The sequence below is a fragment of the Phyllobates terribilis genome, unplaced genomic scaffold (genome assembly GCF_046119375.1).
Source record: "Phyllobates terribilis strain yellow unplaced genomic scaffold, ASM4611937v1 Scaffold_1__5_contigs__length_1240528914, whole genome shotgun sequence".
Taxonomy (NCBI): Eukaryota; Metazoa; Chordata; class Amphibia; order Anura; family Dendrobatidae; genus Phyllobates; species Phyllobates terribilis.
In genome coordinates, this window is record NW_027362761.1 from 1,164,870,280 (window position 1) to 1,165,014,458 (window position 144,179).

Here is a 144,179-nt window from a genome sequence, read left to right on the forward strand (position 1 = left end):
GATACAAACACCTGCTCCCAAGTCATGTACAGACACAAAGACCTGCTCTCACTTCCTGTAGAGAGGCAAAGTCCTACCCCCACTTCCTGTACAGACACAAAGACCTGCCCTCACTTCCTGTAGAGACACAAAGACTTGCCCCCCCCACTTCCTGTGACCCCATCAGTCTATTTTCCACTAGAGACAGATTGAGGACTTGAGTAACATTTCTGGTTTAAGGTGCGCCACGACTTTTAATGAATTTGTCGGGCGGGCATTGCCATTCCAGCTCTTTCCCAGTCTACTCACTTTAACAGAGCTGTGCGAAACTGGCGTGAAAAAGGTCAAAAGTCACAACTTCATCATGCCCAAAAATTTCATAATATTTGAATGTGTTTTACGTGTAAACACTTTGATGAATCGGACCAAAGACCCTACCCCACTTCCTGTAGAAATAATTAACAGCCCCCACTTCCTGTAGAAAGACAAAGACCCATCCCCACTTCTCGTAGAGAAATTAAGACTCATCCCCACTTCCTGTAGAGATACTAAGACCCATCCTCACTTCCCATAGAAATACTAAGACCCATCTCCACTACCCATAGAGTGACTAACACCCATCCCCACTTCCTGTAGAGATACTAAAACCCATCCCCACTTCCCATAGAGATACTAAGACCCATCCTCAGTTCCTGTAGAGATACTAAGACCCATCCCCACTCCCCGTAGAGATACTAAGACCCATCCTCACTTCCCATAGAGATACTAAGACCCATCCTCACTTCCCGTAGAGATACTAAGACCCATCCTCACTTCCCATAGAGATACTAAGACCCATCCTCACTTCCCATAGAGATACTAAGACCCATCCTCACTTCCTATAGAGATACTAAGACCCATCCGCACTTCCCGTAGAGATACTAAGACCCATCCTCACTTGCCATAGAGATACTAAGACCCATCCTCACTTCCCATAGAGATACTAAGACCCATCCCCCCTTTCTGTAGAGATACTAAGACCCATCCCCCCTTTCTGTAGAGATACTAAGACCCATCCCCCCTTCCTGTAGAGATATTAAAACCCATCCCCACTTCCTGTAGAGATACTAAGACCCATCCTCAGTTCCTGTAGAGATACTAAGACCCATCCCCACTCCCCGTAGAGATACTAAGACCCATCCTCACATCCCATAGAGATACTAAGACCCATCCTCACTTCCCATAGAGATACTAAGATCCATCCTCACTTACCATAGAGATTCTAAGACCCATCCTCACTTCCCATAGAGATACTAAGACCCATCCCCCTTCCCGTAGAGATACTAAGATCCATCCTCACCTCCTTAAGAGAGACAAAGACCCATCCTCACTTCCCATAGAGATACTAAGACCCATCCCCCTTCCCGTAGAGATACTAAGATCCATCTTCACCTCCTTAAGAGAGACAAAGACCCATCCTCACTTCCCATAGGGATACTAAGATCCATCCTCTCTTCCCATAGAGATACTAAGACCCATTCCCCTTCCCGTAGAGATACTAAGATCCATCTTCACCTCCTTAAGAGAGACAAAGACCCATCCCCCCTTCCCGTAGAGATACTAAGACCCACCCCCCCTTCCCGTAGAGATACTAAGACCCATCCCCCCTTCCCATAGAGATACTAAGACCCATTCCCCTTCCCATAGAGATACTAAGACCCATCCCCCCTTCCCATAGAGATACTAAGAAACATCCCCCCTTCCCGTAGAGATACTAAGATCCATCCTCACTTCCTTTAGAGAGACAAAAAAATGCCCCCACTTCCTGTAATCCCTTTCATTGTCTATGCTACTAGAGACCTATTACATTACAACAGGCAGTGGTCAACAAGTTAGACTGAATGGAGACACCTAGTGGAGGGGCCTTTGCAGGGATTTTTAGAGGCGTAAGACAAAACAAGTTTTAAATAAATTTATTTCATGATTGTCTATTTATCACATTTTCTATCAAATGAGATCACGTTGTTTGAAAGTACAGGGACCAATTTTTTTTTTTTTTTTACATATAAAGAATATATTAAGTAGCACCCTGACTCCCCATTAATAAAGAAATAGTGTACATCTACGTATTTGTGCTTTGTAACCGTCCGGTGCGACGTTGCATCATTGTGGTGCGTTTACCATTGCAAAAGAAATCACGGTGCCATTAATAATCGGCCTCAGTTGTAGAACAGCCAGTGTTAAAATGGAAATCATTCAGCACAAAATAGAGTTCATTCCACATTGCAGGTTAAGTGCTTCTAATTATGTAGCACTTGTAGGCTACGTCCTTGATATTTATATCTGTGAATCAGTAACGTATAATTAGGACTAATTATGTGTACATAATGAGTAACTGCAATCCATAGAAGGATGTTACAGCCTCAGCGAGCACAACTTCAGGGGGATGTTGTCACGCTGCGCGCTATAAAACTTTCATATGTACTGAGCCGGACGTCAATGTATTGATTATTGGTGCAGAACAGAAAAAAGCTCATGCACCCGGGTGTGCTGCGATTTCTCTGGGTTCTCCAAATTCAAAGTAATTATTGAAGTTAACCCTAGCATATATATTTGTCTAAAATAGGGTTGCGACCCCCCCCCCCTCCCATGGTGCAGATACTGATCTTTAAGCTGCTAATCTCTGTACAGATTTGCCGAATATGTTACCGCCACATTATAGGATAATTCTCATCTTCACAAGTCGGATAGAGCTTGTAAGTATGAGCAATTTTGCAATTTACTGCTTATTAAAATTTTCAGCCGTTCTTGAGATATTAGCATTTTTGTTTGCAGCTCGTTGCCTTGGAGACCGGCCACCGCTGCTACACAGCGGAACATGTCCAGCGCTTAAAATCTCTTTTCTATTGAGCTTGTAAGCGCTGTTTTAAAGATGGCCAGGATTGCTGGAGCGAGCTGTTGCTTCCTAATCCCGACTAGCCCCAGCGCAGTCTTTATAAGCTAGACAGCAGCGGTGGTCGGTGTCCTAGACAACCCGATGTAAACAAAAGAAAAGTGGTAATATCTCAAGAATGGCTGAAAATTTTAATAAACAGTAAATTGCAAAAGTGCTTGTTATGGCAAGCTCTATCCGACAATACCTGTATATGAAGATGAAGATGGGATTAACCCTTTAACAATGGGCAATAAACTGGCTAAAGAAAAGGCACAGTGGAGACCAAAGGAAGAAGAAAAAAGGGGACAGGGTGGAGGCTATAAGATTCATAAGCTAGTTACATCTAACTTCCTAAAGGGTTATTCCCAAAAAAAGTAAGTTTTCTCCTATCCACAGGGTAGAGAATAACATATTAATCACGGGAGGTCTGACCGCTGGGATCACCAGTGATCCTGACATTGGGGGTCTGCAGAGCTCCTTCTTGAATGGAGGTGTACAGGCTCGGACTCTGCTCCATTCTTTGTCTATGGGACCGTTGGAGAAAGGCAAGCAGGATGCTTGGCTACTGTGACGATGGATAGGATAACTTACTATTTTGGGAATAAGCCTTTGATGAATATGATCAGAGTTGCAGGAGGACTTTATCCTATTTCTGCTTTGGGCGTAGTTGTCATTTTTTTTCCAACAGTAGTGAGGGAGTTTTAAATGGAATACATCAGTAGGTTTTTGCTATATAATCTGACAGCAGCATGATGTAGGGGCTGAGAAACTGATTCCAGCGATGTATCACTTAGTTTACTGGGTGCAGCAATTGTGATACAATCACTGTTTTCTCTGCTGTAGATCTAGCAGACCTGTGAATGCTGAGCTGTGTATAACCCCGCCTACACCACTGATTGGCATATTTCTGTGTACACTGTGCATAGGCAGAAACCTGCTGATCAGAGGTGGAGGTGTGGTTGGACCAGGAGGCACAATACACCTAGCCTTGTAGTGATAATCTCCTGCTGATAAAACATTGATTGTATTGGAAGAGCAAAACACAGCTTAATAAGTGACACATCACTGGAATCAGGGCCTCTGCCCCTGCATCACGCTACTCTTAGATTACAAAAACAGATTACAAAACATAATTTTCTCATATCTACACCCCTTTTTGACCCTTCTAAATTTACATTTGGATACAAGGGCCCTATCTGTTGATGAAGCATCCTGAGGCACAGAAATCCTCCAGTGAGCGTTTACTTTCTTGGAGATTGCAACATGTTTCAATACTGACCATCTTAAGACAAAAAATGTATAGTATACATTGTGTATATAGTATATAGCCAAAAGAAAAATATATGAAGATATATATGTCAAATATATGTTGGTGATCTACACATTATCTCAAGAAGTTCTGCCATTATCCATTATTTTTTCTTAAGAAACCAGCGCCACACCTGTCCACAGGCTGTGTGTGGTATTGCAGCTGAGCCGCAATACCACACACAGCCTGTGGACAGGTTTTTTAAAAAAAAAAGCAGCCGTGTTTTTCAAATATTGTACAACCCCTTTAACACCAACACCGTGTAAGGAATACAGATCCTAAACATCCATTAGGACTAATTTTCTTAATAAATGTCTCATATAGCAACTCAAGTGACTGAAGATTAAACGAGCATCTTTAAGAGGTAACAATATAAATTGCCATTTTAATTATGTATTCTAAATACGCCGGTTAATTTCATTCTTTTCGGCTTTGACGTCCGGGTTAGCTGGATGCGCCCGACTTAATTGCGTTCCATTGATTTTTTTATTTTCTTTTTTTTCTCCCCTCTGCAAAATGCGCTTTTGTTGCAGTAATGAAACTTTTGTTTCGTCTCCTCCGCCGGCTTTTGTCTTAGGTATTTCTAGTATTTACCTCTCGGAATCTGAAGTCTTCTTAAGTGTGAAGCAAGCACAAAGCCCAGTGAAATCCTTATCATCGACGTCTTGTAATCAATGTGTTAAATGATGTCATTATCATATAGTATTTCCTCCAATTTAAACCAGTTTAAAAGGTAATGGTTTGTTTCAAATTAGATCAGATGGCGATGTGTGCGAGTGATGGAACTCAGCCGTCAATTACTTATTCCACATTTTAATTAAAAAAAAAATCTACTATTTTTAACATTGTTTTTTCGGGTATACTATAAAGAGGTTCTCCGCCTACATTTATTTTTAGAAAAACTAATTAATGGGGAACTCTTTGTTTCGTTGTCATTTAGCTATGGTTGGTACTATTTGGAAATTGACCTTCAGCATTATGTGGGAACTATTTGGTAGCATTACGTAGGCTTGCATTATTTGGGTACTGCCAGGTACGACCGGGACACATTTGAGATGGACGGAGATGAACTGGAAGTTGTAAAGGACTTCAGCCTATTCTGATCGATGATAACTCAAGATGCAGGGAAGACACCGGAAGTCAAAAAGAGAATAGCTATGGGCAAATCAACAATGAAGTTGTAGGAGAACGGAGCATAGAAGACAAAGTGAAGCAAAGCCGTGTGGCCTCCAGACTTGAACAAAACCCTGCGGAAGTGTTCCCAAGGAGAAGAGTTGCAGAGGGGACAGAATTAGGCAGTAACCCGGATCAGGTGACAGTGACGAAACCAGTCTTCGATATAAAAAGTCAACCCGCAAACGCAGGAGGAGATTTGGCGCCAAGAGAGGTGGCAGACACTCTCGCTGCAGCTCCAGTAACCGAGATTGCAGGCCGCAGCCTTGGGTACCAGTCAGGCCCGGACCTAGATGAAGATAGTCAAGCACCGAAAAACAGAGCTATGCCGGTCAAGGTCTAGACTGCACTCATCAACAGTCAAGCACTGAAGACCCAAACAACGCCGGTCAACAGTCTAGGACAAGCCCCCACCATTACAGACCAAGGAGATGCTCGTTGATGGTCAAGCATTGAAAAAGCCCTGGAGACACCCAATCAAAGACTCCAGCCTGGGCCAGTGGTCGAAGGAGAAGTGTGAGACAGGTTGTCACTTTTTGCATGGACTTGTAGTACCGGGAGTAGGCAGAAGGAGGGCTGCGGACCAAAAGGGCTCCCGCTGTTGCTTGTGCAGCTCAGAAAGTGTTGATAGACTTTGTAAGAGAGACGTACATCTAACGAGATGGAGCAGTGGCCTAGTCAAGGCCCAGGAAGCCGCAGCAATTACCAGAGACTGTTCCCGCCAAATACTGTGCTTGCCCTTTTCCCCAATAGAACCAGTTTGAACTATAGGCTCAGAACTGATTTAGGAGTTCCTTATTGTATACTAATTCATATACCGCTATTACACCGTTATTTGTCAAATACTCTGTAAATATTGTTCTTTTGTGATTTGCCAATTTCAGTATCTCTATAAACATTGCATATGGTTAATCCAAGAAATAAATTGTTTTCATCTGGTCCATCCGCTGTTGCATCAAGTCACCTGCTTTACAAAGTCACTGTCCAAGGTCTTCAAATCAAGGAACATTTCACTGACGAAGAGAAGACATGGCTCGTACATAGTTTGGTCTTTTCTGTGGTAACATACAGATGCAAAACCTGAACGATAAAGAAACAAGACAGAAGAAGAATCGACGCCTTTGAAATGTGGTGCTGGAGAAGGATGTTATCAATACCATGGATGGCAAGAAGAGCAAACAAATGAATTTTAGAACAAATCAAATCAGACATGTCACTCGATGCAAGGATCACCAAGCTACGACTTGCCCACTTTGGACACATCATACGAAGAGAGTAATCACTGAAGAAGGACATCATGGTCAGAAGAATAGAAGGAACAAGGCGAAGAGGAAGACCAGCAACCCAATGACTTGGTACAGTCAAGATAACAGCGGAGAAGACCCTGGTGGACCTATCTAGGCTTGTACAAGATCGATCTTCCTATAGGGCGTTCATCCATCAAGTCGCCATGGCTTAGGACTGGGCTGCAGGCCAAAAATAAAACAGTATTTGGCCATTCTATGGTGGAATTATATGAGCTCTGTATATTTTTTCTCCTCTATAGGGGCCTCATTCACACTTCAGTGATTTTCACGTGCGAGAAACTCGGTCCAATTTTCATTAGTGTTTTTTATATTAGAGTTTGTTCAGTGTCAGCTTTTACCATCAGAGTTTGGTCAAAGTTTCATCAGTTGTTCTTGCATGAAAAAAAAAAGTTCCTCTATCTTTTCCTATCTTGCAGTCATCCGAGTACTGTCAGATTTTTTCATAGACCCATAGACTTACATTGCCGATTTTGATCCAATACTCAGATCAAAATCAGACATGTCTCCGTAATTTTGCATGGAACGAACATTTTGTAAGAAATCATGGACATGTGAACAGCCACTTTAACTATTATAGGTACGAGTGCTATCTGTGAAAAACAGAGATAGCACTCATACGAGAAAAAGTGACGTGTGCATGAGGCCTAATATGTGGGCTCAAATTTAAAAAAAAAACTATGTAAGGTCTTGCTAGAGTTCACCATGAATTAGGATTTTCCCCATAAGCACCAGAAGTTGAGTGCCGTAAAGTGGCCCAAAGTGTATAAAGTCCTGGTGGGACACCACAGGTTTTTCTGATAGGAAGACAGCAAGCTTTCCATAGAACTTTTTTACTTTTGGCCCATTTGCAGCCATCTCCCTTGATAATCTGGTGGCAATGGCCCTTTTAAAGGTGGTCTCCGAAATTACCTTACATGTCTTTGTCGTTTTTTTGAGTGGTGTCTCCGGCACATCCAACTAGGAGCAAGTTCCTTTTAGAGGAAAGCTTCATCATTCCTGTGCCACAAAGTCTTCTTCTGCAATTTACCTAATGTAGTGGATGCGCCATGATGCCCACTGTGCCAACTGTAAAGTCTAAGTGGGATAGCACAGATTCTTTTGGGAGGCAGTAAAAATAAGCAGATACAGGCAGGTTGCAACAAGTCTTTGCGGCACTCATCAAGGATTCTGGGGGTCGTACATTTAGTAAAGTTGGGTTAGGCCGTACCTTAGATCTAAAAATGATTAGTTTTTTGCTTAGGGATCAATTTAATTTAAGACATCTATAGTTTTTGTCACTAAATCTCTTGTACTTGATTGCCAACCCGTCATCTCTGCCCCTCCCCGTCGTTGGGCTGGAATTTTCACAGTGTCTGTAACATGCATGCTGCTGCTCAGAGAACGGTCTGCAGCCTCTCCTGTGCTTTTTCTTTTTCCATTGTCCTGTTCTTTAATTTCTCAAAGATGGTGGCAAAAGTTGAGTTCCTTTCATCCATAAAATCAAGTTAGAGATGGCACAAGAGACATTGATAACATGGGCCAGGTTACAGGGTCTTCTCGATTATCTCTTCGATATAGAGACATTGGAGATAGTACCATATGACTGATATCAAACTGCTTTTCCGCTAGTTTGCCTAACTAGTTGGCAGATTTGGAGCAGATTTTCATTGTGGATTTAACATGGTCTCATACTGCAGATAAAAACCGCTCCACCATTGCCACTTAGTGTCCAAAACGTGACAATTCTATGGCAAATTTTGCTTTGCCACAATCTGTATCCTGAGCTGCTCATATACGCGATGTTCTCTTGTATAAACATTCACGTTCGATGGAAAAAGTTAAGCCACTGTTAGACACTCCTGTTGCCGCATATATCAATTAGAGAAGAGCCAACTAGGCAAAATCCAAATTTACCTGTTCGTACGAATTTTCCAGGAGAATTTAATGATATTCAAAATTGTTCTCCGCAAATTTAATGCCCCATATCATGCTTTTGGGTGTCTACAGACCCCCGAGCACAATAAAAATAAGATGTAAAAAATTTAAAAAAATCTTTATACTCACTTCACCGCTTACTTCTCCAGCCCCTCCACACTTCACAATCGCCTGTCCGGTCCTCGCCGCATCTTCTATTCACAGTTGCTCATGCTGAAATCTCATGACCTTTTATTTTGGGCTGGAACTTCCAGGTCAGGTTTGATGGTGCCAAGGAGGGTTTTGTGAATATGCGTGAAAGATCACGCCATGATTCCATGAGCTTTCACGCAGAACCCTCTCTGGCCCCTGGAAGTCTTGGCCCAGCATTAGAGACCTGGGGATTTCAGCACAAGGGGTAGCTATCTGAAGAGGTGACAAGAGCAGGGCGGGTAATGGTGAGGACCGGAGAGGTGACCGATGAAGTGAGTTTAAGGATTTTTTTTTTTAACACTTTGATGGCCCATTACGGTTCAAAATAATGGTGGCCATTTTTCTGAATTTGCTGGGAAGCAAATTCCAAAAAAACACATTTTGGTGAATGTGGGTTTTTGAAACTTCGAATAGAATTCAATTCTTCTCTAATTTATTCGCTCATCTATAATCTCCATGTAAGCAAAGTACTGGTGAAAATCCAATAGGAGCTTGAATCTTTTGGGCACCAATGTAAAATCTCCAACAGGACCCCCAACTATCATGGGTCTTTAATAGAATTGGCCAAAAGGACTCTTTGGGTACCAACGTAAAATCTCCAACAGGACCCTCGACTATCATGGGTCTTCAACAGAATTGGTCAAAAGGACTCTTCAGGTACCAATGTAAAATCTCCAGCAGGACCCCCAACTATCATGGGTCTTTAATAGAATTGGCCAAAAGGACTCTTTGGGTACTAACGTAAAATCTCCAACAGGACTCCCAACTATCATGGATCTTTAATAGAATTGGCCAAAAGGACTCTTCAGGTACCAACGTAAAATCTCCAACAGGACCCTCGACTATCATGGGTCTTCAATAGAATTGGTCAAAAGGACTCTTCAGGTACCAATGTAAAATCTCCAGCAGGACCCCCAACTATCATGGGTCTTCAATAGAATTGGCCAAAAGGACTCTTTGGGTACCAACGTAAAATCTCCAACAGGACTCCCAACTATCATGGATCTTTAATAGAATTGACCAAAAGGACTCTTTGGGTACCAATGTAAAATCTCCAACAGGACTCCCAACTATTATGGGTCTTTAATAGAATTGGCCAAAAGGACTCTTTGGGTACCAACGTAAAATCTCCAACAGGACTCCCAACTATCATGGGTCTTTAATAGAATTGGCCAAAAGGACTCTTTGGGTACCAACGTAAAATCTCCAACAGGACTCCCAACTATCATGGGTCTTTAATAGAATTGGCCAAAAGGAATCTTTTGGGCACCAACGTAAAATCTCCAACAGGATTCCCAACTATCATGGGTGTTTAATAGAATTGGCAAAAAGGACTCTTCGGGTACCAACGTAAGATCTCCAACAGGACCCCCAACTATCATGGGTCTTTAACAGAACTGTCCAAAAGGAATCTTTGGGTAACCCTAGGCTCCAGAGCTGGGTACGACTGCAAACCATACACCCACTATAGTTACTCCCCTCTTAAAATCTGACCTCACAAGTCTATGTCCTCTCATACTTTTGAAAAGATGGACAGTCAAGCGTTAATAAAAAGCCTTAGATATATAGCACAAAGTTGGTGTCTTTATATTCGGTCTTTCATCCATTCATGAGAAATACAAGAAAATCTCTCCCTGGGTTTACAATCTCATCTCAGAACAGATAGAAGGATCAGCGCGAGCCATACAGGGGTGTCAGGCATAAGAGCGGACAGAAGCCGCCTTGGGACCCGGGGAAGGGGGGTGAAAACCAGTAAATCAGTGAACGCCTGTCAAAGGCTCCATGCCGTAGGAATTACTCAAGCGAAAATAACAAATGGCCGTCATTGTAGAGCCAAAAACCTGTGATTATAATTATCACATCCCCAGTGACCTTGCATAAACTTTAATCTCTCTCCAATGGAGCATTTAAATAGCCTGCATCTACTAGCAAGGGAGCGTGGAATATACATATATACAGGCAGAGGAAAAGCACTAAGCCTCGGTGTTTAAACTCTGTATGAATGACCAGAACACGCAAGCCGGCAGGTCCGAAACCGAAATGTGAGAATGTGGGGTCCGGGCAAATTATAATTATATTCACACATGCAGGCGTATGGGGGGAAAAAGCATAAAATAATAAAATGGTGGCGACTATAAAAAATGATATAAAATATGAATAATAATGTAATAATATTTATATAAAAGTAGCACTGATGGCTAATGTGGTGATAACATTGATAATAATAATCAACATATTACCCACAGTCAAAAAATGAATACAAAGGTTTTATAACTATAAAAATATATATATTTATAGTAACATTCCCTCAATATATCAATAGTTTAAGGTCCTGAAAACTAAATTAAAAGAAAAGCTCTTGTTTAACCCCTTCACGACATCCGCCATACATGTACGGTGCAAGTCAAAAGCGGATGTATTAAAAATAAAAATAATAATAATTTTTTTTTTTTCTTAAATGTGTATATTTGGGGATAAAAATCATTTTTACAATTGAGTTGCATTAAAGTTTTCGCACCTTTTGACTTTTACAGACTCTTTGTTCCCCGGCACATTCGACTTTAATGTGGTCTTTGATCATAAATTAGGTGATAGCAGCTCAGAAAAAAGACAAATAAAACAGATACAAACTCGCTGTCCAGACCTACATAGTGAGCTCACTGTTGAATTCTCAGTTAACTCATTCTGCAGCCAGCAATAAAAACAGTGCAACAAAGAGGCAAAGGGTGTAAAACCTTTCAGGACACCCACTTGCAAATATGATTTTAGCTCCAAAATGCATGCATTTAGGTACAAAATGCCTCCAATTATAGGCAACCCCTTTGAGAGAAGAAAAATTGACTGTTGGTCCAGGTTTACCAGTTTTTGCAAAAACAGTGGGAACATGTGGTGTTATTTCACACAAATGTGATGTTTTCATTTTATTTCATAGAAAACTTAAAGGGGTATTACCATCCCAAAGATCCTATCCCAATATTCAATAATAATATTAGCAAATACCTCCAATTAGAAATGTAGTATAGTTCTTCTGATTTGCTATGTCTTTTACCCTATGTGCAGGGCATTGTAGTAGCTTAGGTATCCATGGTTACGACCACTAATTGTCACTATATGAGTGGTTGTGATCATGGATACCTAAGCTACTGCAATGCCCTGCACATGTTGTAAGCGACATAGCTTATCAGAAGAACTATACTACATTTCTAGTTGGAGTTATTTGCTGATATTATTATTATTACACCCACTACATATTGAGATAGAATCTTGGAGATGGGAATACCCCTTTAATAAGAAAAAACTTGGAAATAAAAGATACCGTATATAAATAATCTAAAGTCTGATTTTTATTGAAACATAAAAACTACTAAGTTAATTTAGTAAAAAAAATACTTTTTCTTCCTCTAAAAAATCTATACTGAATATGTATAAAAGCAAAAAATATTTTTATTAAGTGGGTAAGGCTGATTTGGCATTTGCACAAAACTGAAACTCCAAAGCCCAAACTGGATTAATATTACCAGTACAGGTTAGAAGGGATAAAGGGCTTCTGGAGACATTATGGTCACATCATGAAGGCGCACAGGTCCTACATACTGGGCGTTGCTCAGTACAACCCCTGGCAAAAATTATGGAATCACCGGGCTTGGAGGATGTTCATTCACTTGTTTAATGTTGTTGAAAAAAAGCAGATCACAGACATGGCACAAAACTAAAGTCATTTCAAATGGCAACTTTATGGCTTTAAGAAACTGTAAAAGAAATCAAGAAAAAAATGTGGTACTCAGTAAGGGTAATTTTTTTCAGACCAAGTAGAGGGAAAAAATTATGGAATCACTCAATTCTGAGGAAAAAATTATGGAATCACCCTGTAAATTTTCATTTCCAAAACTAACACCTGCATCAAATTAGATCTGCTCGTTAGTCTGCATCTAAAAAGGAGTGATCACACCTTGGAGAGTTGTTGCACCAAGTGGACTGACATGAATCATGGCTCCAACATGAGAGATGTCAATTGAAACAAAGGAGAGGATTATCAAACTCTTAAAAGAAGATAAATCATCACGCAATGTTGCAAATGATTGTTGGTTGTTCACAGTCAGCTGTGTCTAAAATCTGGATCAAATACAAACAACATAGGAAGGTTGTTAAAGGCAAACATAATGGTAGACCAAGGAAGACATCAAAGTGTCAAGAAAGGAAGCTTAAAGCAACATGTCTCCAAAACAGGAAATGCACAACAAAACAAATGAGGAACGAATGGGAGGAAACTGGAGTCAATGTCTGTGACCGAACTGTAGGAAACTGCCTAAAGGAAATGGGATTTACATACAGAAAAGCTAAACATAAGCCATCATTAACACCTAAACAGAAAAAAACAAGGTTACAATGGGCTAAGGAAAGCAATCGTGGACTGTGGATGACTGGATGAAAGTCATATTCAGTGATGAATCGTGAATCTGCATTGGGCAAGGTGATGATGCTGGGAATTTTGTTTGGTGCCATTCCAATGAGATTTACAAAGATGACTGCATGAAGAGAACATGCAAATTTCCACAGTCATTGATGATATGGGGCTGCATGTCAGGTAAAGGCACTGGGGAGATGGCTTCCATTACATCTTCAATAAATGCCCAAGTTTACATTGATATTTTGGACAGTTTTCTTATCCCATCAATTGACAGGATGTTTGGGGATCATGACATCATTTTTCAAGATGATAATGCATCCTGCCATAGAGCAAAAACTGTGAAAACATTCCTTGAAAGAAGACACATAAGGTCAATGTCATGGCCTGCAAATAGTCCGGATCTCAATCCAATTGAAAATCTTTGGAAGTTGAAGAAAATGGTCCATGACAAGGCTCCAACCTGCAAAGCTGATCTGGCAACAGCAATCAGAGAAAGTTGGAGCCAGATTGATGAAGAGTACTGTTTGTCACTCATTAAGTCCATGCCTCAGAGTGCAAGCTGTTATTAAAGCCAGAGGTGGTGCAACAAAATACTAGTGATGTATTGGAGTGTTCTTTTGTGTGTTTGTTTTTCATGATTCCATAATTTTTTCCCTCTGCTTGGTCTGAAAAAAAATTACCCTTACTGAGCACCACATTTTTTTCTTGATTTCTTTTAGTGTTTCTTAAAGCCATAAAGTTGCCATTTGAAATGACTTTAGTTTTGTGCCATGTCTGTGATCTGCTTTTTTTCAACAACATTAAATAACTGAATGAACACCCTCCGAGCCCGGTGATTCCATAATTTTTGCCAGGGGTTGTAGAAGTCTGGAGATTACAAATTAACTGCAGAGGAGGTAAGAGAGGAGCAGCAGGAGCTCGGCTGAGGCTCATCCTCCCACTTCCAGCATCACCTGCGCTACTGTTAGTCTGAGTGATTTCAGCTGAATAAAGTATTGCTGCAAGTGGGGAAAAGTGGGTTGAAGGAGAAAGCTGGTGCCAGTGGTGGAGTCATACAAAAGGAGGACAATTTAAAGGAGTATAATGAGGGACAGTACTGCTACTAGTGGTGGAGAAGGGTAGAAAGGTGCAAATTTTGCTGGCAGTAAGAGAATGGGAAAGAGGACATTTCTGCTGGTGCTAGTTTTATTTGTTTGGCACTTTGGGAGTGGAATTTTAAAGGGAATTTGTCACCATGTTTTTGCTCTAACATCTGAGATCAGCATGACGTAGAGACAGAGACCATGATTCCAGCGATGTGTCACTTACTGGGATGCTTGCTGTAGTTTTGATAAAAATCACAGCTTTATCAGCAGGAGATTATCACTAGAGTACTAGTAGACATGAGGCCAAGTAAGTGATACATCGCAGGAATCAGGGTTTCTGTCTTTACTTTATTCTGCTCCCAGATTAGGTGGCAAAAACCTGGTGACAGATTCCCTTAAAGGGGTTGTCCACTACTAGGACAACCCCTTCTTGAACTAATTGTTTGGCCTTGATAAAATAAAAAAACCTATACTCACCTCCTGTGCTGATGCCGTTCCCCGTTCCCATAGACTCACCAATGCAAGTCTATGGGTACATATGTCATCAGATTTTTAAGCACATATCTCAAAGGAACCCATGAAATTTCATCAGCCAAGTACAGTAAATTCACAGCCAGAACACTCAGAATAAATAGATAGATATCCTGCAGATATACAGTACAGACCAAAAGTTTGGACACACCTTCTCATTTAAAGATTTTTCTGTATTTTCATGACTATGAAAATTGTATATTTTCAGTTGTTTCACACTTTTTTTGTTAAGTATATAATTCCACTTGTGTTAATTCATAGTTTTGATGCCTTCAGTGTGAATGTACAATTTTGATAGTCAAGAAAATACAGAAAAATCTTAAAATGAGAAGGTGTGTCCAAACTTTTGGTCTGTACTGTATGTCACAAGCCCCCTACATATTATAAACTTGCACCCTTTAGTGCCATTCATGTGGCACTAAAGGGTGTTTAGTCTGGTTTAACCTAATAAAAAAAATAATAATTTAAAAAACTACACGGGGTCCCCCCCAATTTTGATAACCAGCAAAGGTAAAGCAGACAGCTATGAGCTGATATCACCAGGCTGGGAAGGTCCCTGGTTATAGGTCCTTCCCAGCCTAAAAATACCAGCCCATAGCCACCCCAGAAGTTGCGCATGACATTAGATGTGTCAATTCTGGTGCTTTGTCTTTGCTCTTCCCGATTGCCCTGGTGCTTTGGCAATCGGGGTAGTGTGGCTCGGGGTTGATGTCAGCTGTAAATTGTTCAAAAACACAGCTGACATCAAGCCCTGGTGTTAGTTATGGAGAGGAGTCTGTCAGACACCCCCATTACTAATTGAGTAATCAAAAGAAAAAACACACACAAAAGATACTTTTTTTTTAAGAAAACACTCCCCCACACTTTTCGATTCACCAATTTCGTAAAACAACAAAAAACATTCAATTCCGACGTAGTCCACAAATGGAAACCTGAAAAACATAAAAAGGAACACAAAAAAACAAGACACTGTCCCTCGTTCAAAAATGTATTCGAAAAAAACTCCCACGCAGGTCTGACGTAGTCCAGAGTTCCCCGAATCCGGCCCCGGCGACTGTGAATAGCAGTAATGTTACCGCTATTCATAGTCGCTGGGTTCTGATGTCACTGCTCATCAGAGTCGGCAGCTCACATGCGTGGGACATTTTTTTCTAATAAATTGGTGAATGAGGGACAGTGTCTTGTTTTATTTTCTCTCTTTTTATGTTTTTCAGGTTTCTTTTTGTGGACTACATTGGATTCCCTGGACTACATCAGACATGAATGGGTTTTTTTATGTTTTTTTTAATAAATTGGTGAAACAGCAAAAGTGTGAGGGAGGGTTTTTTCAAATAAAGTGTTTTTTTGTGTGTGTGTTCTTATTTATGATTACTGGGTTAGTAATAGGGGTGTCTGATGGACACTTCTCCATTATTAACATCAGGCTTGATGCAACAACCCCAAGCCCCATTACCCCGATTGCCAATGCACCAGGGCAATCGGGAAGAGCCAAGGCAAAGCACCAGAATAGGCTCATCTAATGTGATGCGCCACTTCTGGGGAAACGCCAGGCAGATATTTTTAGGCTGGGAAGGGCCTATAACCAGGGACCTTCCCAGCCTAATAATATCAGCCCGCAGCTGTCTGCTTTATCTTTGCTGGTTATAAAAAATAGGATGGGCCCCAACACTCTTTAGTGCCACGTGAAAGGCACTAACGGGTACAAGTTTATAATATGTAGGAGGCTAGTGAAATTATATATCTGCAGGTCATCTATCTATTCTATATATGTATCTAATCTATATATCTATCTAATATGTGTTTATTAACTATTACATATATAATATCTTCCTATCATCTATCTATATATTTAGATAAGATTGCTTTATTACTTTTGCAAACCAGCTTTAAGTTACCTAGAGTATTATTATAGTATGTAAACGATGTAAAAAACACATTACATACTGATGATAGGCGAGAGAAAAAATCACACACTCGCAAAGCACTTGCATGGCATATGGAATGACTGACACTTGTCCAACTTTTCAGGATGAACATCAGAATGATTTTTAATACGCTGATGTGAGCGAACCCTTAGGGTGTTTGTTTTCTCTAAAGAGCTATGTTGTACTGCAGTGTAGAGTTTGCATTACTGGGGAAGTATTGTGTGCTGCATTGTGGTTTGTGCTGTTGGGGGAAGTTATTTTGGGCTGCACTTGTATTTGTTTGGCACTTCTAGGGAGTTATGCTGTGCTTCACTGAGATAGGTGGAGCCAATAGGGAAGTCTTGGTGCAGCACTGTGGTGCTTGTTTGATGCTGATGGGGAGGTATTTTGTGCTGCACTGTGGTCTTTCCGCTGCTAGGCAGAATTATGTGCGTAGTGGTATTTGGTTGTATCTTCTGGAGGTATTTCGGCACTGCACAATAATTGGTTCTGCTCAGCAGCTTTTGTTTTGTGGCTGGTGAGATCCAATAACAAGAGAGAACCCCTGCCCTATGATATAGTATCTAAGGGGTAACGTTTCTCCTTGTGGAGAGTGACATGTCAAGCCTGGCATGCCGAGGTGAGGAGACTTTAAACCGCAATGCTCCTCTGGGAAATATGCAATTTGTCTCTTCAAAGAGGAAGAGGACTATAACTCTAGTGCCACCTAAAGGAAGTAGCAATCCTAAAAGTCAATATCGACTCTCTAACAAGCCTTGCCACATGACATTGGATTAAAGCCAAAACCAAAATCTCAATTTGCAGACACTGTGTTTCGGGTATTGCCTCTCTTCCGTGCAAAATGTGAGATCGGGTTTGGCTGGGTGAGAGGTGTCTGACCGGAATCCAAGAGGTAACGTTTCTCCTGGTGGAAAGTTACATGTCAATACTAGTATAACATAACATAAAGCACTTAAAAATTTATTTTGTCCCACAGCATCATCAATTTAAAATGTAACTTCTTGTCTAAAAAAAACAACTTAAAAAAAACAGTAGCATGGGTGATATGTGGTAATGAATGAGTTAAATTTCAAAATCACCCGAAATACATTGTTTATTGGCCTTAGTCAATGAGATCTCACAACCATGGTGCACTACTGACAGGCTACAGCATCTTTATAGAATCGTATTGCCAACCTATACCATGATTATGCCAATGGATAGCACTATGTGGATGGGACAACATGTGGGGACTGGCCACACATGGCAGAAACTCACAATCCTGCTGTCACTGACTGGCATTGTGTGGACAGCTCTTTGGCTGTGCAGCCACAATGCGGCAGCACCCTCAAAGAAATATTATTTGGGCATTGTGACAGAGTCACTGGTATGATATATGAGGGGAGGTATGTGTCACGCAGGTTGCTAGCCTGTGTGAACTAGAACCAATAAACTTTCTGCCAGTATGTTATATGCTCGGGTTAACTCTTTTAAAGGGTGGGGTTTCATGGGAATGACATAGAGATGGGAGGGACGTCATTCCCCATACCTCCACCCCAGGGTGTGGCTGAGCAACGTTTAAATGTTCAGTCCTATTTTTTTCTCTGTTGTTGAGTTTGGAGTGGCAAAGATTCCAGACTGTAAGGCCACAGCTCAGAGAGGAGCTGAAAGCTGGGACTACAACCTGTGTGGGCGAACCCAACACTGCTATGGACTGTGGTATCGCTTATCTTTTAATTTGTTGTTTTGCTAGTAAGGCTGTGTTTACTTCTGCTGGAGCTGCAGGGCTTTATGCCACATAATAAAGCCTGCAGAGAAAACGGGTTCCTGAATCTACTTTCGGAAGCAGCTGAGTGAGGCGTCATACCACAGTTGGTGTGAGAGTGCGAGCAAGATTCCTGCTGCAGAGACCGGTGGATGTCTTGGGTGAAGGCTGCCAGCCAGCAGAAGACGTCCTGCAGCATGGAAGAGCTAATTAAGCACCTGGTGCAGAGCCAGCAGAGCATGCAGCAGCAGTTGCAGAGCCAGCAGAGCATGCAGAAGAGCCAGTAGAGCATGCAGCTGCAGCACCGTGAGCAGCTACAGCAGCAACAAGAGACCACTAAGCTGCTGATACAATAGGTTCAGCTCCAGAAACAGCAGCAACAGGACAAGCATCACCAACAGCAACAGCAGATCGAGTTACTTGCCGAGGCGATTCGTGGCAAGGCAACGGCTCTGACAAGTCCAGGTGATGACACATAGGTCAGGAAGACAGTAAGGAGAGCGTTACAGAAGATGACCCCCGGGGATGATGTTGAGACATTCCTGACTATTTTTGAGAGGGTGGCGGAACGGGAGAAATTGCCGCTGGAGCAGTGGGCGGAGGTTCTTGCGCCATATTTGACTGGTGAGCCGCAGAATGCTTATTACGATCTCACTTGACAGGACGCAAAGGAATACTCCAAATTACAAACCGTAATATTGGCACACTCAGGAGTGACTATGTCTGTCAGATCACAAAGGGTTCACCACTGGGCGTATGCTGGCGACAGACCTCCACGCTCACAGATGTTTGACTTGTTACATCTTGTGCAGAAATGGCTGCAGCCAGAGTCTTCCTCTCCTGCCCAGATGGTTGAGCATGTGGTGATGGACAGGTTCATCCATTCCCTACCCAGGCCGGTGCAGACCTGGGTTGCTCAGCGCGACCCTCGAAACACAGACAACCTCGTAGGTCTGGTAGACAGATACAAAGTGGTCGAAAAATCCCTGGGGAAACCCGACATAGCCACCTCCCCTTACTGGAGTGCTCAAAGGGGGGTGGGTTCACCACAGAAGGGGTTCAAAGCCACAATTGGGGGGTGTTCTACTTCCACTGAAGGGGCCGCAAGGACTGTTCTAAAGGATGTGATCTGCTGGCGATGTCGCAATCCCGGACACATAGCCACCCAGTGTCATACGTCTACTGAGCCAATGGACTGCAGACTAGGCAGACGATGTTCATGCTATGCTTACCCTGCCTGCAGCGTGGACTGTTAACCAGGCGAGGGGCCGCAGGCGTGTGCCGTGTCCGTTAATGGAATGATGGTCCTGGGGCTGTTGGACTCCCGGAGTCTGGTGACCTTGATCAGTGCCACCCTTCCCCACCAGCTGATCCACGCCAGATCTGTGGGTGTCCGCTGCATACATGGGGATGCCAAGAACTACTCGGTGGCCAGAGTGACAGTTGGAACAGACTGTGGCACCCAATCCCACTAGGTCGGGGTGGTCAAGGACCTGATACATCCCATCATATTGGGACGCGATTTTCCCTTGTTCTGGGATTTGTGGGGGAAGGGATCCAGACTCAGTCACGGGGACTAAAGCCAGGACCCTAGAGAAATACCCCAGTCGACATCGGAAGTGGATGGGTTTCCACTGTGTGTCCTTGTCAGTGACGAGGACGAGACTGTGACTGAGGAGGCCGACCTCCCTGAGTTAGAGGTGCTCGGAGAGAACTTTGGGGCAGCTCAAGTTTGGGACTTGACCTTGAAAGGGGCATGAGACAATGTTACGGTTTGTAATGGTGTTGCTCAAGAGCCGGGGACAGACACCAGGTACCCACACTTTACAGTTCAGATGGGAGCTGTTAAACTGGGTAACCAAACTGAAAGGTGAAGAGGTAGTGGAACAGCTGTTAGTTCCAGGGCCATACCGTTGGAGGGTATTAGATATGGCCCACTCACATATTCTGGTGGAACACCTAGGGGTTGAAAAAACTCAGGAGTGAATAGTGAGGAGGTTTTATTGGCCAGGATGTTACCAGGAGATCTTAAACTATTGTAGGTCCTGCCCCACCTGCCAGATAACCACACCTACACTTCTGTAGTCCCTTAGTTCCACTACCTGTGATAGAAGTTCCCTTTGAGAGGATTGCCATGGACCTCGTGGGTCTCTTAGTTAAATCATCCCAGGGCCTTCAATACATCTTGGTCGTCATGGACTATGCGACCCAGTACCCCGAAGCGGTACCCTTAAGGAACTCATCCAGTAGGAGCATATCTTGGGAACTTGTCCACATCTTTGCCAGGACCGGCCTGCCGAAGGAAACCCTGACGGACCAAGGTACCCCATTCATGAGTAAGGTGATGAAGGAGCTGTGTAAAGTGCTTCAGATTACCCAGCTGCGAACCTCCATTTACCATCTGCAGACCGATGGCCTGGTGGAGCACTTCAATAAGCACTTGAAACCGATGTTTAAGAAGGTCGTCGAGAAGGATGGTCGAGACTGGGACTGCCTGCTTCCGTTTATACTTTTCTTCGTCAGAGAAGTTCCCCAAGTCTCCACTGGCTTCTCTCCGTTCGAGCTTCTATATGGCCGACATGAAAAGGGGTCTCCTAGACATCGCCAAGGAAACCTGGGAGGCCAAGGTCACACCCCACCGGATCATCATCGAACATGTCGCCCAGTTACAGGAGAGAATGGCAAAAGTGATGCCTATTGTGAAGGAACATCTCTGGGCGCAGGAAGCCCAGGCGAAGGTGTATAACTGGTTGGCAAGGCTGAGACAGTTCCAGCCTGGGGATCGTGTTCTGGTTCTCATTCCCACTGTCGAAAGTAAGTTCCTGGCCAAGTGGCAAGGCCCGTATGAGGTGGTGGAGAAACTCAGTGAAGTGAACTACCGAGTCCACCAGCCTGGCCGAAGAAAGTATACCATGTGAACTTGCTCAAGCCATGGCGGGACCGGGAGCCTGTGGAAACTCCTTGCCTGGCAGCCGCTCCCGAAGGCAAGGTGGAAGAGGTCAATATAGCAGACACTCTATCGCCAGCCCAGAAGCAACAGTGTCGAGAACTACTACAGTGGAATTGGGAGCTGTTCTCAGAGTTGCCAGGGCATACTCAGGTGGTAGAGTATGACGTGCTAACAGAGCCACACGTAAGAGTGAATATGAACCCGTACAGGATTCCGGAAGCACGCTGGGAGGTAATCTTGGCCAAGGTGAAAAGGATGATAGACCTCGGTGTGATAGAGGAGTCAAAAAGTGGGTGGTCAAGACCAATCGTCCTCGTGCCAAAACCCAACGGAGAGTGGAGGTTTTGTAATGACTACCATCGGCTGAATGATGTGTCCAAGTGTGACGCGTACCCAATGCCCCGCTTCGACGAACTCATTGAGAGGCTTGGACCGGCGAGATGCATCACCACTCTGGACCTGACGAAGGGCTATTGGCAGATCCCCATGTCCCAGACGGGTTCCTGAGTCTACTACCGGAAGCGGCCGAGTGAGACGTCGTACCACAGCATCTACTGCATAGTTGTATTCACTGTTGGAATTACTATGATGCTATACAGCACTATGTGTCCGTATTAGGTGGGCACTGAGTGATATTGTTATTTGTCACTATATTGTGACGTTATTTATGCAAAACACACTTGTAGCATCAATATAAAATTATTCTTAACTTTTATATACATTTTTTACCCAATTACTACTATCACATAAATGTATATAAATGTTTCTGAAAGTTTTCAGAACTAGACATATTTATGTTAAGATTTCTTCACATGGGTCCAGTAGATGAGAATTTGTACTCCTTTTGCAAGGTTCTTTCACTAAAGAGCTGTCTAGCCCATTACTTCACCTATGTGCTTGGCCATAGACAACATTTCCCCCTTCCAAAGACCTTGCCATGGCATTGTTTCTCTTCTCACAATCCATTTTTATCCTTTCCACTTCTTCTCTATTGTCAGCCACATCCATACCTGTTCAGTGAAAAATTATATTTCCACCTTTTTCTTTTTTTTAACCCTGCCGTACGCCTCCAGAAATATGGGCCTTTTTATTTAGGGCTACTTTTTGTAGTCTTTACTAAGGGTGCGTGGTGCCCAGAATAATATGCAAAGACCATAAAAATTAGCATTAAACAAACAGAATCATATCCGCTAGTCTCACGTGGTGAGGTGGATTAATGAAGCCGCAGGTCATAGTAGACACACAAATCCAGGGCGTTGGCATAGCAAGCAGGCATGTGGAACACAGAGGATTTGGACACCCTGGAAGCCACAGAACCAGGATAGCAGGTGATGAGGGAAGCAGCAATTTCAAAGTATCACACACACATGAAGGCAAAGTTTTGCAAAGATGAATGCACAATATGAACAGAGTCCAATTACAGTACGTAATGCTTACTGCAATGGATGGGTTAACAAGCAGGTAACAAGCGAAGGGCTTAAAGGCAGGTCTGAGGGTACGCAGGAATCACACTAATACTCCAAAGATGACTGCATAATGTGGACGAGGTTTGGAGCATTCCAAACAGCAAATAAACACATGAGTCTCAATACTAAAACGCATGTGTGTCAAACTGTGCACTAAAAGATCTTGAACGATGATATGACTGATGAACACCGAGCTCCTTTTAAGATCCGATGTGAAGCACAGCAAAGGGCAGCAGCAATAGGATAAGGAAGCCAATCCCTACCCAGAAGAAGAGAAAGGTGTATAACTGTACCTTCTGTCCACTTAGGATCCCTCCGAGAAGAGTCAGTAATAACAGATAACAGATGATTAGAATGATATCTCTTGAGCAAGTTAGGAGCATTAATGTCCTTTTTGGGTACCCAGTATTTCTCCTTGGGACCATATCCCTTCTTTTCTATTAAGTAGAAGACATCCCCAAGAACCTTCTCACAGTCCAAAATTTGGTTAATCTCATACCTTATGAAAGGATCAGAAGGAGGAACTCTCTTGACTGTAGGAGAGAATTTGATGAAGACCAGAGGATGTATTAATGCATTAGGGATTTGTAGCGTAGGAGGTCATTTTAAACGTAAGTGACTGGATTAATTTGCTGAATAATTTGGAGTGGGCTGGTGAGCTTAGAAGCCAATGATTTGCAACAAGTCTTTAAATGGATGTTTTTGGTGGACAGCCAAACCTTACTTCTGTGAGAGATGTTTGGAACAGGTCTATGGTATCTAACAGCACTCATTTTTATTTAGCAGCTGTTTCAGCCATATTGGATTGCTCCTTAGTCCAGATGTTATGTATGTCCTGAGAAACACTACTCACAGCTGGAAGTAACTTTAGGTATACTAGTAGGAATACTAGGTTCTCAACCATACACTGTAACAAATGCAGATTTCAATTTCCAGAAGATTCTGAAACTGAATTGTGGGTGAATTCGGCCGAACGAAGCAAAACCGGCAAATTATTTTGATGGGAGTAGAAGAAACTTTGTATTGCTGAATGGACTTATTAATTCTCTCAGTCTGCCCATTATTTCAGAACCTGAAAATAAATTGCACACCACGGTCAGAGGCTATGCAAACTGGGAGACTGTGGAACCGAAAAAATTCTTTGAAAAATACTTGGAGTGGGGCAGATGGAAGTCCTGATATTGGAACAAAATGAGACATCTTGTAGAAACAGCCCACTATGACCCAGACAGTAGTGAAGTTTTAGGAAGAACTGTAACAAAGTGCATGTAAATCTTTATCCAGGGTTCTTGTCTTATAGGAAGAGGCTGAAGGGGTCTGACAGGCACTTGACATGAGGGTTTGAACTTCATACACTGGGAGCTAGATGTTATGAAATCTTTGAAGTCTTGTCTCCATTTGGCCCACGAATAAAAACAAGATATTAGTTCAGCAGTTCTTTTAGCTCCTGGGTAACTGTGACGCCAGGTTGTGAGACGCTGGAAAGCCCCTTACCCTGGGAGATGGGGGACTCGGAGTCGGGTCCTGTGATGGAGAGATGGGGTGCAGCCGTGGCCCGGACCCGACCCGTGCCCAGGGCCGTCACACTAAAAAGGATGGTATGGGCTTATCCGAGTTGAGTGGCTGATCTCGACTACGCCACCTGTGGCACCTGGTGAAGGCCACCAGCGCCGCTGCAGTCCGCTGAGGCATGGTGTTATGGCGGCCGTCGTTGTTACTACTCCCCACAGGCGGAGCAAGGGCCTCAGGGCAGAGGGACAGGAAGACGGGGGTAGTAGTCTAGGAGGTTTTGGTGCTGCGTAGTGCGGTGTAGTGCAGAATAAAGAGTCCGGAGGCCATAGGGGTGAACTTCCAAGGCTTTACTCACGGAAGAGATGGCAGTAGGAAGGCGACTCCCTGCTCCTCGCTGGGTTCTGCGGTCACCAGAGACGAAGGGGTCCGACAACCTCCGAGTAAGTCCAGTGTTAAATCAGGACCCTGCGCCAGAGTGTTCCTAGACTTCAGACCGGGTCCTTTCCTGTCTGTGTGTGTGTAGATAGGCCGGGTCTCCCTCTGAACTTCACTCAGAAAAAGGGTATGGGTGGCAGCGCCATTCCTTCCGTTACCCGGTGGGATCCTCAGGGCCTACCGGGCTTTCCTGGCCAGGACATGGAGTAGCAAGGTCGGGTGTTGGGGGCCGGTACCCCTCTTGCTGCCGGAATCCCTCTGAATATATAAGGTTGGCGAGGACAGGTGGCGTATACCGCACTGTCTGCATCCTCCCCGGGATCCATTTGCGGTGGAGCTACACTCTTAAGCTCCGGGCCTTCTTGGCCATGGTCCCTGACCGGGCTGAGACATACATTATCTGCAGCCTGCCCCTCGACCCAAGGCCAAGGTACGAGGGCTGTGTCTCCATCCGATGCAGGCCCATACAGGATCCGCGTCCAGGGTAGAAGGACACAGTAGAGCAGTCAACGAACCATCAAAAGACAAAAGGCAAAAAGGACCATGAACCAAGATGGCTGTGTATTAAAATATGAATTATTAAGTGTCACTAAAATGTGAGTCCTCCACCCTCACCCACTAAATGGTTCCCCTAGCTCTTGGTTCCCCAGTCTCCCGGTAAACAGGAGGGCAGCACCTAGTGCATTCTAGCCCCCTCTGGTGGGAGAAGTGTGGTGTTGGATGTGAAGGAAGGGTCCTGACCATCGCACTGTTCTTACCTCAGAGGAGGAATACTACACTCCATTAGAGAAGTGCAGCATCCCTGTGGCGGTCGAACCCTCAGGGGCGCCACATTCCTCCCTGGTGAAACACAGCACGTCCGCGGGCTGCAAAAGAGTAACACCTAGGAAAGTTTTCTTTTTATATAACAATAAACCATCTTCCCTTTATGGGAGGCACATCTTCTTAAACGTTACTAACAGCATACATAATAAAAGAGTACAAAGGTATAAAAGTATAAAATTATAAAAGTGCTAGCATTATCCAGAGACATTCATGTGCAGACAGATGGTTTAAAGTGCAAGGACGAAGAGTCAGTTCAGAAGCGCGAGGAACTTGTCCCAAACCCCCAACGTGGGCCCTGGGGTGGCTGCAGGGCATGAAGATCCTGAGTTGGACCTCCAGGAGAGCCACCCTGACAGGTTTTTCTTCCGAGGTCTGAGGTAGAAATATCCGTGGTTTTACATGAAACAAATAAGGAGCACCTAAAGAGATGCAAACTATGTACAGGGTAAGAGTCTGTCTGCTCAAGTCCGCAGGGACCAATGTCTCTAGAAACGGGGATATAAATCAAAACATAAACACAAACAGTATAACTTTCAACAGGTTACAACCGCTGGGGCTGCTTAAATCTCGGGTTCCCTCCTGGGAAATGGCTCGTTCCTCCCGACGAAGGCCGACCAGTCCTCTGAGGCTGAGCGCGAGGGGGCATCACTCCCGGACACCTTGTGGACATCCAGGGCGTACCACCCCTGCACCCCATGGTGGCGAGAGTACGTAACTACATCACCCGGGAAGAGGTTCCGGCCAGGGTATCCCTTCTTCAACCGCGGCTCGAGGTCCCGCCTGCTGACAAAGACGTCGTCCTGGTAATGGGGACTCCTTATGAACCCCCACCCCGCCTCATGGTGGAAGCGGACGACTTGCCCTTCCACACGGGGACTTGGACGGGTTGCCTCTTCCTGTCGGGCCCGGGACTTGGCAGCTTTGGCCCTCACCTCGAGGCGCTCACAGCGGACCTCCCTCTGGCGTTGCTCCCGAGTGAGTTGGAGAATCTGCTCACGGCACCGCTCACTCCTCCTCTGCGCTTCAGCCCGGGTCTCCCGGGGGAAGCCCATCAGGTCCCCCCTCTGGTTGTCCCAGGCCCACTCCTCAGCCTCCGGCTAGGTGACTGTCGGTGCGGGTAGCGGTGTCATAAGGGGTTGCTGCAGGTCCTCTGCAAGTGTGGACCAGTCCGGGTTGGGGTCGGTGGACATCCCAGCAGCCTCAGGCGCTTCCGTTTCGGGAGTTGGGCGGCAGTGCAGGTCTCCGCCTATGGATGAAGCTTGCAGCTCCGGGGCAAAGACCTGCTCCCAGGTGACCGCGCCGGGCAGGAGATACTCAGTCATGAGGTCCAGTATGAGTACGGTAGGCTCAGCAGCCGGGGCAGGGGCAGTACACTCACCCGCCGCTGGACCGCTCACGACCTCTGTCACTGCTTCTCTCTGAGCTCCAGCTCCATGGCGGCGGGTCCGGATGCGCAGCAGCTTGTCTTCCCGCCACGCAGCAGACGCCGCCTTCTGGGCCTCATTCAGTCTCCGTGCAAGACCCGGGGCTTCCTGGTGGAGAAACTCTATATCTCCCGCTGTGAGTTTAGTGCCGCTTCGCTCCCTGCCCGGTGAAGGACCTGGACCGGGTTCGGAAGGCTCCGTTTGTTGCGCTCCAGCAGCGTCCATGTCCGCTCCCGAAGATCACCAAACTTCAACTGCAATGGCCGCACCTTGTTGCTTTTCTTCTTCCTCCTCTTTCGGGGCGGTTCCTGGGCGGCATGCTGACAGGCCCGCCTTCGTTCAGCCCATCCAGTTTGACGGACATTACCCTGTGGACAGTCTCTGATGGAAGGGGCGGTCCACACTTTTGGCGCCATGTGGGAGCCCAGCCCACGATGGGAGGTGTTTGAAGACAGTCTTTTCACAGCACTATGGCGCCTGTTCTTCTTGGGTGGGCGCCATTTTAAGTGGAAAATGACAGTTCAAAGTGCAAGGCACACAGTACCCGGTAGCAATGGGTAATTCCTTCCTTTGCTGCGGGCACGCAATCCTGCCGACTACGCCAAGTTGTGACGCCAGGTTGTGAGACGCTGGAAAGCCCCTTACCCTGGGAGATGGGGGACTCGGAGTCGGGTCCTGTGATGGAGAGATGGGGTGCAGCCGTGGCCCGGACCCGACCCGTGCCCAGGGCCGTCACACTAAAAAGGATGGTATGGGCTTATCCGGGTTTAGTGGCTGATCTCAACTACGCCACCTGTGGCACCTGGTGAAGGCCACCAGCACCACTGCAGTCCGCTGAGGCATGGTGTTATAGCGGCCGTCGTTGTTACTACTCCCCACAGGCGGAGCAAAGGCCTCAGGGCAGAGGGACAGGAAGACGGGGGTAGTAGTCTAGGAGGTTTTGGTGCTGCGTAGTGCGGTGTAGTGCAGAATAAAGAGTCTGGAGGCCATAGGGGTGAACTTCCAAGGCTTTACTCACAGAAGAGATGGCAGTAGGAAGGCGACTCCCTGCTCCTCGCGGGGTTCTGCGGTCACCAGAGACGAAGGGGTCCAACAACCTCCGAGTAAGTCCAGTGTTAAATCAGGACCCTGCACCAGAGTGTTCCTAGACTTCAGACCGGGTCCTTTCCTGTCTGTGTGTGTAGATAGGCCGGGTCTCCCTCTGAACTTCACTCAGAAAAAGGGTACGGGTGGCAGCGCCATTCCTTCCGTTACCCGGTGGGATCCTCAGGGCCTACCGGGCTTTCCTGACCAGGACGTGGAGTAGCAAGGTCGGGTGTCGGGGGCCGGTAACCCTCTTGCAGCCGGAATCCCTCTGAATATATCAGGTTGGCGAGGACAGGTGGCGTATACCGCTCCGTCTGCATCCTCCCCGGGATCCATTTGCGGTGGAGCTACACTCTTAAGCTCCGGGCCTTCTTGGTCATGGTCCCCGACCGGGCTGAGACATACATTATCTGCAGCCTGCCCCTCGACCCAAGGCCAAGGTACGAGGGCTGTGTCTCCATCCGATGCGGGCCCACACAGGATCCGCTTCCAGGGTAGGAGGACACAGTACAGCAGTCAACGAACCATCAAAAGACAAAAGGCAAAAAGGACAAAAGGACCATGAACCAAGATGGCTGTGTATTAAAATATGAATTATTAAGTGTCACTAAAATGTAAGTCCTCCACCCTCACCCACTAAATGGTTCCCCTAGCTCTTGGTTCCCCAGTCTCCCGGTAAACAGGAGGGCAGCACCTAGTGCATTCTAGCCCCCTCTGGTGGGAGAAGTGTGGTGTTGGATGTGAAGAAGGGTCCTGACCATCGCACTGTTCTTACCTCAGAGGAGGAATACTACACTCCATTAGAGAAGTGCAGCATCCCTGTAGCGGTCGAACCCTCAGGGGCGCCACATAACGAGAGAAGAATGGGACAAAGAAAAGACTTTTCAGCAAAGTGTTTTTGAGACGAGAGTACAACCTTTAGGTGGAGAATTGAAAGGTTCAAAGATGGTAGAAAGGATGCATTCAGGTTAATTTACATGTGAGGGCATATCTTTAGAGGCATCACTGGGGTCAAATATTCTGGCTAGGGTCAGCTCTGCGGTTTTTCTCGGCAGAACAGTAGGTGAGGAAGAAGACAAGCCTTTTGAAAAAGAGAGACCATCAAGATTGACTGGGATTCAACCTACAGATTGCCTGAAGACAGCTTATGAGGAGATAGTGTCTTGGCCCTTTACTTAGAGAAGACATCTGCAAAGTGGTGGTAGGGAGTAGGCAAACTGGGGGAAATAGAGGCAAAACAGAGTTTCAGAGAAGGTGGTTGAGGTAGAGTTTTAAGGCATTTATGAAAACAAGTTGATCCCCATTGGGTAATCTGGTCAGTCTACCAGTCAATGGCTGGGGCATGTAGCCGCAAGCACGGAAGCCTCAAAAGCACTAGCGAATCAGAAAGTGGCAAAATTAAAAAATGAATGTCCTCAAAATGTCCTACATTGTTCCCCAGAGATTAGCTATTGCAGTGTTCACAGAGAAACAAAAGGATCTTTTCAGACTTTTGGCTAGAGAGAAGTTCATAAAATGATCTGCTGCTTCGGAATCAGTGAACGCTTGTCCCATGAACACAGAGGGACCAAAGGAAGCAGACAGGCATGAGCAGTTTATCTTTAGTCGAGGATAGACTTAACCTCAACGTGATCTTTCTTTTGTCGACTGGGGTCGGATTTTTCCTGTTTGCCTACATTTTGTAAAAAATTTATGTGAGAATGATCCTGTTCACCAAGATATAAAGAGTCCTTCTGTAAGGCGATGGCATCTTTCGTCTGATGATTATTTTTTCCTACCGATTTGCATGGGTCGAGACGATCTGAGATGTAGGCCACGGGAATCTAGAGTGTTTTTCCTTGACCACTCTTTAAAACATAAGTCCACTTGGGTATTAAGGGAAATCATCCTGGAAGGAAGGCATGTCTCTACCAGCAAGTTGGTCTTTGATCCAACTGGATACACCATAGTAGAAGATTGCTAGGAGAGCATCATTATTACCAGGCCAATTCAGCTGACAGGGTATAGAAGTTGATGCCATAATGTGCAACAGAGTATGGAATTAGCGGATGTGTGGACATGACCTGGTTCGTAAAACACTCTACAGAAGGCTGACAGGATGGCCGAGAATGCATCAAAGAATCGTATCGCTCCCATAATGGTGCAGCCCATGCCAAAGCATCTACAGATAACAGAGAAAAAATATATACTACTTTTGACTGGTCAAAAAAAAATTCTGAAGATCAAGCTCAAAGTGATCGGTGTATTGATATACATAGCCCTGACAAGCCTTAGGATCTCCGTCACAACGAACAGGTGTAAGTATATTAGAATATGTTTCCCAATTAAAATTTCCCAGGTAGTTATTAAGCTGGGGCAGGTATTGAGGAGCTGAGGAGCCGGTGGTGTGAACGCAGAAGTCTGTGGCAGTGCGTCCATATGGACTGAGAGGTGTTTCACAGCATGGACAAGCTTCTGTTGCCTCTCAGCAAGTTGCAAAACCAGTCCAGATATATCCTTCGTACCCAATGCCAATAGTGTTGTTGCTGCTGCACCTTTGGAATCCATGGTCTTAGTATTCTACTAGGCTCACCTGGTGAGGAAAACTCACAAAGGCACAGTTCAGTGGACACACAAACCCAGGTCGTTGGCGCCGTAGCCTAAAATGCAATCTGAAAATGCAAGGACTTGGACAAAACAAGACACAGAACCAGGAGGGCAATTAAAGAGGGGAATGTCAAGTCCTTAGAAGAACACAGATGAAGGCAGAGAAATCTCAGGTGTTTTGAAAATATGAATGCACAATGTGAACAGAGTTCAATAACAGTTTCTTATGCTTAATGCAACTAATGGGTTTACAAAGAGGTGGAACGTGGAGGGTTAACCAACAGGTCTGAAAGTATGCTGGAATCTCAAGAATTTTGCAAAGATGAATGCACAATATAGTCAACTGTTCAAGATCCTGCAGCAACAGGTGGGTGAACCAGGAGGTAACAAGTGAGAGTTATCCAGTAAATCTGATGGTATGCAGGAACACAGGTATTTTGCAAAGATAAATGCACAATGTGAATGGGTGTTGAACCACTCCAAACAGGCAACTGAACACATAAGTCTCAATACTAAGACACAATTGTGTGTCAAACTAGGCCTTAAAAATCCTTGGAAAATGATGTCAAAGAGGAACACGGCGCTATGTTTTAAGAGCCAACGTGGAGCACAGTAATGGGCGGAGGCCATAAAGGAAGGGAGCCAATCCCGGTGCAGAAGACAAGACAGGTGGATAACAATATCCCTGGAACTGTATGGCAGATTTTAAAAAAGAAAAAAACTAGATTACTTAGGGAAACAGCGGGAATAAAACAAGAGCAAAACATTGTGATTTTTTTTTTACCTTTTAATATTAAATACTACCAACAAAGTGAATAGACACTAAAGTAATCCATAAAAAATATATATTTTCTTAATACATAAATATAAAAAAACTGCATACTAGCAAAGAGAATAAAAATACATGGAGAGGGGACCAGACTAAACACAGGGAAAGAATGTATGGAAAGTGGGTCTAATAATCAAGTGGTTTTATCCCTAATACAGTTATATGAAAAAGTTTGGGCACCCCTATTAATCTTAAGCTTATTGTTTTATAAAAATTGGTGTTTTTGCAACAGCTTTTTCAGTTTGATATATGTAATAACTGTTGGACACAGTAATGTTTCTGCCTTGAAATGAAGTTTATTGTACTAACAGAAAATGTGCAATCTGCATTCAAACAAAATTTCACAGGTGCATAAGTATGGGCAACTCACCAGAAAAGTGACATTAATATTTAGTAGATCCTTCTTTTGCAAAAATAACAGCCTCTAGTCGCTTCCTGTAGCTTTTAATGAGTTCCTGGATCCTGGATGAAGGTATTTTTGACCATTCCTCTTTACAAAACAATTCCAGTTCAGTTAAGTTTGATGGTCGCCAAGCATGGACAGCCCTCTTCAAATGATCCCACAGATGTTCAATGATATTCAGGTCTGGGGACTGGGATGGCCATTCCAGAACATTGTAATTGTTCCTCTGCATGAATGCCTGAGTAGATTTGGAGCAGTGTTTTGAATCATTGTCTTGCTGAAAGATCCATCCCCTGCGTAACTTCAACTTTATCACTGATTCTTGAACATTATTGTCAAGAATCTGTTGATATTGAGTGGAATCCATGCGTCCCTCAACTTTAACAAGATTCCCGATGCCGGCATTGGCCACACAGCCCCAAAGCATGATGGAACCTCCACCAAATTTTACTGTGGGTAGCAAGTGTTTTTCTTGGAATGCTGTGTTTTTTTGCCGCCATGCATAACGCCTTTTTGTATGACCAAACAACTCAATCTTGGTTTCATCAGTCCACAGGACCTTCTTACAAAAAGAAATTGGCTTCTCCAAATGTGCTTTTGCATACCTCAGCCGACTCTGTTTGTGGCGTGCTTGCAGAAACGGCTTCTTTCGCATCACTCTCCCATACAGCTTCTCCTTGTGCAAAGTGCGTTGTATAGTTGACCGATGCACAGTGACACCATCTGCAGCAAGTTGATGCTGCAGCTCTCTGGAGGTGGTCTGAGGATTGTCCTTGACTGATCTCACCATTCTTCTTCTCTGCCTTTCTGATGTTTTTCTTAGCCGGCCACTTCTGGCCTTAACAAGAACTGTTAGTGTGTTCTTCCATTTCCTTACTATGTTCCTCACAGTGGAAACTGACAGGTTAAATCTCTGAGACAGCTTTTTGTATCCTGCCCCTGAACAACTATGTTGAATAATCTTTGTTTTCAGATCATTTGAAAGTTGTTTTGAGGAGCCCATGATGCCACTCTTCAGAGGAGAGTCAAACAGGAGAACAACTTGCAAGTGGCCACTTTAAGTAGCTTTTCTCATGATTGCATATACCTGGCTATGAAGTTCAAAGCTCAATGAGGTTACAAAAACAAAAAAAGTGCTTTAGTAAGTCAGTAAAAAGTAGGTAGGAGTATTTAAAACAAGAAAATTATAAGGGTGCCCATACTTATGCACCTGTCAAATTTTGTTTGAATGCAGATTGCACATTTTCTGTTAGTACAATAAACCTCATTTCAAGGCAGAAACATTACTGTGTCCAACAGTTATTACATATATCAAACTGAAATAGCTGTTGCAAAAACACCAATTTTTATAAAACATTAAGCTTAAGATTAATAGGGGTGCCCAAACTTTTTCATATAACTGTAAATATAGATTATAGTGCAATATCAATATAGCAGCAGGATAATGAACAAGTATTATATTGTAGTACACATCCAAGTGGATTTAATGAAATAAATAATTATATATAAATATTCCAGTTAATACATCAAAATACAAATAGATAAATAGGGAAAATTGACTAGATATAAATACCCAGAAACTCCAACGTACAGTACCGACCAAAAGTTTGGACACACCTTCTCATTTAAAGATTTTTCTGTATTTTCATGACTATGAAAATTGTACATTCACACTGAAGGCATCAAAACTATGAATTAACACATGTGGAATTATATACTTAACAAAAAAGTGTGAAACAACTGAAAATATGTCTTATATTCTAGGTTCTTCAAAGTAGCCACCTTTTGCTTTGATGACTGCTTTGCACACTCTTGGCATTCTCTTGATGAGCTTCAAGTGGTAGTCACTGGAAATGGTTTTTACTTCACAGGTGTGCCCTGTCTGGTTTAATAATTTCATGCCTTATAAATGGGGTTGGGACCATCAGTTGTGTTGTGCAGAAGTCTGGTGGATACACAGCTGATAGTCCTACTGAATAGACTGTTAGAATTTGTATTATGGCAAGAAAAAAGCAGCTAAGTAAAGAAAAACGAGTGGCCATCATTACTTTAAGAAATGAAGGTCAGTCAGTCCGAAAAATTGGGCAAGCTTTGAAAGTGTCCCCAAGTGCAGTTGAAAAACCATCAAGCGCTACAAAGAAACTGGCTCACATGAGGACCGCCCCAGGAAAGGAAGACCAAGAGTCACCTCTGCTTCTGAGGATAAGTTTATCCGAGTTATCAGCCTCAGAAATCGCAGGTTAACAGCAGCTCAGATTAGAGACCAGGTCAATGCCACACAGAGTTCTAGCAGCAGACACATCTCTTCAACAACTGTTAAGAGGAGACTTTGTGCAGCAGGCCTTCATGGTAAAATAACTGCTAGGAAACCACTGCTAAGGACAGGCAACAAGCAGAAGAGACTTGTTTGGGCTAAAGAACACAAGGAATGGACATTAGACCAGTGGAAATCTGTGCTTTGGTCTGATGAGTCCAAATTTGAGATCTTTGGTTCCAACCACCGTGTCTTTGTGCGATGCAGAAAAGGTGAACGCATGGACTCAACATGCCTGGTTCCCACCGTGAAGCATGGAGGAGGAGGTGTGATGGTGTGGGGGTGCTTTGCTGGTGACACTGTTGGGGATTTATTCAAAATTGAAGGCATACTGAACCAGCATGGCTACCACAGCATCTTGCAGAGGCATGCTATTCCATCCGGTTTGCGTTTAGTTGGACCATCATTTATTTTTCAACAGGACAATGACCCCAAACACACCTCCAGGCTGTGTAAGGGCTATTTGACCAAGAAGGAGAGCGATGGGGTGCTACGCCAGATGACCTGGCCTCCACAGTCACCAGACCTGAACCCAATCGAGATGGTTTGGGGTGAGCTGGACCGCAGAGTGAAGGCAAAAGGGCCAACAAGTTCTAAGCAGCTCTGGGAACTCCTTCAAGTTTGTTGGAAGACCATTTCCGGTGACTACCTCTTGAAGCTCATCAAGAGAATGCCAAGAGTGTGCAGAGCAGTCATCAAATCAAAAGGTGGCTACTTTGAAGAACCTAGAATATAAGACATATTTTCAGCTGTTTCACACTTTTTTGTTAAGTATATAATTCCACATGTGTTAATTCATAGTTTTGATGCCTTCAGTGTGAATGTACAATTTTCATAGTCATGAAAATACAGAAAAATCTTTAAATGAGAAGGTGTGTCCAAACTTTTGATTTGTACTGTACGTTTCGCCAAGTGGCTTTCTCAAGGAGTATGAATAAAGGTAAAAAAGGAAAGTATATACCGTATGTGTCAAGATTGGTGTCTCATAGGGTGGTATAGACATGTGTTCATCTAGGGTAACTCTCATTGGTGGATGAATGGCCCAGGATATGTGTAAACTATTTTTTAATCAAAAAACTGTGATTTGTTCCAGCATGGAACGCACGCTTAGAGAAAATCCTGAAAGCGGAAGTGATGCGGTGTATTTTAATATTAAAGATAATATGAGAAATATTTAGAATTTTTAATATTTTAATAATAACTTTTGTTGGGTGTAGGTAGTCAAAAATGGAGCACCCTAAAAAGAATCTGTGACATCAAATGGCTGCTCTTCATATGTACATATGTCCCAATATCTCAAAAGTAGAAAGTCAGTCTGCAAAGCTAACATCATGGCGATCCCCCCAGAGCCGCACACTGCAATTATAAAACCGCTCGGCCACGAATTTGAAACTTGTCAATGTCACATGTTCCCATTGTCTGTCATTGAAAAAGTTTGTAAATTAATCAGCTGGCAACGCCAATCTTCAACGCCAGGCAACTGTGAACCAGCCTCTTCCCTGCTGAAAGGATTACAATGAAATAATATAATTGCAGGCTGCCATTCAGTCACCCTTGACAATAGATGACTTGAAAATTGGAATGTTTTTCTCTTTTTTTTCTTTTTCTTTCCCGGCCTCCGTGCTTCCAGAAATGAAGAATAGAGTAGGAGATGAAGCCTTTTAAATGACCTAAAAATCTACATCTCTCAAACAAATGAGCAAAAAAAAAAAGAGTGCAATTTAAGGCCGAATCATCCGGTGTTAATCCTTGAGAACTCAAAGCCGAAAGATAAAGGAGAGAAAAAATGCGGGTTTCACTTTCCTCATTAAGGCGCATTGACTTTCACCTAATCGCATGCAATTAAAATTTCTCCATGAGATTTCCTTATTGAAATAAGAAAGATAGCGCTTTGCTGAATGCCATGATAGATTTGACATAAGCGAGCTTCCTGGACAAACTGATTTATCATGTCTCATTCCAGCAGAACTCTCTTGCCTACTCATTTCTCATCGTATTACTGTGAAGCTGTAATTAAAGAAGATCCTCCCCCAGCCCAGCGCACCCCCCCGGCCAGGACACGCTAAATTATAAATGTGCTGTCCTTTCTTCTGGCTTAATTTAAAGGGGCCGAACTGGAGCGTGATTCGAGTCTAGAATCTGCATTTTTCCTAATTACGTTCTCACCCCGTTGCATGTTGTCCCGTTACTAAAATAAATGTGATGATAGTCAGCGAAGAAAGATGGGCTTTATTGTAATTTTGGAGATCAAGACTAAGAGCCCATCAAAAAATACTAGTAAGACCCGGTCCAAGCCTCAAGGATGACTCTCTGAGGGATGTTAGTCATACACATGTTGGTATTGCTATTTGGCTCAAGTTAAACCTTTGGGTTCATTGATAGTTCTGCCATATACTGAGATAGGAAGATGTTCACCATAGACCTATAATGATCAGTATTAACTACTAGATTCATGATTTACAGTTAGGTCCATATATATTTGGAAAGAGACAACATTTTTCTAATTTTGGTTCTAGACATTACCACAATGAAATTTAAACAAAACAATTCAGATGCAGTTGAAGTTCAGACTTTCAGCTTTCATTTGCGAGTATCCACATTAAAATTGGATGAAGGGTTTAGGAGTTTCAGCTCCTTAACATGTGCCACCCTGTTTTTAAAGGGACCAAAAGTAATTGGACAATTGACTCCAAGGCTATTTCACGGACAGGTCTGGGCAATCCCTTCGTTATGTCATTCTCAATTAAGCAGACAAAAGGCCTGGAGTTGATTTGAGGTGCTTGCATTTCGAAGGTTTTGCTTTGAAGTAAACATGCGGTCAAAGGAGCTCTCCATGCAGGTGAAACAAGCCATCCTTAACCTACAAAAAAACAGAAAAAACCCATCTCAGAAATTGCTACAATATTAGGAGTGGCAAAATCTACAGTTTGGTACATCCTGAGAAAGAAAGAAAGCACTGGTGAACTCATCAATGCAAAAAGACCTGGGCACCCACGGAAGACAACAGTGGTGAATGATCGCAGAATAATCTCCATGGTGAGGAGAAACCCCTTCACAACAGCCAACCAAGTGAACAACACTCTCCAGGAGGTCGGCGTATCAATATCCAAATCTACCATAAAGAGAAGACTGCATGAAAGTAAATACAGAGGGTTCACTGCACGGTGCAAGCCACTCATAAGCATCAAGAATAAAAAGGCTAGACTGGACTTTTATTAAAAAACATCTAAAAAAGCCAGCACAGTTCTGGAAGAACATTCTTTGGACAGATGAAACCAAGATCAACCTCTACCAGAATGATGGAAAGAGAAAAGTATGGCGAAGGCGTGGTACAGCTCATGATCCAAAGCATACCACATCATCTGTAAAACACGGCGGAGGCAGTGTGATGGCTTGGGCATGCATGGCTGCCAGTGGCACTGGGTCACTAGTGTTTATTGATGATGTGACACAGGACAGAAGCAGCCGAATGAATTCTAATGTATTCAGAGCCATACTGTGTGCTCAGATCCAGCCAAATGCAGCCAAACTGATTGGGCGTCGTTTCATACTACAGATGGACAATGACCCAAAACATAAAGCCAAAGCAACCCAGGAGTTTATTAAAGCAAAGAAGTGGAATATTCTTGAATGGCCAAGTCAGTCACCTGATCTCAACCCAATTGAGCATGCATTTCACTTGTTAAAGACTAAGCTTCAGACAGAAAGGCCCACAAACAAACAGCAACTGAAAACCACCGCAGTGAAGGCCTGGCAGAGCATCAAAAAGGAGGAAACCCAACGTCTGGTGATGTCCATGAGTTCAAGACTTCAGGCAGTGATTGCCAACAAAGGGTTTCCAACCAAGTACTAGAAATGAACATTTTATTTACAATTATTTATTCTGTCCAATTACTTTTGGTCCCTTTGAAAACAGGGTGGCACATGTTAAGGAGCTGAAACTCCTAAACCCTTCATCCAATTTTAATGTGGATACCCTCAAATGAAAGCTGAAAGTCTGAACTTCAACTGCATCTGAATTGTTTTGTTTAAAATTCATTGCGGTAATGTCTAGAACCAAAATTAGAAAAATGTTGTCTCTGTCCAAATATACAGTATATGGACCTAACTGTATGTAAAAAACATGATGTAAGCTAGGAAAAAACATCAAAAACGTCACATGAGACTACATGCCACCCCACATCATCATATGCTGAGAAATCTGGCAGATATTTATCCATCATCTAATACCATCGAAAAACTGGAGCAAGTTCAGAGAGAATCTACCAGGATGATGAGCGGACTGCAAACTATGTCCTATGAGGAATAGTTAGAGGATCTGGTAATGTTTAGCTTGCAAGAAAGAAGGCTAAGAGGAGACTTAATAGCTGTCTATAAATATCTGAAGGGATGTCACAGTGTAGGGGGATCATCCTTATTCTCATTAGCCCATGAAAAAAACGAGAAGCAATGGAATGAAACTGAAAGGGAGAAGATACAGATTAGATATTAGAAAGAACTTTTTTGACAGTGAGGGTGATCAATGAGTGGAACAGGCGGCCACGAGAGGTGGTGAGTTCTCCTTCAATGGAAGTCTTCATACAGAGGCAGTATATGGAAAAAAACGAAAGCGGTCTGTGCGGCGCTAGAGTGATCACTGAAAAAACTAATTTGGGGCTAAAAGCATTTAATAAGCCCTTTCCACAACGCGTTTCGATAGTAAAGTATCTTCAACAGGTGGTACAAGGGTATAGACACAGGATAAAACATATATAGGCAAAGCTTCACAATGATTGGTTGGTATACTAATTACTTTTGCAATGATTGGTTCAAACACTGATTAGTTAAACCTGGGTTCACAAGGAACCCTTCATGTGCTGGTGTGCATGTGCCTCCATCTATTATGTTCATACTGAACCACAAAGTATTCACGTTTGAAGGGGTGGTCTTCTGTCAGATAAGGGGCTGTGCGATGGGGACGAGATTCGCCACCAGTTACGCCAATTTGTTTATGGGGGTTTTTGAGTCCGTCTTCATCGCACAGTCCCCCATGGCAGCTAACCATGTGGTGTTCTACCGCCGCTATTTAGACAATTTATTCTTCCTATGGAAGGGCACTAGCGAGAGTGCATTGAAGTTTGTTGATGAACTCAATTCTAATTTGTGTGGTTTATCCTTCACAGCAACTCTTTCTGAAACTGCCCTACAATTTCTGGACCTGATGGTGCAGTTTGACACGATGGGAAGATTGTTCACATCAACCTTTTTCAAACCAGTGGATTTAAATAGTTATCTGAGGTTTGACAGTGGACATCTCCCAAAGTGGATCACCAATGTTCCCTATGGACAATATTGAAGGGTTCGAAAAAACTGCACCAGAGACTCTGAATTTTTGGTGGAATCTAAAATATTGAGAAAACGGTTTATACAGAAGGGTTACCCCAAAAAATTATTGAAGGATGCCTTTTCTAAAACTAGGGCTCTTACCCAGGACATGTGCATTGATAGGATTGAATTATACACTGGTAAAAATATAAATAAAACAGCCTCAGAGTTGATTAGATGGAGTATGGTTACTACATTTAGTCAATCTAGGGTCAACATTCATAATATCCTGAATAAATTTTGGTTTATTTTGAGGGGTGACCCAATTTTAGGGCCTTTTATACCTAATAAACCAAGCATCATTTATAGGCGGAATAAAAATCTACGAAGTTTAATAGCACCAAGTAATACATCTTTGAAGTCCAAAACACAGCCATCACAGGATGGTATAGGTCCGGGTTGCCTTCCGTGCAATACGCCAAAGTGTTTATGTTGTAAAGCCATTCAAAATGGCGCTCAAAAGATTTTTTCATCACACACACCACAGGAAATAAATTCTCTATCAAACATGACGTGAATTGTTAATCAACACGTGATCTACCTACTGGAGTGTATATGTGACCTCCAGTACGTGGGCCGAACGATACAAACTATGCATGCACGTCTAAATAAACATAGACATAATATCCGGATAGGTTATCAATTACATAGTGTATCGAAAACTTTCAGTATTGTCTATCAAAAAGATCCAGAAGATATGAGGCGTACTATCATTGACCATGTACCTGATACCGTCTCAGATCGATTGGCGAGTCTGATTAATAAAGAGAGTTTTTGGATTTTCAAACTGGGCACACTAGCCCCTGAAGGTCTGAATTTGGCCCTTGAAAATGTGATCAGTTCATAGTAATTTTGTCCTTCCCCTTTCAGATTGATCTTTATCCGCTATTCTACCCCCCCTTTCATCATTCATCATCATTCTTATATTTGTAATATGTTATAACACAATAATTCTTGTGTGTATTTTATACTAATAATGTATTTTTAATATTTTTCATCAATATGTATTGCTATAGTTCACGTCTTATCCAATGTGTTCTTGATCTTTGAATTCATGTGAAGGTTGTCCATATGCAACTGGTGGAGGCACATGCACACCGGCACATGAATGGTTCCTTGTGAACCCAGGTTTAACTAATCAGTGTTTGAACCAATCATTGCAAAACTAATTAGTATACCAACCAATCATTGTGAAGCTTTGCCTATATATGTTTTATCCTGTGTCTATACCCTTGTACCACCTGATGAAGATAGTTTACTATTGAAACGCGTTGTGGAAAGGGCTTATTAAATGCTTTTAGCCCCAAATTTGTTTTTTTCAGTGATCACTCTACCGCTCCACAGACCGCTTTCGGTTTTTTCCATATACAGCTTTCTATTCCCTCTTTGAGGGTTAGCGGCAGGAGCAGCTCTGTTGATCAATTGCTAACCGTCCCTGTAATTCCTTCCCCATTCGTCAATCGAGGACCTGCGGCAAGGGAGCCGCCTCTTCTAGACTCACAGGACCTGCGGTGACACGCATCCGGTCCCGAGTCACGTGGTCCACGGCCGGTCACATGGTCCACGACCAGGAACCCGTAAGCAGTGAGCACAGCCAGCGGTCCGCAGCACACAACACATGGCAAGCCCACCAGCCCGCACCACACAGTGAGATTCACCATCTCCCGACCCTTTTGGCGGTCACCGGGGTTGTGTAGGCGTGCACAACTCCAGCAGGTGAGTGGCCTCTTGGCCGTTTCTAATCCATATTAGTCCATCTGGTTCTTCACACAGCGCGATTCTCTCCCTTCTTTTTCCTTCATACAGAGGCTGGACAGACATCTGTCTGAGATGGTTTAGTGAATCCTGCATTGAGCAGGGGGTTGGACATGATGACCCTGGAGGTCCCTTCCAACTCTAACATTCTATGATTTTGTAATCTATCTGAGATGGTTTAGTGAATCCTGCATTGAGCAGGGGGTTGGACCAGATGACCCTGGAGGTCCCTTTCAACTCTAACATTCTAGGATTCTAGAATTCAGGAAGGTGTCTAAATGGCTACAAATTTATTCTTCAGCAGCACCACAACCCCAACCATACAGCCAATGTCATTAAGAACTATCATCAGGTTAGTGGTGATCCGGTCCCCACAGAGCCCTGATCTCACACCATTGAGTCTGTCTGGGATTACATGAAGAGGCAAGAGGATTTGCAGAAGTGACATCCACAGAAGATCTGTGGTTAGTTCTCCAAGATGTTTTGTACAACCTCCTGCCGAGTTCCTTCAACAACTGTGTGATATGTAGCTAGAAAAACTGATGTTTTAAGGCAGAGGGCGGTCACCAAATGTTGACTTGATTTAGATCCCTCCCTTTTGTTCACTTACATTTTGTTAATTGATAAAAATAAATGATTAACACTTCTATTTTTATAGCATTCTTACTTTGCAGCATTTTTTCCACACCTGTCTAAAACTTTTGCCCAGTACTGTATATTATATATAACGTTCTGTACAACCTATAATTCATCAATTTAATCCTGTTCTGATTCAGTTTAGGTGTCCCGTGGGCGGTTTCAATCAGTGAATGACAGCTGTTTCTGTAAGCACACAGGGAAGGTTCTCAATCAAACATCCCCATACCATTATCCCTCCTCCACCAAACAGTACAGCGGACACAATGGAGTCAGGCGGGTGACGTTCTCCTGGCATTTACCAAATCCAGACACCAGATAGAGAAGTGTGATCCGTCACTGCACAGAACATGTCTCCTCCAGAGTCCAGTGATGGTGGCTTAACACCACTCCATCCAGCACTCGACATTGTGCTTGGTGATATAAGGCTGCATGCTGCTGGTGATTATATGTCCTTATTTTTGTTTCTTCAAATGAACTCTGTGCACTTTCCCGCTCAGGTAGCTGCGTCCATTGGGATTCTGGTTTCCAGCTGTCTGTAGTATAGTATACACCTTCACAGACAAAACTGTATTACATCTTGCTATCATATGTAAAAGTTTTATGTGAATCACAGCAAACCGAGGAATAGTTAAAGCTTTTTTTTAATAAACTTAATATATATTGATAGATTAGGGGGTGCATATTTGTGTCTTTAGAGATTGTGGACTTATTTAAATAGTTCATCCAGCCCCTTTGTTAACATAAAGATAATAATGCCGATCTTTGTAGCGCTGATACATCAGGAGACAAATATAAAGTGGTATCAGATCTCTATGTCTATTTTTGCTTTTTAGTGTTTGAATTGAAATAATGATTTCACGGCCTCTTCTATAAAAATTATAAAGAATTACATGCAAATCCGCCTGTGCTGTAATCTCATATGTAAATGTATCTTTCCACTAGATGGCAGCAGAAAGAATATAAACCAGAATATTATTATCAGGTGTCGTCCTGTACTCTACATATTCTGAAAGAACTAAAGATATTTAATAAAACATTTAAAGTGGAGCGTACTATTGGTCTACCATTTTATTCATAGTTACTGCTAATTTATTAAAATAAAATATCAGTCAGGAGGATTATAAAGCTGGAGATACACTGAACAAAAAGATAAACGAAAAACTTTTGTTTTTGCTCCGATTTTTCATGAGATGAACTCAAAGATCTAAGAATTTTTCTATGGACACAAAAAGCCTTTTTCTCTCAAATATTGTTCACAGATTGGTGTAAATCTGTGTTAGTGAGCACTTCTCCTCTCCAGAGATAATCCATCCAGCTCACAAGTGTGGCATGTCAGGATGCTGATTAGACACCTGATTATTGCACAGGTGCCTTAGGCTGGCCAAAATAAAAGGCCACTCCAAAATGTGCAGTTTTATCACACATCTCAATGCCACAGATGTCACAAGCTTTGAGGGAGCGTGCAATTGGCATGCTGACTGCAGGAATGGCCACCAGAGCTGTTGTCCGTGAACTGAATGTTCATTCATCTACCATAAGCCGTCTCCAAAGGTGTTTCAGAGAATTTGGCGTTACATCTGACGCGCCCCCTGGGCCATATTCTTTAGGGGGAATATGCGGAGCCGGATCAGATGGGAGTTGTAGTCTTCCGAGTGGCTGTGACCCGGTCCGTGCCCAGGGTGTCAAACTCAGTTGTATGTGGCAGTCCTACAGATGTTACTAAGTTCTTAATGTCGACTACGCCACCCGTTGTGTTGCGGTCACTGTGGCCGCCGCTGCAGCAGGGTCCGCTGAGGCTGATGGTGTAGGTGCAGCTTTGGTGATATAACCCCCAACGGGTGGGGTATAGCCTCAGGGGGATCAGGTGCAGAGGATGGGAGTTGTGGTGATGCAGTGTAGACGGCAATCAGAGACAGAGTCGGGTTATGCAGTTTAGGATGTTTACTCACTGCTGATGTTCTGGTCACTCCAGCTTCGAGTGACCTCCCGAGCCGTGCTGCGTCCACCAGGTTCTGGATCCAGCCAACCCCCAAATAAGTCCGGAGCGTGACCCTGAGCTCTCCTTCTGTCCTTTCTCTGGCCGTCCCCACTATTGATCCACCCAGGTCCAGCTCCCTCGGGCCTTCTGTTGGGAGACCCTTGGCCTTGGGTTCCCTGACCCTCCTCGTGGTATGCCTTCGTGGTGGATGTGGTGGGTGACCGTGGCAAACGCTGCCCACGGTCTCCGGTCTCTGGCTGGGGTGTGTTTTTGCCCCCACCAGCTTGGGTTCCGGTACCCTGATGCCGACTCTTCACCCGGGGATTTAATTTGGGTTCTTAGAGTCCTCTCTTCTGTTTCCCCCTCTGGGTCTCTCTTTCTCCTCTCTCACTCTGGGTCTCTCTTCTCCTCTGCTCGCTGACTTTCTCTCTGCAACTGACCCTGTTCTTTGATGGTGCCCACCTTATATACACCCTCTATGTGTGAGCTCAGGTGACCAGCACCCAATGAGCTCCTATCTTTACCCAGGCTGCTCCCCCTATCTGCCCCTACACTACTTGGGATGTACCACCCCCCTCCCACTCCAGCCAGGAACAGACTCGGTCGTACCTGCACATTTCTAAGTGGGAGTACCGTCGGTCTGCTCCTCGGAAATGGGATGTGTGTAGTGCATGCAGCCTACCGAGCTCAGTTCCACACTCCATCCTTACCCGGGAGTGGAATATCACACCTCTGGGTTGAGGTGCAATACCCCTGTAGCAGCCGAATCCTCAGGGTGCTACATTCCCCCCTGGTAAATCACAGCACGTCCTCGGGCTGTAAGTCAAAAACATCACAAAACATACAAAATTTTTCATAAACATATAAAACATATAAAACATATAAAACATTATATAAATTAGCAGCATTAAACATTCTCGTCGTCTCTTGTTCCTCCTCCGGTCACTGGGCAACTGTTGACCGGGCAAAGTGCGACAGTTCTTTTCCTTAAGGTGGTTTTACAGTAAAACCAGTAGGGGGCGCTTTAGGAAGCGCAACTATATACAAGGATATGGCCGCTCTCAGTCCTCGGCCAGTTAAGGAGGGAAAGGGAATGGCTGCTCACAGTCCTCAGCCTGTGGGATTAAGGGTAAACGGGTGAACAGTTCACTCAGCTGGTCCCAACGGGGACTATATTTGCAGTAACAGTTTCTTTATACCCCGATCGGGTAACTATTTACAGCACCTGCTCCGCTGTACTCAACAACGTCTTCCTCCTGCTCCTTCTTTGGGGATCTCAGCTTCAGACCCGTCCGGATCCTCTTGCTCTTCCTCCTCACATCGCAGCTCCTCCTCTGTCAGGCGATGCACATGGAGGGCGTAAGGTCCTTTGGCACACTTGTGCCGGGTAAAGGTGACCTCGTCCCCGATATAAAGGTCACGACCTCTGTGCCCCTCCGGCAGATGGGACTCCACATCTCTGCGCGTGACAAAGACGTCGCCGGGGGTGTTGTGGTCTCTGATGAAGCCCCACCCGTGCTGCAGGTTAAACTTTATTACAGTCCCGATGGTGCGGGGACTGTGCGCTGCACGGGGGTCCCTCCTGGTCCGGCTCTTCTGCTCGGCGCTCCTTATTTGGGCCTGTTGTTCCCAGACCCGCCTCTCTCTCCGCTCCCTCGCAAACTCCTCGAGCTGCTGTCGGCAGCACTCAGCACGCTCCGCTGCAGCTGCCCTGGTTTCTTGAGTGAACCCCATTAGGTCTTCTCCGGTGGGGTCCCACTCAAATTGGGTCTCTTCAAGCGGGGGCGAGATCCTTATCACGGGCTTCGGAGCCGGAATCAGGGGTGCACACATGGCCCCAACTCTCCTCTGGTGCTCCAGTTCATAATATTTCTGGGGCCAGATGAAAGGCTGCCCGTCCGGCCACGTGTGCTGGGCAAACAAGTCCTCTCCCAGACGCGGCACCCTTGGTTTTACGGGTGCGGGCGCGGTGGTGGTGGCGCCCGGGTTGCCCAGGCCTTGCGGCCAGGCCTGGGGCACCTGGAAGGTGAAGGGCACCGTTAGGACGGCGGCCACCTGGGCTACCTGGCCTTGCGGCCAGGCCGGAGGCTCCGCGGAGGTAGGGGGCGCTGTTGGTGATGCGACGCCCGGGGGTACTAGGCCCTGCGACCAGGCTGGTGTTGCTTCCTGTTTTGCCACGCTCGGGGTCGTTGCGCATGGCGTCACAGGGGTCGCGGCGGCGGCTTCCGGTTGGGGCCTAGTCTGCGTCGGTGACATGGCGTTTTCGGGCACAGCAGGGGGACTTTCGGGCTCTGCGACGGGGAGCTGGGGCAGGTAAGCGGTGTCCCGGTTTGGGGTATAGACGTCCCCTTTACCTGCCTCCATGCGTTCGGCTCCCTTCTCGGCGCCGTCTCCGGCCTTGGGTCCTCCCGCGCCATCCTCAGAGGCGGTCTGTCTCCTCATCTTGGCTGGCGTGCTCCGGGTCTTGGTTTGCTGGGCCATCTCTCGGCTCCACTCCGCCAATGTCTCTCGCTGTACCCGGGCCATCCTCCGTGCGAGGCCCTCCAGGGCAGTCTGTGCACACTCCCGGTCTCGGGGGAGCTGTGCGAGGACCTCCACTAGGCCTAGTGGGGTCGTGGTTTCCAGCAGGCTCCTGACCAAGGGGTCGGTGCTGCTCTGCTCTTCTTCCAGCAGGCTCCTGGCCAGCGGGCCGGTGCTGCTCTGCTCTCCCTCCTCGGTTTCTAGCAGGCTCCTGGCCAACGGGCCGGTGCTGCTCTGCTTTCTCGCCATCTCCGGGTAAGCTCCTCCGATACTCTTCTCCAGGCTTCTTGCCTCCGGGTGCGCTCGCTCTAGACTGCTCCAGGCGACACCCATCTTTGCTCTCTCCTTTCGTCTCCTCCCACTTCGAGGGCGGTCCCGGGGCCACTTGGTGACTGTCAGCTCCAGGGGCGGTTCTTTCACGCTGACAGACACCTCTAGCATCACAGTCTCTGTTGGTGGGGGCGGTTTCCACTTTTGGCGCCATTTTCGGTCCTGGCCCACGATGGGAGGTGGCCTCTCACCACCCTCTGGCACGCCCATTATGGCGTCCGCTCTGGCAAGGCGGGAAATCCTTGGAAATGGCGGGAACCGCTTCCCAGTGGCGGGAAACTCTGCAGATGGCGGGAAAAAGCTGTTAATGGCGGACAACCGGCGGGAATCGACTGGTGATGGGGTCCGATGGCGGGGACCCTCCGGAACCGGCAGGAGACTTCTTTTTGAGGTAAACTTGCACTTTTCTTCAGGCACGCAGTACCCGGTTGTTGCGGGCACGTAATCCTGCCGACTACGCCAAAGTTGACGCGCCCCCTGGGCCATATTCTTTAGGGGGAATATGCGGAGCCGGATCAGATGGGAGTTGTAGTCTTCCGAGTGGCTGTGACCCGGTCCGTGCCCAGGGTGTCAAACTCAGTTGTATGTGGCAGTCCTACAGATGTTACTAAGTTCTTAATGTCGACTACGCCACCCGTTGTGTTGCGGTCACTGTGGCCGCCGCTGCAGCAGGGTCCGCTGAGGCTGGTGGTGTAGGTGCAGCTTTGGTGATATAACCCCCAACGGGTGGGGTATAGCCTCAGGGGGATCAGGTGCAGAGGATGGGAGTTGTGATGCAGTGTAGACGGCAATCAGAGACAGAGTCGGGTTATGCAGTTTAGGATGTTTACTCACTGCTGATGTTCTGGTCACTCCAGCTTCGAGTGACCTCCCGAGCCGTGCTGCGTCCACCAGGTTCTGGATCCAGCCAACCCCCAAATAAGTCCGGAGCGTGACCCTGAGCTCTCCTTCTGTCCTTTCTCTGTCCGTCCCCACTATTGATCCACCCAGGTCCAGCTCCCTCGGGCCTTCTGTTGGGAGACCCTTGGCCTTGGGTTCCCTGACCCTCCTCGTGGTATGCCTTCGTGGTGGATATGGTGGGTGACCGTGGCAAACGCTGCCCACGGTCTCCGGTCTCTGGCTGGGGTGTGTTTTTGCCCCCACCAGCTTGGGTTCCGGTACCCTGATGCCGACTCTTCACCCGGGGATTTAATTTGGGTTCTTAGAGTCCTCTCTTCTGTTTCCCCCTCTGGGTCTCTCTTTCTCCTCTCTCACTCTGGGTCTCTCTTCTCCTCTGCTCGCTGACTTTCTCTCTGCAACTGACCCTGTTCTTTGATGGTGCCCACCTTATATACACCCTCTATGTGTGAGCTCAGGTGACCAGCACCCAATGAGCTCCTATCTTTACCCAGGCTGCTCCCCCTATCTGCCCCTACACTACTTGGGATGTACCACCCCCCTCCCACTCCAGCCAGGAACAGACTCGGTCGTACCTGCACATTTCTAAGTGGGAGTACCGTCGGTCTGCTCCTCGGAAATGGGATGTGTGTAGTGCATGCAGCCTACCGAGCTCAGTTCCACACTCCATCCTTACCCGGGAGTGGAATATCACACCTCTGGGTTGAGGTGCAATACCCCTGTAGCAGCCGAATCCTCAGGGTGCTACACATCCAACCGGCCTCACACCCGCAGACCACGTGTAACCACACCAGCCCAGGACCTCAACATCCAGCATCTTAACCTCCAAGATCGTCTGAGACCAGTCACCTGGACAGCTGCTGCAACAATCGGTTTGCATAACCAAAGAATGACTGCATAAACTGTCAGAAACCGTCTCAGGGAAGCTGGTCTGCTGCTCATCATGCTCATCGGGGTCTCCACCTGACCGCAGCTCATCATCCTCATCAGGGTCTCCACCTGACTGCAGCTCGTCATCCTCATCGGAGTCTCCACCTGACTGCAGCTCGTCATCCTCATCTGGGTCTCCACCTCACTGCAGCTCATCGTCCTCATCTGGGTCTCCACCTGACTGCAGCTCATCATCCTCATCAGGGTCTCCACCAGACTGCAGATCATCATCCTGAACGAGGTCTCCACTTGACTGCAGTTTGTCATCCTCATCGGGGTCTCCACCTGACTGCAGCTCATCATCCTCGTCCGGGTCTCCACGTGACTGCAGCTCGTCATCCTCATCGGGGTCTCCACCAGACTGCAGTTCGTCATCTTCATTGGGGTATCCACCTGACTGCAGCTCATCGTCCTCGTCTGGGTCTGCACCTGACTGTAGCTCATCGTCCTCATCTGGGTCTCCACCTGACTGTAGCTCATCGCCCTCATCTGGGTCTCCACCTGACTGTAGCTCATCGCCCTCATCTGGGTCTCCACCTGACAGCAGCTCGTCATCCTCATTGGGGTCTCGACCTGACTGCATTTTGTCATCCTCATCTGGGTCTCCACCTGACTGCAGTTTTTCATCCTCATCGGGGTCTCCACCTGACTGCAGCGCATCGTCCTCATCGGGGTCTCCTCCTGACTGCAGTTAGTCATCGTAACCAACTTGAGTAGGCAAATACTCACATTTTATGGCGTCTGGCACATTGTAGAGGTGTTCTCTTCACTGATGAATCCTGGTTTTTACTGTACAGGGCAGATGGCAAACTGTGTGTATAGCATTATGTAGGTGAGCGGTTTGCTGATGTCAAACTTGTGAATCGAGTGGCCCATGGTGGCGGTGGGGTTATGGTATACGTATTTTATGGACAACAAACACAGCTGTATTTTATTGATGCCATTTTGATTGCACAGAGATACCGTGACCAGATCCTGAGGCCCCTTGTTGTTCTATTCATCCACATGTTACACCCCTTTAAGCCACCTTGGGCAGGGTGTTCGGTAGTTCTCACCTCAATATGGCACAGTGCCTCCACCCACTCTTGCTGGGAGCTGTAGTGGGATGCAGGAGGGTCTTCCTCTTCGGCCAGGGGTCGACTCGGAAAACACCTGTCCATGCTGCGTCGGCACTGACAAAAAATAGGTTGAAAAATTTAACAGGTTTATTTACAGAGGAATAAATGGTGTTAAATTCAGAGGGCATAACAAGGAACAGCAGAACATATAATATTACACAATCTATGATACAGGCTCCAAATGTGCTTTGCAATAGGTCTGAATGTTAATGATGACACCTCCCCTTTAAATGACAGCAGGCACACTCCTAACTAATAACATCTAATAATGGCTGCAGAAATGGCAGTAACACAGTCGAACGATGGGGCCCAGTTGCCTCGATTGTTGGCACCCTTTGCAGCACCTTTTGACGCACGTAATGCAATAGGAATAAAATCCCCTCAGTAACAGTTCTCTTCTTAACTCCTCAACAGTGGAACCACAAGTCTCATAATAGCTACTCACTCCTTGATGTAGCACACGGATCCAACTTGGGGCTGCAGGGTCCGGATGCCTTCAACACAAAGGTTGGCTTGTGGACTCGTCCCCTTAGTTAGGCCAGGTGGCGATGGACATCTCCTGGTAACCTGACTGGCCTGTAGATGTGGTTTGGCTGCAGGATCATCTTCTCCCCTCACACACTGAGGGGTTAGATGTTTATCAATCACTCTGTGCCTCTGTTCCCTGCTCTCCAGTATCAGACTCTCACATGTCTGTAATGGAGAATTGCATCCTTTCCTCCCCCTGCTGCTAGCTCCACCCTTCTTCTCCAACCTACTCAGCCAATCAGTCTCTTCCTCTGCTGCTCCTCCTCCCCTATGATACAGAGAGGAGCAATGTCTACTGGCAGTTGTAGTCCAGGGCAGTGCAGCAAGAGATTCATTATTGGCTGCTGCTGTGAATGTCTGTGTAATTCCAGCAGCTCCAGTCACTGTACACACAGGTCTCACTTGCAGGTGTTACACACGACCATCACCTCACGAAGCAGCATGATAATGAACGGTCCCATGTTGCAAGGATCTGTACACAATTCCTGGAAGCTCAAAACATCACAGTTCTTGCATATCCAGCATACTGACCAGACATGTCAGCCATTGAGCATGTTTGGGAGGCTCTGGATTGGCATATAGGACAGTGTGTTCAAGTTCCTGCTAATTTCCAGCAACTCTGCAGCCATTGAAGAGGAGTGGACCAACATTCCACAGGCCACAATCACCAACCTGATCAACTCTATGCGAAGGAGAGGTGTCGCACTGCGTGAGGCAAATAGTGGTCACACCAGATACTGACTGCTTTCTGACCTCCCTGGATACCCAATACTATAAAAATGCCCATTTTAGAGTGGCCTATTATTGTGGCTAGCCTAAGGGACACCTGTGCAATAATCAAGTGTCTAATCAGCATCTGGATATGCCACACTTGTCAGGTAGATGGATTATCTCTGCAAAGGAGAAGTGCTCACTAACACAGATTTAGACAAATTTGTAACAAAATTTGAGAGAAAAAGGTCTTTTGTGCATATACAGTGGTGGCCAAAAGTATTGGCACCCCTGCAATTCTGTCAGATAATACTCAGTTTCTTCCTGAAAATGATTGCAATCACAAATTCTTTGGTATTATTATCTTCATTTAATTTGTCTTCAATGAAAAAAACACAAAAAGAGTTGTCCTAAAGCCAAATTGGAAATAATTCCACACCAAACCTTAAAAAGGGGGTGGACAAAAGTATTGGCACTGTTTGAAAAATCATGGAATGCTTCTCTAATTCGTGTAATTAACAGCACCTGTAACTTACATGGGGCACCTAACACGGGTTGGCAATAACTAAATCACACTTGCAGCCAGTTAACATGGATTAAAGTTGACTCAACCTCTGTCCTGTGTCCTTGTGTGTACCACATTGAGCATGGAGAAAAGAAAGAAGACTAAAGTACTGTCTGAGGACTTGAGAATCCAAATTGTGAGGAAGCATGAGCAATCTCAAGGCTACAAGTCCATCTCCAAAGACCTGAATGTTCCTGTGTCTTCCGTGTGCAGTGTCATCAAGAAGTTTAAAGCCCATGGCACTGTGGCTAACCTCCCTAGATGTGGACGGAAAAGAAAAATTGACGAGAGATTTCAACGCAAGATTGTGTGGATGGTGGATAAAGAACCTCGACTAACATCCAAACAAGTTCAAGCTGCCCTGCAGTCCGAGGGTACAACAGTGGCAACCCGTACTATCCGTCGGCGTCTGAATGAAAAGGGACTGTATGGTAGGATATCCAGGAAGACCCCACTTCTTACCCCGAGACATAAAAATGCCAGGCTGGAGTTTGCCAAAACTTACCTGAGAAAGCCTAAAATGTTTTGGAAGAATGTTCTCTGGTCAGATGAGACAAAAGTAGAGCTTTTGGGAAAAAACATCAACATAGAGTGTACAGGAAAAAAAAAGAGGCATTCAAAGAAAAGAACACGTTCCCTACAGTCAAACATGGCGGAGGTTCCCTGATGTTTTGGGGTTGCTTTGCTGCCTCTGGCACTGGACTGCTTGACCATGTGCATGGCATTATGAAGTCTGAAGACTACTAACAAATTTTGCAGCATAATGTAGGGCCCAGTGTGAAAAAGCTGGGTCTCCCTCAGAGGTCATGGGTCTTCCAGCAGGACAATGACCCAAAACACACTTCCAAAAGCACTATAAAATGGTTTGAGAGAAAGCACTGGAGACTTCTAAGGTGGCCAGCAATGAGTCCAGACCTGAATCCCATAGAACACCTGTGGAGAGATCTCAAAATGGCAGTTTGGAGAAGGCACCCTTCAAATATCAGGGACCTTGAGCAGTTTGCCAAAGAAGAATGGTCTACAATTCCAGCAGAGCATTGTAAGAAACTCATTGATGGTTACCGGAAGCGGTTGTTCGCAGTTATTTTGGCTAAAGATTGTGCAACCAAGTATTAGGCTGAGGGTGCCAATACTTTTTTCTGGCCCATTTTTGGAGTTTTGTGTGAAATGATCAATGATTGGATTTTTGCTTCATTCTCTTTTGTGTTTTTTCCTTGCAAGCAAATTAAATGAAGATAATAATACCAAAGAATTTGTGATTGCAATCATTTTCAGGAAGAAATTGAGTATTATCTGACAGAATTGCAGGGGTGCCAATACTTTTGGCCCCCACTGTAGAAAAGTCTTGAGGATACCATTAATCCTGACAAATTCCCAAATCAATTTACTGAAATGCAGCCCCAACCTTGCCGGACCCTCCACCATGATTCACTGCTTCCTGCAGATGCTCATTATTGAGCTGCTCTCAAGCCCTTCAGCAAACAAACTGCCCTCTGTTACAGCCAAATATTTCACAACTTGACTGAACAATCAAGAGCACCTGTTGTCATTTGTTTGCAGCCCAGTTCCTATGTTTTCATACATTGTTGAGTCACTTGACTTTGTTTCCATGTTGAAGGTATGGCGTTTTAGCCACAATTCCTCTGTGAAGACCACTACTGGCCAGACTTCTCCAAACAGTAGATGGATATAGCTGTGTCCCTCTGGTTGCTTCCAGTTCTAAGCTGATGACACTGCTGGATTTTTAAGGTAAATAAGCATGATGTGTATTTCATCTGCTCCACTACGTTACTTTGGCTAATCACTGCATCTTACGGTGTTCAATGTTGCCCATTTCTTGGTGCTTCTTCAGAAGAGCTAGGACATGCTGTCCAAGTTCTTCTGAAGAAGCGACAAGAAATGGGCAACATTGAAGACCGTAGATGCAGTGTTCGGCCAAGGTAACGTAGTGCAGAAGATGAAATGCACATCATGCTTAATTCCCTTAAAAATCTAGGATTTTCGAGGAATTTCTCCCAGGCAAAGATTTCGAAGCAGACTGAGGTTACAAGATATGCTATCTTGAAACCCCAGTCTGCTTTGAAATCTTTGCCTGGGAGAAACTTTGGTGATGTAGTATAACTACCTTCTGTCTTCTTACTGTGCTCAGTCCTGCCATGGTACATGAACCGTGACATAAAGCTATTTTCCACAACCTCACCTTTGTAGCAGTGTTCGGCTGTTCCTCATCCAGTTTTAATCTTCCTACAAAACTTTTACTGTTCCAGTTTATGTGTTTCATCCTACTTATAAAAATGATAATCATTATCACCTGTTTGCTATAATTGGTTACTATATACCTGACTATAATCCTACAAAATCCCTGACTTTGCGCAAATGTATCTAGGAGAATTGATGCTGTGTTGCAGGCAAAAGGCAGTCACCAAATATTGTTTATTTAGATTTCCCTTTTGTTCATTCACTTATTCACTGTATTGTGTTAACTGCTAAAATTAAACTATTAACACTTTTATTTTTGAAAGCTTCTTACTGTGCATAATTTTCTCCACACTTGCTTAAAACTTTACTGCAGTACTGTATATATCTATAGATAGATAGGTAGATAGATAGATAGATATTAAGATAGATAATTATACTTTTCCTGGGTTTATGATTTTTGTCCTTCATACACTTTCCATCAGTCATGAAGTATTGGCATAGTTCTATCTGCTGATTTATCTATATGTTGTTCTATGGCAAAGCTCAATTTTCCACCAAAATAAATCTGCTCCGCGTGATTAGGTAAGTCATGGCTGGTCACACCGGTCAGGGATTCACCAAAGGTCACATACATATTAACCTACTACATAGTGTTCTCCCCTGCAAAAGGAAAATTTGGTCATAAAAAGAAGAAAAAAAAATTATAATCTATTTAGCAGTTGAATAAATCCTATTCAGTGCTGTGACAACCTCTCATGGCTGCTATTACATTTCTTGTAGTGTTTGTCACTCATGCTTTATGGATGGCCTATTGTTATGAGAAATTACATTTCTTCAGCTCCCCTTTTCCTGAGTGTCTTTCTTAATTATAGTACTGGGGATCTATTGATGAACCAGGAAGATCATGATGAACGTTATACATATGTTTTCACAAGATATTGGCCAAAAACAGAGCACAGATGCAAATATTAATCAACAGCTAAATGACTGGACCAATTTGCCACATTTGGTAAATCAGCCACTTCGGAAGGTCTTATATCGAGTTTCAGCTCTCTGTGACCTACCATTTCTTGATATATTTGCCAATAAAAACAAAATGCTAAAGAAAATGTTAATTTGGGACCAATCCACACCTAATTTGGCATATCGATAAATCAGGTGCCTCTGAACATTTTTCATTGCATTCCAGTTCTTTATGCCTATATTTTCAAGATATTCGCCAAAAAAAATAAATTAATTAAAATCGGGGAAAATATTTCTTTACAGCCAGTCTGCTCGTGAGGTCAATATTTTTTACCTGGTGTAAATGCCGCTGTTCTCCTGAATCCGGCGATGTTTTTCTTTTTTTCCTGCTCCTCTCCGTTCCTGAGATATGGCCCCCTTTACCTTGTATATAAATCTAGTCTCTTTAATCAAGTGGGCGTGGTCTACAACTCTCCTCTATGGGTATTTTTTTTAAATCACGCCCAATTGCCTAAATAGACTAGATTAATATACAGAGAAGAGGTGTCCATATCTCAGGAATGGAGAGGCACAGGAACAAAAGAAAAATAACGCTGAATTCAGGAGAAGAGCGACATTTACACCAGATAGAAAATACATATTTAGGGCAAGTGACAGGTCTTCTTTATTCATTCTATGTGTATTGAAGCAGATTTGGAGCACTGAATAAGAAAAACAAAGCACCAAACCATAGAAATTTAGATTCATTTTGATTTTGTAACACTTAATATATGGCAGACGATAATAAAAAGGTTATAAAAAAGTAACTTGCATGGTGAGTGGTAAAGTGCCCGTGACCTTTTTTTGCCCAGGGGCCCAGACCGTTCTCATTTTCAACTTGCCTACATGGTTTTCCGAAATTGCCTCAGAAAAAAATAAAAATATAAGAAAACACCAGAAGAAATAAGAGAAATGATGGCAGTTCCCGATAAAGCCCAATGACCTGTATTATGTATTACCTGTATAGAAATAGGACGAAAGAAAACATTTTGCTGAGGACACGTGAATGTAGACATTGATGTAGCATTGGGCATATACGGCGTACAGTGCAGCTAATATCCCTTATCTCGCAAAATTACACAAAGATTCAGGCACAAGAGGAAGACGATGACTCCACAGTAAGCTGCATTAATGATATTTTAGGGGTAAGTTTCATATTGTTACGCGCTCAGATCGTGATGAGAGCAGAATGTGGCCTTATTGATAAAGCCACCTGCCAAATTTACCTTTACTGTCTAATGCTGGGAATATAAATTAACAAATTAGCAAACCTGACCCTGTACACGGTGCACACCATTGTGACATCTTACGCGGCGGCCTCGGTGCCCATGGAGGTTCCCAGCCTTGGTGATAACCTATGGAGGTCTACACGCTCTATACAAATTGACTTGTTAGAAAGTCATGAAATTAGACGCAACCATGAAGCCCTTATGTCCTGGGTAGTAAAACCAAGAACGTAAATTGGGTTCGTTTTAATTTTTACTATGTGGTCTCTCTCTTTTGTGTGTGTCATTGCATGTACTTTTTATTAGATCAGGACTATACTCTTTAAGGCTATGCGTTTTTGCTGCATTTTTTTCTGCAGGCAAAACCTGTTTTCTTGCCAGTAAAAAAGCTGATTACAATAAGCGGGGTTTCCTGCGTTTTTGCTGCTTTTTTTTGCTGCGTTTTTCAGGATCCCAAAGTTCAGCTTTGCTTCCACCACAGAAGCATGAACACAGGTCACCAATGCAAGACATATGTGAAACCATAAAACCAGTTTTGGAAAAAGGGCAACTTGATCAAATTATTTAGTGGAAGAAGATTTTTATGTCTGAAAAATAGAGACTATTCTGAACAAAAAAGTTCATGGAAAAATACACAATTACAAATGTAACAGTGGGGAGGTGAATTAGGCAGGAATATTTTACCTAAGACACTGGCAGAGCATTGAGGTTGTAGGACACTGTTTGCTTTCACACTTTGGTCAGCACTTGAGTTGATCAGGTATTGTTCAATTTCACACCTTGGTCAGCCAATGTCTACTTTGCAAAAATTCAGTAATTTAATTAAACTGTGCTAATCCTAAACTGACATCTCAGGTGAGAACACCAAGACATTATGGTGTAAACTGGGGAAAATCACAAAATAATACAAATGGGTCTCACATACTGCTGTTTGCTTTTTTTCCACCAACAACACAGCAAAACCTGATACCTGCATTTTTTGCTGCATTTTTGGAGTTACTCTTTGCTTTCTATGAATGGAAAAACACTCTATAAATGCTGAAAAAACACTGAAAGAAGGAACATGCTGCAGTTTTCAAAAACACAGCAGTTTTCCAATTTAGTCAGGAAAAAAAAACAATGTGTTTGCATGACATTTCTGAAATCTCATAGCTTTTGCTGGTACTGTAAAATGCAGCTTTTAATTTGCATACGTTTGCATAAAAACTCAACATGTGAACATAGCCTAACACCTCCAGGACACAGCCAGTTTTAACTTTTACAATTTTCTTTTCTTTTCCTCCCCTTCTTCCAAGAGCCATAACTTTTTTTAATTTGGCACTGACATAGATGTATGAGGGCTTATTTTTTAATGGGATGAGTTTTAATATTATGCACTCAAAAATGGAAGAAAAATCCAAATAAGGTGAAAGAAAAAACAATTTCAGTGATAGTTTGGGGTTTTATTTTTATGGCATTCATCCCAACCCTGATGAAGTACGTTGTGTGAAACGCGCATCAGGCCAGCCGGGCACCTGGAGCTCACACATTGCTCATAGTATTTGGTAGTGCTGTGCTCTGCTATGAATGACTCCTATTCACTTCATTGACTGTGGCTTACATTATTGAAACTTAAAAAGCAATCCAGAGTACACCATTTTTCTGCTCCATTTGCTTGTTAGCACTGCAGAATACAGCCAGATCTGTTCCATATTTCAGGGATAAAATTCCAGAAATTTGAACTGAACGTGGAAAATATTGGCCTCCTTTTCCATTCTGTTGCAGTGTGTCGGTCAAGCTATTCACACTAGGTCTCTGTGAAGAATAGTATTAGTAAAGTACAGACCTGCTATTTAAAACCGTGGTTCTCGGTCAGACATATCACATAGAGCAGCGTTCCAAAATCAGCCATTTCTGCCTTCCATTTCGTTGCAGTGTGTCGGTCAAGCTATTCACACTAGGTCTCTGTGAAGAATAGTATCTTTAAATTACAAGTCTGCTATTTAAAACCGTGGTTCTCTATAAGACATATCACATATAAAAGCGTTCCAAAATCAGCCATTTCTTTATTCCATTTCATTGCAGTGTGTCGGTCAAGCTATTCACACTAGGTCTCTGTGAAGAATAATTGTACAAAAACCCATTGGGATCAACGAAACCATAATTAGAGGGTCACCATGGGAATAGTGTCCCATATGTCCCCCAAAGTGACTCCATATACATACAATATTTAAAACGGAGAAATAATGGAGCCTTAAATTGCTTAGAATAATTATCCAAATTTTTATTGTATATACAAGTTAAAATCAATTACAAAAAAAACATGTCACATGAATACAAAAGATGAGATAGACAAAAACATCAGGCTGTAAGCAACCAATGGCACCAAATATGTATAAATCTAGGACCCCTTAGCAGCTACAAATTGTACCACAAGGGCGCTCCTATTAATAGTATCTACAGTTATATGAAAAAGTTTGGGCACCCCTATTAATCTTAAGCTTAATGTTTTATAAAAATTGGTGTTTTTGCAACAGCTATTTCAGTTTGATATACAGTACAGACCAAAAGTTTGGACACACCTTCTCATTTAAAGATTTTTCTGTATTTTCAAAACTATGAAAATTGTACATTCACACTGAAGGCATTAAAACTATGAATTAACACATGTGGAATTATATATTTAACAAAAAAGTGAGAAACAACTGAAAATATGTCTTATATTCTAGGTTCTTCAAAGTAGCCACCTTTACTTTGATGACTACTTTGCACACTTTTGGCATTCTCTTGATGAGCTTCAAGAGGTAGTCACCGGAAATGGTCTTCCAACAATCTTGAAGCAGTTCCCTGAGATGCTTAGTACTTGTTGGCCCTTTTGCCTTCACTCTGCGGTCCAGCTCACCCCAAACCATCTCGATTGGGTTCAGGTCTGGTGACTGTGGAGGCCAGGTCATCTGGCATAGCACCCCATCACTCTCCCTCTTGGTCAAATAGCCCTTATACATCCTGGATGTGTGTTTGGGGGCATTGTCCTGTTGAAAAATACATGATGGTCCAACTAAACACAAACCGGATGGAATAGCATGCCGCTGAAACGTGCTGTGGTAGCCATGCTGGTTCAGTATGCCTTCAATTTTGAATAAATCCCCAACAGTGTCACCAGCAAAGCACCCCCACACCATCACACCTCCTCCTCCAAGCTTCACGGTGGGAACCAGGCATGTAGAGTCCATCCGTTCACCTTTTCTGTGACGCACAAAGACACGGTGGTTGGAACCAAAGATCTCAAATTTGGACTCATCAGACCCAAGCACAGATTTCCACTGGTCTAATGTCCATTCCTTGTGTTCTTTAGCCCAAACAAGTCTCTTCTGCTTGTTTTCTGCCCTTAGCAGTGGTTTCCTAGCAGCTATTTTACCATGAAGGCCTGCTGCACAAAGTCTCCTCTTAACAGTTGTTGTAGATATGTGTCTGCTGCTTGAACTCTGTGTGGCATTGACCTTGTCTCTAAGCTGAGCTGCTGTTAACCTGCGATTTAGGAGGCTGGTGACTTGGATAAACTTATCCTCAGAAGCAGAGGTGACTCTTGGTCTTCCTTTCCTGGGGCGGTCCTCATGTGAGCCAGTTTCTTTGTAGCGCTTGATGGTTTTTGCACCTGCACTTGGGGACACTTTCAAAGTTTGCCCAATTTTTCGGACTGACTGACCTTCATTTCTTAAAGTAATGATGGCCACTCATTTTTCTTTACTTAGCTGCTTTTTTCTTGCCATAATACAAATTCTAACAGTCTATTCAGTAGGACTATCAGCTGTGTATCCACCTGACTACTGCACAACACAACTGATGGTCCCAACCCCATTTATAAGGCAAGAAATCTCACTTATTAAACCTGGCAGGGCACACCTGTGAAGTGAAAACCATTTCCGGTGACTACCTCTTGAAGCTCATCAAGAGAATGCCAAGAGTGTGCAAAGCAGTCATCAAAGCAAAAGGTGGCTACTTTGAAGAACCTAGAATATAAGACATATTTTCAGTTGTTTCACACTTTTTTGTTAAGTATATAATTCCACATGTGTTAATTCATAGTTTTGATGCCTTCAGCATGAATGTACAATTTTCAAAGTCATGAAAATACAGAAAAATCTTTAAATGAGAAGGTGTGTCCAAACTTTTGGTCTGTACTGTATGTAATAACTGTTGGACACAGTAATGTTTCTGCCTTGAAATGAGGTTTATTGTACTAACAGAAAATGTGCAATCTGCATTCAAACAAAATTTGACAGGTGCATAAGTATGGGCACCCTTATCATTTTCTTGTTTTAAATACTCTTACCTACTTTTTACTGACTTACTAAAGCACTTTTTTGGTTTTGTAACCTCATTGAGCTTTGAACTTCATAGCCAGGTGTATGCAATCATGAGAAAAGTTACTTAAAGTGGCCACTTGCAAGTTGTTCTCCTGTTTGAATCTCCTCTGAAGAGTGGCATCATGGGCTCCTCAAAACAACTGTCAAATGATCTGAAAACAAAGATTATTCAACATAGTTGTTCAGGGGAAGGATACAAAAAGCTGTCTCAGAGATTTAACCTGTTAGTTTCCACTATGAGGAACATAGTAAGGAAATGGAAGAACACAGGGACAGTTCTTGTTAAGGCCAGAAGTGGCAGGCCAAGAAAAACATCAGAAAGGCAGAGAAGAAGAATGGTGAGATCAGTCAAGGACAATCCTCAGACCACCTCCAGAGAGCTGCAGCATCAACTTGCTGCAGATGGTGTCACTGTGCATCGGTCAACTATACAACGCAGTTTGCACAAGGAGAAGCTGTATGGGAGAGTGATGCGAAAGAAGCCGTTTCTGCAAGCACGCCACAAACAGAGTCGGGTGAGGTATGCAAAAGCACATTTGGAGAAGCCAATTTCTTTTTGGAAGAAGGTCCTGTTGACTGATGAAACCAAGATTGAGTTGTTTGGTCATACAAAAAGGCGTTATGCATGGCGGCAAAAAACCACAGCATTCCAAGAAAAACACTTGCTACCCACAGTAAAATTTGATGGAGGTTCCATCATGCTTTGGGGCTGTGTGGCCAATGCCGGCACCGGGAATCTTGTTAAAGTTGAGGGACGCATGGATTCCACTCAGTATCAGCAGATTCTTGACAATAATGTTCAAGAATCAGTGACAAAGTTGAAGTTACGCAGGGGATGGATCTTTCAGCCAGACAATTATCCAAAACACCACTCCAAATCTACTCAGGCATTCATGCAGAGGAACAATTACAATGTTCTGGAATGGCCATCCCAGTCCCCAGACCTGAATATCATTGAACATCTGTGGGATCATTTGAAGAGGGCTGTCCATGCTCGGTGACCATCAAACTTAACTGAACTGGAATTGTTTTGTAAAGAGGAATGGTCAAAAATACCTTCATCCAGGATCCAGGAAATCATTAAAAGCTACAGGAAGCAACTAGAGGCTGTTATTTTTGCAAAATGAGGATCTACTAAATATTAATGTCTCCCTTTTCTGTGAGGTGCCCATACTTATGCACCTGTCAAATTTTGTTTGAATGCAGATTGCACATTTTCTGTTAGTACAATAAACCTCATTTCAAGGCCGAAACATTACTGTGTCCAACAGTTATTACATATATCAAACTGAAATAGCTGTTGCAAAAACAACAATTTTTATAAAACATTAAGCTTTAGATTAATAGGATGCCCAAACTTTTTCATATAACTGTATAAATAACATATGAGTAACATCAGATGAGTCTATAAGTCTTAGTCTGAGCACTAATGAAGGTAAAGTGCATAATGCTGATACTAAAACCTATCCGGATACACATCCATAGGCTCAGAGAAAGGTGCAAAAATCTAAATGATAAGACTCCCAAACCCACAAACCTACCCAAAATTTTAGATGGGTACCACTGGAGCAATCAGCCTGGTAAGGAAATTCCCCACGTCCTATACGCATGTTTCACTTGTCAAGGTAACCGCTTCATCATGGGGGAATGAAATTTGATCTGAACGTGGAAAATATTGGCCTCCTTTTCCATTCTGTTGCAGTGTGTCGGTCAAGCTATTCACACTATGTCTCTGTGACAAATAGTATTAGTAAATTACAGGCCTGCCATTTAAAACTGTGGTTCTCTGTCAGACATATCACATATAAAAGGGTTCCAAAATCAGCCATTTCTGTCTTCCATTTCGTTGCAGTGCATCGGTCAAGCTATTCACACTAGGTCTCTGTGAAGAATAGTATTAATAAATTACAGGTCTGCTATTTAAAACCTTGGTTCTCTGTCAGACATATCACATATAACTGCGTTCCAAAATCAGCCATTTCTCGTGAACATGTAAAATATTGTCCTCCATTTAAAATGGGCAAGGTGCGTGGCAAGGGAAGGGGAACTGGATGTGATGGTGATGGTGCATGCAGAGGCCGAGGCCGTGGGCAAGCTGAAATTGTCCACAACAAACACCCACATCTTCTCGCTCGACCTTCCTGTCCAAATTACTAGGGGACCGCAGCACACCACTATTGAAACCAGAGCAGTGTCAAAAGGTTGTTGGTTGGATAGCAGATAATGCTTCCAGTCACTTTGCCACCACCACCACCCTGTCTTCCACACGGTCAAGTCTCAGTAGCCGTGAGTCTGGACAGCATATTCCTCACCTGATCCTCCTTCCTCCCACCATGCCGAGTGCCTGAAGACAACTGATCCCACACTTGGACACTCAGAAGAGCTGTTCACTTTTCCATTTGTAGATTCGGGCCTCTCGCCCGGCCAGCTTCAAGTGAGTCAAGAGGAGAGAGCGGGTAGCGATGCCCAAATATTTGGGCAGCCACGGTCACATGAAGGCGACGGTGGGAAAGTGCAATTACTGTCACAAGAGGTGGATGATGATGAGACACAATTGCCAGAAAGTCAGGAGGAGGACCAGGGTGCGGAAGTGGAAGACGAGGTGGTGGATGATATAGTAACTGACCCAACCTGGCAGGGGGACAGGCAGAGTGAGGACAGCAGCACACAGGGGGAGGGAGGTGTAGCACCACAACAGGCAGGAAGAAGCAGTGTGGTAGCCGCAGTCACAAGGCGGTAAAGCATAACCCGTAACGCCAACACGACGGAATTTGCCAGTACAACTGTTAGTTCTTCTTGAGTCTTATTGTTTTTAAAGACTCTGCAGATAAACCCAAAAAGGCCATTTTCACCACCTGAAGGCCAGCATCAGCAGGGGTTGCAAAACTAGCAGCCTGACCACCACCAGCATGATCAGGCACATGGCAGCAAAGCACCCGACTAAGTGGGCTGATCCCCAGGGTCCAGAAACAGTGTCTGCGGGTGACACCACTGCTTTTTCCGCTGTTGTGCGTGCACGCCAAACCCCTGTCCATGGCGCATGCGAAGATGCCTCTCGCCCTGCACGTGTCGTTGCACACTCTCAACTAGCACCATCAACAAGCACGTCCACATCCTTGTCCAAGCACCACGTTCAGCTGTCCCTAACCCAGTCCTTGGAACGCAAGCGCCAATACGCAGCCAACGCTCCACAGACCACACTACTAAATTCACACATTTCGAGAATGCTTGCGCTCAAAATGTTGCTTTTTAGGCTCTTGGAGACGGCAGCTTTCTGCAACCTAATGGCGGTGGCCATCTCTCGGTACTCGGTCCCTGGCCACCACTATTTCTCCCCGTCTGCCGTCCCCGCATTACACGAGTACGTTTCCCACAACGTTAGCCGTGCCCTCAACAACGCAGTTACTGGGAAAGTCCACCTATCCACAGACACTTGAACAAGTGCTTGTGGGCAGGGATGGTACATCTCGCTGACGGCACACTGGGTTAAGGTAGTGGAAGATGGGACCTAGTTGGACCTTGGGACGGAACACGTCCTCCCGACGCTGAGGATTGCGGGCCCTTGGTCAATCAGGGTTGTCCCCCCATTCTACAGTTCCTGCACCTCCTCCTCCTCTTCAGCCTTCATCTCCGAAATGACTACATCAGTCACAAGCTGGAAGCACAGCAGCATTGCCTCGGCCAAGCGGTAACAGGCTGTGCTGAAGCTAATATGCTTAGGTGACAAATCGCACAATGCTGAAGAGTTGTGGACAGCTCTGAAAGAGCAGGCAGATCTGTGATTGACACCGCTGACCCTACAGCCAGGCATGGTCATGTGTGACAATGGACGGAACCTGTTGGCAGTTCTGAAGCGAGGTAAGCTTACACACGTACCATGCCTGGCCCATGTGCTTAACCTCGCTGTTCAGTGGTTTCTCAAAACCTATCCGGATTTGCTTGTCAAAGGACGCCGCATGTGTGCTTCAGCAGTGTTTGCAGCTTCTAGCTCACCGACTAGTATGCAATGTCCACACACGTTGTAACTCTACATTGCAGATGTTGGGAAGGATTTGTGAGCAGAAGAGGGCAGTTGTTGACTACAAGCATCAACAAGGCCGTCGGTATTCAGTTCAGACTGCACACATAAGACCTCAGGAGTGGACATGGATGTCAGACATCTGTACCATCCTCCAAAACTTTGAGGACTCCACCAAGATGGTGAGCGGCAATGATGCCATAATTAGCGTCACCATCCCACTTCTCTGTCTTCTGAAACGCTCTTTGCTCACAATTAAAGAGGATGCATTGCAGGCAGAGCACGATGAGATGGAGCAAGGAACCATACAGGGTAATTCCACACAGCCCAGCCTCATCTCGTCCCAACATGAATTGGGTAGCAATGAAGAAGAGAAGGAGGAGGAGGAAGAACAGGAGCTAGTTTCCTGCGCAATAAACAGTACTACCTGCACAACTGTCATACCGTCTGTTCAGCGTGGGTGGCCTGAGGACAGGGAGGAGGAGGATGAGGAGGAGAGCATGGTCAGTCATCCTCTTGGTGAGGACATGGAAGTCTTGCCTGTTAGCAGTCTGCCACACATGGCTGAGTTTATGTTATGCTGCCTTTCCCGTGACTCTAGCGTTTTCCAAATTTTGGGTGACAGTCATTACTTGTTGGTGACATTTCTAGACCCACGTTACAAGGACAACTTTCTGTCTCTTATTCCCACACCGAAAAGGCCTAATAAAATGGGGCAGTGCCAGAATGCCCTTGTTGCGGAATTATTAAAAAAATTCCCATCTGAAAACACTGGCGGAAGAGGTCACAGTTTGTTTAACAACCAAGGAGTAAAGGTGAGAGAGACACAAATCCAATCCAGCAGAGGCAGGGGAACACTGTGAAAGTTCTGGGACAGTTTTCTCAGACCCTCCCATCGCACAGGCCCTGAGGCACGGGTTACTCTCACAAGAAGGGAAAAGTTTTGGAAGATGGTGAGGGAGTACCTTGCCGACTGTACCAACGTCCTCCGTGATTCCTCTGTGCCTTATAATTATTGGGTATCCAAGCTGGACACATGGTATGAACTGGCTCTCTACACCTTGGAGGTCCTGGCCTGCTCGGCCGCTAGTGTTTTGTCAGAGCGGGTTTTTAGTGCCGCTGGTGGAATTATAACCGATAGGCGCATCCGCCTGTCATCTGAAAATGCTAACAGGCGGACTCTTATAAAAATGAACAAGGGCTGGATTGGGCGAGACTTGAGACTTCTCAACACTACCAAATGATAGCAGCATAACATAAACTCAAATACAGTGTCTTTTTTTTTGGGAGGTCTAACTCTATTCCCATGCACCTCTATCTTCACACCCAGACATGGGTATAAGCTTCCTGATTTCGACTATTTGCTTCTCATCCTCATCCTCCACCACCATATCACCACCGTACCTACCATATCACCATATCTACGTCTCTTGCAAGGTACATTGGAGGTCCTCCAAATTTTTGGCAGCCATTGCATTCACTGAATAGGCAAACAGTATGGGTGACCCACTCCTTTTTAATGGGAACATGTCGTTACTGTGGCCCAGCTCTATGTGTCTTTAAATTGTTAGTGGGGTTTTTCCTAAATTTTGGCAGCCGTTGGACTCACTGCATACCCTATAACTGTATAGCAGACCCTCTTCTTAACGAGAACATGTCGTTACTGTGGCTCAGCTCTATGTGTCTTTAAATTGTTAGTGGGGGGTTTTCTAAATTTTTGGCAGCCGTTGGACTCACTACATACTCTATAACTGTATAGCAGACCTTCTCCTTTCTAATGGGAACATGTCGTTACTGTGTCCCAGCTCTATGTGTCTTTAAATTATTATTGGAATTTTTCCTAAATTTTGGCAGCCCTTGCAGTCACTGCATGGGCATTACCACTGTAGGAGACCCACTCCTTTATAATGGGAACATTTTTTTTACTGAGACCCTCCTCTATGTCTCTTCAAAGGGGTATTGGGGTGCGTCCAAATTTTTGGCAGCCCTTTCAGTCACTGCATACGCAATAACAGTATAGGAGACTCACTCTTTAATAATGGGAACAGCAAAGCGTAGCCGACTACTGGCTCTTTCAGAATAGTAAGGGCTGCCTGATGGCCCTATAAAAATAGTGTTTGTGACTTTCAGAGTCCCTCCTTCATAAATGAAACACGATGTGTCTGATCATGTCTCACACACCACATGGCAAGATAAGGTAGTAAAATGTTAAAATGACATTTCTCTGTGAATTTTTCACTGTTGAAAGCAATGCAAAAGTGCAAAAACGCATCAAAAATGCTATGTGTGAACATAGTCCAAGGTGTGGAGGAGAATTTTTTGTTTTTGCATAAAAAAAACAAATGCTCGAGTTTCCCATAGACTTACATTTGGCTCGTCACTTGGACCGAGCACTCGAGCATTCCAATAGTGCTCACTCATCACTAGTAACAATGACTGTCAGGGCACAGCGCGTCCACCGTTGGGCGTATCCCTGTAAGAAACCACCGCTCTCCCAAATGTTTAACCTGTTGCACCTGGTGCAAAAATGGCTGCAACCAGAGTCTTCTACCCCGGCGTAGATCATAGAGCGAGTAGTAATGGATCGTTTCGTGCACTCCTTACCGAGGTCAGTGCAGACTTGGGTTGCCCAATGTGATCCCCGGAACGCTGATGAACTGGTCGGACTGGTTGAGAGGTACCAGGGGGTCGAGGGTTCCATGGGAAAACAGCTCATTCCATATTGGGGGTCCTAGTCAGGGGTGGAGGCCCAAAAGGGGGTGGCGCGTCCAAGGTCCAAAGGGTCAGGGTTGGTGGCACCCAAGGTCCCCTCGGGAGAGATTATTTGTTGGCAGTGTCACGGCCCAGGCCATGTTGCTGCCTGCTGCCCTCTGACCTCAACAGATAGACGGTAGCCTTGGATTTTGCTGCTCCTACTATGTCTACCCCGCCTGCAGTGTGGACTATCAGCCCGGTGAGGGGCCACAGTCGTGTCCGGTGACTGTTAATGGGGTACTGGTGGCAAGACTCCTGGTCTCAGGGAGCTTGGTGACTCTCATAAGGGCCACGCACCCAGTTAAAACGTGGGTGTGCGGTGCATACACGGGAATGCAAAGGATTACCCTAATGCCAATGTGGTGCTCAGCTGCGCTTGGTACCACAGATCCTAGAAGAGTGCATTAATGGAATCCTCCACAAGAGGCCCCCATAAACATTCACACATCTCCACCTTCCACCTCAGACCAGCAGAGGGAGCCCGTTAGGGATATAAATAAGGAAGGTGGAGCGAGGCAGCTCAGTGATTCAGCAGTTCCTCTGAAGAGTTCCTGCAGTAGAGAAGCCTGAGAGAGGTCAGTCTGCAGTGGAGCTCAGTCTAGTTTAGAGAACTCAGCTAATAGTTCAGCAGTGGAGCACGAGGCTACTGCTAGCTAGATTCAGGGAGCTCAGTTAGAGCTTAAGGTGTGCCGACGCGTGTAAGAGCGGTGAAGAGCGGCAAGCTGCCGTTAGTGTGAGTAGCCTAGTGAGGGCCCGAGCGTGGCCGAAGGCAAGTAGTGGAAAGTGAGTAGCAGTGGGGGCAGAGGAGCTTACCCAGCTCACCCCGAAACATTTACCGGACACCGGGTCCGAGCTTACCGGGATCTCTACGACCCAGTAAGGCATAACCGGAATCCCTGGAGAACTACAGGTCCCAGGATCACCAGAGAGCTGATACGTAACAGAGCCAGGAGACACATAGGCCCCGTAGGCTGGAAGCGTGCACTCCAAGAGAAGGCCCCACCACAACGTCAGCAGGTGCAGGACAGAAACCAAGATAGGCCTAGCTCTAGGCAGGTCAGAAACTTACTATGCAGAGGCAAGAAACAGGAGGCCCTACACCCGCTCATTGGGGAGGATCCTGATATGCACTCGTCACCCTACCGTGCTCCGGGATGTGCCTGAATTACCGCCAGTAAAAGGTACTGAAGTGACTATCGTGTCTGTCCCTGTTCTTGCTCTGACCCGGCTGGGTCTCGCCTGTCCTGCATCCCCCTCTCCGTACGCTGCCCTGAGGCCTAGCTCCACCTGTGGGGAGCTATACCATCGAGCTGCATTATCACCGGCCTCAGCGGACTGCCGCAGTGCTGGTGAGCCTCACCAGAAACCACAGGTGGCGTCACGAACTTTCATAAAATTAACAAACCAAACCTCCCTTTTTAAAAGCTGACCCCAGAGTACGGGCCCGGGAGCCGACCACCGCGACATCCCCAAGGTCAGGCAAAAGGCCCGGGTACCAAGTCGTCCCCATTCACCCTGGGCGAGTCACCAGAGTGACAATACACACTGACTGTGGAGCTGAGTCCCATGAGGTGGGGGTGGTTAGGGATCTGCTCCACCTGATGATAATAGTGCGGGACTTCAGTCTGTTCTGGGACATGTGGCGGAAAGCGGGGGTGCCAAGTATCTCAACCGGGAGCCGGTCACACCATGATGCATCACCGCCGTGGTCGGAGGTAGATGACTTCCCCCTGTGTGTCCTTGCGGGGGATGAAGATGAGGTGGTGACCCCGGAAGACGAGGTCCCAGACTTGGGGGTGTTTGGGGGGAACTTTAGTACTGCGCAGATGCAGGATCTCAATTTGAAGTATGCATTTGTCAATGTGTCTGTGATCAATGGGGTTGTTCAGGAGCCAGGGGCTGACACCAGGCTCCCAAATTTTGCACTTAATAGGGAGCTTCTTTATAGGGTCACTAACCCAAAAGAGGAATTAATAGAGCAGTTGGTAATGCCGGGACCCTATAGGCGTAGACTGTAAGGCCTGGCCCATTCTCATATTTTAGGTGGGCATCTAGGGGTAGATAAGACTCAGGAACTGGGCCTACAGAGGTTCTACTGGCCTGGATGTCACCGGGAGATTGTGAACTACTGCTGGTGATGTCCCACCTGTCAGCTAACGGCTCCCATGTACCATTTCCGGAGCCTCTTAGTGCCGTTACCTATCATAGAGGTCCCATTTGACCAGATCACCAGGGACCTTGTCGGGCCACCAATACATTCTGGTTGTATTGGACTATGCTACGCTTTATCCGGAAGCAGTACCATTAAGAAATTCCTCCGCCAGAAGTATCTCCAGAGAACTGGTACATATTTTCTCCCGGACAGGTCTGCCAAAGGAGATCCTGATGGACCAGGGAACTCTGTTTATGTCGAAGGCAACAAAAGAATTTTGTAAGGACCTCCAAATTACACAGCTCCGAACGTCTGTGCACCACCCACAGACGGACAGACTGGTAGAACATTTCAACAAGACCTTAAAGTCGATGTTAAGGAAAGTTGTGGAGAAGGATGGGAGAGACTGGGATTGCCTGCTGCTGTACCTGCTGTTCTCCATTAGGGAAGTTCCCCAGAGTTCTACAAGGTTCTCGCCGTTTGAACTGCTATACGGACGACACCCCTGGGGACTTCTGGACATACCAAAGGAGACCTGGGAAGCAGAGGTTACACCCCATCGGAGTGTCATCAAGCATGTCTCCCAAATGCAAAACCGGAAAGGGTAATGTCAATGGTGAAGGAGAGCCTTCTACAAGCACAAGAAGCCCAGGTGAGGGTCTACAATCTGGCCGCAAGACTGAGACAATTCAGCACTGGAGATCGGGTGTTGGTGTTGGTACCCACGGTCGAGAGTAAGTTCCTGGTTAAGTGGCAAGGACCGTACGAAGTAGTTGAGAAGCTGAGTGAAGTCAACTACAAAGTTCACCAGCCGGGTAGAAGGAAGCCGTACCAGATCTACCACATCAACTTACTGAAACAGTGGCGAGACAGGGAACCGGTGGAAGCTCCATCTCTAGGGGCAAATTCTGAAGCCAGGGTTGAGGACGTTACAGTGGCATAGACACTGTCACCGGCCCAGAAACAACAGTGCCGAGAACTCTTGCAGAGAAACCGAGACCTGTTCTCAGAATTGCCCAGATATACGCAAGTTGTGGAAAATGAGATCCTGACTGAACCGCACGTACGCGTGAACCAAAGACAGTATCGAATTCCCGAAGCTCGTCGCAAAGTGATCTCCAAGGAGGTGAGGAGAATGTTGACCTTGGGCGTTATCGAGGAATCTAAGAGCGGCTGGTCCAGCCCGATTGTTTTTGTGCCTAAGCCGGATGGAGAATGGCAGTTCTGTAACGATTACAGAAAGCTAAACGACGTGTCAAAGTTCGATGCCTACCTGATGGCCCGGGTTGATGAGCTTATTAAAAGGCTGGGTCCTGCCAGGTACATCACTACCCTAGACTTAACAAAAGGGTACTGGCAGATCTGCCTGGCCCCAGGGGCCAAGGAGAAAACGGCCTTCTCTACACCCGACAGGTGTTTTCAATACAGTAGGATGCCGTTCGGACTACAGGGAGTCCCAGCTATCTTCCAGAGGGCTATGGACCGGATTCTGGGCTCACATAAAAAATACACTGCCGCGTACTTGAACGATATCGTGATTTTTAGTCCAAATTGGGGAACCCATCTGCAGAATGTCCAGGCAGTACTGGATGCATTGACAAATGTCAGGTTTACCATAAACCCAAGAAAATGCGCCATAGGAAAGGAGGAGGCAAAATACTTGGGCTACGTGGTTGGAAGGGGCGAAATAAAGCCACAAATGAACAAGGTGGACGCAATCCATAATTGCCCGCAACAGGCCTCCAAGAAACAGGTACGGGCTTTTCCGGGTATCGTGGGGTATTATCAGCGGTTTATCTCGAATTTCGCCACAATAGCGGCACACCTAACCAACCTACTTAGAGGTATGAAGACGGCGATGGCTAAGTGGTCTTCGGAGGCAGAGATAGCATTCCAGGAGCTAAAACGTGCCCTTTGTAACCAGCCAGTCTTGATAGCATCTGACTTTCCGAAAGAGTTTGTGCCTCAGATGTCGGCATAGGGGCCGTCTTATCGCAGGAGATAAATGGGGAGGAACACCCCATTCTGTACCTGAGCAGAAAACTCTCGGCCTGCGAAAAGAATTATGCAATCGTGGAAAAGGAGTGCCTGGCCGTCAAGTGGGTGGTTGATACCGTTAGGTACTACCTATTAGGCTGCAAATTCAGACTTATCTCAGACCATGTCCCCTGAGATGGATGAGGGAACGGACGGGGAAAAATACCCTGGTGACCAGGTGGTTCCTGGCCCTTCAGGACTTTAGTTTTGGCTAATACAGATGCCCGGTCTAGTGATTGAAGGTGCCAAAACCCCCCACTTTGGACAGAGGGGGGAATATGTGACAAAGTCACTGGTAGTGTGTCAGAAGGGAGGTATGTATTGCTGAGACTCTTAGCCTCAGTGATTTGAAAACATGCAAGTTCTCCTGCACAATCGGTGCAGAGAGATCTAATAGAACCACTTTTACAAGGGAATGTTTTCAGTGGATAACGAAGTGCAGGGCGGGACGTTATCCACCATCCCTCCAATCAGGGTAGCGTCTGGGCTTTAAGTTGCCAACCCTGACACTCAGGGGGGCAGGGTGTGGAAGCAAGCTCCTGATGCGAGGACTTTGTGTTTGCGCTAAAACTGGACCGTATGCTTTTGCTGACCCTGAGTGGCCAGACCTCGGCCGAAGTAAGGACTGTACTGTACCTTTTTCCTTTTTGTTTCCTGTTATGCCAGAAAGGCTATGTTTATGTTTTGCACTTGGCCGTGGTTTATGCTGATTCTTATGAATAACCACCAAGTCATTTAAAGAGACAGGGCGAGTGACTCTACCACAAGTGTCCCATCCCCTGATGACGCCGCACATGTAGTGAAACATGTTGGGAGACTTGCGCTCTGAGTACAGTTTGTCCTATTCTGCCGTTCGAATGCGGACACCCGGGTGCCACTAAGTGTGTGTAGAAATACAAATACCACTATAAAATACTAAAGGCAGATTAGGGACAAAGTTTTTGATATACGCCTAGGCATTTTTAATCAAATATGAAATAAAAGCTAAGTTTTATGGCTTGTTAGAGAGGGGTCTCTTATGAGGTTCTCCCCATTTTGTAAATACATTATCAATATACCCCTCCCAGGCCATTGTTTTCCTCACAGTTTGTTATACTCCTTACAGACAGCACTATTTGAGGCGTTTTGCCCCTTGTCAGTACCGAGCAAAGTAATGCAGGTTTTTGGGTTTTTTTTACAGGCAATGCACTATTGGAAAAAAGAAATACGTTTATGAGGTTTAGAAGTAGGGAAACCCCCATATTCTGAACTACCTACCTATCTATTCAATGACCAGTGAAATGTAGTTCTTGAGAATGTCTATGTATAAAGTGAATCCTATTATGATGTATTTCAGTCTAAGAATCAATTCCAATAATTCAGCACTTTGCACAAAAATGTCCAAAAAATGAATAACTACAATAGAAGAAGAGTACATTTCATTGAATTCAGATGGGAAATTTGATTAATATTGAATGTGCCCTGTTTGCTGTAAAGAAAAAACGTATATTATGAGCCCAAAATGCAATAAATGGATGGTCCAGAAAGGGGTTAAAGAAACAAAATGTCAAAAATAAAATATCATAATCACTTCGCCTCCCATCTCTCCCTGCACCTCAGCTTCCCGCTGGTTCTCCGCTTGCTCCTCTAGGTTGGACGTTCTCTTTACATTTCACCAGTGATTCCTGTGCCGACCAGGGCATTATGAAATGTGTCACATCCCTTTACTCAGCCATGTGGGGAAACGCATGTTGTCATAATGTGTGTTGAGGTCTAGTCTGCACCGGAAACTCTGGCTAGGAGTGATGAGAAAACTTGTGTCTATGGCGCTGAGTCACTTCTCACAGACAAGCCGTGAGTCGGGATAGTCGAGGAGTCCGAAGTCAATAGCCAGGAGGGTACGTCATAAATAGAGGGAAGTCATAGTCAGGTAATGGTCCGAGGTCAAAATACCAGAAGGATAGTGAATCAGAACAAAGGTGTTAAACAGATGGACGGTCAGAACAAGGTCCAAGGTCAGGCAGCGATACATCAACAAGCACAACTGAGCTGACAATCAATGGACAGATAGCTCAGCATGCCCCTGCATCAGACTGGACAACTGAGCTGACAATCACTGCACAGACAGCTCAGCACGCCCCTGCACCAGACTGGACAACTGAGCTGACAATCACTGCACAGACAAGTCAGCACGCCCCTGCACCAGACTGGACAACGGAGCTGACAAACACTGCACAGACAGCTCAGCACGCCCCTGCACCAGACTGGACAACTGAGCTGACAATCACTGTACAGACAGCTCAGCATGCCCCTGCACCAGACTGAACAACTGAGCTGACAATCACTGCATAGACAGCTCAGCACGCCCCTGCACCAGACTGGACAACTGAGCTGACAATCACTGCACAGACAAGTCAGCATGCCCCTGCACCAGACTGGACAACGGAGCTGACAATCACTGCACAGACAGCTCAGCATGCCCCTGCATCAGACTGGACAAATGAGCTGACAATCACTGCACAGACAGCTCAGCACGCCCCTGCACCAGACTGGACAACTTAGCTGATCATCACTGCACAGACAAGTCAGCATGCCCCTGCACCAGACTGGACAACGGAGCTGACAATCACTGCACAGACAGCTCAGCATGCTCCTGCACCAGACAGGACAACTGAGCTGACAATCACTGCACAGACAGCTCAGCACGCCCCTGCACCAGACTGGACAACTGAGCTGACAATCACTGCACACAGAGCTCAGCATGCCCTTGCACCAGACTGAACAACTGAGCTGACAATCACTGCAAAGACAGCTCAGCATGCCCCTGAACCAGACTGGACAACTGAGCTGACAATCAGTGCACAGATAGCTCAGCATGCCCCTGCACCAGACTGGACAACTGAGCTGACAATCACTGTACAAACAGCTCAGCATGCCCCTGCACCTGACTGGACAACTGAGCTGTCAATCACTGTACAGACAGCTCAGCATGCCCCTGCACCAGACTGGACAACTGAGCTGACAATCACTGTACAGACAGCTCAGCACGCCCCTGCACCAGACTGGACAACTGAGCTGACAATCACTGCACAGACAGCTCAGCACGCCCCTGCACCAGACTGGACAACTGAGCTGACAATCACTGTACAGACAGCTCAGCATGCCCCTGCAACAGACTGGACAACTGAGCTGACAATCACTGCACAGACAAGTCAGCATGCCCCTGCACCTGACTGGACAACGGAGCTGAAAATCACTGCACAGACAGTTCAGCACGCCCCTGCACCAGACTGGACAACTGAGCTGACAATCACTGCACAGACAGCTCAGCACGCCCCTGCATCAGACTGGACAACTGAGCTGACAATCACTGTACAGACAGCTCAGCATGCCCCTGCACCAGACTGGACAACTGAGCTGACAATCACTGTACAGACAGCTCAGCACGCCCCTGCACCAGACAGGACAACTGAGCTGACAATCACTGCACAGACAGCTCAGCACGCCCCTGCACCAGACTGGACAACTGAGCTGACAATCACTGTACAGACAGCTCAGCATGCCCCTGCAACATACTGGACAACTGAGCTGACAATCACTGTACAGACAGCTCAGCACGCCCCTGTTATGTTCTGCTACCAGAGCTAAGGAAAGAGAGGAGATCTGTCCCTACGATACAACTCAGCTGAATCCCTACGATGTAACAGGGAACCTGATCCTGCGATCAGACCTGCTAAAGTCCTAAGCTAGTCAGTACGGAGACCTATAGATGTGGGGAAGGAATCCCTACAAGTACTAAGGACTGGGAAGAAAATGGGACACCTCCTAACAGAAATAGTAGCAGACAGACGAACAAACAAAATATATAGAACATAGAGGTCCGTAGACCAAGCAAACTAACAGAGTTAGATACAGAGCACAGGCTAGCTAGAAAGTAGTTATACAATGAAGTCCAGCAAAGCCAGAAGGGCGGAGCAGGATTAAATAGGCCAACAAGGTCATGTGACCAGCAAAGGAAAAAACCTAAGAGCAAGGTTCTAACAGTACCCCCCCTTCTAAGAGGATCCTCCGGATCCCCTAGGACCAGGCTTATCAGGAAATCTCCTGTGAAACGCTCTGATAAGTCTGGACGCGGAAACATCATCTGACCTCACCCAAGAGTTATCCTCGGGTCCGAAACCTTTCCAGGCCACAAGATACTGCAAACTACCTCTATACCGTCTAGAGTTAAGGATGCGAGAAATTTCATATTCCCCGTCCTCCACCACCGGAGGAACAGAGGCAGAGGCGTCACCATCCGACACAACAGCTTTTTTTAACAGAGAGACATGAAATACCGGATTAATTCTCCAGGAGGTAGGAACCTCCAACCTAACAGCAGATTGGTTGACAACCTGAAGCACCTTAAAGGGCCCTACAAACTTGGGACCCAATTTCTTAGAAGGAATCCTCAACCGCAGATTCCTAGAGGACAACCAAACCATGTCACCAACAGCGAACAAAACCTCCTGTCGTTTCCTATCAAAGTAGTCTTTAGATTTTCTGTTGGCCTCCTGAAGATTACCACGCACATCCGTCCAAACTCTCTCCAAATCACCGGAAAAATTCTCCTCCTCAGGCAAGGCAGATCCCAACTTGGAGAACGACCCAAACGACGGATGTCTCCCAGAACAACAAAAAAAAGGCGAACAACCAGCAGAAGAAGATGTATGATTGTTCAGAGCAAATTCAGCAAGTGGCAGAAACTCAGATCACCCCTCTTGATTACTGTTAGAACCTTGCTCTTAGGTTTTTTCCTTTGCTGGTCACATGACCTTGTTGGCCTATTTAATCCTGCTCCGCCCTTCTGGCTTTGCTGGACTTCATTGTATAACTACTTTCTAGCTAGCCTGTGCTCTGTATCTAACTCTGTTAGTTTGCTTGGTCTACGGACCTCTATGTTCTATATATTTTGTTTGTTCGTCTGTCTGCTACTATTTCTGTTAGGAGGTGTCCCATTTTCCTCCCAGTCCTTAGTACTTGTAGGGATTCCTTCCCCACATCTATAGGTCTCCGTACAGACTAGCTTAGGACTTTAGCAGGTCTGATCGCAGGATCAGGTCCCCTGTTACATCGTAGGGATAAAGCTGAGTTCTATCGTAGGGACAGATCTCCTCTCTTTCCTTAGCTCTGGTAGCAGAACATAACAGTAAGTCCAGCCTGCAAATTCTCTAAGGAAAGATTTTTCTGTTCCATCATGGTGTCGGTTCAGGATTTGGCTCATCGCCTGCAGGGACTCTCTCTGGAGGTGGCCGAGCTCCGTCAGCACGTGAGTAACTGTCCTGGAGCACATTTCTTGGAGCCTAAGGTATGTTTGCCGGATTTATTTTTTGGTGAACACCGAGAATTTTTTTCATTTAAAAATGCTTGCTTATTGTATTTTCGTTTGAGACCCAAGTCCTCTGGGGATGAATCCCAGCGCATAGGGTTCATAATGTCACTTTTGCGCAAAGAGCCTCAGGAGTGGGTCTTTTCTTTGCAACCTAGTGATACATCAGTGGATAGTTTTTTTTCTGCTTTGGGACTATTATATGATGATCCTGACCGTGTCGCATCAGCTGAGACTGAGTTGAGACGTTTGAAACAGGGATCAGGTAATGTGGAAAAATATTGTACTCATTTCCGTCGTTGGTCTACTCAAACAGGGTGGAACGATTCTGCTCTGAAAAGTCTATTTCTGGCTGGACTTACTGTTATGTTCTGCTACCAGAGCTAAGGAAAGAGAGGAGATCTGTCCCTACGATAGAACTCAGCTGAATCCCTACGATGTAACAGGGAACCTGATCCTGCGATCAGACCTGCTAAAGTCCTAAGCTAGTCTGTACGGAGACCTATAGATGTGGGGAAGGAATCCCTACAAGTACTAAGGACTGGGAGGAAAATGGGACACCTCCTAACAGAAATAGTAGCAGACAGACGAACAAACAAAATATATAGAACATAGAGGTCCGTAGACCAAGCAAACTAACAGAGTTAGATACAGAGCACAGGCTAGCTAGAAAGTAGTTATACAATGAAGTCCAGCAAAGCCAGAAGGGCGGAGCAGGATTAAATAGGCCAACAAGGTCATGTGACCAGCAAAGGAAAAAACCGAAGAGCAAGGTTCTAACAGCCCCTGCACCAGACTGGACAACTGAGCTGACAATCACTGCACAGACAGCTCAGCACGCCCCTGCACCAGACTGGAAAACTGAGCTGACAATCACTGCACAGACAGCTCAGGATGCCCCTGCATCAGACTGGACAACTGAGCTGACAATCACTGCACAGACAGCTCAGCACGCCCCTGCACCAGACTGGACAACTGAGCTGACAATCGCTGCACAGACAAGTCAGCATGCCCCTGCACCAGACTGGACAACGGAGCTGACAATCACTGCACAGACAGCTCAGCACGCCCCTGCACCAGACTGGACAACTGAGCTGACAATCACTGCACAGACAGCTCAGCACGCCCCTGCACCAGACTGGACAACTGAGCTGACAATCACTGCACACACAGCTCAGCATGCCCCTGCACCAGACTGAACAACTGAACTGACAATCACTGCACAGACAGCTCAGCATGCCCCTGAACCAGACTGGACAACTGAGCTGACAATCAGTGCACAGATAGCTCAGCATGCCCCTGCACCAGACTGAACAACTGAGCTGACAATCACTGTACAGACAGCTCAGCATGCCCCTGCACCTGACTGGACAACTGAGCTGTTAATCACTGTACAGACAGCTCAGCATGCCCCTGCACCAGACTGGACAACTGAGCTGACAATCACTGTACAGACAGCTCAGCACGCCCCTGCACCAGACTGGACAACTGAGCTGACAATCAGTGCACAGATAGCTCAGCACGCCTCTGCACCAGACTTGACAACTGAGCTGACAATCACTGCACAGACAGCTCAGCATGCCCCTGCACCAGACTGGACAACTGAGCTGACAATCACTGTACAAACAGCTCAGCATGCCCCTGCACCAGACAGGACAACTGAGCTGACAATCACTGTACAGACAGCTCAGCACGCCCCTGCAACAGACTTGACAACTGAGCTGACAATCACTGCACAGACAGCTCAGCACGCCCCTGCACCAGACTGGACAACTGAGCTGACAATCACTGTATAGACAGCTCAGCATACCCCTGCAACAGACTGGACAACTGAGCTGACAATCACTGCACAGACAGCTCGGCATGCCCCTGCACCAGACTGGACAACTGAGCTGACAATCACTGCACAGACAAGTCAGCATGCCCCTGCACCTGACTGGACAACGGAGCTGAAAATCACTGCACAGACAGCTCAGCACGCCCCTGCACCAGACTGGACAACTGAGCTAACAATCACTGCACAGACAGCTCAGCACGCCCCTGCATCAGACTGGACAACTGAGCTGACAATCACTGTACAGACAGCTCAGCATGCCCCTGCACCAGACTGGACAACTGAGCTGACAATCACTGTACAGACAGCTCAGCACGCCCCTGCACCAGACAGGACAACTGAGCTGACCATCACTGCACAGACAGCTCAGCACGCCCCTGCACCAGACTGGACAACTGAGCTGACAATCACTGTACAGACAGCTCAGCACGCCCCTGCACCAGACTGGACAACTGAGCTGACAATCACTGCACAGACAAGTCAGCATGCCCATGCACCAGACTGGACAATGGAGCTGACAATCACTGCACAGACAGCTCAGCACGCCCCTGCACCAGACTGGACAACTGAGCTGACAATCACTGCACAGACAGCTCAGCACGCCCCTGCACCAGACTGGACAACTGAGCTGACAATCACTGCACACACAGCTCAGCATGCCCCTGCACCAGACTGAACAACTGAACTGACAATCACTGCACAGACAGCTCAGCATGCCCCTGAACCAGACTGGACAACTGAGCTGACAATCAGTGCACAGATAGCTCAGCATGCCCCTGCACCAGACTGGACAGCTGAGCTGACAATCACAGTACAGACAGCTCAGCATGCCCCTGCACCTGACTGGACAACTGAGCTGTCAATCACTGTACAGACAGCTTAGCATGCCCCTGCACCAGACTGGACAACTGAGCTGACAATCACTGCACAGACAGCTCAGCACGCCCCTGCACCAGACTGGACAACTGAGCTGACAATCAATGCACAGACAAGTCAGCACACCCCTGCACCAGACTGGACAACGGAGCTGACAATCACTGCACAGACAGCTCAGCACGCCCCTGCACCAGACTGGACAACTGAGCTGACAATCACTGTACAGACAGCTCAGCATGCCCCTGCACCAGACTGAACAACTGAGCTGACAATCACTGCATAGACAGCTCAGCACGCCCCTGCACCAGACTGGACAACTGAGCTGACAATCACTGCACAGACAAGTCAGCATGCCCCTGCACAAGACTGGACAACGGAGCTGACAATCACTGCACAGACAGCTCAGCATGCCCCTGCATCAGACTGGACAAATGAGCTGACAATCACTGCAGAGACAGCTCAGCACGCCCCTGCACCAGACTGGACAACTTAGCTGATCATCACTGCACAGACAAGTCAGCATGCCCCTGCACCAGACTGGACAACGGAGCTGACAATCACTGCACAGACAGCTCAGCACGCCCCTGCACCAGACTGGACAACTGAGCTGACAATCACTGTACAGACAGCTCAGCATGCCCCTGCACCAGACTGAACAACTGAGCTGACAATCACTGCATAGACAGCTCAGCACGCCCCTGCACCAGACTGGACAACTGAGCTGACAATCACTGCACAGACAAGTCAGCATGCCCCTGCACAAGACTGGACAACGGAGCTGACAATCACTGCACAGACAGCTCAGCATGCCCCTGCATCAGACTGGACAAATGAGCTGACAATCACTGCAGAGACAGCTCAGCACGCCCCTGCACCAGACTGGACAACTTAGCTGATCATCACTGCACAGACAAGTCAGCATGCCCCTGCACCAGACTGGACAACGGAGCTGACTATCACTGCACAGACAGCTCAGCATGCTCCTGCACCAGACAGGACAACTGAGCTGACAATCACTGCACAGACAGCTCAGCACGCCCCTGCACCAGACTGGACAACTGAGCTGACAATCACTGCACACAGAGCTCAGCATGCCCCTGCACCAGACTGAACAACTGAGCTGACAATCACTGCACAGACAGCTCAGCATGCCCCTGAACCAGACTGGACAACTGAGCTGACAATCAGTGCACAGATAGCTCAGCATGCCCCTGCACCAGACTGGACAACTGAGCTGACAATCACTGTACAAACAGCTCAGCATGCCCCTGCACCTGACTGGACAACTGAGCTGTCAGTCACTGTACAGACAGCTCAGCATGCCCCTGCACCAGACTGGACAACTGAGCTGACAATCACTGTACAGACAGCTCAGCACGCCCCTGCACCAGACTGGACAACTGAGCTGACAATCACTGCACAGACAGCTCAGCACGCCCCTGCACCAGACTGGACAACTGAGCTGACAATCACTGTACAGACAGCTCAGCATGCCCCTGCAACAGACTGGACAACTGAGCTGACAATCACTGCACAGACAGCTCAGCACGCCCCTGCACCAGACTGGACAACTGAGCTGACAATCACTGCACAGACAGCTCAGCACGCCCCTGCACCAGACTGGACAACTGAGCTGACAATCACTGCACAGACAGCTCAGCACGCCCCTGCACCAGACTGGACAACTGAGCTGACAATCACTGTACAGACAGCTCAGCATGCCCCTGCAACAGACTGGACAACTGAGCTGACAATCACTGAACAGACAGCTCAGCACGCCCCTGCACCAGACTGGACAACTGAGCTGACAATCACTGTACAGACAGCTCAGCATGCCCCTGCAACAGACTGAACAACTGAGCTGACAATCACTGCACAGACAGCTCAGCACGCCCCTGCACCAGACTGGACAACTGAGCTGACAATCACTGCACAGACAAGTCAGCATGCCCCTGCACCTGACTGGACAACGGAGCTGAAAATCACTGCACAGACAGTTCAGCACGCCCCTGCACCAGACTGGACAACTGAGCTGACAATCACTGCACAGACAGCTCAGCACGCCCCTGCATCAGACTGGACAACTGAGCTGACAATCACTGTACAGACAGCTCAGCATGCCCCTGCACCAGACTGGACAACTGAGCTGACAATCACTGTACAGACAGCTCAGCACGCCCCTGCACCAGACAGGACAACTGAGCTGACAATCACTGCACAGACAGCTCAGCACGCCCCTGCACCAGACTGGACAACTGAGCTGACAATCACTGTACAGACAGCTCAGCATGCCCCTGCAACAGACTGGACAACTGAGCTGACAATCACTGTACAGACAGCTCAGCACGCCCCTGCACCAGACTGGACAACTGAGCTGACAATCACTGTACAGACAGCTCAGCATGCCCATGCACCAGACTGGACAATGGAGCTGACAATCACTGCACAGACAGCTCAGCACGCCCCTGCACCAGACTGGACAACTGAGCTGACAATCACTGCACAGACAGCTCAGCACGCCCCTGCACCAGACTGGACAACTGAGCTGACAATCACTGCACACACAGCTCAGCATGCCCCTGCACCAGACTGAACAACTGAACTGACAATCACTGCACAGACAGCTCAGCATGCCCCTGAACCAGACTGGACAACTGAGCTGACAATCAGTGCACAGATAGCTCAGCATGCCCCTGCACCAGACTGGACAGCTGAGCTGACAATCACAGTACAGACAGCTCAGCATGCCCCTGCACCTGACTGGACAACTGAGCTGTCAATCACTGTACAGACAGCTTAGCATGCCCCTGCACCAGACTGGACAACTGAGCTGACAATCACTGCACAGACAGCTCAGCACGCCCCTGCACCAGACTGGACAACTGAGCTGACAATCAATGCACAGACAAGTCAGCACACCCCTGCACCAGACTGGACAACGGAGCTGACAATCACTGCACAGACAGCTCAGCACGCCCCTGCACCAGACTGGACAACTGAGCTGACAATCACTGTACAGACAGCTCAGCATGCCCCTGCACCAGACTGAACAACTGAGCTGACAATCACTGCATAGACAGCTCAGCACGCCCCTGCACCAGACTGGACAACTGAGCTGACAATCACTGCACAGACAAGTCAGCATGCCCCTGCACAAGACTGGACAACGGAGCTGACAATCACTGCACAGACAGCTCAGCATGCCCCTGCATCAGACTGGACAAATGAGCTGACAATCACTGCAGAGACAGCTCAGCACGCCCCTGCACCAGACTGGACAACTTAGCTGATCATCACTGCACAGACAAGTCAGCATGCCCCTGCACCAGACTGGACAACGGAGCTGACAATCACTGCACAGACAGCTCAGCACGCCCCTGCACCAGACTGGACAACTGAGCTGACAATCACTGTACAGACAGCTCAGCATGCCCCTGCACCAGACTGAACAACTGAGCTGACAATCACTGCATAGACAGCTCAGCACGCCCCTGCACCAGACTGGACAACTGAGCTGACAATCACTGCACAGACAAGTCAGCATGCCCCTGCACAAGACTGGACAACGGAGCTGACAATCACTGCACAGACAGCTCAGCATGCCCCTGCATCAGACTGGACAAATGAGCTGACAATCACTGCAGAGACAGCTCAGCACGCCCCTGCACCAGACTGGACAACTTAGCTGATCATCACTGCACAGACAAGTCAGCATGCCCCTGCACCAGACTGGACAACGGAGCTGACTATCACTGCACAGACAGCTCAGCATGCTCCTGCACCAGACAGGACAACTGAGCTGACAATCACTGCACAGACAGCTCAGCACGCCCCTGCACCAGACTGGACAACTGAGCTGACAATCACTGCACACAGAGCTCAGCATGCCCCTGCACCAGACTGAACAACTGAGCTGACAATCACTGCACAGACAGCTCAGCATGCCCCTGAACCAGACTGGACAACTGAGCTGACAATCAGTGCACAGATAGCTCAGCATGCCCCTGCACCAGACTGGACAACTGAGCTGACAATCACTGTACAAACAGCTCAGCATGCCCCTGCACCTGACTGGACAACTGAGCTGTCAGTCACTGTACAGACAGCTCAGCATGCCCCTGCACCAGACTGGACAACTGAGCTGACAATCACTGTACAGACAGCTCAGCACGCCCCTGCACCAGACTGGACAACTGAGCTGACAATCACTGCACAGACAGCTCAGCACGCCCCTGCACCAGACTGGACAACTGAGCTGACAATCACTGTACAGACAGCTCAGCATGCCCCTGCAACAGACTGGACAACTGAGCTGACAATCACTGCACAGACAGCTCAGCACGCCCCTGCACCAGACTGGACAACTGAGCTGACAATCACTGCACAGACAGCTCAGCACGCCCCTGCACCAGACTGGACAACTGAGCTGACAATCACTGCACAGACAGCTCAGCACGCCCCTGCACCAGACTGGACAACTGAGCTGACAATCACTGTACAGACAGCTCAGCATGCCCCTGCAACAGACTGGACAACTGAGCTGACAATCACTGAACAGACAGCTCAGCACGCCCCTGCACCAGACTGGACAACTGAGCTGACAATCACTGTACAGACAGCTCAGCATGCCCCTGCAACAGACTGAACAACTGAGCTGACAATCACTGCACAGACAGCTCAGCACGCCCCTGCACCAGACTGGACAACTGAGCTGACAATCACTGCACAGACAAGTCAGCATGCCCCTGCACCTGACTGGACAACGGAGCTGAAAATCACTGCACAGACAGTTCAGCACGCCCCTGCACCAGACTGGACAACTGAGTTGACAATCACTGCACAGACAGCTCAGCACGCCCCTGCATCAGACTGGACAACTGAGCTGACAATCACTGTACAGACAGCTCAGCATGCCCCTGCACCAGACTGGACAACTGAGCTGACAATCACTGTACAGACAGCTCAGCACGCCCCTGCACCAGACAGGACAACTGAGCTGACAATCACTGCACAGACAGCTCAGCACGCCCCTGCACCAGACTGGACAACTGAGCTGACAATCACTGTACAGACAGCTCAGCATGCCCCTGCAACAGACTGGACAACTGAGCTGACAATCACTGTACAGACAGCTCAGCACGCCCCTGCACCAGACTGGACAACTGAGCTGACAATCACTGCACAGACAGCTCAGCACGCCCCTGCACCAGACTGGAAAACTGAGCTGACAATCACTGCACAGACAGCTCAGCATGCCCCTGCATCAGACTGGACAACTGAGCTGACAATCACTGCACAGACAAGTCAGCATGCCCCTGCACCAGACTGGACAACGGAGCTGACAATCACTACACAGACAGCTCAGCACGCCCCTGCACCAGACTGGACAACTGAGCTGACAATCACTGCACAGACAGCTCAGCACGCCCCTGCACCAGACTGGACAACTGAGCTGACAATCACTGCACACACAGCTCAGCATGCCCCTGCACCAGACTGAACAACTGAACTGACAATCACTGCACAGACAGCTCAGAATGCCCCTGAACCAGACTGGACAACTGAGCTGACAATCACTGTACAGACAGCTCAGCATGCCCCTGCACCTGACTGGACAACTGAGCTGTCAATCACTGTACAGACAGCTCAGCATGCCCCTGCACCAGACTGGACAACTGAGCTGTCAATCACTGTACAGACAGCTCAGCACGCCCCTGCACCAGACTGGACAACTGAGCTGACAATCAGTGCACAGATAGCTCAGCACGCCTTTGCACCAGACTTGACAACTGAGCTGACAATCACTGCACAGACAGCTCAGCATGCCCCTGCACCAGACTGGACAACTGAGCTGACAATCACTGTACAGACAGCTCAGCACGCCCCTGCACCAGACTTGACAACTGAGCTGACAATCACTGCACAGACAGCTCAGCACGCCCCTGCACCAGACTGGACAACTGAGCTGACAATCACTGTACAGACAGCTCAGCATGCCCCTGCAACAGACTGGACAACTGAGCTGACAATCACTGCACAGACAGCTCAGCACGCCCCTGCACCAGACTGGACAACTGAGCTGACAATCACTGCACAGACAGCTCAGCACGCCCCTGCACCAGACTGGACAACTGAGCTGACAATCACTGCACAGACAGCTCAGCACGCCCCTGCATCAGACTGGACAACTGAGCTGACAATCACTGTACAGACAGCTCAGCATACCCCTGCACTAGACTGGACAACTGAGCTGACAATCACTGTACAGACAGCTCAGCACGCCCCTGCACCAGACAGGACAACTGAGCTGACAATCACTGCACAGACAGCTCAGCACGCCCCTGCACCAGACTGGACAACTGAGCTGACAATCACTGTACAGACAGCTCAGCACGCCCTTGCACCAGACTGGACAACTGAGCTGACAATCACTGCACAGACAAGTCAGCATGCCCATGCACCACACTGGACAACGGAGCTGACAATCACTGCACAGACAGCTCAGCACACCCCTGCACCAGACTGGACAACTGAGCTGACAATCACTGCACAGACAGCTCAGCACGCCCCTGCACCAGACTGGACAACTGAGCTGACAATCACTGCACACACAGCTCAGCATGCCCCTGCACCAGACTGAACAACTGAACTGACAATCACTGCACAGACAGCTCAGCATGCCCCTGCACCAGACTTGACAACTGAGCTGAAAATCACTGCACAGACAGCTTAACACGCCCCTGCACCAGACTTGACAACTGAGCTGACAATCACTGTACAGACAGCTCAGCAAGCCCCTGCAACAGACTGGACAACTGAGCTGACAATCACTGCACAGACAGCTCAGCACACCTCTGCACCAGACTGGACAACTGAGCTGACAATCACTGTACATACAGCTCAGCACGCCCCTGCAACAGACTGGACAACTGAGCTGACAATCACTGCACAGACAGCTCAGCATGCCCATGAACCAGACTGGACAACTGAGCTGAAAATCACTGTACAGACAGCTCGCATGCCCCTGCACCTGACTGGACAACTGAGCTGACAATCACTGCACAGACAAATCAGCATGCCCCTGCACCAGACTGGACAACGGAGCTGACAATCACTGCACAGACAGCTCAGCACGCCCCTGCACCAAACTGGACAACTGAGCTGACAATCACTGCACAGACAAGTCAGCATGCCCCTGCACCAGACTGGACAACGGAGCTGACAATCACTGCACAGACAGCTCAGCATGCCCCTGGATCAGAGTGGACAACTGAACTGACAATCACTGCACAGACAGCTCAGCACGCCCCTGCACCAGACTGGACAACTGAGCTGACAATCACTGCACAGACAAGTCAGCATGCCCCTGCACCAGACTGGACAACGGAGCTGACAATCACTGCACACACAGCTCAGCATGCCCCTGCACCAGACTGAACAACTGAGCTGACAATCACTGCACAGACAGCTCAGCATGCCCCTGAACCAGACTGGACAACTGAGCTGACAATCAGTGCACAGATAGCTCAGCATGCCCTTGCACCAGACTGGACAACGGAGCTGACAATCACTGCACAGACAGCTCAGCATGCCCCTGCATCAGACTGGACAAATGAGCTGACAATCACTGCAGAGACAGCTCAGCACGCCCCTGCACCAGACTGGACAACTTAGCTGATCATCACTGCACAGACAAGTCAGCATGCCCCTGCACCAGACTGGACAACGGAGCTGACAATCACTGCACAGACAGCTCAGCACGCCCCTGCACCAGACTGGACAACTGAGCTGACAATCACTGCATAGACAGCTCAGCACGCCCCTGCACCAGACTGGACAACTGAGCTGACAATCACTGCACAGACAAGTCAGCATGCCCCTGCACAAGACTGGACAACGGAGCTGACAATCACTGCACAGACAGCTCAGCATGCCCCTGCATCAGACTGGACAAATGAGCTGACAATCACTGCAGAGACAGCTCAGCACGCCCCTGCACCAGACTGGACAACTTAGCTGATCATCACTGCACAGACAAGTCAGCATGCCCCTGCACCAGACTGGACAACGGAGCTGACTATCACTGCACAGACAGCTCAGCATGCTCCTGCACCAGACAGGACAACTGAGCTGACAATCACTGCACAGACAGCTCAGCACGCCCCTGCACCAGACTGGACAACTGAGCTGACAATCACTGTACAGACAGCTCAGCATGCCCCTGCACCAGACTGGACAACTGAGCTGACAATCACTGTAAAGACAGCTCAGCACGCCCCTGCACCAGACAGGACAACTGAGCTGACAATCACTGCACAGACAGCTCAGCACGCCCCTGCACCAGACTGGACAACTGAGCAGACAATCACTGTACAGACAGCTCAGCATGCCCCTGCAACAGACTGGACAACTGAGCTGACAATCACTGTACAGACAGCTCAGCACGCCCCTGCACCAGACTGGACAACTGAGCTGACAATCACTGCACAGACAGCTCAGCACGCCCCTGCACCAGACTGGAAAACTGAGCTGACAATCACTGCACAGACAGCTCAGCATGCCCCTGCATCAGACTGGACAACTGAGCTGACAATCACTGCACAGACAAGTCAGCATGCCCCTGCACCAGACTGGACAACGGAGCTGACAATCACTACACAGACAGCTCAGCACGCCCCTGCACCAGACTGGACAACTCAGCTGACAATCACTGCAAAGACAGCTCAGCATGCCCCTGCACCAGACTGGACAACTGAGCTGACAATCACTGCACACACAGCTCAGCATGCCCCTGCACCAGACTGAACAACTGAACTGACAATCACTGCACAGACAGCTCAGAATGCCCCTGAACCAGACTGGACAACTGAGCTGACAATCAGTGCACAGATAGCTCAGCATGCCCCTGCACCAGACTGGACAACTGAGCTGACAATCACTGTACAGACAGCTCAGCATGCCCCTGCACCTGACTGGACAACTGAGCTGTCAATCACTGTACAGACAGCTCAGCATGCCCCTGCACCAGACTGGACAACTGAGCTGACAATCACTGTACAGACAGCTCAGCACGCCCCTGCACCAGACTGGACAACTGAGCTGACAATCAGTGCACAGATAGCTCAGCACGCCTTTGCACCAGACTTGACAACTGAGCTGACAATCACTGCACAGACAGCTCAGCATGCCCCTGCACCAGACTGGACAACTGAGCTGACAATCACTGTACAGACAGCTCAGCACGCCCCTGCACCAGACTTGACAACTGAGCTGACAATCACTGCACAGTCAGCTCAGCACGCCCCTGCACCAGACTGGACAACTGAGCTGACAATCACTGTACAGACAGCTCAGCATGCCCCTGCAACAGACTGGACAACTGAGCTGACAATCACTGCACAGACAGCTCAGCACGCCCCTGCACCAGACTGGACAACTGAGCTGACAATCACTGCACAGACAAGTCAGCATGCCCCTGCACCTGACTGGACAACGGAGCTGAAAATCACTGCACAGACAGCTCAGCACGCCCCTGCACCAGACTGGACAACTGAGCTGACAATCACTGCACAGACAGCTCAGCACGCCCCTGCATCAGACTGGACAACTGAGCTGACAATCACTGTACAGACAGCTCAGCATACCCCTGCACTAGACTGGACAACTGAGCTGACAATCACTGTACAGACAGCTCAGCACGTCCCTGCACCAGACAGGACAACTGAGCTGACAATCACTGCACAGACAGCTCAGCACGCCCCTGCACCAGACTGGACAACTGAGCTGACAATCACTGTACAGACAGCTCAGCACGCCCTTGCACCAGACTGGACAACTGAGCTGACAATCACTGCACAGACAAGTCAGCATGCCCATGCACCACACTGGACAACGGAGCTGACAATCACTGCACAGACAGCTCAGCACGCCCCTGCACCAGACTGGACAACTGAGCTGACAATCACTGCACAGACAGCTCAGCACGCCCCTGCACCAGACTGGACAACTGAGCTGACAATCACTGCACACACAGCTCAGCATGCCCCTGCACCAGACTGAACAACTGAACTGACAATCACTGCACAGACAGCTCAGCATGCCCCTGCACCAGACTTGACAACTGAGCTGAAAATCACTGCACAGACAGCTTAACACGCCCCTGCACCAGACTTGACAACTGAGCTGACAATCACTGTACAGACAGCTCAGCAAGCCCCTGCAACAGACTGGACAACTGAGCTGACAATCACTGCACAGACAGCTCAGCACACCTCTGCACCAGACTGGACAACTGAGCTGACAATCACTGTACATACAGCTCAGCACGCCCCTGCAACAGACTGGACAACTGAGCTGACAATCACTGCACAGACAGCTCAGCATGCCCATGAACCAGACTGGACAACTGAGCTGAAAATCACTGTACAGACAGCTCGCATGCCCCTGCACCTGACTGGACAACTGAGCGGACAATCACTGCACAGACAAATCAGCATGCCCCTGCACCAGACTGGACAACGGAGCTGACAATCACTGCACAGACAGCTCAGCACGCCCCTGCACCAAACTGGACAACTGAGCTGACAATCACTGCACAGACAAGTCAGCATGCCCCTGCACCAGACTGGACAACGGAGCTGACAATCACTGCACAGACAGCTCAGCATGCCCCTGGATCAGAGTGGACAACTGAACTGACAATCACTGCACAGACAGCTCAGCACGCCCCTGCACCAGACTGGACAACTGAGCTGACAATCACTGCACAGACAAGTCAGCATGCCCCTGCACCAGACTGGACAACGGAGCTGACAATCACTGCACACACAGCTCAGCATGCCCCTGCACCAGACTGAACAACTGAGCTGACAATCACTGCACAGACAGCTCAGCATGCCCCTGAACCAGACTGGACAACTGAGCTGACAATCAGTGCACAGATAGCTCAGCATGCCCTTGCACCAGACTGGACAACGGAGCTGACAATCACTGCACAGACAGCTCAGCATGCCCCTGCATCAGACTGGACAAATGAGCTGACAATCACTGCAGAGACAGCTCAGCACGCCCCTGCACCAGACTGGACAACTTAGCTGATCATCACTGCACAGACAAGTCAGCATGCCCCTGCACCAGACTGGACAACGGAGCTGACAATCACTGCACAGACAGCTCAGCACGCCCCTGCACCAGACTGGACAACTGAGCTGACAATCACTGCATAGACAGCTCAGCACGCCCCTGCACCAGACTGGACAACTGAGCTGACAATCACTGCACAGACAAGTCAGCATGCCCCTGCACAAGACTGGACAACGGAGCTGACAATCACTGCACAGACAGCTCAGCATGCCCCTGCATCAGACTGGACAAATGAGCTGACAATCACTGCAGAGACAGCTCAGCACGCCCCTGCACCAGACTGGACAACTTAGCTGATCATCACTGCACAGACAAGTCAGCATGCCCCTGCACCAGACTGGACAACGGAGCTGACTATCACTGCACAGACAGCTCAGCATGCTCCTGCACCAGACAGGACAACTGAGCTGACAATCACTGCACAGACAGCTCAGCACGCCCCTGCACCAGACTGGACAACTGAGCTGACAATCACTGCACACAGAGCTCAGCATGCCCCTGCACCAGACTGAACAACTGAGCTGACAATCACTGCACAGACAGCTCAGCATGCCCCTGCACCAGACTGGACAACTGAGCTGACAATCAGTGCACAGATAGCTCAGCATGCCCCTGCACCAGACTGGACAACTGAGCTGACAATCACTGTACAAACAGCTCAGCATGCCCCTGCACCTGACTGGACAACTGAGCTGTCAGTCACTGTACAGACAGCTCAGCATGCCCCTGCACCAGACTGGACAACTGAGCTGACAATCACTGTACAGACAGCTCAGCACGCCCCTGCACCAGACTGGACAACTGAGCTGACAATCACTGCACAGACAGCTCAGCACGCCCCTGCACCAGACTGGACAACTGAGCTGACAATCACTGTACAGACAGCTCAGCATGCCCCTGCAACAGACTGGACAACTGAGCTGACAATCACTGCACAGACAGCTCAGCACGCCCCTGCACCAGACTGGACAACTGAGCTGACAATCACTGCACAGACAGCTCAGCACGCCCCTGCACCAGACTGGACAACTGAGCTGACAATCACTGCACAGACAGCTCAGCACGCCCCTGCACCAGACTGGACAACTGAGCTGACAATCACTGTACAGACAGCTCAGCATGCCCCTGCAACAGACTGGACAACTGAGCTGACAATCACTGAACAGACAGCTCAGCACGCCCCTGCACCAGACTGGACAACTGAGCTGACAATCACTGTACAGACAGCTCAGCATGCCCCTGCAACAGACTGAACAACTGAGCTGACAATCACTGCACAGACAGCTCAGCACGCCCCTGCACCAGACTGGACAACTGAGCTGACAATCACTGCACAGACAAGTCAGCATGCCCCTGCACCTGACTGGACAACGGAGCTGAAAATCACTGCACAGACAGTTCAGCACGCCCCTGCACCAGACTGGACAACTGAGCTGACAATCACTGCACAGACAGCTCAGCACGCCCCTGCATCAGACTGGACAACTGAGCTGACAATCACTGTACAGACAGCTCAGCATGCCCCTGCACCAGACTGGACAACTGAGCTGACAATCACTGTACAGACAGCTCAGCACGCCCCTGCACCAGACAGGACAACTGAGCTGACAATCACTGCACAGACAGCTCAGCACGCCCCTGCACCAGACTGGACAACTGAGCTGACAATCACTGTACAGACAGCTCAGCATGCCCCTGCAACAGACTGGACAACTGAGCTGACAATCACTGTACAGACAGCTCAGCACGCCCCTGCACCAGACTGGACAACTGAGCTGACAATCACTGCACAGACAGCTCAGCACGCCCCTGCACCAGACTGGAAAACTGAGCTGACAATCACTTCACAGACAGCTCAGCATGCCCCTGCATCAGACTGGACAACTGAGCTGACAATCACTGCACAGACAGCTCAGCACGCCCCTGCACCAGACTGGACAACTGAGCTGACAATCACTGCACAGACAAGTCAGCATGCCCCTGCACCAGACTGGACAACGGAGCTGACAATCACTACACAGACAGCTCCGCACGCCCCTGCACCAGACTGGACAACTGAGCTGACAATCACTGCACAGACAGCTCAGCACGCCCCTGCACCAGACTGGACAACTGAGCTGACAATCACTGCACACACAGCTCAGCATGCCCCTGCACCAGACTGAACAACTGAACTGACAATCACTGCACAGACAGCTCAGAATGCCCCTGAACCAGACTGGACAACTGAGCTGACAATCAGTGCACAGATAGCTCAGCATGCCCCTGCACCAGACTGGACAACTGAGCTGACAATCACTGTACAGACAGCTCAGCATGCCCCTGCACCTGACTGGACAACTGAGCTGTCAATCACTGTACAGACAGCTCAGCATGCCCCTGCACCAGACTGGACAACTGAGCTGACAATCACTGTACAGACAGCTCAGCACGCCCCTGCACCAGACTTGACAACTGAGCTGACAATCACTGCACAGACAGCTCAGCACGCCCCTGCACCAGACTGGACAACTGAGCTGACAATCACTGTACAGACAGCTCAGCATGCCCCTGCAACAGACTGGACAACTGAGCTGACAATCACTGCACAGACAGCTCAGCACGCCCCTGCACCAGACTGGACAACTGAGCTGACAATCACTGCACAGACAAGTCAGCATGCCCCTGCACCTGACTGGACAACGGAGCTGAAAATCACTGCACAGACAGCTCAGCACGCCCCTGCACCAGACTGGACAACTGAGCTGACAATCACTGCACAGACAGCTCAGCACGCCCCTGCATCAGACTGGACAACTGAGCTGACAATCACTGTACAGACAGCTCAGCATACCCCTGCACTAGACTGGACAACTGAGCTGACAATCACTGTACAGACAGCTCAGCACGCCCCTGCACCAGACAGGACAACTGAGCTGACAATCACTGCACAGACAGCTCAGCACGCCCCTGCACCAGACTGGACAACTGAGCTGACAATCACTGTACAGACAGCTCAGCACGCCCTTGCACCAGACTGGACAACTGAGCTGACAATCACTGCACAGACAAGTCAGCATGCCCATGCACCACACTGGACAACGGAGCTGACAATCACTGCACAGACAGCTCAGCACGCCCCTGCACCAGACTGGACAACTGAGCTGACTGTTAGAACCTTGCTGTTAGGTTTTTTTTCCTTTGCTGGTCACATGACCTTGTTGGCCTATTTAATCCTGCTCCGCCCTTCTGGCTTTGCTGGACTTCATTGTATATCTACTTTCTAGCTAGCCTTTGCTCTGTATCTAACTCTGTTAGTTTGCTTGGTCTACGGACCTCTATGTTCTATCTATTTTGTTTGTTCGTCTGTCTGCTACTATTTCTGTTAGGAGGTGTCCCATATTCCTCCCAGTCCTTAGTACTTGTAGGGATTCCCTCCCCAAATCTATAGGTCTCCGTACAGACTAGATTAGGACTTTAGCAGGTCTGATCGCAGGATCAGGTTCCCTGTTACATCGTAGGGATTCAGTTGAGTCTTATAGTAGGGACAGATCTCCTCTCTTTCCTTAGCTTTGGTAGCAGAACATAACAGTAAGTCCAGCCTGTAAATTCTCTAAGGAAAGATTTTTTTTTGTTCCATCATGGTGTCGGTTCAGGATTTGGCTAAACACCTGCAGGGACTCTCTCTGGAAGTGGCCGAGCTCCGTCAGCACGTGAGTAACTGTCCTGGAGCATATTTCTTGGAGCCTAAGGTATGTTTGCCGGATTTATTTTTTGGTGAACATCGAGAATTTTTTTCATTTAAAAATGCTTGCTTATTGTATTTTCGTTTGAGACCCAAGTCCTCTGGGGATGAATCCCAGCGCGTAGGGTTCATAATGTCACTTTTGCGCAAAGAGCCTCAGGAGTGGGCCTTTTCTTTGCAACCTAGTGATACATGCTTCAGATCAGTGGATAGTTTTTTTTCTGCTTTAGGACTATTATATGATGATCCTGACCGTGTGGCATCAGCTGAGACTGAGTTGAGACGTTTAAAACAAGGATCAGGTAATATGGAAAAATATTGTACACATTTTCGTCGTTGGTCCACTCAAACAGGGTGGAACGATTCTGCTCTGAAAAGTCTATTTCTTGCTGGGCTCAGTGAAAAGGTTAAAGACCTGCTAATTGCTTATCCTACACCTGAGGATTTGCAACAGGCTATGCAATTAGCTATACGGGTGGATAGAAGACTGCGTGCTAGGGTTAATGAGAGCAAATCCTCTGCTATGTCAGTTTCTGGTTATGATAATGTGTGTACTAACAGTGGTGAACCGATGGAGATTGGATCGGTGGCACCTTGCTCTCAAGAAAAACACCGTCGTTTTTCAGAAGGCTTGTGTTTCTATTGCGGGAAATCTGGTCATTTGATTAAAGGCTGTGAGCTTCGTATGAAGAAAGAAAAAAAAATGGTCAGTCACGCCCGTATTGCCTGTTTAAATTCCAAGGGTATATTTTTAGCTGCTTCCACGATTGCTCAGGAAAAATTAATGGAATTTCGGGTGTTTGTTGATTGCGGGTCTACACTGAATGTTATTGATGGGGGATTCGTGGAAAAACTCAATTTAAAACCTGAACCTTTATCATCCCCCATTGCTGTGGTTTCTGTGGATGGCTCCCCTTTGAAGAATATTACTCTCAAGGTCAGTGAATTTCCTCTCACTATTAATGGTGTTCACCATGAGAAATTGGATTTGGTAGTGTTGAATAACTTGCCTTCTCCAGTAATATTGGGTTTGCCCTGGTTAAAATTGCACAATCCTGTACTGGATTGGTCTACCAGTGAAATTAAATCCTGGAGCCATAAATGTTATGACAAGTGTTGTAACGGGCGTATTGCAGCTTTGGATAGGGGAGAATTGCCTGTTCCTATTCAGGATTTTTGGAGAGTTTTTTCTGAGAAAGAATCGCAGGTTTTGCCTCCCCATAGAGACTATGATTGTTCTATTGAATTTGTCCCTGGAGCGACTCTTCCTAAAAGTCGTTTATTTAACCTTACTATTCCTGAGAGGAAGGCTTTGGAGGAATACATACAGACAAGTTTGGCCGCCGGTCACATTAGGCCCTCTAAGTCTCCTGTGGCGGTTGGATTTTTTTTTGTAAAAAAAAAGGATGGCGGTTTACGTCCTTGTCTGGATTTTCGTGAGATTAACAAAATTACGGTACGCAATCCTTACCCACTGCCATTGATTCCTGATCTGTTTAACCAGTTATTGGGGGCCAAGTGGTTCTCTAAAATTGACCTTAAGGGGGCATACAATCTGTTGCGCATGAAGGAGGGTGATGAATGGAAGACTGCTTTTAACACTCCTGTGGGTCATTTTGAGAATCTGGTTATGCCTTTTGGTCTTACTAATGCTCCTGCATTTTTTCAGAATCTGATTAATGACATCCTTAGACCTTTGATCGGTAAAAATGTGGTTGTGTATTTGGATGACATTTTGATTTATTCGCCAGATCTGGAGTCTCATTGGCGGAGCGTACGTGAGGTATTACAGTTATTAATGGACAATTCGCTTTTTGCTAAGCTGGAGAAATGTGAGTTCGCTGTACAGAGAATTAGTTTTTTGGGCTACATTATCTCCAGCAAAGGTTTTGAGATGGATCCGGTTAAGGTTCAGGCTGTGCAGGAATGGCCTAGGCCTATTGGTTTGAAATCGATACAGAGGTTTTTGGGTTTCGTCAATTACTATAGAAAATTCATAAAAAATTTTTCTAGTATTGTCAAACCTCTGACTGATCTCACCAGGAAAGGTGCTGATGCGGTTCAGTGGTCTTCTGAGGCCATTGAAGCTTTTGTGTATCTCAAGGAGAGGTTCACCTCTGCTCCCATCCTTATGCAGCCTGATGTTACTAGGCCGTTTTTGGTTGAGGTTGATGCTTCCTCTGTGGGGGTTGGCGCAGTATTGTCTCAGGATAACGGGGATGGATTACATCCCTGTGCATTTTTTTCAAAAAAATTTTCGGAGACTGAATTGAATTACGATATTGGTAATCTGGAATTATTGGCTATTAAACTCGCATTTGAACACTGGCGCCACTTCTTGGAAGGTGCGGAATTTCCCGTTCAGGTTCTTACGGATCATAAAAATCTGATATATCTTGACGCTGCCAAGCGCCTGAATGCCCGTCAGGCTAGGTGGGCACTGTTTTTCTCGCGGTTTTATTTCTCCGTTACTTACATCCCTGGTACTAAGAATGTTAAGGCGGATGCCTTGTCTCGCAGTTTTTCTCCCATAGTCGGTGCTGAGAAAGAGGTAAAAATTTTACAAGAAGGTGTTGTGATAGCTGCTTTAGACTCCGTTTTGGAAGATGAGATTCTTAAAGCTCAGGAGAATGCCCCATCTAACACTCCTCATGGGAGGTTGTTTGTGCCTGGGACCTTTAGGAGAGATTTGTTTGTTGAGTGTCACGAATCTCGGTTGGCAGGTCATCCCGGAATCTCTGAGACCAAGAGACTGGTGGGTCGCAGTTTTTGGTGGCCTGGATGGCAGAAGGAAGTCATTAAGTGGGTGCGCCAATGTACTATATGTGCTAGATCTAAGTCCTCACATACTCCTGCTGCGGGGTTGCTTTGTCCTTTGGAGGTCCCCAGTGCTCCTTGGACACATTTGGCTATGGACTTTATAACTGACTTTCCCCCCTCTGAGGGTTTTACTGTCATCTGGGTGGTCGTGGACCGTTTTAGCAAGATGTGTCACTTGGTTCCCTTCGTCAAACTGCCCTGCGCTAAAACTCTCGCTAAGGCCCTTGTCAAGGAAATTGTCAGACTTCATGGCGTTCCTACTGACATTGTTTCTGATAGGGGTCCTCAGTTCGTGGCTCGTTTTTGGCGTGCCTTTTGTGACAGGTTGGGAATTCATTTGTCGTTTTCGTCCGGATATCATCCTGAATCTAATGTCCAGACAGAAAGGAAAAACCAGGATGTTGAGCAGTTCTTGCGTTGTTTTGTGGCAGACAATCAAGAGGGGTGGTCTGAGTTTCTGCCACTTGCCGAATTTGCTCTGAACAATCATACATCTTCTTCTGCTGGTTGTTCGCCTTTTTTTTGTTGTTCTGGGAGACATCCGTCGTTTGGGTCGTTCTCCAAGTTGGGATCTGCCGTGCCTGAGGAGGAGAATTTTTCCGGTGATTTGGAAAGAGTTTGGACGGATGTGCGTGGTAATCTTCAGGAGGCCAACAGAAAATCTAAAGACTACTTTGATAGGAAACGACAGGAGGTTTTGTTCGCTGTTGGTGACATGGTTTGGTTGTCCTCTAGGAATCTGCGGTTGAGGATTCCTTCTAAGAAATTGGGTCCCAAGTTTGTAGGGCCCTTTAAGGTGCTTCAGGTTGTCAACCAATCTGCTGTTAGGTTGGAGGTTCCTACCTCCTGGAGAATTAATCCGGTCTTTCATGTCTCTCTGTTAAAAAAAGCTGTTGTGTCGGATGGTGACGCCTCTGCCTCTGTTCCTCCGGTGGTGGAGGATGGGGAATATGAAATTTCTCGCATCCTTAACTCTAGACGGTATATGTGACACCCCAGGGGTCTGGTTGTCACAGTGATAGAGATATTACGTCTGAGAGCAGGTGGGAGGTCCTTTGGTCTGGGATCCTGTGCATGCCACACCTCCTGCCCAGCCTTGGGAGGGGAAGAACTTCCCCTGTATAAACCCGGGGCTGAGGCAGGGTTAGTGAGTCCAGGAAGAGTAGAGACAAGAGCAGCATAGGAAGCAGCAGAGTCACAAGGAGTCAGGGGCTGGCAGCTAAAGAGCTCGCCCTGACTAAGAAGATTCTTTACCGGACCCGGAGTCCGAGGCTGTGGGGACTAACTTCTACCCAGCAGCAGAATCCGTCAGGCAGGGGATTTCAGGTCCCCTGGCCCAGAAGCCCGAAGGCCCAGTCACACGCGTGGGACCAGCACCGCCATCGTGGAGCGGAAGCCATTAGAAGGCCCCGAGTCACCGGCCATACGGGTGAGCACCACACGGTACACTCAGGGACGTGGGCTACTTACATCAGCTTCTAGCAAGGTAGCCAGAAGAGTACAGTCAGCTTGGGAGGCCTACAACTACGCCTGGCCAGGGGAGATCCCATCTGCTCAAGGACTGACCAGGCCCCGTTCGCTAGCAAGTACTCCGGGAGGGTCTATCGTTGTTACCAGTAAAGACCCTGAACGCTACCATACCGTCTCTGAGTGGTTCCTGCTACCCCCATCATCCACGTCGGCTGCCCTGAGGCCATACCCCTCCCGTTGGGGGTTATACTATCACGCTGCACCATCCTTCCACCGGCCTCAGCGGTCTGCCCTGCAGCAGCAGCCCCCTGGCTGCATTCAACGGGTGGCGTAGTCATCAACCATTTTCTACCGCTAACAGACTGCCGTCCAGTTTGACTCCCTGGGCACGGACCGGGTCACCGCCACGAGACTACAACCCTAAACAGATCCGGCTCCGGGTAAGCTCCCGCGTGCGCAACGCAGCGCGACACAGGCCCAGGGGCGCGTCAACTTTGGCGTAGTCGGCAGGATCACGTGCCCGCAACCACCGGGTACTGCGTGCCTGAAAAGCAAAGACTGTTCAAACTTACCAGTGGTGAAGATTCCCGCCATCGGTGAAGATTCCCGCCATCCGGCGCCATCTTCAGCCTTCTTCCCGCCATCGGTGAAGTTTCCCGCCATCCGGCGCCATCTTCAGCCTTCTTCCCGCCATCCGTGGAGTTTTCCCGCCATTGGACGCCATCTTGAGGACGCCGCGCGGGAAGAAGAGGGGCGTGGACTCCGAAAGCGCGCGAGAACTGAAGCCCCGCCTCACGTCCGGACGTTGCGTAAGGTCCTGGAAGGAGCCCAGCAGACGCCGACGTCACAGGAGCGCGACGGAAGGTCCTCAACCCTGACGATCCACTGCGGAGCCGCGGCCTACGGAACAGGATCATCGCAAGGTAGGCCACGGTCCACTAGGGGGGAGGAAGATGTCGGATACGGAGGAGAGCTCCACTGCCTCAACCCCCGCCAGCGCTACCGCTGTTGCAGTTATGCCCTTCACCATGCCCTATATCCCGGGAGCAGCTTGGCTACCCCAGTACTCAGGGGAGTCACATACCCTGCATGACTTTAGAGAAAAGCTGGATAGCCTCTTCCAGGTGTACCCCCTCACAGAAGAGCAAAAAGTGAGCATCCTGGTGGCCCAACTAACTGGGGCAGCCAAAAGGGAAGTAAAATCCTGGCCACCTGGGAGGAAGACTGTCGCAGGGATACTAACCCGGCTGAAGGACACTTTTGATACCCGCACCTCAGCCGAGATTAAACTTAGATTCTACGGGTGCAAGCAGCGAGCGCATGAGAGTATAAGGGACTATGCACTCAACCTACAAGAGGCCCTGAGGGCCATTAAGCAGACCGACCCTAATGGAGTGGGAAACGAGGACAGGCTGTTGACCGAACAATTTATAGAGGGTTTATATTGCAATGCCCACCGCACCCAGTTGCGGGCAATGGCCTTACAGGACCCTCATCTAGAATTTGCACAGTTCAAGGACAGAGCCATCCGGGTGCTCCGAGAACCGGCACCAGGTGGCGTTGTGACCCACAGACGCCCCACTACCACTTACTACCAGGAGGCGGCGCCCTTGTCAGCAGGGCCTGTGGGAGCTGATGCGCAGGCTTTGGACAATGACCCGGCTCCAGACCTACACCATCAGGTCCAAGAGCTAGCTAAAAGCGTTGCTGCGCTAACCCGAACTGTGCAGTCTTTACAGGTTTCCACTCCAGGGAAGATCCAGCTGGCATCCGGACCGGAGGACATCCCGTGGCGTCGACCAAGGAGGACCCCACCGGCCAGAGGAAGACCCAGTGACCGATACAGCGAGGACGGACGACCCATCTGCCGCCGCTGCAATCAACCCGGACATATGGAAAGGTACTGTTCTTTAAATGGGCACAACCTGGGGTAGAGGGCCAACCCCCAGGAAAAAGATCACCAGGCCCATCGAACTGGCGCGACAGATATGTGGGAGGACGTCCAGTCTTGCCTGTGGTACTGGATGGCATTCCCATGAGTGCCCTACTGGACACCGGGTCACAGGTCACCACCATCCCGTACGTGCTCTTCAAGCAGTACTGGAATGACTCGGATATTACCCGCTACCCTGACGACGACTTGAGTATCATCGCCAGCAATGGTCAGCCCGTGCCACAGATCGGATTTAAAGAGGTGACCATCAAAATTGGTAGAGTCGAACTGGCCGCACAGGGACTGATCATTGTAGATATTGACAAACATGAGAGTCACCCAAAAATAACTCTAGGAACTAATGTAATTGAAAATTGTCTTGCAGAGGTGATTTTCCTTTTACAGCAGGTTGCCAAGAATGCCAGCTCCGGCGAGCAGCGGGTGCTCCAGAAAGAGATCCGGGCACTGATGCAACGGCAAAAAGTGGAACTCTCCGGCGGTGAGATTGGTAGCGTAAGAATGTGTGACCCTTTTCCTATTGCCATGCCCCCAAAAAGTGAAATGATGATTTGGTGCCGGGCAGCTATTGGTCTGAGAGGTAGAGATTACCAGGCAATGGTAGAACCAGTTTACTCAGACAGTAGGCCCACCATTTTGACAGCACGGGGGGTGGTCAATGTACGCCATGGGAGGGTGCCCGTTCGCATAATAAATATCGGGGAGAGGGAAGTGTACCTGCCCCGGTATGCCACGCTAGCCAAATTATATACCACTAATCAAAATTCTATACAATCTGTGGAACCCTTGCCTCCATCTCACCCGGAGGAAGGTAACGGCTCTAAGAAAGACATGGAGGACTGGTGTCAGCAACTACATCTGGGTACTGACTCCACTCCCTCACACCAGAAACAAGGAGTCTATCGGGTGGTTCAAGAGTATGAGAGAGTGTTTAGTAAACACCCGTTAGATTTCGGGCGAGTCAAGGGGGTAGAACACCGCATCCCCACGGGAGATCATCCTCCCATAAAAGAGAGGTATCGACCCGTACCCCCTGCACATTACCAACACGCCAAGGGGATGCTTAGAGACATGAAGGAGGCTGGGGTAATCCGGGATAGCTGTAGCCCCTGGGCAGCCCCACTAGTTTTAGTCAAAAAGAAAGACAACACCATGAGGATGTGTGTAGATTACCGGAAAATCAACCGTATCACACACAAGGATGCGTACCCCTTACCAAGGATAGAGGAGTCATTGGCTGCTTTAAGATCTGCTAACTTCTTCTCTACCTTGGATCTCACTAGCGGGTACTGGCAGGTTCCTGTAGCAGAGGCGGACCGGGAGAAGACCGCATTCACCACCCCGATGGGACTTAGCGAGTTCACCTGCATGCCGTTCGGACTCTGCAACGCCCCAGGAACCTTCCAACGATTAATGGAGTGCTGTCTGGGCCACAGAAACTTCGAGACGGTCCTGTTGTACCTGGACGATGTCATCGTATACTCCAAAACTTATGAGGACCACCTGAAACACCTGGCGGAGGTGTTCGAAGCTCTGGCGAGTTACGGCCTAAAGGTGAAACCCTCCAAGTGTCACCTCCTGAAACCAAAGGTGCAATACCTGGGACACGTGGTGAGCGCTGACGGAGTGGCTCCCGACCCCGATAAGATCACCGCAATCAAAGGATGGCCAAGCCCTTCCAGCGTAAAAGAAGTGCGGCAGTTCCTAGGGTTGGTAGGCTACTACCGAAGGTTTATTCCCGGTTTCACCAAAAAGGCGGCGCCTATGCAGGACCTCCTGATAGGCCAGTCCTGGAAGGCCAAGAACCAGAAGCCGCCCTTCAAATGGGAAGAGCTAGAGGAAGAGTCCTTCCGCCAGCTGAAGATGGCCCTCACGGGGGATGAAATCTTGGCGTATCCGGACTATAGCCAGCCCTTCATCCTCTACACCGACGCCAGTAACGTCGGGCTAGGAGCCGTACTGTCCCAGATTCAGCAGGGGAAAGAGCGAGTAATCGCCTATGCCAGCCGAAAACTGCGACCCACCGAAAGGAATCCCGAGAATTATAGCTCATTTAAGCTAGAGTTCCTGGCCGTGGTATGGGCAGTCACCGAGCGCTTTAAGCATTACCTCGCTTCTTCCCGGTTCACCGTATACACGGATAACAACCCGCTGACACACCTGGACACGGCAAGACTCGGTGCCCTGGAGCAGAGGTGGATGGCCCGTCTGTCCAACTACGAGTTCACAATTAAATACCGGGCAGGGCGCTCCAATACCAACGCGGACGCCCTGTCCAGGATGCCCAACCTGCCGGACGGAGGAGAAGATCCGGAGGGACTGGAAGAAGTTGAACTCCCTGCGTTCCACCGTCATGGGACTATCCAGTATTCCCACCGGGTAAGGAGTAAGCAGGCTGCTACGTTGAACCCCTTACCTCACTACAACTGGGCGGAAACGCAAGACAGCGACCCTGCCGTCCGACTGGTGAAGGAGATGCTGACTCGCCCGGAGGCTAGCCTGGAATCAGACGCTCCAGAGGAAGCCAAACAACTATGGGCAGAGAAGAGTCGACTGTTCCTTTACAAGGGGAAGTTGTGCCGCAGAATGGTTAACTCCAGGACGCATGAACTACTCTGGCAAGTAGTGGTGCCACGAAGAGACGCAGCCATGGTGATGGAGGCATACCACGACGGAGCTGGACACTTCGGGTGGAAAAAGCTGGAGTTCCTGCTGCGCGAGCGGTTCCACTGGGTAGGCATGAGGGGAACCATCGAGAAGTGGTGCAGAGACTGTGGCCCGTGCAATCTGAGAAGGAAGGACCGGGCCAGCCAGAAGACTCCCCTGCAGTCCATCGTCACCCGGCAACCGTTGGAACTGGTAGCCTTGGATCATGTAAAACTGACCCCCAGCAGAAGTGGCTACGTCTACGCGTTAACCATCGTGGATCATTACTCCCGGTTTCTGGTTGTCGTCCCCGTCAAGGACTTAACGGCTCGAACAGCAGCTAGAGCCTTCCAGCAGCACTTTTGCCGTCCACACGGGTACCCGGACCAAGTGCTGACGGACCAGGGACCTGCCTTTGAAGCGGAGGTCTTCCAGGAATTCTGCAATCTGTATGGCTGCCGGAAGATAAGGACGACACCCTACCATCCGCAAACTAATGGACTTTGTGAGAAAATGAACCAGGTGGTAATGGATCTTCTAAAAACGTTGCCCCTGGAAGAACGCAGTCTGTGGCCTGAGAAGTTGCCCGATCTGGTGGACCTATACAACCACATCCCGGTAGGTTCCACCAACTGTACCCCGGCTTACCTAATGAGGGCAAGACCTGGTAAGTTACCTGTTGACCTGGAAATGGGAGTCCTGACGCCCGAGGACACTTCACCAGAAACAGACTGGGACACAGAGAGGCAGCAGCAGTACCGGAAAGTACAGGAGAGCGTGGAGCGAAGTCTCTGTCAGGCTAGGGAAAGACAAGAGAAGACTTACAACCAGTATGCTCCCGCTGTTCCCCTGGTACCCGGAGAGCAGGTCTTGAAGAGGAAGAGACGGCTCCACAAGTTGGACGACCAGTGGGAGAAGGACCCGTACACCGTACTGCCCTCAAGCCACGAGAACCCGAAGGTCTGTACCATCAGTAAAGACGGAGGGGAAACCACAGCAATTGTATCCCGGGACCACCTGAAGAAGTGCCCCGAACAACTGAGGAACCCTGAGGAGGAACAGGAAGACCATCGACCCGTGGAAGAAAGGGAAGATATGGTTAGTACCGTGCTCGGGGACTTCCCTCGGTCTTGGACTCAAGTCAATGGTGCAGTTGTGGTACCCGTACTCACCTTCCTCCAACCATCATCCCAAGAACCTACGGAGCAACGGGTAGAGCTGGAAGAGCAGCCGGTCCAGGAGGCAGAAGACTCCACCCAAGCGGAACAGGAGAATCCACCCTCTGCTTATAGTGAGCCTGCCGTACCCCTAGTGAGACAAAGAGCCGGTAGACAGCTGCCCAGTTTACCCTTGACAGCTCCTACACCCTGTAGTTCAGGGCCAGACAGTCAGCTCCGTAGGTCCACTAGGGCCACTAGAGGCCAGTTACCCGCACGTTGGAGGATCTAAATGTTTAAGTTGTTTTACAATGTTTACCTGTTTATTGTTGCTTGTGTATAATTTTGTGTTTCTAGTTATTTTTAGGAAACCTTGGTGGATTTACCGGGAATCCTTTGTATATAGTTGGAGCGTAACCCAGGATGGACTAGAGACTGTTAAGGACTCGGGGTAGGACAGACCCCTACCTGGTTACGTCTCCCTGTGTTGGTGAAATGGACACCTTTGCTTTTCTTCAAAGACTGCACCCGGTTGCGGACATCCGTGACCATCTTATTGTGTTTCCTTATTGTATTTTATTGTTCTTTGATATACCTTGTTATATTTTTCTAAAAAGTGTTTAGTCCCGGAGTACTAAATTTCACTAGGGGGGAGTGTGACACCCCAGGGGTCTGGTTGTCACAGTGATAGAGATATTACGTCTGAGAGCAGGTGGGAGGTCCTTTGGTCTGGGATCCTGTGCATGCCACACCTCCTGCCCAGCCTTGGGAGGGGAAGAACTTCCCCTGTATAAACCCGGGGCTGAGGCAGGGTTAGTGAGTCCAGGAAGAGTAGAGACAAGAGCAGCATAGGAAGCAGCAGAGTCACAAGGAGTCAGGGGCTGGCAGCTAAAGAGCTCGCCCTGACTAAGAAGATTCTTTACCGGACCCGGAGTCCGAGGCTGTGGGGACTAACTTCTACCCAGCAGCAGAATCCGTCAGGCAGGGGATTTCAGGTCCCCTGGCCCAGAAGCCCGAAGGCCCGGTCACACGCGTGGGACCAGCACCGCCATCGTGGAGCGGAAGCCATTAGAAGGCCCCGAGTCACCGGCCATACGGGTGAGCACCACACGGTACACTCAGGGACGTGGGCTACTTACATCAGCTTCTAGCAAGGTAGCCAGAAGAGTACAGTCAGCTTGGGAGGCCTACAACTACGCCTGGCCAGGGGAGATCCCATCTGCTCAAGGACTGACCAGGCCCCGTTCGCTAGCAAGTACTCCGGGAGGGTCTATCGTTGTTACCAGTAAAGACCCTGAACGCTACCATACCGTCTCTGAGTGGTTCCTGCTACCCCCATCATCCACGTCGGCTGCCCTGAGGCCATACCCCTCCCGTTGGGGGTTATACTATCACGCTGCACCATCCTTCCACCGGCCTCAGCGGTCTGCCCTGCAGCAGCAGCCCCCTGGCTGCATTCAACGGGTGGCGTAGTCATCAACCATTTTCTACCGCTAACAGACTGCCGTCCAGTTTGACTCCCTGGGCACGGACCGGGTCACCGCCACGAGACTACAACCCTAAACAGATCCGGCTCCGGGTAAGCTCCCGCGTGCGCAACGCAGCGCGACACAGGCCCAGGGGCGCGTCATATAGAGGTAGTTTGCAGTATCTTGTGGCCTGGAAAGGTTTCGGACCCGAGGATAACTCTTGGGTGAGGTCAGATGATGTTTCCGCGTCCAGACTTATCAGAGCGTTTCACAGGAGATTTCCTGATAAGCCTGGTCCTAGGGGATCCGGAGGATCCTCTTAGAAGGGGGGGTACTGTTAGAACCTTGCTGTTAGGTTTTTTTTCCTTTGCTGGTCACATGACCTTGTTGGCCTATTTAATCCTGCTCCGCCCTTCTGGCTTTGCTGGACTTCATTGTATATCTACTTTCTAGCTAGCCTTTGCTCTGTATCTAACTCTGTTAGTTTGCTTGGTCTACGGACCTCTATGTTCTATCTATTTTGTTTGTTCGTCTGTCTGCTACTATTTCTGTTAGGAGGTGTCCCATATTCCTCCCAGTCCTTAGTACTTGTAGGGATTCCCTCCCCAAATCTATAGGTCTCCGTACAGACTAGATTAGGACTTTAGCAGGTCTGATCGCAGGATCAGGTTCCCTGTTACATCGTAGGGATTCAGTTGAGTCTTATAGTAGGGACAGATCTCCTCTCTTTCCTTAGCTTTGGTAGCAGAACATAACACTGACAATCACTGCACAGACAGCTCAGCACGCCCCTGCACCAGACTGGACAACTGAGCTGACAATCACTGCACGCACAGCTCAGCATGCCCCTGCGCCAGACTGAACAACTGAACTGACAATCACTGCACAGACAGCTCAGCATGCCCCTGCACCAGACTTGACAACTGAGCTGAAAATCACTGCACAGACAGCTTAACACGCCCCTGCACCAGACTGGACAACTGAGCTGACAATCACTGTACATACAGCTCAGCATGCCCCTGCAACAGACTGGACAACTGAGCTGACAATCACTGCACAGACAGCTCAGCATGCCCATGAACCAGACTGGACAACTGAGCTGACAATCACTGTACAGACAGCTCGCATGCCCCTGCACCAGACTGGACAACGGAGCTGACAATCACTGCACAGACAGCTCAGCACGCCCCTGCACCAAACTGGACAACTGAGCTGACAATCACTGCACAGACAAGTCAGCATGCCCCTGCACCAGACTGGACAACGGAGCTGACAATCACTGCACAGACAGCTCAGCATGCCCCTGGATCAGAGTGGACAACTGAACTGACAATCACTGCACAGACAGCTCAGCACGCCCCTGCACCAGACTGGACAACTGAGCTGACAATCACTGCACAGACAAGTCAGCATGCCCCTGCACCAGACTGGACAACGGAGCTGACAATCACTGCACACACAGCTCAGCATGCCCCTGCACCAGACTGAACAACTGAGCTGACAATCACTGCACAGACAGCTCAGCATGCCCCTGAACCAGACTGGACAACTGAGCTGACAATCAGTGCACAGATAGCTCAGCATGCCCTTGCACCAGACTGGACAACTGAGCTGACAATCACTGTACAGACAGCTCAGCATGCCCCTGCACCTGACTGGACAACTGAGCTGTCAATCACTGTACAGACAGCTCAGTACGCCCCTGCACCAGACTGGACAACTGAGCTGACAATCACTGCACAGACAGCTCAGCACGCCCCTGCACCAGACTGGACAACTGAGCTGACAATCACTGTACAGACAGCTCAGCATGCCCCTGCAACAGACTGGACAACTGAGCTGACAATCACTGTACAGACAGCTCAGCACGCCCCTGCTCCAGACTGGACAACTGAGCTGACAATCACTGTACAGACAGCTCAGCATGCCCCTGCAACAGACTGGACAACTGAGCTGACAATCACTGCTCAGACAAGTCAGCATGCCCCTGCACCAGACTGGACAACGGAGCTGACAATCACTGCACAGACAGCTCAGCAAGCCCCTGCACCAGACTGGACAACTGAGCTGACAATCACTGCACAGACAGCTCAGCATGCCCCTGCATCAGACTGGACAACTGAGCTGACAATCACTGCACAGACAGCTCAGCACGCCCCTGCACCAGACTGGACAACTGAGCTGACAATCACTGCACAGACAAGTCAGCATGTCCCTGCACCAGACTGGACAACGGAGCTGACAATCACTGCACAGACAGCTCAGCAAGCCCCTGCACCAGACTGGACAACTGAGCTGACAATCACTGCACAGACAGCTCAGCATGCCCCTGCATCAGACTGGACAACTGAGCTGACAATCACTGCACAGACAGCTCAGCACGCCACTGCACCAGACTGGACAACTGAGCTGACAATCACTGCACAGACAAGTCAGCATGCCCCTGCACCAGACTGGACAACGGAGCTGACAATCACTGCACAGACAGCTCAGCACGCCCCTGCACCAGACTGGACAACTGAGCTGACAATCACTGCACAGACAGCTCAGCACGCCCCTGCACCTGACTGGACAACTGAGCTGACAATCACTGCACACACAGCTCAGCATGCCCCTGCACCAGACTGAACAACTGAGCTGACAATCACTGCACAGACAGCTCAGCATGCCCCTGAACCAGACTGGACAACTGAGCTGACAACCAGTGCACAGATAGCTCAGCATGCCCCTGCACCAGACTGGACAACTGAGCTGACAATCACTGTACACACAGCTCAGCATGCCCCTGCACCAGACTGAACAACTGAGCTGACAATCACTGCACAGACAGGTCAGCATGCCCCTGAACCAGACTGGACAACTGAGCTGACAATCAGTGCACAGATAGCTCAGCACGCCCCTGCACCAGACTTGACAACTGAGCTGACAATCACTGTACAGACAGCTCAGCACGGCCCTGCACCAAACTAGACAACTGAGCTGACAATCACTGTACATACAGCTCAGCATGCCCCTGCACCTGACTGGATAACTGAGCTGTCAATCACTGCACAGACAGCTCAGCATGCCCCTGCACCAGACTGGACAAATGAGCTGACAATCACTGTACAGACAGCTCAGCACGCCCCTGCATCAGACTGGACAGCTGAGCTGACAATCACTGCACAGGCAGCTCAGCACGCCCCTGCACCAGACTGGACAACTGAGCTGACAATCACTGCACAGACAAGATAGCATGCCCCTGCACCAGACTGGACAACGGAGCTGACAATCACTGCACAGACAGCTCAGCACGCCCCTGCACCAGACTGGACAACTGAGCTGACAATCACTGCACAGACAGCTCAGCATGCCTCTGCATCAGACTGGACAACTGAGCTGACAATCACTGCACAGACAGCTCAGCACGCCCCTGCACCAGACGGGACAACTGAGCTGACAATCACTGCACAGACATGTCAGCATGCCCCTGCACCAGACTGGACAACGGAGCTGACAATCACTGCACAGACAGCTCAGCACGCCCCTGCACCAGACTGGACAACTGAGCTGACAATCACTGCACAGACAGCTCAGCACGCCCCTGCACCTGACTGGACAACTGAGCTGACAATCACTGCACACACAGCTCAGCATGCCCCTGCACCAGACTGAACAACTGAGCTGACAGTCACTGCACAGACAGCTCAGCATGCCCCTGAACCAGACTGGACAACTGAGCTGACAATCAGTGCACAGATAGCTCAGCATGCCCGTGCACCAGACTGGACAACTGAGCTGACAATCACTGTACAGACAGCTCAGCATGCCCCTGCACCAGAATGAACAACTGAGCTGACAATCACTGCACAGACAGCTCAGCATGCCCCTGAACCAGACTGGACAACTGAGCTGACAATCAGTGCACAGATAGCTCAGCACGCCTCTGCACCAGACTTGACAACTGAGCTGACAATCACTGTACAGACAGCTCAGCACGCCCCTGCACCAAACTGGACAACTGAGCTGACAATCACTGTACATACAGCTCAGCATCCCCCTGCACCTGACTGGATAACTGAGCTGTCAATCACTGAACAGACAGCTCAGCATGCTCCTGCACCAGACTGGACAACTGAGCTGACAATCACTGTACAGACAGCTCAGCACTCCCCTGCATCAGACTGGACAACTGAGCTGACAATCACTGCACAGACAGCTCAGCACGCCCCTACACCAGACTGGACAACTGAGCTTACAATCACTGTACAGACAGCTCAGCATGCCCCTGCAACAGACTGGACAACTGAGCTGACAATCACTGTACAGACAGCTCAGCATGCCTCTGCACCAGACTGGACAACTGAGCAGACAATCACTGTACATACAGCTCAGCATGCCCCTGCAACAGACTGAACAACTGAGCTGACAATCACTGCACAGACAGCTCAGCATGCCCCTGAACCAGACTGGACAACTGAGCTGACAACCAGTGCACAGATAGCTCAGCATGCCCCTGCACCAGACTGGACAACTGAGCTGACAATCACTGTACAGACAGCTCAGCATGCCCCTGCACCAGACTGAACAACTGAGCTGACAATCACTGCACAGACAGGTCAGCATGCCCCTGAACCAGACTGGACAACTGAGCTGACAATCAGTGCACAGATAGCTCAGCACGCCCCTGCACCAGACTTGACAACTGAGCTGACAATCACTGTACAGACAGCTCAGCACGGCCCTGCACCAAACTAGACAACTGAGCTGACAATCACTGTACATACAGCTCAGCATGCCCCTGCACCTGACTGGATAACTGAGCTGTCAATCACTGTACAGACAGCTCAGCATGCCCCTGCACCAGACTGGACAAATGAGCTGACAATCACTGTACAGACAGCTCAGCACGCCCCTGCATCAGACTGGACAGCTGAGCTGACAATCACTGTACAGACAAGTTAGCATGCCCCTGCACCAGACTGGACAACTGAGCTGACAATCACTGCACAGACAAGTTAGCATGCCCCTGCACCAGACTGGACAACGGAGCTGACAATCACTGCACAGACAGCTCAGCACGCCCCTGCACCAGACTGGACAACTGAGCTGACAATCACTGCACAGACAGCTCAGCATGCCTCTGCATCAGACTGGACAACTGAGCTGACAATCACTGCACAGACAGCTCAGCACGCCCCTGCACCAGACGGGACAACTGAGCTGACAATCACTGCACAGACATGTCAGCATGCCCCTGCACCAGACTGGACAACGGAGCTGTCAATCACTGCACAGACAGCTCAGCACGCCCCTGCACCAGACTGGACAACTGTGCTGACAATCACTGCACAGACAGCTCAGCACGCCCCTGCACCTGACTGGACAACTGAGCTGACAATCACTGCACACACAGATCAGCATGCCCCTGCACCAGACTGAACAACTGAGCTGACAGTCACTGCACAGACAGCTCAGCATGCCCCTGAACCAGACTGGACAACTGAGCTGACAATCACTGTACAGACAGCTCAGCATGCCCCTGCACCAGAATGAACAACTGAGCTGACAATCACTGCACAGACAGCTCAGCATGCCCCTGCACCAGACTGGACAACTGAGCTGACAATCACTGCACAGACAAGTCAGCATGCCCCTGCACCAGACTGGACAACGGAGCTGACAATCACTGCACAGACAGCTCAGCATGCCCCTGAACCATACTGGACAACTGAGCTGACAATCAGTGCACAGATAGCTCAGCACGCCTCTGCACCAGACTTGACAACTGAGCTGACAATCACTGTACAGACAGCTCAGCACGCCCCTGCACCAAACTGGACAACTGAGCTGACAATCACTGTACATACAGCTCAGCATCCCCCTGCACCTGACTGGATAACTGAGCTGTCAATCACTGAACAGACAGCTCAGCATGCCCCTGCACCAGACTGGACAACTGAGCTGACAATCACTGTACAGACAGCTCAGCACGCCCCTGCATCAGACTGGACAACTGAGCTGACAATCACTGCACAGACAGCTCAGCACGCCCCTGCACCAGACTGGACAACTGAGCTTACAATCACTGTACAGACAGCGCAGCATGCCCCTGCAACAGACTGGACAACTGAGCTGACAATCACTGTACAGACAGCTCAGCACGCCTCTGCACCAGACTGGACAACTGAGCTGACAATCACTGTACATACAGCTCAGCATGCCCCTGCAACAGACTGAACAACTGAGCTGACAATCACTGCACAGACAGGTCAGCATGCCCCTGAACCAGACTTGACAACTGAGCTGACAATCACTGTACAGACAGCTCAGCACGCCCCTGCACCAAACTGGACAACTGAGCTGACAATCACTGTACATACAGCTCAGCATGCCCCTGCACCTGACTGGATAACTGAGCTGTCAATCACTGTACAGACAGCTCAGCATGCCCCTGCACCAGACTGGACAACTGAGCTGACAATCACTGTACAGACAGCTCAGCACGCCCCTGCATTAGACTGGACAACTGAGCTGACAATCACTGCACAGGCAGCTCAGCATGCCCCTGCACCAGACTGGACAACTGAGCTTACAATCACTGTACAGACAGCTCAGCATGCCCCTACAACAGACTGGACAACTGAGCTGACAATCACTGCACAGACAGCTCAGCACGCCTCTCCACCAGACTGGACAACTGAGCTGACAATCACTGTACATACAGCTCAGCACGCCCCTGCAACAGACTGGATAACTGAGCTGACAATCACTGCACAGACAGCTCTGCATGCCCCTGAACCAGATTGGACAACTGAGCTGACAATCAGTGCACAGATAGCTCAGCACGCCTCTGCACCAGACTTGACAACTGAGCTGACAATCACTGTACAGACAGCTCAGCACGCCCCTGCATCAGACTGGACAACTGAGCTGACAATCACTGCACAGACAGCTCAGCACGCCCCTGCACCAGACTGGACAACTGAGCTTACAATCACTGCACAGACAAGTCAGCATGCCCCTGCACCAGACTGGACAACGGAGCTGACAATCACTGCACAGACAGCTCAGCACGCCCCTGCACCAGACTGGACAACTGAGCTGACAATCACTGCACAGACAAGTCAGCATGCCCCTGCATCAGACTGGACAACTGAGCTGACAATCACTGCACAGACAGCTCAGCACGCCCCTGCACCAGACTGGACAACTGAGCTGACAATCACTGCACAGACAAGTCAGCATGCCCCTGCACCAGACTGGACAACGGAGCTGACAATCACTGCACAGACAGCTCAGCACGCCACTGCAACAGACTGGACAACTGAGCTGACAATCACTGCACAGACAGCTCAGCACGCCTCTGCACCAGACTGGACAACTGAGCTGACAATCACTGTACATACAGCTCAGCATGCCCCTGCAACAGACTGAACAACTGAGCTGACAATCACTGCACAGACAGCTCAGCATGCCCCTGAACCAGACTGGACAACTGAGCTGACAATCAGTGCACAGATAGCTCAGCACGCCTCTGCACCAGACTTGACAACTGAGCTGACAATCACTGTACAGACAGCTCAGCACGCCCCTGCACCAAACTGGACAACAGAGCTGACAATCACTGTACATACAGCTCAGCATGCCCCTGCACCTGACTGGATAACTGAGCTGTCAATCACTGTACAGACAGCTCAGCATGCCCCTGCACCAGACTGGACAACTGAGCTGACAATCACTGCACAGACAAGTCAGCATGCCCCTGCACCAGACTGGACAACGGAGCTGACAATCACTGCACAGACAGCTCAGCACGCCCCTGCACCAGACTGCACAACTGAGCTGACAATCACTGCACAGACAGCTCAGCAAGCCCCTGCACCAGACTGGACAACTGAGCTGACAATCACTGCACACACAGCTCAGCATGCCCCTGCACCAGACTAAACAACTGAGCTGACAATCACTGCACAGACAGCTCAGCATGCCCCTGAACCAGACTGGACAACTGAGCTGACAATCAGTGCACAGATAGCTCAGCATGCCCCTGCACCAGACTGGACAACTGAGCTGACAATCACTGTGCAGACAGCTCAGCATGCCCCTGCACCTGACTGGACAACTGAGCTGTCAATCACTGTAAAGACAGCTCAGCATGCCCCTGCACCAGACTGGACAACTGAGCTGACAATCACTGTACAGACAGCTCAGCACGCCCCTGCACCAGACTGGACAACTGAGCTGACAATCACTGCACAGACAGCTCAGCACGCCCCTGCACCAGACTGGACAACTGAGCTGACAATCACTGTACAGACAGCTCAGCATGCCCCTGCAACAGACTGGACAACTGAGCTGACAATCACTGCACAGACAGCTAAGCACGCCCCTGCACCAGACTGGACAACTGAGCTTACAATCACTGCACAGACAAGTCAGCATGCCCCTGCACCAGACTGGACAACTGAGCTGACAATCACTGCACAGACAGCTCAGCACGCCCCTGCACCAGACTGGACAACTGAGCTGACAATCACTGCACAGACAAGTCAGCATGCCCCTGCATCAGACTGGACAACTGAGCTGACAATCACTGCACAGACAGCTCAGCACGCCCCTGTACCAGACTGGACAACTGAGCTGACAATCACTGCACAGACAAGTCAGCATGCCCCTGCACCAGACTGGACAACGGAGCTGACAATCACTGCACAGACAGCTCAGCAAGCCACTGCAACAGACTGGACAACTGAGCTGACAATCACTGCACAGACAGCTCAGCACGCCTCTGCACCAGACTGGACAACTGAGCTGACAATCACTGTACATACAGCTCAGCATGCCCCTGCAACAGACTGAACAACTGAGCTGACAATCACTGCACAGACAGCTCAGCATGCCCCTGAACCAGACTGGACAACTGAGCTGACAATCAGTGCACAGATAGCTCAGCACGCCTCTGCACCAGACTTGACAACTGAGCTGACAATCACTGTACAGACAGCTCAGCACGCCCCTGCACCAAACTGGACAACTGAGCTGACAATCACTGTACATACAGCTCAGCATGCCCCTGCACCTGACTGGATAACTGAGCTGTCAATCACTGTACAGACAGCTCAGCATGCCCCTGCACCAGACTGGACAACTGAGCTGACAATCACTGCACAGACAAGTCAGCATGCCCCTGCACCAGACTGGACAACGGAGCTGACAATCACTTCACAGACAGCTCAGCACGCCCCTGCACCAGACTGGACAACTGAGCTGACAATCACTGCACAGACAGCTCAGCAAGCCCCTGCACCAGACTGGACAACTGAGCTGACAATCACTGCACACACAGCTCAGCATGCCCCTGCACCAGACTAAACAACTGAGCTGACAATCACTGCACAGACAGCTCAGCATGCCCCTGAACCAGACTGGACAACTGAGCTGACAATCAGTGCACAGATAGCTCAGCATGCCCCTGCACCAGACTGGACAACTGAGCTGACAATCACTGTACAGACAGCTCAGCATGCCCCTGCACCTGACTGGACAACTGAGCTGTCAATCACTGTACAGACAGCTCAGCATGCCCCTGCACCAGACTGGACAACTGAGCTGACAATCACTGTACAGACAGCTCAGCACGCCCCTGCACCAGACTGGACAACTGAGCTGACAATCACTGCACAGACAGCTCAGCACGCCCCTGCACCAGACTGGACAACTGAGCTGACAATCACTGTACAGACAGCTCAGCATGCCCCTGCAACAGACTGGACAACTGAGCTGACAATCACTGCACAGACAGCTCAGCACGCCCCTGCACCAGACTGGACAACTGAGCTGACAATCACTGCACAGACAAGTCAGCATACCCCTGCACCAGACTGGACAACGGACCTGACAATCACTGCACAGACAGCTCAGCACGCCCCTGCACCAGACTGGACAACTGAGCTGACAATCACTGCACAGACAGCTCAGCACGCCCCTGCATCAGACTGGACAACTGAGCTGACAATCACTGTACAGACAGCTCAGCACGCCCCTGCACCAGACTGAACAACTGAGCTGACAATCACTGCACAGACAGCTCAGCACGCCCCTGCACCAGATTGGACAACTGAGCTGACAATCACTGTACAGACAGCTCAGCATGCCCCTGCAACAGACTGGACAACTGAGCTGACAATCACTGTACAGACAGCTCAGCACGCCCCTGCACTAGACTGGACAACTGAGCTGACAATCACTGCACAGACAGCTCAGCACGCCCCTGCACCAGACTGGACAACTGAGCTGACAATCACTGTACAGACAGCTCAGCATGCCCCTGCAACAGACTGTACAACTGAGCTGACAATCACTGCACAGACAGCTCAGCACGCCCCTGCACCAGACTGGACAACTGAGCTGACAATCACTGCACAGACAAGTCAGCATGCCCCTGCACCAGACTGGACAACTGAGCTGACAATCACTGCACAGACAAGTCAGCATGGCCCTGCACCAGACTGGACAACGGAGCTGACAATCACTGCACAGACAGCTCAGCACGCCCCTGCACCAGACTGGACAACTGAGCTGACAATCACTGCACAGACAGCTCAGCATGCCCCTGCATCCGACTGGACAACTGAGCTGACAATCACTGCACAGACAGCTCAGCACGCCCCTGCATCAGACTGGACAACTGAGCTGACAATCACTGCACAGACAAGTCAGCATGGCCCTGCACCAGACTGGACAACGGAGCTGACAATCACTGCACAGACAGCTCAGCACGCCCCTGCACCAGACTGGACAACTGAGCTGACAATCACTGCACAGACAGCTCAGCACGCCCCTGCACCAGACTGGACAACTGAGCTGACAATCACTGCACACACAGCTCAGCATGCTCCTGCACCAGACTGGACAACTGAGCTGACAATCACTGCACAGACAGCTCAGCATGCCCCTGAACCAGACTGGACAACTGAGCTAACAATCAGTGCACAGATAGCTCAGCATGCCCCTGCACCAGACTGGACAACTGAGCTGACAATCACTGTACAGACAGCTCAGCATGCCCCTGCACCTGACTGGACAACTGAGCTGTCAATCACTGTACAGACAGCTCAGCATGCCCCTGCACCAGACTGGACAACTGAGCTGACAATAACTGCACAGACAGCTCAGCACGCCCCTGCACCAGACTGGACAACTGAGCTGACAATGACTGTACAGACAGCTCAGCATGCCCCTGCAACAGACTGGACAACTGAGCTGACAATCACTGCACAGGCAGCTCAGCTTGCCCCTGCACCAGACTGGACAACTGAGCTGACAATCACTGCACAGACAAGTCAGCATGCCCCTGCACCAGACTGGACAACGGAGCTGAAAATCACTGCACAGAAAGCTCAGCACGCCCCTGCACCAGACTGGACAACTGAGCTGACAATCACTGTACATACAGCTCAGCATGCCCCTGCACCTGACTGGATAACTGAGCTGTCAATCACTGTACAGACAGCTCAGCATGCCCCTGCACCAGACTGGACAACTGAGCTGACAATCACTGCACAGACAAGTCAGCATGCCCCTGCACCAGACTGGACAACGGAGCTGACAATCACTGCACAGACAGCTCAGCACGCCCCTGCACCAGACTGGACAACTGAGCTGACAATCACTGCACAGACAGCTCAGCAAGCCCCTGCACCAGACTGGACAACTGAGCTGACAATCACTGCACACACAGCTCAGCATGCCCCTGCACCAGACTAAACAACTGAGCTGACAATCACTGCACAGACAGCTCAGCATGCCCCTGAACCAGACTGGACAACTGAGCTGACAATCAGTGCACAGATAGCTCAGCATGCCACTGCACCAGACTGGACAACTGAGCTGACAATCACTGTACAGACAGCTCAGCATGCCCCTGCACCTGACTGGACAACTGAGCTGTCAATCACTGTACAGACAGCTCAGCATGCCCCTGCACCAGACTGGACAACTGAGCTGACAATCACTGTACAGACAGCTCAGCACGCCCCTGCACCAGACTGGACAACTGAGCTGACAATCACTGCACAGACAGCTCAGCACGCCCCTGCACCAGACTGGACAACTGAGCTGACAATCACTGTACAGACAGCTCAGCATGCCCCTGCAACAGACTGGACAACTGAGCTGACAATCACTGCACAGACAGCTCAGCACACCCCTGCACCAGACTGGACAACTGAGCTGACAATCACTGCACAGACAAGTCAGCATACCCCTGCACCAGACTGGACAACGGACCTGACAATCACTGCACAGACAGCTCAGCACGCCCCTGCACCAGACTGGACAACTGAGCTGACAATCACTGCACAGACAGCTCAGCACGCCCCTGCATCAGACTGGACAACTGAGCTGACAATCACTGTACAGACAGCTCAGCATGCCCCTGCACCAGACTGGACAACTGAGCTGACAATCACTGTACAGACAGCTCAGCACGCCCCTGCACCAGACTGAACAACTGAGCTGACAATCACTGCACAGACAGCTCAGCACGCCCCTGCACCAGATTGGACAACTGAGCTGACAATCACTGTACAGACAGCTCAGCATGCCCCTGCAACAGACTGGACAACTGAGCTGACAATCACTGTACAGACAGCTCAGCACGCCCCTGCACTAGACTGGACAACTGAGCTGACAATCACTGCACAAACAGCTCAGCACGCCCCTGCACCAGACTGGATAACTGAGCTGACAATCACTGTACAGACAGCTCAGCATGCCCCCGCAACAGACTGTACAACTGAGCTGACAATCACTGCACAGACAGCTCAGCACGCCCCTGCACCAGACTGGACAACTGAGCTGACAATCACTGCACAGACAAGTCAGCATGCCCCTGCACCAGACTGGACAACTGAGCTGACAATCACTGCACAGACAAGTCAGCATGACCCTGCACCAGACTGGACAACAGAGCTGACAATCACTGCACAGACAGCTCAGCACGCCCCTGCACCAGACTGGACAACTGAGCTGACAATCACTGCACAGACAGCTTAGCATGCCCCTGCATCAGACTGGACAACTGAGCTGACAATCACTGCACAGACAGCTCAGCACGCCCCTGCATCAGACTGGACAACTGAGCTGACAATCACTGCACAGACAAGTCAGCATGGCCCTGCACCAGACTGGACAACGGAGCTGACAATCACTGCACAGACAGCTCAGCACGACCCTGCACCAGACTGGACAACTGAGCTGACAATCACTGCACAGACAGCTCAGCACGCCCCTGCACCAGACTGGACAACTGAGCTGACAATCACTGCACACACAGCTCAGCATGCTCCTGCACCAGACTGGACAACTGAGCTGACAATCACTGCACAGACAGCTCAGCATGCCCCTGAACCAGACTGGACAACTGAGCTAACAATCAGTGCACAGATAGCTCAGCATGCCCCTGCACCAGACTGGACAACTGAGCTGACAATCACTGTACAGACAGCTCAGCATGCCCCTGCACCTGACTGGACAACTGAGCTGTCAATCACTGTACAGACAGCTCAGCATGCCCCTGCACCAGACTGGACAACTGAGCTGACAATCACTGTACAGACAGCTCAGCACGCCCCTGCACCAGACTGGACAACTGAGCTGACAATCACTGCACAGACAGCTCAGCACGCCCCTGCACCAGACTGGACAACTGAGCTGACAATCACTGTACAGACAGCTCAGCATGCCCCTGCAACAGACTGGACAACTGAGCTGACAATCACTGTACAGACAGCTCAGCACGCCCCTGCACTAGACTGGACAACTGAGCTGACAATCACTGCACAGACAGCTCAGCACGCCCCTGCACGAGACTGGACAACTGAGCTGACAATCACTGCACAGACAGCTCAGGACGCCCCTGCACCAGACTGGACAACTGAGCTGACAATCACTGCACAGACAGCTCAGCATGCCCCCGCATCAGACTGGACAACTGAGCTGACAATCACTGCACAGACAGCTCAGCACGCCCCTGCACCAGACTGGACAACTGAGCTGACAATCACTGCAAAGACAAGTCAGCATGCCCCTGCACCAGACTGGACAAAGGAGCTGACAATCACTGCACAGACAGCTCATCACGCCCCTGCACCAGACTGGACAACTGAGCTGACAATCACAGCACAGACAGCTCAGCACGCCCCTGCACCAGACTGGACAACTGAGCTGACAATCACTGCACACACAGCTCAGCATGCCCCTGCACCAGACTGAACAACTGAGCTGACAATCACTGCACAGACAGCTCAGCATGCCCCGGAACCAGACTGGACAACTGAGCCGACAATCAGTGCACAGATAGCTCAGCATGCCCCTGCACCAGACTGGACAACTGAGCTGACAATCACTGTACAGACAGCTCAGCATGCCCCTGCACCAGACAGAACAACTGAGCTGACAATCACTGCACAGACAGCTCAGCATGCCCCTGAACCAGACTGGACAACTGAGCTGACAATCAGTGCACAGATAGCTCAGCACGCCTCTGCACCAGACTTGACAACTGAGCTGACAATCACTGTACAGACAGCTCAGCACGCCCCTGCACCAAACTGGACAACTGAGCTGACAATCACTGTACAGACAGCTCAGCATGCCCCTGCACCAGACAGAACAACTGAGCTGACAATCACTGCACAGACAGCTCAGCATGCCCCTGAACCAGACTGGACAACTGAGCTGACAATCAGTGCACAGATAGCTCAGCACGCCTCTGCACCAGACTTGACAACTGAGCTGACAATCACTGTACAGACAGCTCAGCACGCCCCTGCACCAAACTGGACAACTGAGCTGACAATCACTGTACATACAGCTCAGCATGCCCCTGCACCTGACTGGATAACTGAGCTGTCAATCACTGTACAGACAGCTCAGCATGCCCCTGCACCAGACTGGACAACTGAGCTGACAATCACTGTACAGACAGCTCAGCACGCCCCTGCATCAGACTGGACAACTGAGCTGACAATCACTGCACAGACAGCTCAGCACGCCCCTGCACCAGACTGGACAATTGAGCTGACAATCACGGTACAGACAGCTCAGCATGCCCCTGCAACAGACTGGACAACTGAGCTGACAATCACTGCACAGACAGCTCAGCACGCCTCTGCACCAGACTGGACAACTGAGCTGACAATCACTGTACATACAGCTCAGCACGCCCCTGCAACAGACTGGACAACCGAGCTGACAATCACTGCACAGACAGCTCAGCATGCCCCTGAACCAGACTGGACAACTGAGCTGACAATCAGTGCACAGATAGCTCAGCATGCCCCTGCACCAGACTGGACAACTGAGCTGACAATCACTGCACAGACAGCTCAGCACGCCCCTGCACCAGACTGGACAACTGAGCTGACAATCGCTGCACAGACAAGTCAGCATGCCCCTGCACCAGACTGGACAACGGAGCTGACAATCACTGCACAGACAGCTCAGCACGCCCCTGCACCAGACTGGACAACTGAGCTGACAATCACTGCACAGACAGCTCAGCACGCCCCTGCACCAGACTGGACAACTGAGCTGACAATCACTGCACACACAGCTCAGCATGCCCCTGCACCAGACTGAACAACTGGGCTGACAATCACTGCACAGACAGCTCAGCATGCCCCTGAACCAGACTGGACAACTGAGCTGACAATCAGTGCACAGATAGCTCAGCATGCCCCTGCACCAGACTGGACAACTGAGCTGACAATCACTGTACAGACAGCTCAGCATGCCCCTGCACCAGACTGAACAACTGAGCTGACAATCACTGCACAGACAAGTCAGCATGCCCCTGCACCAGACTGGACAACTGAGCTGACAATCACTGTACAGACAGCTCAGCACGCCGCTGCACCAAACTGGACAACTGAGCTGACAATCACTGTACATACAGCTCAGCATGCCCTTGCACCTGACTGGATAACTGAGCTGTCAATCACTGTACAGACAGCTCAGCATGCCCCTGCACCAGACTGGACAACTGAGCTGACAATCACTGTTCAGACAGCTCAGCACGCCCCTGCATCAGACTGGACAACTGAGCTGACAATCACTGCACAGACAGCTCAGCACGCCCCTGAACCAGACTGGACAACTGAGCTTACAATCACTGTACAGACAGCTCAGCATGCCCCTGCAACAGACCAGACAACTGAGCTGACAATCACTGCACAGACAGCTCAGCACGCCTCTGCACCAGACTGGACAACTGAGCTGACAATCACTGTACATACAGCTCAGCACGCCCCTGCAACAGACTGGACAACTGAGCTGACAATCACTGCACAGACAGCTCAGCATGCCCCTGAACCAGACTGGACAACTGAGCTGACAATCAGTGCAAAGATAGCTCAGCATGCCCCTGCACCAGACTGGACAACTGAGCTGACAATCACTGTACAGACAGCTCAGCATGCCCCTGCACCAGACTGAACAACTGAGCTGACAATCACTGCACAGACAGCTCAGCATGCCCCTGAACCAGACTGGACAACTGAGCTGACAATCAGTGCACAGATAGCTCAGCACGCCTCTGCACCAGACTTGACAACTGAGCTGACAATCACTGTACAGACAGCTCAGCACGCCCCTGCACCAGACTGGACAACTGAGCTGACAATCACTGTACATTAGCTCAGCATGCCCCTGCACCTGACTGGACAACTGAGCTGTCAATCACTGTACAGACAGCTCAGCATGCCCCTGCACCAGACTGGACAACTGAGCTGACAATCACTGTACAGACAGCTCAGCACGCCCCTGCATCAGACTGGACAACTGAGCTGACAATCACTGCACAGACAGCTCAGCACGCCCCTGCACCAGACTGGACAACTGAGCTGACAATCACTGTACAGACAGCTCAGCATGCCCCTGCAACAGACTGGACAACTGAGCTGACAATCACTGCACAGACAGCTCAGCACGCCTCTGCACCAGACTGGACAACTGAGCTGACAATCACTGTACATACAGCTCAGCACGCCCCTGCAACAGACTGGACAACTGAGCTGACAATCACTGTACAGACAGCTCAGCATGCTCCTGCAACAGACTGGACAACTGAGCTGACAATCACTGCACAGACAGCTCAGCACGCCCCTGCATCAGACTGGACAACTGAGCTGACAAACACTGCACAGACAGCTCAGCACGCCCCTGCACCAGACTGGACAACTGAGCTGACAATCACTGCACAGACAAGTCAGCATGCCCCTGCACCAGACTGGACAACGGAGCTGACAATCACTGCACAGACAGCTCAGCACGCCCCAGCACCAGACTGGACAACTGAGCTGACAATCACTGCACAGACAGCTCAGCACGCCCCTGCACCAGACTGGACAACTGAGCTGACAATCACTGCACAGACAGCTCACACGCCCCTGCATCAGACTGGACAACTGAGCTGACAAACACTGCACAGACAGCTCAGCACGCCCCTGCACCAGACTGGACAACTGAGCTGACAATCACTACACAGACAAGTCAGCATGCCCCTGCACCAGACTGGACAACGGAGCTGACAATCACTGCACAGACAGCTCAGCACGCCCCTGCACCAGACTGGACAACTGAGCTGACAATTAGAGATGAGCGTTGTTCTACTCGAACTGTTCGCCAATCTCAAATTCGAGCTGTTTTGGGCGGTGTTCGAGCCGTTCGGCGAACACGAACAATTTGAGAAAAATTCGGCTGTTCGAGGTTATGTTCGATAACTGTTCGTGCACCAAAATCATAACTGGATTTTTTCTCAGTAATGATGAAAATTAATGTTAATACGCAGTTTGAGTGTACAGCGGGGTGGGGGGAGGGGCAGGGGATGGATCTCTGCAGGAACAATGAAGATCTCCATTTTTTTTTCTCTTTCCCGCATTTGCAGTGGGGAGGTGCAATCTGTCAGCCTATCAGCAGCGCACACACGGAGCGAAGTGCTTTTTTTCACACAAGCAAGGGCATGTGTCATTGGCAGTGTATGTCACATGTCCTTGCCCTATAAGACCAAGCCATTTTCCCCGTCGCCACCATTTTCTCACTGCTGCAGCTGCGTGTTAGACGGCACCGCTGTTGCTGTGTGCGCTATACCTTGTTAATTTCAAGCCAATTTTCGCACAAATCTACAGATAGCTTGGGAGTAGGGAATAGTTGTGATTGCAGTCCTTTTAAGGACTAGGTTACAGCATTTCCTACGACTTTTATCAGGGAGGTCTGTGCTCTTAAATAGATAGATTGTGGGAGTAAAGACTAATTGTAATTGGAGTCCTTTTCAGGACTAGGTTACATGAGTTCCTATCAGTTTTTGCCAGGCAGGTCTGTGCCAGTGCTGTGCAAGTTTTTTTCACAGCATTTGGCTGAATCTAGCAAAGCTAATCCTTTTTGGCCTATTGCAGAGTGTGTTAGTCAGTGGAGTAGCCTATCTGTGTTGCAAGATATACCACCTGTGTATAGAATACCAATTTTTTACTGCACCTAGTGAAGTAAAATCTTTTGGGCATAGCATCATTCTATTAGTCCATCTATACTGACCTCCATCAGGTTGCAAACTGAATATAATTTTTTTCTGCATCTAGCTCTGAAAAAATATTTGGGCTTCTAGCAGTGTGTGGGACTTGGTCTATTAGTCCATCTATACTGACCTCCATCAGGTTGCAAATTAAAAATAATGTTTTTCTTCATTTAGCTCTGAAAAAATATTTGGGCTTCTAGCAGTGTGTGGGACTTGTTCTATTAGTCCTTCTATACTGACCTCCAGCAGGTTGCAAATTGAATATAATTTTTTTCTGCATCTAGCTCTGAAAAAATATTTGGGCTTCTAGCAGTGTGTGGGACTTGGTCTATTAGTCCATCTATACTGACCTCCATCAGGTTGCAAACTGAAAATAATTTTTTTCTGCATCTAGCTCTGAAAAAATATTTGGGCTTCTAGCAGTGTGTGGGACTTGGTCTATTAGTCCATCTATACTGACCTCCATCAGGTTGCAAATTAAAAATAATTTTTTTCTGCATCTAGCTCTGAAAAAATATTTGGGCTTCTAGCAGTGTGTGGGACTTGGTCTATTAGTCCATCTATACTGACCTCCATCAGGTTGCAAATTAAAAATAATTTTTTTCTGCATCTAGCTCTGAAAAAATATTTGGGCTTCTAGCAGTGTGTGGGACTTGGTCTATTAGTCCATCTATACTGACCTCCATCAGGTTGCAAATTAAAAATAATTTTTTTCTGCATCTAGCTCTGAAAAAATATTTGGGCTTCTAGCAGTGTGTTGGACTTGGTCTATTAGTCCATCTATACTGACCTCCATCAGGTTGCAAATTAAAAATAATTTTTTTCTTCATTTAGCTCTGAAAAAATATTTGGGCTTCTAGCAGTGTGTGGGACTTGGTCTATTAGTCCATCTATACTGACCTCCATCAGGTTGCAAATTAAAAATAATTTTTATCTGCATCTACAGTACCTCTGAAAAAATATTTGGGCTTCTAGCAGTGTGTGGGACTATTTGTATTACTCCATCTATATTGACCTCCATCAGGTTGCAAATTCAAAATAATTTTTTTCTGCATCTAACCCAGCCAATAGTTTTGGCCTAATACCACAGTTTGGCCACTCAGCTCTGCTCGGTTACCATCCATTGTTTTTTTGTGCAAACAACTCCAGAGTTGTGAATTAGTTAACCACCAAAATGAGTGGAAAAAGGCCTGCTGCTGGTGGAAAGGGGAATAGGCGTGTTGGGAAGGGGAAAAAAGGTTGTGTCCGTGGGGTAGGTGTTAAAGCAACAGTAACATCTGCAGAAGAAAGACCATCTTCCAGACAAACTAAAATGTCTACTTCTTTTAGCGGACAATGTGATAAGATCCCTTTCTTACGGCCACGCCAATCGCTACAAATTCCAGATGAGGCACAAAAACAGCAGGTGCTTCAACGGATATCAAGTGCTCCTTTAAGTGGGCTCTCCTCCACATCAACTTCAACATCACAAATACTCCAGTCCTCAAAGGTGTCACCCAAATCGCACTTGCTTCCTCACAGCTCCCAAATCTCCAGCTGCCCGTCTGAGTATGAGGTAGAACAGATGGTTGAGTCTGCAGAGCTGTTTACTCATACTATAGCCTGGGAATCAGAGGTCGACTCCAGCGCTTCTGTGAATCCAGACGAGGAAATGATCTGCACTGATGCCCAGAATCTTTATGGATCCAGGACCAGACGCAGAAGGTTCTGACCATAATGTAGACCCTCATTCCCAAACTGTAACTCCTGTTGGTGGAGACAATGAGGAAGACGATGATAAGACTCAAATACCTGATTGGAGCGACAACTTTAGTTTTTTGTCAGGGCAGGAACAGGTTGGCTCTGAGGACGACGGGTGTGATAACGCACAGGGTGATGATGATGAGGTCGGAGATCCCACTTACTGTCAACCCACAGTCAGCCAAGAGATGAGGTCAGCAGAGGAGGTGGAGGAAGATGCTAGTGACGACGAGGTCAGGTTGCGCCTTCCTGGACAGAGACGTAGTACTGGAAGCACGTCAACAACTGCATCCTCAAACACAACTCTGCCTCTCACCACAAGTCGTGGTGGCTCTTCAGGTCGCATGGGTGCTAAGCCTTGCATAGCCTGGGCATTTTTTCAGATCAATAAAGATGACCCAACTCGTGTTATCTGTAACATTTGTCAGCAAAAGCTAAGTAGAGGCCAAAAAATACATAGTTTGAGTACTTCATGCATGAACCGGCACATGGACATGAAGCATAAGTTGCAGTGGGAAGCTCAGTGTGCTACAATGCGGCCTAGCCGGCCGGGCCAATCACCGTCTGCCATATCTTGTGCATCCGCGGCCTCTTCATCCTCTGTGACTGGGGGGACAGCAGTCACACCTGTTTTGGGGCGCAGACCTGCCACCTCTTTACCCGCAACAGCCAGCGTGATTGGCAGGTCATCATTTTCTTTGGAGGTGGTAACACCAGCTGGTGTTGAGCGCTGTCCGACATCGATAGCACCACCTTTGGATCAAGGCAACCTAACATGTCCGCCTGCATCTTCCTCACAGACCGGCAGTTTGCCGGGGACACCCTTATCAACCCCGTCTAAGCACAATAGCCAGCCCTCGGTCCCTCAGATGTGGACAAGTAAAAGACCATTTCCTCCTAGCCATGAGAAAGCTAAGAGGTTGAATTTCACCATCTGCAAGCTCTTGGCTACAGAAATGCTGCCTTTCCGCCTGGTGGACACAGAGGATTTTCGAGACCTTATGTCCGTCGCAGTGCCCCAGTACCAGATGCCCAGTCGGCACTACTTCTCAAAGAAAGGTGTGCCTGCGCTCCACCAGCATGTCGCACACAACATCACCGCTTCTTTGAGAAACTCTGTGTGTGACAGGGTGCATTTCACCACAGACACTTGGACGAGTAGGCATGGACAGGGGCGTTACATGTCGCTGACTGGGCACTGGGTAACTATGGTGACAGCAGGACAAGGGGCTGCTGTCCAAGTCTTGCCGTCCCCACGAGTTGTGCGTCAATCCTCTTTATGTCAAAGTTCCTCCACTGCTTCTGCCTCCTCAACCTCCTCTCGGTCTTCCACCTGCACCCAAAGCCTGTCTGGTCATGCCACAAGCTTTCTAACTGCGCAGAAGGGATCCTGCACACCTCCTTACTATGCTGGCAGTAGGGCTCAACGTCATCAGGTGGTTTTTACATTGAAATGTCTGGGAAATGTGAGTCACACAGCTGAGGAGTTGTGGTCAGCTCTGGAGAACCAATTTCATGAATGGTTGTCTCCACTGGACCTGAAACCAGGGAAGGCCATGTGCGACAATGCTGCAAACCTGGGTGCGGCCCTTCGCCGGGGCAATGTCACACACGTGCCTTGTATGGCTCACGTGTTGAACCTGGTTGTCCAGCAATTTTTAGCCCACTATCCCAGACTAGATGGCCTTCTGCAGAGGGCACGGTCGCTGTGTGCTCACTTCCGCCGTTCGCATCCCGCAGCTCAGCGACTTACATCTCTACAGAAGTCGTTGGGCCTGCCACTTCACCGGCTAAAATGCGATGTGCCTACCCGGTGGAATTCAACTCTGCACATGTTGCAGCGACTGTGGCAGCACCGACAAGCCCTGGTGCAATACGTTCTGACGTATAGCCTGGGCCAACGAGATTCAGAGGTGGGGCAAATCACGCTGGAGGAGTGGTCTCAGATCAGGGACCTATGCACCCTTCTGCACAGTTTTGAAATGGCGACGAAGATGTTTAGTGCTGACGATGCCATTATCAGCATGACTATTCCGGTGATTTACACGCTGGAGCACATGTTAAACAGAATTCGGAGTCAGGTGGTGGCACAAGAGGAGGTGGAGGAAGTAGAGGAGGAGGAGTTGTATGCGGAAGGGCTAACATCTGCAAGGTCCAGACGGTCGGCAGCACCAAGGCGGCAGGCATGTGAGGGTGGGGGAGATGGTTTTACCAGGGCGCATGGTAGCAGCCAAACTAGTGAGGAAGGTGCAGGAGCCCAGGAAGGAGTGGAGGACGAACTGATGGAAGACTCATCAGATGAGGGAGACCTTGATCACATTTCTGTTGTGCGAGGTTGGGGGGAGAGGACAGAGGAAGGAAGCATGATTGTTACCTCGCCACCAACACAACAGGGACTTGGTGCTCCTGGATGCGCAACACACATGAGTGCCTTCTTGCTGCACTACCTGCAACATGACCCTCGAATTGTGAGAATTAGAAATAATCCTGACTACTGGGTTGCCACACTGTTAGATCCCCGGTACAAAAGTAAATTTGCAGAAATTATTCCTGCCATAGAAAGGGATGCACGCATGCAGGAGTATCAGCAGAGACTGTTGCAGAATCTTACATGTGCTTTTCCACAAAATACCAGTGGTGCACGTAGTGAATCTCACAGTTCCAACTTGCCAACCGTGGGACCGTCAAGTGTTCAGCACTCAAACCGTAACAGAACCACAGTATCTGCTGGTAACATCAATTTTGCGGAATCATTTCACCACTTTTTTAGCCCATCCTTTGCAAGGCCACAGGAGACAAGAAGTCTGACACATAGTCAATGCCTAGAGACGATGGTACAGGAGTATCTCCAAGTAAACATTGAAGCCACGACTGTGTCACTGGACCCTTGCTCTTTTTGGGCTTCCAATCTGGATAAATGGCCGGAGCTAGCCACTTACGCCTTGGAGATCTTGTCATGCCCCGCAGCCAGCGTTCTGTCTGAACGTGTGTTCAGCGCTGCTGGTGGTGTGCTGACAGATAAGCGCACGCGGCTCTCCACTGATAATGTAGACAGACTCACGTTCATAAAGATGAACAAATCATGGATCCGAAACGACTTTTCTACCCCTGTGTCATCCTGGGGAGAGTAAAAGCTTGATGATTGGTTAAAATCACCCTACCAACCGTTTTAAGCTTTCAAATTACTAATCATGTTTATCTGTATCTTGACTGGAAAATAATTTGGGCTTTGTAGCAGTGTGCAGCACTGATCCTATTAGGCCATCTATACTAAAGCTTCACCAGATTTAAAATTAAAAATAATTTTTAGCTGCATCTAGCCCGGAAAATAATTTTGGGGTTCCGAGATGCGCAAGGCACATAAGTGCCTTCTTGCTGCACTACCTGCAGCATGACCCTCATATTGTCAGAATTCGAAGTAATCATGACTACTGGGTTGCCACACTCTTAGATCCCCCAAACTTTTCGATCAACCTTTTAATTTTAATAAAGACCAAAAAAATGGTCATTTTTGAAATTATAAGCATTAGCAGGTTGTTAGAAACTGAAATCAAACAGTTTTCAACTCAAAACTTTATTCTAGGTGATGTTACATTTTCACATAGGACCCCTTGTTCGAAAGGAGCTTCTGAACTCTCTCGTCCATTGAATTTGTCAGGTTTTGGATGGTTTCTGCTTCAATTGTTTTGCATGAGGACAGAATACCCTCCCAGAGCTGTTGCTTAGATGTGAACTGCCTCCCGCCATCATAGACACTCCTTTTAATGATGCTCCAAAGGTTCTGAATGGGGTAGAGGTCAGGGGAGCATGGGGGTCACACCATAAGTTTGTCCCCTTTTATGCCCATATCAGCCAGAGATGCAGATGTTTTATGTGCAGCATGAGATGGTGCATTATCATGCAGAAAAATGATCTTGCTGTGAAATACACGGTTCTTCTTCTTGAACCATGGCAGGAAGTGCTGTTTGAGAAAATCCACATACATTATGGAGTTCATCTTTAGCGCCTTCAGGGATCCTAAAGGGGCCGACAATCTCTCTCCCCATGATTCCAGCCCAAAACATTACTCCACCTCCTCCTTGTTGGCGCTGTAGCCGTGTTTGCGTGGGGTGTCCATCAACCAGCCATCCTCCACTCCATTCATCTGGACCATAGAGCGCTGCACGGCACTCATCCGTGAACAAAACAGTTTTGAAATCAGTCTTCATGTAATGTTTGGCCCACTGGAGCCGTTTCTGCTTGTGTGAAGTGGATAGAGGAGGTCGACAGGATGGCGTATGCACAGCTGCAAACCTCTGAAGGACCCTGCATCTTGTTGTTCGGGGGACGTTGGAGGCACAAGCAGCTTCAAAAACTTGTCTGCTGCTATGACAAGGCTTTTTTGCCGCTGCTCTTTCAACCTGACGTAATTGCCTGTAGGAAAGAGTCCTCAATTTGCCCTTATCAGCACGCACACGTGTGTACTGTGAATCAGCTACATACTTCTTGATTGCCAAGACACTTCATCCTGATCATCGCACAATGTTGATTGTAGTCATGCCTTGACCTAAACACTCCACAATTTGTTGCTTCTCAGCAGCCGACACATCCTTTTTCTTTCCCATTTTGGCAGAAAATGTAGGCTGCTTAATAATGTGAGAGAGCCTTCTTAAGTAGTCTTGCCTTTCATTGGACACACCTGCCAAACTAATTAGCACAGGTGTCTGCAATTGCTTACAGTGATATAAAGAGCCCTGACACACATCACCATCAATGAGTTTAACTGACAAACAAACAAATTCTTCCCTTATCACTCCTAAACACTTTTTGTATAATAATTTGGAACGCAGTGTACATGTGCTTTTCCACAAAACACCAGTGGTTCACGTAGTGAATCTTACAGTTCTAACTTGCCAACCGTGGTCTGTATGGAGTTGTTCAATAAAGGGCCCAAAATTAAGATAACATAGATGGGAGAGGTCTCTATGAATAGGAATTCCTAAGTATTTGATACCCTGTGAGGGCCAGGCAAAGGGAAAGTTGGACTGGATGGAATCCTATATGGATTTGGGGAGGGAGACATCGAGGGCCTCAGACTTCGCTGCATTGATTTTAAAATTTTACCATGTAACAAAGTGATCTATTTCAGCCATAACAGCATGGATGGATATATGTGATTGAGTGATATATACTAGGACATCATCAGCAAATAGAGAACACTTGTACTCGGTGCCTCCCACCTCAATCCACCTAATATTGGGGTTATGGCGAATTGATGAGAGCAGGTGCTCCGTCACTAGGATGTATAAGAGAGGGGACAGAGGACATCACTGCCTTGTCCCATTGGTGATTGTGAAAGGTGATGAAAATGTTCTGACGCACCCCCTGGGCCTTGGGACACCCGGAGCCGGACCCTTTTTGGTGGATGCTGGTGGTTGTAGTCTTCGTGGCGGCGACCCAGTTCCGTGGCTCAGGGCGGTCAAACCAGTGGCGGAACTATTTATGTGGTTTTCATGTTTAAATGTCCGACTACGCCACCCGTGGATTGCGGTCAGAGTGAACCGCCGCTACAGGGCAGACCACTGAGGCTGGTGTTGTGGGTGCAGCAGAGCGTAGCATAACTCCCCACGGGAGGAGTATAGCCTCAGGGCAGTGTATGCGGAGGATGGGGGTGATGGTGCAGGGCAGCAGCAGTAATGACACGGAGTCAGTGATGCAGTTCAGGGCCTTTACTCACAGTTCTTATTATCCAGACCACGTCTGCAGGTAACGGCTGCCCACGTCGTACTGTGCTCACCAGGTGAGGGGCTCAGACAACTCGCAGATAACTTTGGAGCACTTCACAGGACCCCCTTTGTGTGTCCTTTGTCTGGCCTTTCTTACCAACACTTCTGTCCGGCTGCCTCGGGCCTCCTCTTGGTAAACTTGGCGCCAGTTTCCCTGACCCTATGTGGTGCCTTCCTAGCGGGTGTAGCGAGGGGCTGCGCCACATAAAATGTCAGAGCCTCCGGTTTCTAGCTGAGGGTCGTTTCCTGCCTCCACTAGTTCGGGGACCGGTCTCCCCCTTTGGCCTGACCCCTCCACGCAGGTGGATTCGGGCGTGCGGTGGCGACTCGCCCGTCCGCACCCCTGGGATCCCTTCATTCCTCGTTCCTGGAGCCTTCTCCGCTCCTCTTCCTTCCTTCTCCCTCTTCCAGGCCTGGGCCTCTGTTACTAGGCCCGCCTCCGGAGCAGAGCTCATGCAGAGCCCCTGCTCCCTGCCACTTCTGCTCAGACTTCTCTGCACTGAACTAAGATGGTGCCCACCTTTTATACTCCCTTCTCAATGCACCCAGGAACTGCTTCCTCCCTGCTCCTGCACTACAGGGTTCCCCTTCCTCAGTGTTCCCTCCCCCCACTCCAGCCAGGGACAGGGACTGTCGTGCCCATCTCAGGGGCATATTGGTCGCCCTGCCCCACGGCAATGTGGTGTAATGCATGCAGGTGTCGGGTCCTGATCCACACTCCATCCTTACCTGAGAGTGAGATATCACACCTCTGGGTGAGGTGCAATACGTCTGTAGCAACCGAGCCCTCAGGGTGCTACAGTTCCATTTATCTTCAGCCTAGGTGACGTATTGCGATACAGGGCCGTGATTTTGGCTATAAAAGGGTCCCCTAGACCCCTACCCCAAGCTTTTTAAGAGAATCATATATGGCGTGCCAGGAGACTCTATGGAATGCTTTCTCAGCATCCAACGAGAGTATCTAATTACAAATTTTTAACTGCATCTAGCCCAGGAAATACTTTGTGCCTAGTAGCAGTGTCTGCTAGTGAGCGGATTATCCCGGCTGTTAAGCAAGTTGCACCACCTGTAGTTTAGACACTTAATTTTTTCAAAGGAAATGCTTCGGGACCATGGGATACTTAGTGAAGAGCATCAGGAGGCACCCCAAGGCATAGGGGCTGGGACTGGCAGTAGGATGCCTTGCGGTGGACAGCCGAGCTCGATCCTTATAAAAGCTTTTTAACTGCAGCAGCTTTAGTGGACGCTACTGGAGCTGGAATTACCGCGGCTGCTGGCATGAGACTTGCCCTCCAATAGATCCTTGTAAATGGATTTAAAGTGTATTCATTCAAATTAGAGAGACAATTTAAATTAAAAAGCTTAGAGCTGCCTCCACCACAGGGGGGCTCGCTCGACCCACCAGCGGACAGGCACCAGTATTGGGAGAGGGGGGCTGGCCGTCAGGGTTCACCGCGGCTCTGGCACAAACCCGGCGACACGGAGGTGGCACGGGCAGGAGCGGACTGGCCGTGTCTGCTTCTCACTTTTTGGATTTTAGAAGGGCATGACATGCCTATATCTGTGTCTCCCCCTCCTTTTACTCCTCCACCTCTTTTATTTTCGCATGACTATATGTACTTGTCACTTTTCCATGTGTTAGTTATGTCTTCTGAGCAGTTTGTCAGCTTTTGGACACCTTTGAAGGTGTTTTCTATGTGTTTCTATGTGTTTTTGTTTGCCTGCCATTGGTTTTAACGGTGTTCGAAGGTGTTCGACGAACAGTTCGACGAACAGTTCGGCGAACACACGGGTGTTCGACGAACCGAACCGAACTCGAACACTACGGGGGTGGCTCAACACTACTGACAATCACTAAACAGAAAAGACAGCATGCCCCTGCACCAGACTGGACAACGGAGCTGACAATCACTGCACAGACAGCTCAGCACGCCCCAGCACTAGACTGGACAACTGAGCTGACAATCACTGCACAGACAGCTCAGCACGCCCCTGCACCAGACTGGACAACTGAGCTGACAATCACTGTACAGACAGCTCAGCATGCCCCTGCAACACACTGGACAACTGAGCTGACAATCACTGCACAAACAGCTCAGCACGCCTCTGCACCAGACTGGACAACTGAGCTGACAATCACTGTACATACAGCTCAGCACGCCCCTGCAACAGACTGGACAACTGAGCTGACAATCACTGCACAGACAGCTCAGCATACCCCTGCACCAGACTGGACAACTGAGCTGACAATCACTGCACAGACAGCTCAGCATGCCCCTGCAACAGACTGGACAACTGAGCTGACAATCACTGCACAGACAGCTCAGCACGCCTCTGCACCAGACTGGACAACTGAGCTGACAATCACTGTACATACAGCTCAGAACGCCCCTGCAACAGACTGGACAACTGAGCTGACAATCACTGTACAGACAGCTCAGCATGCTCCTGCAACAGACTGGACAACTGAGCTGACAATCACTGCACAGACAGCTCAGCACGCCCCTGCATCAGACTGGACAACTGAGCTGACAAACACTGCACAGACAGCTCAGCACGCCCCTGCACCAGACTGGACAACTGAGCTGACAATCACAGCACAGACAAGTCAGCATGCCCCTGCACCAGACTGGACAACGGAGCTGACAATCACTGCACAGACAGCTCAGCACGCCCCAGCACCAGACTGGACAACTGAGCTGACAATCACTGCACAGACAGCTCAGCACGCCCCTGCACCAGACTGGACAACTGAGCTGACAATCACTGCACAGACAGCTCAGCATGCCCCTGCAACAGACTGGACAACTGAGCTGACAATCACTGCACAGACAGCTCAGCACGCCCCTGCATCAGACTGGACAACTGAGCTGACAAACACTGCACAGACAGCTCAGCACGCCCCTGCACCAGACTGGACAACTGAGCTGACAATCACTGCACAGACAAGTCAGCATGCCCCTGCACCAGACTGGACAACGGAGCTGACAATCACTGCACAGACAGCTTAGCACGCCCCAGCACCAGACTGGACAACTGAGCTGACAATCACTGCACAGACAGCTCAGCACGCCCCTGCACCAGACTGGACAACTGAGCTGACAATCACTGCACACATAGCTCAGCATGCCCCTGCACCAGACTGAACAACTGAGCTGACAATCAGTGCACAGACAGCTCAGCATGCCCATTAACCAGACTGGATAACTGAGCTGATTATCAGTGCACAGATATCTCAGCATGCCTCTGCACCAGACTTGACAACTGAGCTGACAATCACTGTACAGACAGCTCAGCACGCCCCTGCACCAGACTGGACAACTGAGCTGACAATCACTGTACATACAGCTCAGCATGCCCCTGCACCTGACTGGACAACTGAGCTGTCAATCACTGTACAGACAGCTCAGCATGCCCCTGCAGCAGACTGGACAACTGAGCTGACAATCACTGCACAGACAGCTCAGCACGCCTCTGCACCAGACTGGAAAACTGAGCTGACAAACACTGCACAGACAGCTCAGCACGCCCCTGCACCAGACTGGACAACTGAGCTGACAATCACTGCACAGACAAGTCAGCATGCCCCTGCACCAGACTGGACAACGGAGCTGACAATCACTGCACAGACAGCTCAGCACGCCCCAGCACCAGACTGGACAACTGAGCTGACAATCACTGCACAGACAGCTCAGCATGCCCCTGAACCAGACTGGACAACTGATCTGACAATCAGTGCACAGATAGCTCAGCATGCCCCTGCACCAGACTGGACAACTGAGCTGACAATCACTGTACAGACAGCTCAGCATGCCCCTGCACCAGACTGAACAACTGAGCTGACAATCACTGCACAGACAGCTCAGCATGCCCATGAACCAGACTGGATAACTGAGCTGAATATCAGTGCACAGAAAGCTCAGCACGCCTCTGCACCAGACTTGACAACTGAGCTGACAATCACTGTACAGACAGCTCAGCACGCCCCTGCACCAGACTGGACAACTGAGCTGACAATCACTGTACATACAGCTCAGCATGCCCCTGCACCTGACTGGACAACTGAGCTGTCAATCACTGTACAGACAGCTCAGCATGCCCCTGCACCAGACTGGTCAACTGAGCTGACAATCACTGCACAGACAGCTCAGCACGCCTCTGCACCAGACTGGACAACTGAGCTGACAATCACTGTACATACAGCTCAGCACGCCCCTGCAACAGACTGAACAACTGAGCTGACAATCACTGCACAGACAGCTCAGCATGCCCCTGAACCAGACTGGACAACTGAGCTGACAATCACTGCACAGACAGCTCAGCATGCCCATGAACCAGACTGGATAACTGAGCTGATTATCAGTGCACAGATATCTCAGCATGCCCCTGAACCAGACTGGACAACTGAGCTGACAAACACTGCACAGACAGCTCAGCACGCCCCTGCACCAGACTGGACAACTGAGCTGACAATCACTAAACAGACAAGACAGCATGCCCCTGCATCAGATTGGACAACGGAGCTGACAATCACTGCACAGACAGCTCAGCACGCCCCAGCACCAGACTGGACAACTGAGCTGACAATCACTGCACAGACAGCTCAGCACGCCCCTGCACCAGACTGGACAACTGAGCTGACAATCACTGTACAGACAGCTCAGCATGCCCCTGCAACACACTGGACAACTGAGCTGACAATCACTGCACAAACAGCTCAGCACGCCTCTGCACCAGACTGGACAACTGAGCTGACAATCACTGTACATACAGCTCAGCACGCCCCTGCAACAGACTGGACAACTGAGCTGACAATCACTGCACAGACAGCTCAGCATACCCCTGCACCAGACTGGACAACTGAGCTGACAATCACTGCACAGACAGCTCAGCATGCCCCTGCAACAGACTGGACAACTGAGCTGACAATCACTGCACAGACAGCTCAGCACGCCTCTGCACCAGACTGGACAACTGAGCTGACAATCACTGCACAGACAAGTCAGCATGCCCCTGCACCAGACTGGACAACGGAGCTGACAATCACTGCACAGACAGCTCAGCACGCCCCAGCACAAGACTGGACAACTGAGCTGACAATCACTGCACAGACAGCTCAGCACGCCCCTGCACCAGACTGGACAACTGAGCTGACAATCACTGCACAGACAGCTCAGCATGCCCCTGCAACAGACTGGACAACTGAGCTGACAATCACTGCACAGACAGCTCAGCACGCCCCTGCATCAGACTGGACAACTGAGCTGACAAACACTGCACAGACAGCTCAGCACGCCCCTGCACCAGACTGGACAACTGAGCTGACAATCACTGCACAGACAAGTCAGCATGCCCCTGCACCAGACTGGACAACGGAGCTGACAATCACTGCACAGACAGCTTAGCACGCCCCAGCACCAGACTGGACAACTGAGCTGACAATCACTGCACAGACAGCTCAGCACGCCCCTGCACCAGACTGGACAACTGAGCTGACAATCACTGCACACATAGCTCAGCATGCCCCTGCACCAGACTGAACAACTGAGCTGACAATCACTGCACAGACAGCTCAGCATGCCCCTGAACCAGACTGGACAACTGAGCTGACAATCAGTGCACAGATAGCTCAGCATGCCCCTGCACCAGACTGAACAACTGAGCTGACAATAACTGCACAGACAGCTCAGCATGCCCATTAACCAGACTGGATAACTGAGCTGATTATCAGTGCACAGATATCTCAGCATGCCTCTGCACCAGACTTGACAACTGAGCTGACAATCACTGTACAGACAGCTCAGCACGCCCCTGCACCAGACTGGACAAATGAGCTGACAATCACTGTACATACAGCTCAGCACGCCCCTGCACCTGACTGGACAACTGAGCTGTCAATCACTGTACAGACAGCTCAGCATGCCCCTGCAGCAGACTGGACAACTGAGCTGACAATCACTGCACAGACAGCTCAGCACGCCTCTGCACCAGACTGGACAACTGAGCTGACAATCACTGTACATACAGCTCAGCACGCCCCTGCAACAGACTGGACAACTGAGCTGACAATCACTGCACAGACAGCTCAGCATGCCCCTGCAACAGACTGGACAACTGAGCTGACAATCACTGCACAGACAGTTCATCACACCCCTGCATCAGACTGGACAACTGAGCTGACAAACACTGCACAGACAGCTCAGCACGCCCCTGCACCAGACTGGACAACTGAGCTGACAATCACTAAACAGACAAGACAGCATGCCCCTGCACCAGACTGGACAACGGAGCTGACAATCACTGCACAGACAGCTCAGCACGCCCCAGCACCAGACTGGACAACTGAGCTGACAATCACTGCACAGACAGCTCAGCACGCCCCTGCACCAGACTGGACAACTGAGCTGACAATCACTGTACAGACAGCTCAGCATGCCCCTGCAACACACTGGACAACTGAGCTGACAATCACTGCACAGACAGCTCAGCACGCCTCTGCACCAGACTGGACAACTGAGCTGACAATCACTGTACATACAGCTCAGCACGCCCCTGCAACAGACTGGACAACTGAGCTGACAACCACTGCACAGACAGCTCAGCATACCCCTGCAACAGACTGGACAACTGAGCTGACAATCACTGCACAGACAAGTCAGCATGCCCCTGCACCAGACTGGACAACGGAGCTGACAATCACTGCACAGACAGCTCAGCACGCCCCAGCACCAGACTGGACAACTGAGCTGACAATCACTGCACAGACAGCTCAGCATGCCCCTGCACCAGACTGGACAACTGAGCTGACAATCACTGCACACATAGCTCAGCATGCCCCTGCACCAGACTGAACAACTGAGCTGACAATCACTGCACAGACAGCTCAGCATGCACCTGAACCAGACTGGACAACTGAGCTGACAATCAGTGCACAGATAGCTCAGCATGCCCCTGCACCAGACTGGACAACTGAGCTGACAATCACTGTACAGACAGCTCAGCATGCCCCTGCACCAGACTGGACAACTGAGCTGACAATCAGTGCACAGATAGCTCAGCATGCCCCTGCACCAGACTGGACAACTGAGCTGACAATCACTGTACAGACAGCTCAGCATGCCCCTGCAACAGACTGAACAACTGAGCTGACAATCACTGCACAGACAGCTCAGCATGCCCATGAACCAGACTGGATAACTGAGCTGACTATCAGTGCACAGATAGCTCAGCACGCCTCTGCACCAGACTTGACAACTGAGCTGACAATCACTGTACAGACAGCTCAGCACGCCCCTGCACCAGACTGGACAACTGAGCTGACAATCACTGTACATACAGCTCAGCATGCCCCTGCACCTGACTGGACAACTGAGCTGTCAATCACTGTACAGACAGCTCAGCATGCCCCTGCACCAGACTGGACAAATGAGCTGACAATCACTGCACAGACAGCTCAGCACGCCTCTGCACCAGACTGGACAACTGAGCTGACAATCACTGTACATACAGCTCAGCACGCCCCTGCAACAGACTGGACAACTGAGCTGACAATCACTGCACAGACAGCTCAGCATGCCCCTGCAACAGACTGGACAACTGAGCTGACAATCACTGCACAGACAGCTCAGCACGCCCCTGCACCAGACTGGACAACTGAGCTGACAATCACTGCACAGACAAGTCAGCATGCCCCTGCACCAGACTGGACAACGGAGCTGACAATCACTGCACAGACAGCTCAGCACGCCCCAGCACCAGACTGGACAACTGAGCTGACAATCACTGCACAGACAGCTCAGCACGCCCCTGCACCAGACTGGACAACTGAGCTGACAATCACTGCACACATAGCTCAGCATGCCCCTGCACCAGACTGAACAACTGAGCTGACAATCACTGCACAGACAGCTCAGCATGCCCCTGAACCAGACTGGACAACTGAGCTGACTATCAGTGCACAGATAGCTCAGCACGCCTCTGCACCAGACTGGACAACTGAGCTGACAATCACTGTACAGACAGCTCAGCACGCCCCTGCACCAGACTGGACAACTGAGCTGACAATCACTGTACATACAGCTCAGCACGCCCCTGCACCAGACTGGACAACTGAGCTGACAATCACTGCACAGATAGCTCAGCACGCCCCTGCACTAGACTGGACAACTGAGCTGACAATCATTGTACAGACAGCTCAGCATGCCCCTGCACCAGACTGGACAACAGAGCTGACAATCACTGTACAGACAGCTCAGCACGTCCCTGCATCAGACTGGACAACTGAGCTGACAATCAGTGCACAGACAGCTCAGCATGCCCCTGCAACAGACTGGACAACTGAGATGACAATCACTGTACAGACAGCTCAGCATGCCCCTGCAACAGACTGGACAACTGAGATGACAATCACTGTACAGACAGCTCAGCACACCCCTGCACCTGACTGGACAACTGAGCTGACAATCACTACACAGACAGCTCAGCACGCCTCTGCACCAGACTGGACAACTGAGCTGACAATCACTGTACATACAGCTCAGCACGCCCCTGCACGAGACTGGACAACTGAGCTGACAATCACTGCAGAGGCTGCTCAGAACTGAGGGGTGAAATCGTTACAGTGTCGAAGCTTAAGAAGTCAGCAGATAGTTGCAGCAACAAGAAAAGGAGAGGGGGCATGGTGAGTATGATATTGTATGGCTTTTTATCACTTCTTGGCCCATATGAATCCAGCAAAGTGGCCTCCATCCTACTAATCCCCAAAAAACAGATTTACTAAAATCTGGGAATTTGGGGAAATTCTAAACGAACTTGATTTACCTAGATTCGATTTGCTCATCCTTACAAACAAGCCATCAGAAGTGAGTGTGTTCCGTATATACAGCTGTAAGGCCCTATAAGTGACTTATCTTTGGCTCAGGGTCCCTGGTTATGGTTCAATTACAGGTCAAAAAGCTGTTCAATCAGCCAATCAGAGCGTAGATGAAATATGATGATTAGATGATCATTAGGTGCAGTTCTAGGGATTGCGATCATTTCTCATGAGGATAAACCTACCGGGAAAATTGCAGGAATTTTTGTAAATGAAAAGACGTGCGGAGAATTTTCTCCTTTGTCGTCGGACAATTGTGCGTAATTGTTACTAATTAGTCCCATCTTTACTTTCAAAAACAGGGAGAGAGGATGAAAGGGAGCAATTAGCATAACAAGGGAGGAATTAGCCCACGGAGGACCAGGAGGCCAGCTACACTGTGTGACCTGTTTGTATAGCGACATAACATGTGTCCCTCACATTGTGTCTGTAGTATTGAGACGAAGGTGTTGCAGAGGATTATGATATTTGACTTGGCACAACACAGTGACAGATCAAAGCCAATCATCTACATAGCAGAAAGCAAACAGCCTGCAATCCATTCGCGCTGGGAGCTAATGGTTTACGTACTAGATATGACTGACATTAGAAAGCGTTTACTATTTAAAGAGAAGTAATCATTAGAAAATGTCAAATTATTTAAATCAGGTTTTTTTTGCTAAATCTATTTTTTTTTAGTATTTTTTAAAAAAAATTCACAATCTGTATTAAAACTAAAAAATAGAAAACTTGCAATTTTCACACCAACCACTGGGGCTTCTTTATCCCCTTCCTGTTGTTTCAGGAAACAACACATGTACATAGCTACAATGAACAGCAACCGACCCTATCTTTTGTATTGAAGCATTTAATGAGCATGTGCAAAGATCATTGTGAAGGGAGGGAGTAGAAATCAGTTGTGACATCACCTATTATATGATTGGTGGATACTGTGTTATCAGCTGAGTACAGAAGTGTTATCAGTCATCAGAATCTCTGATGATAAGAAAACTGATGAAAACTCTATCTGAAAAGATAGGAGGTGTGAGTGGCCAATGGGAAAATTGCAAGATTACTAACTTTGTTGTTAATAAAGATAGTGATATGGAAAGAAAATTTCAAAAAAAACATTTATAAAATACATGTAACACGAAATCTTGATGCTAGCACAGTACTTTTTTTTATACATTATGATGCCTCCCACACATATTATGCTTCCACAGTATCTCTATACATCATGCCCCCACAGTGCCCTCACACAATAAAGCCCCTATAATGCCTCCACATATTAAAATGTCCCCAGTTACCCAGCATGGTATAATGCCTTCACATTTATCTCCATGGAAGGATGCCTTCCATACAGTATGATATCCCCGCCATACCCCCTCACATATAGTATGATGCCCCCAGCATCTCCCACGCAGTATGATGCCCACACGGTGCCCCCGTTCTTCCAGTATGGTGCCCCTCCATTTCACCCTACTGGCAAATTTTAAAAATATTTACCAATCTCAATTCCCATGATAACCGGAGCAGATCTACAATATGTGTTGTGTGACAAGGCGCGTAGTACAATGCTGGGATGTCATTGTGCCTCCTGCACCGAGCCTCGGATGGTGCAATAAATGGCAGTGAAGATCTGACAGGTTTCTGCTCCACCATTTTATTCCGCTGTACCTATTTCCTAAAGCCATAGGTACAGTTTAAAGCAGGACGTGCTAATGACGTCCTGGGACAGCGGGATTGCTCAGGAACTGTCCCACTGCTTGGCTGAGAGGTCGTATAGTCTTAAATCAAATCTTAAATCAAATCATGCCCTATTTATTTACATTTACCTTAACAGGTCAAAATTGGCTTGTGTTCTGGCAGACACGAGATGAGACAAGGACTGTCTGACATCTGAATGGCCGCCATTGACTCTGTTTGCCAAGTTGTGTAGACTTGTTGATGATCTGATCAGACATCCCCTTTAAAATAAAAATCATACACCCCCAGGTTTCTTTTAAATAGTGTAAGTTAGTGCTCCTCCTAAAACATAGTACCAGCCTGGTGGTTGGGGCATGCAAAATAGCATTGCACCCAGGGCTATGGAGACCTCTTCTACTACTAGCGAATCGGCAATAACATCCGCAAGGGTGATTAATATTTAGTTGTATAGGGTTCCAGATCATAAAAATAAGACCCCCCCTTATAGATGGATTTAGATGCCCTCATTTCATAGTAATCTACTGGTGTCCAGTGGTCATGTTGTAAGGATGGGAAGAGTGACAGAGGGAGCCTTCTTCTTCTTTCAAACCACTTAAACACCATTGTCAACATTGAACTATTAGAGTAGAATAGATGAATATCACAGAAGGGGTTTCACATTCGATACCAGAGCAGAGCACGAACATTCATCATCTTAAGTGCTCACCATTTAAAGAGGTTGTCCACTACTTTTTCATTGATGACCTATCCTTGTCTGATCAGCAGAGGTCCGACACCCAGCACCCCCGACGATCAGCTGCGGCGGCCACTACCAAAGGACAGACAGCTTCGTAAGTGAGTATTTCTAGCCAGTGGCCGATGCCTATAGCAACTGAAAAAGTAGTGGACAACCTCTTTAATAGTACATTTCACCTTCCATGACCAAAATTGGGGAAATGTCAAAGACTTTCACCTGCAGAATTGTCTGTTTGCTAGAGGATCAAGACATTTGATCATAGCAGGTCTGTCAGCTGGGACCTATTTCTTCTACAGTGCCCACGTGGGTACAAATATGGTATTAAGTGATGCCAGTTCCAGGTCAAATGAGCTGTAAGGAAAAGGAACCCATCGATCTATGATCCATATGCTGTGATAAAATATTCCTCCTCAAAGACTTTCTCATTATTTGTTGGGGTTCCTTGAGAAGTGGAAATGGCTGGATGTCCTTAGTTAAGAAAATAAAATAAATTGGTTCCCGCTTTAAGATTTTTATACATAAAATATCTGATTTTATCTTAAATCGTTAAAATTGCTCCACTGCAGATAAGGAAAATCATAGAGAAGGAAGCGAGAAGCATTTCGCCTCGTACAAAAGGTTTAACATCTGTTATTCGGAGTCAATGTATCCAAATAGACTTTTATAATTTATTTTGGTATCATTTGTAGTTGTATTTGGAGATAAGCTATTTCTTTTCTATTGTCCTTTCTCCTGCAGATCTCTATTGAATCACAGCCTGGTTAACCATTCAGAAAAAAAAAAAAGTTTACGCTTGACTTTCATGACTGCCTATGTAAATGTATTATTTTATTTGACCTAATGGTGGGGAAGGGGTGATTGCATAGAATAAGATATAACTTAAGAAAATTAAAGACATTAAACATAGAAAATGACGGATGAATTAAAAATATCCTAGCTTTTCCTCCCTTAATCTCCTCCTTTTCTTTGATCTTATTTTGTCTCATATTACAAATAAAACAGAGAAATATA